General features: G+C 26.2%; 4 protein-coding genes across 8 annotated transcripts in view; 1 reads left to right on the top strand and 3 right to left on the bottom strand.

Moving 5' to 3' along the window:
* The window catches only part of LOC112603946 (scm-like with four MBT domains protein 1), a 9,020-nt gene extending 5,418 nt beyond the window's left edge, over positions 1–3,602 (bottom strand). For 3 of the 5 annotated variants that reach the window (XR_003115193.1, XR_003115192.1, XR_003115194.1), the window contains exons 1-11: positions 3,286–3,602; positions 2,481–2,554; positions 2,289–2,404; positions 2,023–2,233; positions 1,840–1,929; positions 1,594–1,720; positions 1,449–1,528; positions 887–1,091; positions 562–823; positions 256–495; positions 1–186 (exon numbers count right to left, since the gene is read on the bottom strand). The exon at positions 1–186 is cut by the window's left edge and continues 591 nt beyond it. Coding sequence is in view for 1 of the 5 variants with exons in the window: in XM_025352774.1 (XP_025208559.1) it covers positions 1–186; positions 256–495; positions 562–823; positions 887–1,091; positions 1,449–1,528; positions 1,594–1,720; positions 1,840–1,929; positions 2,023–2,233; positions 2,289–2,404; positions 2,481–2,554; positions 3,286–3,322 (1,628 nt within the window). In the remaining 4 variants the exon portion in view is untranslated. The remainder of the gene's footprint in view (positions 187–255; positions 496–561; positions 824–886; positions 1,092–1,448; positions 1,529–1,593; positions 1,721–1,839; positions 1,930–2,022; positions 2,234–2,288; positions 2,405–2,480; positions 2,555–3,285) is intronic. The other 2 variants (XR_003115195.1, XM_025352774.1) reach the window with 1 other exon arrangement.
* An 8,390-nt stretch (positions 3,603–11,992) lies between these two features.
* On the bottom strand, positions 11,993–20,070 carry LOC112603959 (achaete-scute homolog 5-like). The gene is made up of 4 exons (XM_025352797.1): positions 19,766–20,070; positions 17,036–17,396; positions 14,630–14,762; positions 11,993–12,463 (listed from the first exon to the last, which is right to left on the bottom strand). The coding sequence occupies exons 1-4, from the start codon at positions 19,817–19,819 to the stop codon at positions 12,271–12,273; spliced, it is 741 nt and encodes a 246-aa protein (XP_025208582.1). The 5' UTR covers positions 19,820–20,070; the 3' UTR covers positions 11,993–12,270.
* Positions 20,071–22,743: 2,673 nt separating this feature from the next.
* Positions 22,744–24,622, top strand: LOC112603968 (putative ATP synthase subunit f, mitochondrial). The gene is made up of 2 exons (XM_025352806.1): positions 22,744–22,759; positions 24,246–24,622. The coding sequence occupies exons 1-2, from the start codon at positions 22,744–22,746 to the stop codon at positions 24,620–24,622; spliced, it is 393 nt and encodes a 130-aa protein (XP_025208591.1).
* A 9,620-nt stretch (positions 24,623–34,242) lies between these two features.
* LOC112603941 (voltage-dependent L-type calcium channel subunit beta-1-like) lies at positions 34,243–86,830 on the bottom strand. Its single transcript, XM_025352767.1, has 9 exons — positions 86,771–86,830; positions 55,333–55,449; positions 54,650–54,769; positions 50,154–50,313; positions 44,587–44,824; positions 44,283–44,457; positions 44,115–44,213; positions 41,355–41,658; positions 34,243–37,295 (listed from the first exon to the last, which is right to left on the bottom strand). Exons 1-9 carry the CDS (start codon positions 86,828–86,830, stop codon positions 36,694–36,696), a joined length of 1,875 nt encoding a protein of 624 aa, XP_025208552.1. The 3' UTR covers positions 34,243–36,693.
* Positions 86,831–132,608: the final 45,778 nt, after the last annotated feature.

Here is a 132,608-nt window from a genome sequence, read left to right as displayed (position 1 = left end):
TTATTATCATCTTCATTTTTATTATCATCTTCATTTTTATTATCATCATCTTTATTTACATTATCATTATCTTCATATTCATCATCACTTTTAATCTCTTTTATAATATCTATCTCACAATCTTCATCATTCATGATATTACTTTCTACAAACTCTTCAAAACCATCATCAAAATTTATTTTATTTCTAAAACAAAAAGTTTAAATTATTACAAATCAATAATAAAAAAATATAGACGATTACTAAAAATTTTACTTATTGCTAAAATGATAATTGATTTCTCCTTTTAAGTAATTAGGATATTTTGTAAAATGTTCTTGGTTTGATTGACTTAAATCAATATCAACATCTGATGAATAATAACAATGTTCAAATTCATTAGAATCATTAAATGGAAGCTTTGGGACACTTAGGGAATATTTGTGTTTATTACACCAACCAACTGGAAAAATTTCATCTGAATAGACTGAGCGTATATGTATTAATTCTTGAGAACTAAATTCATAGAATAAATAATTAATTAGCCAATAACTGCTAAATTTATATTTTTAAATGTATTACCAACTCGTACGATCAAAAGATAAAAACATCCAATGATCAGCAAATCCTTTAACTGTAGCCACACGAATACAATCAGTATTTAAAGGATCAACAGCTTCTAATTTCATACCAATACGAATATTGTCAATATGTTTTCTGCATAAATTATCTACACAAGCGAATTTTAAATTCTTTGCTACGACGTATTTTGACCAAGAAAATTTATATGGTTGATCCCAATCAGATGGAGGTTTTAGTAAACATTTATGTTTGCTTGCCCAACCTAAAATCATATCATAATTAATACAAATAAACTATTTTTATGAACTTATCTATTTTTTCATACCGGCATTAAATAAGTAAGGATTTTCTTTTGTAGCCACAAAACTAATACGTTTGTCTACATCACTTTCATTATTCACTTCAACTTTAAAATAACGATTATCATAGACCTTAACAATTGAAGCAACATAAAATATCATAAATGAATAAGGATTTATTACTTCCAACATTTCTCCAACTTTATAACTGTGATGTTCAGGAGTTTTCGGCTAATAACAAAAATATAAATAAAAAATTAGAAAAATAAGTCAACAAATATATATTATGACGGATGAAAGATACAAAAAGAATGATCGTCTTTATTGAATCAAATGACAATGTATTTAAACTTATTAAGTATTGGTTTAAGAAAAAAATTAAAAAAACCAAGAGATGAAATAAAATAAATTGTCACAAAAATAAATCATTTAGAGGAATTTAAAATTTTAGGCAAATATTACACTTTTGAAGTACAAATAATTTAATTATTTCAAATTTATTTAATATTAAAAATATTTAAAGCTATTATAATTTATATTAATATAACAATAATTAATTTAAATATATTAATAAATATAATTTAATACCTTCAACACATTCAGTAATACATTAGAATCAATGCAATTTTCTAAATGAGCATCTAAATTCATTACTCTCCATGGAAGTCCTAAATACAAAACAAAGGTTATTATATAAACTATAACACAAGAATATTATTTTTTAGTTAAATACCTTTTTGTTCTGCCCATCCTAATGGAAAAACACGTTCATTCAAATAAAATAACCAAAACGGTTCTTTTTCAGGGCTTTTTATTCCTTGCATTTGTAAAAATAACCTTCCTCCCACATTTTTGAGCACCTGTAAATAAATAAATATTCAACTAAAAATAATAAAAATTTTTGTTGATAATATTTTGTGTTGCAATAAAAATATTTAAGAGGCAGAAAAATATATCAATATCATAAAATTTATTGTACTTTTGAAATCCAAACATGATAAGGGTATTCTTTATCTTGAACTTCTACTAACATGCCACACTTGAATATATTATAAATTGGAGCACCTTCCTAAAATACATATAAATACAATATATTATTTTAGTATTGACATATTTAAAGTTAGTTTGAATATTATATAATTTATAAAAAATAAAAACATACCATCTGTAATACAGTATTTGATAGAACATGCTCACAATCTTCCACTTTTTCTTTAACCACTTTTGGGTTTGAAAAACGTGTAAATCTCTCAGGATGAGGAGGTATAAGTTTTTTATCATTTTCACTTCCCCAATTTAAAGAATGAATAAGTGGAGACATTATTTCTAACTTAAAGTTGTGTTGATCATTTTCGTCACCAAAATAATGCAAACTAAAAAAAAATAATGATATTTATATGTTTATCGAAATATGTTTGTTTTACATACTTCAGTAAAGCGCCCTTAGATGAACATACAGTAGCAAACCAATAGCCACTTTGATCATCATTTTCAATCTCAACAATTGAGCCTTCCTCAATTCCATTAAGTTCACTCTTACAAACCTATAAATATAATTGAACTTGTTTGGTAAGTATTTTATAACTTCCTAATTTTTTCGAATCAAAGATTATTACTTACATGATGGAAAAAATCTTCAGGCACCTTTTCTGCATTTCTCGCAGTAAGATATTTATTCCAATCAAATTTTTTTTTTAAAACCAATTAATATTTAAATAATTATAAACAAAATAAAATAATAAGAATTTAAGCTTAACATAAAAATTAAGAAAAATATGTTATTATTTCGATGATATTAGCTATACTAGTTGGAAAACAGAAAGTAATGATGAAATAACTATTATTCTATATTTTTGGTTGATTCAATTTAATATTCCTCTAGTAAAGTATTTAAATAATTCACATGTTAACATGTTGACTGTCATATGAACATCAGTAATCATTTTATGAAAATTTATAGTCATTTTTATGACCATCAGCAATTGTATTAGTTGATTACCTACATTCTGTATAAATGACGTGTATTTTTAAATTTAAATTGTGCATTTGAAGCTTGGTTTATTTATTAACTTAATATGACATTTTTTTACATGTAAATCAAACTGTTAGCCTTTTATAGATAAAGTTACACAAAAAATATCATCGATAATATTTTTGAAATGATAATAAAGATGATAGGTGGCCCATACTTCAACACGGTCGACTGCGGTATGACTACTGGTGATCATATGACAGTCAACGTATTAATCTGGACTGTCATCACTCATCAGTAATGGGTTTGAATTAAATAAATATAAAAACATTAAATCTGTTATATGATAGAAAACATTTAAAAATTGAGTGCTTACTTATAAAACACAATAATAATACAGAAAACAACAGTTCGATCATTGAAAGCCAATTATATTAGGTGAACTTGACTTACCCTCAATAAAATCATCACATTTGGATAGTTCCATCATGGAATTGTAATGAGTGGATATCCTAACTATCAAATAATTGACAATTCTATCAACGTTTTGTACTAAAAATATTGACTATAAACGCACAGAACTTATTACCCACAGTGCATTGTAATGAGCACAAAACGCCGATTAAGTTAAAAAGTTTATTTTACGTTTCACACATGCGCACAGAAGAAAAAACGACTTTTTATATTTTACGTATTTCGATTTTGTTAAAAAACAAAAAAGAGTGTGGACTCGAATTTTCAATTTATAAGTATCATATTAGATTTGGATGTTAGATGACAGTCGACAGATGTCGCGGTTAACCGTTTGGTGTCTCTACTTGGAAACAAATGAAACGTTATCACTATAAAACATTTTTCGTAACGTTTCGCATCAAAATGAATTTCGTTACCGTCAATGTGATAGTTGATAATAAAATAATGTAAAATATCTGAAATACGAAAGTAGATAGCAACATAATTGTATTTTAAAAATTTAAAATAGTCAATAAAAGTTTTGCGTGTTTTTGCCTCTTAGTTCTTGATAATTTTAATTCATAAATGATAAATATTTACTAAGTACCTAGGTACTTGTATACATAATTAATAACACCTGCTGTTGACTCTATTGAGTGTTTTGGAGTTTGCTCTACTGCTCACTAGACTCCGTGAAAACGAATTTTTTAAAGTTTAGCTAAGTTCATAATGTTGATATAAGTTTACAAGTCCTATAATCGGTGATATTACTGATATTATGATTATAGTGAAATCTTCACTAACAGACTTTTTTTTGTAACGGGGACATTTTTACTACTTTTCAATGGAAAAATATCCTAATAGCCGACATTCATGAAAATTTAATTTAAAAATAATACGTATTCACATTTGTATGTACTCTCGTATTAATGTAATTATAATAATAAACTCGTTATGGGATAAGATCCGAATTATTGATGAAACGGTTATGCTTATGGGTATCGAGTGTAATGACAAAAGTAACTGTCAGTTAGTGACAGTTTTCGACGTTTAATCTGCTGTAAAGAACGTAGGTAAGTTATTTTATTTCATGAAAAGAGGTAAAGAACAGTTCTATTTGCACTTCTGCTGTAACATTAGCGAATGATATTACTAATGAGATTGCACAGAGATGGTGTAATTATAAATAGACAAAGCTCACCAATATTTTTTCACAAAAATAATGATTAATAATAATTTATAAACATGTAAAAATGTAATAGTTTACAATAAATAATAACATACCTTTTTTTTCCTGTTTGAATCGATGACGCCGTGGGAACTGTTTGCGTATTACTTCCACGAAATAATAACATACCTACTTACACACATACATAGTACATTATTTAATTTAACTTGCAAACATGTGTTTTTTCAACAAATGTACGCTTTATGAATTTCAAAAATGTATCCCTTCTGAATAACAAACAATATTTCAGCTATTCAAAAGTGTCACTGTACATATTATTATCTAGTGATGTTTTGTTATTTCCATTTGACCGTTCACTTTTGTCAAGAGGAATGCTACAGTCATATGTGTTATCTCCGCCATACACAAATATACAACAAAGCCAACTTGTGTTTAGTTGAACCAATTTTGTGTTGTTAGTTTTAACATTAGAGTTAATGTCTATTAATAAACTTACTGGTAAAAACATTAACTTTTTTATCTTGTCGGTCATTTATAATATTTGAATAGATATTTTGACATTAAATAATGTATTTTAACTTGTAACTTGCTTAAAAATAAAAATATCATAAAACACCGACAATAAATCTATCAAATAATGTTTTTATCTTTAAATTTGATCATCAAACTGTATACAATAGTAACAATTAAATAAATGGCAGGTAATAAAATTTCTATGTTTCGTGTTGCTGTATAATGTATAACTGTATAAGTAACAAATAAAAATTATAAAATTTAAAAAAATAAAACTCAAAAATTTCTATACCTATAAATATGATGTATAAATGTTAAAATATTTTGAAAATTGTAGCATACACAATAAATACGATTATAAATATTTATTGAAAATTTCAAATATCTACGATTATTTGTTTTTAAATTGCCTACAAAAAAATATCAAAAATCATTCAAGGAGAAATAGTTGTTATAGGTAAAAAAGGTATGTACGTAATAAATTAACTAGATGTCAAATTATAACTTCAATTTCGGTAATTATACTTAATTACTTTAATTGTTTGATGAAAATAGAGTAAAGTTACTAGAATATATGCAGTTTTTGGATTTTAAGTCCTTTGGTTAGTTTTTATAAAAGCTCAAAAGTCACTGAAAAGTTAGGTAATTTTGTAAGTATACAATAATTTAAATTTTTCATTAAAATTATTTTTTATTATTTAAGTATAACAAAAAATATTAACACTTTTTTAAATTCATAACTATTCAGATTTTAAGTTTATAAAATATAAATATAGTCAGGCTTATAAGTTGAAAAAAATAATATAAAACTTTCATTACTTTATATTTATAAATAAAAAAAAAAAACATAATTTTAACAAAGGTAGCTTAGAAAATAAAATAACAGACATTCATCCCTTATATGAATAAATACATTTAAAAAAAAAATAACATAAAATATTAACACTTTTTTAAATTCATAACTATTCAAACTTTAAATTCAAAAAATATAAATATAGTCAGGCTTTTAAGTTGAGAACAATAAAATAAAACATACCTTTATAAGTGTGTGTTTCTCCTCAATCAGCATAAGTTCTTATATAAACATAACGTTTACCTATAGCAGTTATTATTTTACTAGACTTCACTATATAAGATAGTCCAGTTTCGTCACAATTCCAAAGACGGTCGGGCATATTTTTAATACCTAACTGAATCATTAATGAATCTAATTTTGAATAAAAATCATTGATCATATGACTGTTAGCCATCGATGCCCTATAAGCAGCAAGATTTTCAGGAACTTTAAGTGTAAGATTATATCTCATTTTGAAATTTTCCCACCACCACTTGCTAGCAGATTCACTATCTTCATTGAATTAGATCCACGTCCAGCTGCAGTGGCTATTTTGTGAGCAATTTTTTACCCGATAAACAGTCAACCAAAAACCAAGTTCTTACATCTTTATGATATAGTTTAATATTTGTATTTTAAGGTCTGATGTAAGTACAGATGGTCTTCCCATTTTTGGAACTAATTCAACATTATCACGCTTCAAAAAATCTTTAAGTAAACTCCATGGAACTTTATTGAGTTTTGCTACTTTATAAATAAATGGGATTTTTTTGTTCATTGACCATTTTAGCAGCAGCTACCAATTCAAAATTGGTATATTTTTTGTATGAATCTTCTTTTGACATTATACTTGATGATCTAAATACCACAAAATATTTTTAAATAATTAAATAAAGTATATGTTTGTAATTGAATAGGATTAAGGAAAAGTAAAAAATATATTTATATTGTATTGTAATTTTATGACAGGTAATTTCGTGATAGGCTATATTTCAAAAATATTTGCAGATTCGTAAAGAGAAACATATTATCTTTACTTAACTATACAAGTATATCGTGCTTAAAATGATTTTTGATGTAATTATATATAATAAAGGAAACATGATTAAAAATGTAAATTCATTAGAGGTGAAAACGTTAAGAAAATGAGTATCTGCGATAAGGAATAATTTTTTAAATCAAGTCAATAGAAAAACACAAATATTACCATAAAATCAAGCATGTTTTCTAGTTTGATATTTAATAAAAATAGGTAATACGCTTACCTTGAACACAAGATGAGAAATAAAAATTTTGAATGAGTAGTGATTAGTGAGTACGTTAAAACCACAGATATATGGTTAAAACGAACGTGCTGAACGCACGTCAAATAATGATAAAAAATGTACAAACTGATAATAAACAATTGACGTACCACACGCATCAAACGACTTTACGTCAATCGACAGTAGTTCCTGGGGTACCATTTGACGGTATTTAGATAGTTTCGGCTAATAGGTATGTTCGTTATAAATGTTGAAAGAAATATCACGAACATACCTTCCTTTTTCTAATAATAGACTACTATTTATTGATTATTATACTTAATTAATTATTAGTATTACGGTAGGTTGATTAAATTTTTGCTGAAAACATTGCATTTATTAAAATAGTATCAATATCCATACTTATACAATACCTACTATATTATTGTTATTAATTTTGAAGTCATTACCAACGCATCGTAGAATAGTATGAATAAGTTCTTAATAGAAATAAATAATAACTTAAAATTCAATGAAATATTTAAAATGTTATTGGATATATTAAAATATATAAGTAAAAGTTTTGCCACTGCGGGGCCGTAAATAATGTTTTTGAATTACATTGAAATAACTATAATTTAAATAATAGTTAATTTCGTTCACATTTGAACTTCAAAAACTTATTTAAAAAGTTGTGCGTATGTTTATTTAATATTTTAAAATAGTTAAAATAACAACTTTTGAGGAACCTTATATTAGATTTTATTTATAGACATTTTTAATATTTTTAGTTAATTTTTATTTCTTTAAAGTGGTAATAATTTTTTTTAGCTCTGTCAAAAGATTGAAAATATAATACCAAATACAAAATTAGTTCTATTTATAGCTATTTACAAATATTTAAAATCATAGGCACAATTTATTTTTATAAGCATTCGAAGTTAATATTTAAAAATAATTTATCAAAATCACAAATAGCTAACAAATTGTTTCCAGTTAAAAATGTAACATAAAGTTCCTTATAAATAGTTTGTAGCTTATACTGAAATCAAAAAAATTTACGAAAATGTAAAAGTATAATTTTTTTTTAAAGTATGAATGTATTTGATACTACGAATGATTACATTATAATTAAACAAAATTTCCAAAGTATATTTTTATTTGTTTATACATAAGGCAGAAATTCATATTTCCAAAAACATCTCGATCAAAACCTAAAAAAGATGTTGAGATGTTAACAGAATTGTAGTTGGACCAGTCAAAATATCACAATCTTGTCACGGTTATATTTCTGTTCAAAAGTATTTGGTATATGATTATATTTTTATTAATTTGGCATGTGCTTACGTGTACGAGGTATACGAATACGAGACGAGGTTGTAACGTGCACATATTAATGCCAATTTACTTTGCATACACTAACAAACCTTATTGTAGTAGACATATTAAAATTAATTATTATTGAATTATATTGAAACATTTTAAACATATTAAGTTAGGGAAGCATCATCTATGACGCACAAGAAAAAAATGTAAAAGTACCTAATCAATTCATCTAACTTTAATTTATCATAATAGGTATGATTAATATAATAAAATAGACATAAATTCTGGCTATTTGAGCCTATAAACATTCAGTGGAAATTAGTGTTAATTTAATTAAATATTAAAACAGTAATAATTGCAGTTAAATTATAGCTGTGCTATTTATATATCTCTATGTTACGATAAAAGTGAATAATTTCTGCATTCTAGTTATTAGAGTATGGATTTCAATGAAAAGTGCATTATTTTTTAGATGTACGCCATATGGGGTGTACCAGTCACTAAGACTAAGGTAATGTTTTCCAAGTACGAGTATATAATCCGTTTCATGCTACAGATACCTTAAAAGTAAAACTTTTATTTTGCATATTTTTAAAAATTTTTTTTATGGTATTCCGTTTTAGAGTATTTTTTAGAATTTTCAGGTCAATTAATTATTATTTTTTTAACGTATACACAATACATTGCATGAGCATTTAGTGTAAATATTTAGAAATACTGTTTTTATTATATTTGCTTTAATAGTTTTTAGGTTTTCATTCATAAAACAAATAAATATTAATTGACGATGGGTAAAATAATTACGATCGTATTCATTACCTGTAGAGTGTAGATATATTGTTTTTTTTTATCGTGAATGCCAAATTTTGTTATTTTGTTACTATATTGTTGTTAGTTTAGTTAAGATCGAGCGTAAAAAATTTCACAAGTTTAACAATAATTTTTCTAAAATCAAAATTTATTAAAATATTGAAATATTTCTTAATTTTATGAAATTTTTACACAAAACACCTATATTGGTCTGATATTTTACTACAAAGTCTGATTATTCACTTTAACTGTAATGTATAGGTACAACAATAATATCTAGCTATTTTGAGCCTTTGACAATTATTGTAATAATAAGAGTTCATTATCGCTTATAAATAGGTACTTAAAACATTGAAAACGACTAGATTATAACACACATATGTAATTTGGCGACTTGTATACTCTAAAATATAATAGTAAAAAAACTAATTTTTATCAAATACTGTATTTAAAATTTTTTATATTGTGACTTTTTTTCCATAAACCATTAAGAAGTGTGGTCATTTGCGCTACAGTACAATAAAAAACTACAACGAAAACAATAATTCACAATTTAACACGTAAGATAGACTAGAAAAATATATGTATACTTGCGGATAGTTGGCTATCAAAAAGATACTTACAGGTGACACACAATAAAAGGTATAAACACATGACTGAAAAACAATGATTATACACGTTACATAATTGTCTTAATGGATTAATAGTGTCGATACCCATCAATTATATGATATATGTGCGTTGGTCGGCTATGAATAATGAATATAAAATAGATCGTTGCATGGTCGTGAAATCGCAATTAGTTTAGTGGGGAGGTGCTTTAGCCGTTCGTTATTGACATTATCGGCGGTAACATTCTTCTTCCGGTTTTAAATGTTTATTTTTCTCCTTTTTCTTCATTTTAAACCTTAATAATTAATCATAATCAGACTACAGTTTTCTTGAGTTCTAAAACTTTAGTTGCTGCACTAACTGTACCATATATTTTTTTATTGTTACCACTATTACCGTTCGTCTGTTTCATAATTTTCTTGTGTGGCATATCATTCATCTTTATACGATGAAATATCTATGTTTATTTTTCGTTCATGGATTATCAACTTTCCTCATACTTGTTATTACGGTAAATATTTATTCGTTCTTCATTAATTTTCAAAATGTTTGTATTAAATACTGCGCATGTTTCTATTATGTCAATGTGAACAATGCAATAAGACCACTCATGTTGGTAAATGTATTGATCCTTCAGCACTGATTAGAAAGTGACCCGGTATCAAAGTTTTAGCTTCTGATGGATCGCTGCTTTCAGGTGTTGAAAAGCAGGAGTTGAAACAAGCTTCAAATTGTTAAAATATAATATGCTTATCCCATAATAGTGACTGCATTTTACTAAACACGACACCGAAATGTGCAGCAGTGAATTAATATTTGGTTGAAATTCCATTTCTAGCTATCTAATATTTTAACATAGTATTATCTCATAGACGTGTGTGTCTTGTTTCATATTTTGTTCTGTATTATTAATACGTTACCAAGAGTCTATTTATAGAAACTTTCTTTTAAGATTAAACTATAGTATTAAATGTAATAATAAAAATGAAACGGTTGTTTGAACGACGACAAAAATTAAATTTTAACTTTTATTATGGTTCAGTTGTTGCTTCGTATTTACTATTGCAGCCACAGTTTTTTTCGACGTTTATATAACGATTTTTGTTAATTTTAATTCTCTTCCGGAAAAAGTACTCAGGACATGTATTGCAAAACAGGAACAAAAACAAAGACATTAAGAATAATGGGAAAAAACATATGAATTCTCCACCACCATTGCCTGTGCGAGATGAAGAAATAATTTCGATATTGATAGCATCTTTCTGGTCCACTGTATCATTCAATTTGTTTGTTTTTTCTCCGCCTGATACGCATTCAACCAACGATTTCGTTAGTGAAATATATTTATTTTCGACTGAATTATTTTGAATAAGATAATAGTATACACAACAAAAAGTTACAATTATTATTACACAAAATAATTTAAATAATGATCCAAAAGAGCAATTATATAAACACATTTTTATAAAAAAGTAGAGGACTAGAAAAAAAGTGCAGTGATTTTTAAAGCTATTGTATACCTAATAACTTATTGTATAAGAATATATCTATAGCAACGAAAATAAAAGTATAAAAACCATAATTTTTCTAAGAGGATCAAAATAATATGTTGTTACTATATTTATTTTTCAGTATTGTGTAGCTCACGGTTTGCAATATACTAATAGTATGTAAGTCTTAAACCGTGGTGTAGTTGTTCACATGAGTTGAGACATTCGGACGATACACCGATTATAAAATTGATAATCAATGGGCTCAATAGACTGAATTGACATTATACAAATTTTTGCCCGCAATCGTTTGATTTTTTAGGTACAAAACAACAAAACAATAGCTTTTGACAAACAGTGTCATTTCGCAATTGTGTTGTAAAAAAGGTAAAGCGTTCGCAGTCATGTTTCATCACTTTCATCTGAATAACCTTTACGTAGATTTTTCATTATTCTGGCTTTAATGCACATTTAACAGTTTTTTTATTGAGCTAATAATTAATACCACCCCATTTATAATTATAAATACCTTTATATTAGAATTGGACGAAAAACATATTTAAATAAAAATAAAACATTTTTTTCTTCTTTAAAATACGTCATAATTAATGAAACAAATAAAATATTTATTTAAAAGTTCAAACAAATAACTAAGTTAATACAATTTTAATTTCAATTAATAGGTACTTTAGTATGTTTTAGTTGTTATATTATTAGATAATCTAAAATTATTGAAAAGTAAAAAAACACAATTAAGAAATAGGAAGAAAATCTATGACTTACATAAATTTGAAGAGAATATAATGTTATGATACATCGTACGACACATTTTGGTATTCATGTACATATTTATTAATGTATAGTAGTAACTATCTATAACATTATTGTATAGGTGATGTTCAAATTATTACGTTAGGTGGTAAGAATAACTTGGTAATGTGATTGTTAATAAGTAATAACTAATAACTAATATTGGTTGTTTACGTTTGGAGGATAGTCTGTTGCAGCATTCCAACATTGACCATATTGTGGCTGGTAACCGTAGTACGTCGGTGGAGGTAGGTATTGGGTACACGACGGCATAGTATACAGTTTGGTTTCGTACTCTGGTCCATACTCCAAGATCGCTTGTAAATGTCTTATGTACCGTATGGCCATTCTGTAGTACACAAATAAATAAGTCATTGTGTATTTTTCATTTTTACTATATAATAGGTGATTATAGATACTTAATATCATTGAGTATATATTGTAATATATAATATACATTATACACTCTATACTATTTAGTCCCAGTAAAAAGGGGTTTTTTTGGAAGACGACCCTACAAAGAAAGCCATGTATAGAACTAATATGATCATGCGTGCGGAGAAATAATGACATAATTACCACTATGTGTGAGTTATGAATATAATGTTTTAATATGAAAAAAATTGAAATTTTTATGTATCTATTATATAATATTTGTATTGTTATATTAAATTCATAGTACTGTTAAAATTATTGTATTAAAAAGGTATAAGGCGTAAAATTAATAAAATAAATTTTATAAATAATAATAATAATAATATTATTATACTATTAATACACTTTTGTTAAGACACAGATTTAAATGCAAATTGTATATTTTGAAATTTTCATTGTATTTTATATTTGATAAAAATATACAATAAACAAAATCACCAGAAACAAAAAAAAAAAAAAAACATAAAATAGGTGTTATTTATTTTGTTTTGTTATATTACTTTTATAACATATGTTTTATTTATATAAGGATCAAATACAATTGGCGGTAGCTTAGTCCTATTACCTATAATATAATATGATAAACATAGGCCGTTTAATTTATGACGACCACTACAACGCCAATTTTCGTTAATTTAAATAATGTGATTAGAGTTAGTTTGATCATTTTTATTTAATATTATGTAATAAAAACCCTTTTTAAAAGTATCTTTTAATTTTTGTAATATTATTATTAAATTGTAAATAAAAAATAGCATAGAATTAGTCTAAATGTTTTGAAAATGTCATACTTTATATAAAATATAAAAATGTATGTAAGTTTTAAATTCCCACGATTATATTTTTCAATAACAATAAAATAATTACAATTTTAATTCATTGTTTATACACGGAGAATTTTTTTTAAAGTTGAATTTAAAATATCTGTGTAAAAAAAAATCGAGTGTTTAAGTTTTTTTGATTTTATTATAAACTACTTATGAACAATCTTATATTAAATTTTATAATTATAAAATTAACAGTACTATACATTTTTTTACTAGAAAATAATTTGTTAATTTTCGTGATTTGTTAAAATTTGTACTTCAAATAAATAAATTTATTTTAAAAAAAATGTGTCTTTGCAATTAAGAGAAGAACTTATTTGGTGAATTGTATTAAAGTTTCAAGCTATTTAATAATCATCATTGAAAATAAAAAACTTAAATGAATTAAAAATTTCTTATGCTTAAAAATAGCTCAAAGAGTCAACATTTTTTTGTAAATTTTATATAGTAAATAGAAATATATGTTTAGATAATATAAAAATTTGATGAAAATTTTAAGTATTTACGGTTATTTGATTTTGATTTATACCAAAATAACAAAATAATTTTTCAAGTATTTTTCACTGGGAATTTTTTTTTTTTTTTTAATAGACACTATAATTGAAAAAATGTTAATGAATTTTTAATTTCTTATAATTTCTTCCTACGAATAGCTTAAGAAAAGTCAAATAGTTTTGACTTTATCATGTATATAAAACAATGAACCATAATTTGGTTACAATTTTAAGTATTTACAACTATTTATTTTTTAGTTACAGTTCCAAAAATATTAAAATCGATTTTGACAATACCTAGGTCTGCTTGTTAATCTCAATGATTTTGAAAAATACTTGGAATTTATTGATTTAAACTTCTTAAATGTACAAATTAGATCCAATTTGTTATCATAAACTACTTACAAAGTTTTAAGGTTTAACTCATATTATATTTACTCTATCATTGATGTACTCACGGTTTTATTATCAATCACATTAAATAACATGCATTTATGACCTAAGTTGGTAATATATTAATATTTTTATATTTTAAAAAATACAATTTGAGAATTTGGTATCAAAAAACTTTTTTAAGTAATTAGAAATCGAATTTTAAACGAGTATTTAGCGTATTAGTATATAAGTATTTAGATTGAAAATCCGTCGAAAAATATTTAAAAAGATTATTACTATTTCTTATGTTAAGTACAAAAACTATTAAGACTTATAAAATATTTATATATAATGATAATAATATGTTAGTACCTATATACTAACCTCAATGACTCGATTTTAGATAGTTTCTTTCCGGGAGGTTTACTCTTGGGCAAACGGTTTCTTAGAAGATCAAAAGCCTTGTTCATGTCTCGCATTCTGGTTCGTTCTCTGTCACAAGCGGATTTTTTATAGTCTGTGGACAATATTTTAAGATGGATTGTATGGTTATTAATTACAAATGCTCGGAAATTGTAGAAAATGCTAATATTTTTTGGTAATTCATAGAACATCAAAAGTAAGATACAAATTTGTTTCACACTTTCCTGATGTTTAAGAAATTTTGTTTAGCTATAATTTATAATTACGGTTTTTAGTGTACAGGTATATTTTTGTATAATAAAAGAAATAAACTACACAACTTCAATAAAGTATACTAACACGTGAACAAAAACATGTTAAATATGCATTTTGATTTTTAAATAGTCGGTATGTTGTTATCGTTGAATACATAGGACAATTAATTTATTAATTATTCTCAATAATACGGTTATTTTTAAAATAATATTAGATGACAGATACACTGTACTGCAATTATCAGATTCGAGTATTTAAGCTACCGAGTTGAATCAAATACCTATAGTTTTTAAATATAGTATTTACTATCATATTCTATAAAAAAATAAAAAATTTGTAAAATTCAAATTTTTTAAACAATTTGGTTGACAATTTTATTTTGCATATTTACAATTTTTTAGTGTTGATTTTAGCGTTTTAAAGTACATGTTAAAGATCTAAAAATGTACCTTTTTAGTGCCATAACTTCTAAGCACTATTAATTACTTATAGGCTATAGTTATTAAATTATTCTTGTAAAAATTATTATGTGCACAATATGCAAAATAATTGTTGATGCTTTAACTTGACTACCACTTTTAAAAATTAAAATAGTATGATGAATTTATCTGTATAAAAAAAAAAAAAAAAATTCATAATGTAAAACATTTTATCTTGAAAGTATTTAAATATAACAATAAATGGGTATACATTATAATATAAATTTGAAGAAGCACAGTATGATTTACATACAGCGTATTACCATCTCATAATTTAGCGGGTAATAAAAGTAGTAAAAATTGTTATATTTATGTTAATTCATTAAAATTTTAATTAAAAAAATAAAAAGGAAGTAGGTATTTGCTTTGCTATGTAATACAGCATTGTAAAATCAATACATTCATAACTCCTCTCAGAATCCTAAAACTATAATAAGTTATATTGAATTAAAAAATTGACAAAGATAGAAGCATTGGTCGACTATTGAGTAGAACCACCTAATGGTAATTATTAAATTCAACTTCACTGATAGTAAATATTGTCAGTACTTGTCCGTATGTATTATAGGTACTTATAGCCCACAAATTAGTCAATATAGTATAATGTAGAAATCTGTGAGAATGACCAGAATGTTCTTTAATAAGTTCATAATAAACTATTGGAATTTTAAAAATTTGAAAATTATCAAATATTTTTACAATATTGAATCTAAATAGTTTGTTTACTGTTTATATAATCTGTTATGACTACATTCCGAATAACTTAATGCGATGCTAATATCTTCTAAAAAACTTGTACCTATACGTATTCTATTTTTATTATCTTAAAATTGAGAAAATATGCATAAATAATCAATGAACGCTATGATATTATAGTTAAACATTTAATTAAATTATTTTTATTAAAAAAATACATTAGATAAATGCCATGACTATTTTTTAGTATTATTATAGCAACGTATTTTAAAAGTTAGCAAGACCAAGAAACTCAAACTTTTTTCAAAATCTACATTACAAAAACGGGCAAAAAATAGCTTGTTTCGAATTTTATCAATGTATCATGTTTATTTTCCACTCCCATTAAACAACTACATACCTATTAATTTAATTAAGATGATGAAACAATAATACTGACCGAAGCACTAATACAACAATAGTTATATTATTATCATTTGATATTTACAAAAATACTTAAATAGAATAAATAATGATAATAAAAGACGTAGGTAATAGAACTTGGTAGTTAATGTTACCTATGATAAAAAAAAAAAAAAAAATATGAGTTGAATGCAGGCTATAAAAATCTTTTTCTCTCGGATAAAAAATAAACATTTATCAAAAATTTAACGATTATACGTGGCCTGAGAGTTTTTTATTTGAAATAATTTTTTAGCAATACACCATACCAAATAGGTGTCGGGTAGTAAATTAGTGGAAATGTAGGTATCATATAATAATTAAGATGGCAACCAAGACAGGAGATCACAGGGAACGGATTTCCGTAGTCTAGAATAAGCTATTTAACTACGAAACAGAGAATCTTTAATGAACGGATCAATTTGAACTTGCAGGATGTAGGAAGGTACGTCGTTGGGTATGTCAATATTATTTTTTATAATTTTATTATTTATACCTCTTTCGGACTCGTATGAGCGTACTCTCGAGCTGGCTTTGACCTCGGTCTGCATGTAACAGTTGGTGCCGCTGCCGACGCCTGCCACCGTGGGCGAGTACTGATGTTCGTCGGGGGACGTGCCGTACACGGGTGCTGGCGGCGGAACCACGGGCCCGCCGATCTGGAGGCTGGCCAACGGTGGATGATGGTGTTGGTAGTCGTAACTCATTGGCGGCAGCACGTTGTTGAGCGTGCAAATAGTGGTCGAGTCCGACGAGCTTTGGTCGTAGTGCGAGGAGGACGTGGTGATCGCCGAGACCGCCGCTGTCGTTGTTTCCACGTGTGGTTTGTTCACGTACACGATTCGAGTGACGTTTTCCTGAATCAAAATAATAAAAATCACACCGGTGCCGTATTTAGGATTTTTTACAAGAGCTCGCTTTAGTCCAAAGCTCACCCATCATTGATTTGTCACTACAATAACCTATATCGATTCCGCTTGCAACCGATATTTCCATCTCGTCATCATCTGGTAACCTCTTATTAGTTCTATTAAAATGTACGTTTATATTTGATTTGATTACTTAACAATGAATAAACTAATAAACATTGTACATAATATAATATCTAATCGTGTTCACAATAATACAATATTACACAATTACGTCAAAACCATATTTTTAATAATACAAAAATATTAAATAACAACTACTTTATTTGTGATTGTTTAAGTACTTACTGTTGTTGAATAACTCAGATTCTTTTGAGTTGATTTTGAAAAATATATATTAATATTAAATAATATTGTAATAATGAATATGTATGTTTATAAATTATTGATAATATACCTAATACGATTTATAATTTTTGTTCAGTAAATTTTTGCATTTCTCCATTCTTTCTAATCTGCCTATAGTTAGAATTTTTTTTGGTATCAAAAATAGTAGCCCAATCTCGAGGTATTTAAACTTACAACTTAAATTGACACAATTGATTGATTTCAATTAACTGTTTACCATCGTAGTGGAATTGATAAAATCCTTGCTTATTTGCTTAAGGCCCCATTACCACTACAAATTTACTTAAAACTGTATATCTATAACTTATGAACATTATAAAAATAATACACTTTGCAAAGTTATATGTAATTTAATCTGAAAGGTTAGGACCTTAGTACAATATTCATCATTATATTTTTTAGACTTTATATATTCAATGATTTTTGGCATAATTTTGATATTTCGGTGATATACCAGTAATCAAACCTAACTTAACCTTAATCAAAGAAGATATCAATCCTTGTCGATAATACACCATTAAACACGCTGAAGAACGCCTAAATTACATACCTATAAAATATAATGATAAATGATATTCTTGATTGCTAACACAGCAAACAACGGACGATCTCGACTTTCCTGTATTCTAATAATTAAATATTATTTAATTATACAATAGAAATAAACTCAAGTCAATCTGATTTTATTGGAAAAAATTTTGAAAAGTTATGACTATTTTAAAAATATTATTTTTACTTACTTTTACGACATTGCAAAATAACATTTTTAGTTTTTTTTTTTGTTCAAGTATGAAATCCATTATTTTATAATATAAAGTAGGTAATATTTTAGTTAAAATGTTTAAATAAATAACAAGTATAGTATATAATCCCCAATTGAAAATTTTTTTGTTAAAGTATTTTATTTTTATTTTTTTTAAAGTTTTTTATTTGTACGATTTGTTAAGCATAGATTTTTAGGAGGTTGTCTTTATTTTATAGTGCATAATAGTATTGTTCACAATACAAATGAACGATTTTGAAGAATTAATAAAACGACTAGTTAAATTATATGGTTTATTGCCTTAATTTAGTTAGTGTATGTATTGTATAAAGTATCTAGATATTTCATGAAATAACACCAACTTTAACGTTAACATATTATAATATATTATACATATTATCATCGATTTATGAATGAAATTTGAACACGTATTTGTAATATATTGCGGCTAATAGCTATATAAAGTAATATAATAGGTTTTATACACCTTGAACATTTTTTTAACATTTCAAACCAGTTATAATTATAATGTACAGTACTGCAACATTTGCATTCTGTAGCGATTGATGATGTCCACTGATAATACGTACACGTATTAACTTTACTACATATAGTCGCTAGGTACTATGGTTTTAAAACTTTTTGATTTCTGCAGGGTTTTATACGAAAGTTTATAAAATAACGATAAGTTTATTAGCGTAGGAAGTGCATCAATTTAAAAATTAGTATTTTATTTTTTATTTTTTTTTTTTTTGAACGGTTGTGTATGAATATATTTTTCTCTAACGAATGAATTACAGTGTATTACGTTTTACGTTTACTCATTATATCGCGTCAATTACTATATGATATATGTATATGCGACTATCCAACTCAATGAAATAACACGATTTAATATAATAATATTACAGTTTTGTTGTTTTAGTCTAAAGTTTAGTATTATTGTAGGTGGGTATACAATAAAGAACTATGCGCTATCGTGATATATCAATTCGCAGTATAAAACATTGTAAGAGTGTTAAGTATTTGATATTAAAGCAACTATAACCAACGACAATTGTGTCGTTTTTTTGACGGTCTATAATATAATCACACGTGCAATAATATGTATGATTGATTATTGAGAAAACGGATGACCGTCAAATCGTTTACCTAATACGAATTAGTTAAAATATGATATACTCACTTGTATAACGGATCTCGAATCCCCTTCGTTTCCTCTGGGCGATGTTTCGCTCATGATGTTTGTCTTATGTACTGGTTTTCTTTTAATCGGGAAGCGGAAAGACTTCTTCGCCCGACTGAGGCCACTTGACGGCTACACCAATATTAGAATGTTAGTATAGGCAGTGGTGTCTATATTATAGCTATTATGGGTCGAAGACGATTGATAGCTTTTTAATGGTAGCATTCGAATAGTCCGGGTACCAAAACCGTACTAATAGTTTAATGGATACCTAACACGTAGAGACCGCGGAAACACTCGTCATACACGACTTGTATAATATAGATGCAAATACATAGAGTGGCGTTAAAAAAAAAAAACAAAAAAAAAAAAACGTTTTAATTACACGGATCTACACTTGTTTAAATAATTGAAAAAAAAAACAGACGAAAAAACCATAATACACACATTATCATCATTATTATTATTATTATTATTATATTAAACGTTACGACACATTCATACAACGCACCTCTCCTTCGCCTTCGTCCAACCGACGGGCCACCCCCTTTACCCCGTTAGTGCAGCACGAGCGAGCGCGGTGCGAGTCGAAATGAAGAACGGGACAGACGACAACAACTGTGCCAACACGTGTCACCTTATTGTCACTAAACACCCGAGTACGATATTCGTTATTGTTTCTTTATTAGTATATTATACTAAATATCATTGTAAGTCTATTTCGTGGTGTCGTGGATGCGAACAACGAGAATCGTGCATAATGGAATTAAACGACCATAGTGTATATCCAACGGTGGAACGTGTTTTTACCGGTTTTTAGGTGTTAGTCGATTATTGTTGCGTATCGTCCGCACGCACGCGTACCCACCTAGGAACCGCGCAAGCTTATAATATCACGCAGGTATATATAGTAATAATGTAGACTAAGAGCCCGGATTTGAATGCTTTGAAAACTATCAAAAAACAGTCCAGAAAAATAATCAAAAATAATTTAAAAACTGCATTTTCAACGCTATGATGCCCTTAAAAAATGACCCACATTTTTTTAATAGACATTAAAATGAGAGGATTTGATGATTTAAGTTACAGTATTTTTAATACTTTTTTTTTTTATTATTGACTAGACCAGATATGCCTAACCCGCGGCCCGCGAAGGTGTTCCAACCGGCCCGTGATCATTTTATAAAAATTAGAAATTTGTATAGGTGTAAAAAAAAAAATTATTATTTACAAAAAAATGTATTTTATTAAGTTTTTAAGAATATAAAATAATTTTTAATGACGAAAACAAACTAACAACTATAGCGTGGAAATATTGAGAACTTTAAACACATACGATTTGAGTCATAAATTCGATAAGTGAACAAAGATAATATTATATTCAATAAAATGTACAATAGATATACCTATGATTAGTCTATATTTTATTAAAATGAACAAAAAAAAACCCATGAAGCATAATATACGGCCCGCAGTACAAATATACATTTTGAATGTGGCCCGCCAGTTGAAAAAGTTTGGGCATGCCTGGACTAGGCTAACAAAAATACAAAAACAAAATACCAAATTTGTGGCACAAAACTAAATAAACATTGTACTTGAATTAAACGGGATCGCTATATAGCTCTAACTCATTATTTGTATCTAATAAATCCTATGCTGTACATAAATAATAATAAAATTATTACGATTATAAAAAAAAATTGTACTCGTAATTTTAAGTTTTTGATATTTTTAAATGCTATTAAAAAAAATCTTGTAAAGAAATTTCAAGTAGGTATGTAATATGAAAGATAGTTTATTTTTGAATTGCAATAACAAAACTAAATTGATAATTTCAATAACTGATTTTGCGTAAATATATACATATTTTCTTATTTTTTCCATAAATATATGTTGAAGTGTAGTAAGAAATATTTACTGAAGTATCAACTAGAATAAATTTGCTACCAGAAACCTCTCCCGAAGTTAGGAAATTATTTTCAAATGTGTTTTTAGATAGGTACGAAAGAAAAACACACAGTATATCTACTGTGAAAAAATCTGCTCAGAATCTAAAATTCATATTAAAATATTTTATATTTTAATATAAAATATTCATACATTTAGATCACTAGTTTTCGATAAAATCTATGTTTATTTTAATTTAAAATAATTGACTGAAGAAACTCTAAGTTTATTTCCGATTATTTTGATAAGCATATTTCTTTAAAAATTCGAAGTTTTTATTTTTATTTTTTGATTTATATACACATTTGCTATAAAATTGTTTGTAAAAAAAGCTTATTTATTTAATATGTTTCCGATTAGAGGCATTAAAAAAAAACCTAAAATATATAATCGCAATTTATTTTTATAAGCGTTCAACAAAAAATTTATTTAATTCATAATTTTTTGAACTTAAACATCTAAGATTGTTTTTAATAATCGATAAAACATTTTAGCAGAAAGCCATTAAAATTTTTTTTAAGAGCATTTTATATTCTGATATCGGATATTTGGATATTATTCAAACGTATATAATAATAATTTATTCGTTATAAAAAAGAACTTTAAACTCTCCGCTATTACTCAAATTATAATTTTTTAATTTTTATAATGGATATGAGATTTTTTTCTATAAATGTTACTTAATATTTTCATGCTTAGTCAAAAAGTTTGAAAGTTTAATACGAGGTTAGATACTCTTAAGTAGTTGTAATTATGGAAATAAAAAAAAATTGAAAATGTATAATGTACGTGATGTGATTGTGTAAAAAGTTTCTTGTTGTGTTATAAACAGTATAAAATTAATCTGAAGATTTTAAAATATTGTTAAGCATATAGAAAATAATAATTTTAGTAATGGTGAAACATTATTTGAATATAATATTACTATAATTATTCGTATGGAATAATCATCACAAATTGTATTTTAATAATCTTTAATTCCTGATATCGATATAGTTTTTTATAATGTATATTAATTTGTTTACATTATGGCATTAAGATCTGGTTAATTCGAATAACCGTTTTCATTGATACCGATCGTTTTTAAAGAGTTCAATAAAGGTAATTTTTTATGCATGTGCATGCGGATCGTACAAATTAGTGCGTAGTAACTAAATGATCAATAAGTGATCATTAGTCTGAGTGACTATATAAAAGAAATAGCGAAGTACTCTTGTACGTGCACGCATGTAAAAATCACATTACACAAAAATATTAATTATTTTGTTTTTTTTTTGTTTTTGGTAAAAAGTATTGAGCGAAGTACACAAATATTATGTAATAATATAGTTTTGCGAGAAAAATTTCTAACGACAAATAATTTTGTATTCTCTGTTGTTTTATAATATATATTTTGCACGTATACGAGTGTATATTTTATATTATTATGTTTATTGTATCATTAATTAATAAAATTAACATACAAGAATAAAACACAATCTGACTTCACTACTTTTCACGGTACATTCTTGAAAAAGTCACGAAATTAAAAATTTAAGTTTTTTTGTATAATTAATTGGTTTGAAACATGTAAATAGTTAAAACATAAATTAAAATAGTGTGAATAAATAATTTCAAAATAAGAATTTACAATAGTTAAAAATATATATTTAATAAGTAACCATAAGTTTAGGCTTAAGGCTATCTTCAAGTAATATTATAAGGTGATAATTAAAAAATAAACAAACAAAAATAATTAATAAAACATTTTGTAAGCCAAATTATTTTTCGTATTGACATAAATAGTACTATAAATAAAAACCTAATAAAATAAATGTTTATGTTTTTAAAGTTTTTAATTAGTTTTTAATAATTACCTATTTTTTGGTGTTAATTGATTTAATTATGTTTATTTCAAATATACCTGAAGATAGGTTTAGACAGTCTGTAGGATACAACTAGAAAATATAATATACTTTTAGCTATTGTGAATTCTTATTTTTAAATTTTTTATGTTATTTTCCTAGTATATAACTAGTATTTATATAATTTTATAAATAATCTCTAATTCAAAAATCAATCTATTTAAATTTGTATAATTTATTAATTATACATTAATTTACATTGATACTATACTTATAGGTTGCACGAAAAAATGATAAAGAAAAATTTATTGATTTGAATAAGTAGTATTTATTATTTTTGGTAATTGGTCGTTATTGTTTTTTACCTCAACTGTTACTCACTTACGCGTATCGATAACAACGGAATGCTGTTGTAACTTGTGTTTCATTAATCGTTTATTAATTCACTTAATTTATTCAAAAATTTAGTTTGACACAATTAAATAATAAATAGATAAAGGTGCCCTATATTTCTTAATCCGCAATCGCATATCTATTTTTTTTTCCATGAATTCCATTAAAAAAATCTACTGCTATAGTAAGTTCAATGCACGATATTAAATTATTAAATCGACAATACACGCATAGTTAAATACCGTGAGTAATAATCGGCATCACTGTTTTTTCTCGTCTATAATATTATCTAGTCAAGACCGTGGCAAAGAACTTTCAAGATCGTCGTGCAGCATCGTTCAAGATCAGTGGCATCGGTGACTATCCTGATGAATACAATCCTAAAGTGCACGGACCGTACGATCCGGCCCGTTTTTACGGTACACCCGACAAGCCGTTTTCGCAACTTAAACTCTGCGAGGTTACTAATTGGGTGAAGTGTCGCAATAAATCGCCAAAATCAATCGCTGGATTATTTTCACGCGCTTATTGGAGGTGGTCACACCAATATGTACAACCGAAACGTTCAACAGTTGCTCCGTTAATTCATAGTATTGTCGGTATGATGTTAATATTTTACATCATCAACTATGGCAAAATTATCCGTGGACGTAATTACAAATACCACTAAAAATCTATAGTTATACAGTTTATTGTATGAATGTTTTAAACCATCATGTTTACTAAACTAATAATATAAATTATGCTGTTTAAACGTCCCAGTCCGCATGCATTGAGTGCATGTATCCAACGGCAAAATTTTTATTATTAGTTTAGTAAACATGATAGTTTAAAACGCTCTTAAAATAAATAAAATAAAAGTATTTGTGTAAGATTTTGTGTTTTTACTTGGAATAAAGTATCATAATTATTAATCATGATAAATTACTATAATAATATTTTCTTAATATATTGCATAGTGTCATGTAACATTTTTTGAATAGGGTATTCAAAAGTGTAAAAATAAAATGTGTGTAAACTTTAAGATTTAAACGTTTTATTAATTATTGAAATATAATTAGAAGGGTACTTTAAAAAAAAAGGAAAAAAGAAAAGGAACACTGTTACCCTTCATCGAATCAAGCACTAGAATAATTATATTTATTTTAAGCATGTTGGCACTTATTAATTAATGGAGTCAAAAGTAGAAAATTTCCTAAATAAATAAACTTTTTCTTGATATTTAATTTCCAAAATATTTTAGCTTTTTTGAACTATGTATTATAATATGATATAAGTATATGACTATAAATAATTCAATAATAATAATAATAATAAATACAATATTTTAAGAAAAAATATACCAACCTACAACAATACTAAAAATAAAATAAATAAAAAAAACACATCATGAAATATACTTAGTGATATAAGCTGACAGACTGTTTCTGTTAAGAATCATTAGGTATTCTTATACAATGTTTTAATAATTTAATTTAAATTTAACACGCTCATAGTAGTGGATCACTCGACACCTATTGTGTCAGTAGAGCGGCAGAGTAGGGCGTTATTCGAATGCAATTTTATCTAGACGATTATTTAGATAAAATTTTATTCGAATAATTTACGGTTAATTTATTTGAATAAGCATGGTTGATAATTAAAAAAAAAAAAAAAACATATATTAAAAACAATAACTAGCCCTGTATTTTAAGTTACCTACATGATTATAAATCCTATTTTATTCTGAATAAATCTAAAAATATCATAAATAAAACAAATATATATTATATCAATAGAAGAAAGGATTAGAAATGTTTTTTTTTAATCATATTTAAATAATATTATAATATTATAATACGAGTAATATATAATAATTAATAATTAATTATAATATTTCGTAATAATTACAGCAATAATAAATAGTATTAAACTATTAAATAATAACAACAAAAATGTAAATAAATAAATATAATAATATTTTATTCAAATAACCATAGTTGAAAATCATTCGAATAATTAATCTAGATAAAATTTTGCACAACTCTAATAGAGCGGTACTCATTTGACTACCTTTATTTTAGTATTATTTCTTTAAGCGTCGATAACAATTTTTTTGTTTAGTCAAATAACTTGAAAATGTAATACAAGATCTCCCATAATTTATTTTTTTAGCTGTATAAAGTATTTAAAATATGTTTAGGCAAAATTATTATCTTAAGCATTTTAAATTCGTAATTCGTCAAAATCACAAAAATGTACAAGTATATGGCATTGCAGTTAAAAAATTATAAAATGTACAATTTTTTTTTTTTTTAGCTAAAGCTTGAAATATTAGTTCAAGGTTGTTCATAACAAGTCGCACTGAATTAGTTTATGTATACTTTTTTTTTAGACGTTTGAATTACAAATTTGAACGAAATAATATATTATTTAAACATTTTAAACAATGGACAATGATGTAAATTATTTTGTTATATTTCAAAAACATTATTCGCGAGAACTTAAAACTTTTACGTTTATTCTTATGAATTTTACTATAGTTACGCGATGCAATTTTTGGTTTATTTTAATAGATACGAGCGTGAAAAACGTACAACAAGCGCAAAAACCATGTAATGTCTCGATTCGTATGAGAATTTTGAAAAAATACAACACCTAAGATAATATTCTAAAAATAATTTGAAAATACTTAAATTAAAAAAAAAGTCAAAAAAATTTTCACTAGGCCATCACAGTGAGTACGCATTTACTAGTGTCCTCGTCCATTTCAAAAACATCTATTGTATATAATAGTAGCACATCTTAAGCATATCTTAAAAATATTGTATAGAAACCATTTTTGTAATATTTAGAGTTAGACGCGTTGGAAATATTAAAAACACGATGTAGGTATACGTAAAACTAAACATAAAATTTCAGTTATTATATTAATAATAATAAATTAAAGGATATTACGCAAAACGATTAATTTTATATATATATATATCTAAAAGTTTATAACACGGTCTATAGATATTCATCGCATATCGATATCTTCTATTCGTTGTGTTATTAAATAATTAAATAATAATCATCATTATTCAAACGTCATTCGTCAAACACGACTCGAGCAATGTGGGCACGAATGATGCGTAAATTTATATTTTAAACACGGAAAAAAAATCGTATATCATTGTGTAATCGAACGGTTCACGTTGAAATAACGCGCAATCACATCGTTTACAATAAATCACTCCACTGGCGATTGGGAGCAGTCGAGGGGGCGGAAAAAAAAAATGCACCGAAATTTGGCACAAAAAAATTTTTTTGTGCAAGGACGGAGTTGTGTGCAGTAGTCGTTAAACGTTTAGACTTTGTTCCGGTGTCGTCCGGCGGTTAGACCGAACACACAATGGACCAACGACATGCGCATTTTTGGTAGTAATCAAAGCTTTGATTACTGCCTTACTTTGCTATGAATAACTGGAAACTAAGTAATGGGTTTTTGTTTACACTCTACCGTCCCCCCCCCGGGATGGGTACAGTAGAGCTTCTGCCATACGGCTGAGTTGACGCCGAGTACCGCGGGCGTCCTTGCATTTGGTACTCACCAATTCGGTTGTATATATACATAGCACACTGGCCCCGGTGATCACTGGGTAGAGCGTACGGCCTTTTCGCCGAAAACCGCGCTCTGGCGGTGGCGTACGGTCGCCGTTGGCCGATTCGCGATCGACCGCGCTCCGGGCAGAGCGCACTACCCGTACCGCCGACTGCTTAATATTAAAAAGAAATTAATATCCAACGTCGTTCGTTGTTTACTATTTTTATGGTTTATTTTTCAGAAAACCGTGAAATTAATACGATTATTTCCAAAACACTTATTGAGCACATAAACAGATTATCAATTTGATTTAGCAATCTGGTGATATTGAACCATACAGCTAGTTATTATGTATTTATTTTCTCTGATTTGTGCAAATAACGAGCAAATAGGCACACATTTAACGACTTTTAATGCTTGTTTGGTAATTTTTTTAGTGCTTGAATACGTCCGAGTCTTCAGATGATTGTTTACTACACACACATACACACTACAAAGAAATCTTATTATTGTCTGCACGTAATTCCTTACAAACGTAGCGTTTCGAATCCCATTAAATGAGGAAAAAAGAAAAAATACTATAAGTACAATACAATTGTTAAATATTACAGTTTTATTGTTTTTTTTATTTGTACATCCTAGGTATGTTAATAATGATACAGAAATAATTATTTTATAAATTGTATAACCAGATAAGTCATTCAGCATTCTGCTGTATAGTAGAAGTATGAGTACTCAATGTATAAAGTCCTTGTAATAAATATATTTTATTAGAATTCGATTAAAAGTGATTACAGACGATACATGGTTTTGACTGTAGATGACATATTTCTAAGAATATTCAATGATTAATAATTATTTATATTAAGAATTATTAGTAACTTTTTTTTCAATAAGTTGAACAATTAATCTTATCCAAAACCATCGCACATACTGGAAATTGTATTTTAATGAATATTATAGTTAAAATTCCTGTATAAAAACAATTTACGAACAGTGCCATATTTATGCATGGACAAATTGGACAATTGTACTGGGTCCACCGATTTCAAACAAATACAATTAATTGTATTCCTTTTTATCATACCTTAGGAAAACAAAATAGATATGAATTTTACTTAGGTATTTTGGTAGGATATTAAGTATAATGACTTTTTCCCGAAAACGATGGCCTTAAAATTAAAATTAAATTTGACTTAAACATTAAACATTTAGTTTGATATATAAGTGTAAAAACAATAATCAAAATACTAATTTTTATTAAAAAAAAAAAAAGTTGACTTTTTAATTTGTTTAGTTTGTTTTTAACTTGAATAAATATCAAATATTAATTAGACACATTTAAAGTGCAGTGTTCTTGCATATTAAATTATCATATTTTTGACAATTAAATGTTATTCTATGATCCAACTACTCATTTATAAACAGATAATTACATACAACATTAATTTATAAATATATTTTGCGTACATTTTATTTTGGCATTGAAAAATATAGAAATGAACAATTTGGGACCCAAAATTGTAAATTATACTTAGCCCATGAATTGGTAAATCAGGCACTGCTTACGAGTATTCTTGTAATAATCTTTCAAACTTTAAGTATTTAAATTAAGAATCGTATGAATTTTTGTTATTCACAAGAGTTATGAGATACATTAAACTTAAATTATTTATTTAAAAAGAATACGTATGTTTATGTATTAGGTATTGATATTTTTAATAATATTATTGTTGTTAGAACAACTTGTAAGGAATCTTCTTACTCAGACTTAGAATCAAATAATTAAAAATCTCTAAAAATAGTTCAATGGTCTAAAAATATTTTGAAATTTATATTATGTTTATATAATTTTGGTGAAAATTCTAAGTACCTACTGATGTATGTAGGTAAGTATAATTATTGGCTTTTGATTAATAAAAACTAACGGTACCAGAATCACCAAAGTTTAAGATTTGCTTTTATTCTATTCCGAAACATTATGACAGAGGCAAGAAAAAAATTCGAAAATCATTGTCCATTGAAATATAAATGTAACTATTGCTCTGTTCAAAATTTTAAAAAATGTATAATTGGTAATTTATTGTCCTTGACAAATAAAAAATTTAAACAAAAATTTAATATTTTAAACTATTTAATATTATTATAAACACATCATACATTTAAGGTATAACATTAATTACACCAAAAAGTTTTCGGTGTGGGGAATCTGATGCCATTTCATAGATATGTCATTGCATAGTTACAGTACTAAGATTAATAAGCCCGATAAATCACTAAAATAACCAACAAGTAAACGTTTTTGGACTTTATTTTTATTCACGTTTATGATATCTATTATATATAGTATATATTATGAATAAGTTTCTTAAATTATTTATTTTTTTCAGTTAAATTTTGCATAAACATTAAACATCTATCACAATATTCCTATAATAATATATACGACTTTGACGCGAAGGTTATTATTAAATATTAACATTACATTATATTTGTATATGTATTATTATATAATTTTGTGTATCGTTTGTTGTAATGTTATACGTTAATACGTCATACAATTTAATTGTATTTGGATTATTGTTAAAGGAGATTTTTTTAAGCTGTGATATAGTTTGGTATACATTTTTACATAAAATTTGTTCGTAAATTGTCCACAAGCAAAAAGTATATAATGTTTAAGACAAGTACATAAAAAATAACCTTAAGACATTTGTACAAATTACGTATTTATATGTATATATTATAACTTTACATGATAAAATCACGGGAAATCATTATATAGTGTATTTTTACTGGAATAAATAAAATAAAATACATAATTTCATACATTCTTTTACAATAGTATTAATAATAATAAAAATAATAATAAAGTCAACTTTAATAGTGGAGACACACAATAGTAAGAATAATATAATAATAATATATTAAGCACCTTTTTATAATAATATAATATAATATGTATACATTATCCTTTAATCACATATTTTGTGGAATGTCATAAGTCCTATAAAAAGTAAAAATTATAGTTCACGTATTTCGGACAGTATTTTTTATTTTTATTTTATTTACTATTGACCACATTGAACATTGTTTTGAGCATGATCTTATATATTATAGAGAACACACAAATAAAAAAGCACACGTTTTCAGGTACAAATATATAATAATTTTATTGTGAAACTCTTTATTCGCACACATCGTATATAATATATAAAAAAAAATTCTCAAACAAAATACAATCAATTGCAGAGCATATGGATATTGTGACACGGTAATGATAAATTATGCTATTAACAATAAAAAACAAACGCGATCGCAGTCCACCCTTGGGTAATTTCCAGGATATAAAAGTAAATACGACCATTAAACGATGAGACAAGATAAGTCGAGAAAAAGAAGAAAACAGGAAACAATTCATGATTAGCATATAATATCGAAAACGGAATGATAATAATAACAATAAAGTCATGACCGTACAAAGATCTTTTAAGATAGTCAGCGAAATCTCCATTCAGCAGTAGCAATCCCAATGAGACTGTATAACAGATAATAAATTTAAAAAATTAAAAAATATTAAAAAAACCAGTCCAAAAAATGGTGACCTCCACTAACACAGCCCAATTAGTAGATATTGCTACCACCATCGGAGCTAAAATTGGCTGTAACCTATTCTTATATTTTAATTCAAGAAAAATAGTCAATCTGTTATCAATGCAATGCACTAGTGTACCACTGACGTTTGAAATTTTCACACTCTATTACAACATAGTTACGACGAAGAACGACACATCTTAAGCCAGCCAACCAACATAGAGAAAGCGTTTGGGGAAACCAACACAGATGATGTTTAAAATTTTACGACTCCATTAGACTTATAAACCTATTGTAAATTAATACCTCAAATGCGAATACGTATGTATACTTTTAAAATCTTAAAATTTTATTTATTATTAGCTAAATGAAAAACAATGTGTATTACATAAAACTTATGTAAGACTTTGTAGGCTAATGGTCCTAGTTTTTGATGTTTTTATTCTTGATAAAATAAAAAATAAATGAATAATAACAATAATAGAAACAGCATAACATCGGAATTGTTTTAATACCAGTTTTAAAGAGAACTTTATCTAACGTTAGGTTATTTATATTTTTCAAAAATAGGAACCTGACCAAAATCTATAGTTAAAATTATCGAGTAACAGGGAACCAAAGTCTAAGAGGTAATAGTCTCTACATTTTTTATTTAAAATTAAAAACATTTTGTTAAACAGAATCTTGGCAGACGATCTTTAATTATTTTGCATTTGTTTTAATCAAAGTTCCTTATCGAATTAATTTATTATTAAATCTGCGGTGGTTATATTTCATCATATAAATATAACATAATTGTCATCGAAAAAATTTCTGGTTTTCGGTAATGATTCTTACAGTGGACAAAAATAATTAAATAAAGAAAATAGAAAACAAAGAAGACAAAAGCATAAAAAATAAAGGAAAAAAAATAACGAATTTTTGTAGTATATATATTTATGTATTCTTCGTATTATATGATATATAAATGTTATGCCAACTATTTCGAACAATCGAAGTTCAATATCCACACACTAAAACACTATAATATAATATAATATAATATAATATAATATAATATAATAATAATAATAATAATAATAATAATAATAATAATAATATGTTATATAAATATAATTATGATGATATTATATTATTACGTCAGCCACTACAAAACGTACATATAATAATAATTACGGCGATCATATTTTGTCACACTCAATCGGACTCGCGATCCAAAAAATAACAATAATAATAATGATAAGGAAAAATATCAAACACATGGAACTACATAATAATATAGAAAACATCTCATTCGATACGTATTTTGAAAAAAAAAAACGTCACTGAGTAAAATAAATGAAGGAATCGAGTACTTATACACGAGTATATTTTTGTAATTATTTATTTTTGTTTATCGTATATAATATTAAACGATCTTTAATGTTAATCGATAAATAAAATATTTATATGATAATGTTTTTACTCATGTCAAAAGGTGTTAAAAATTAATGATAATATACTCGTATTGTAAACTCGAAAGGAACTCTTATCGCGCAACAAAGTATCAACAAAACCATTATACATAGGAAATCATGTGTCAATTTAGTCACTATAATAATAATAATAATAATAATAATAATAATAATGATAATAATAATAATAATAATAATAATAATAATATGCAATTATAATAAAACTACAAATGGTGCAATATTTATACATATGTATATAAATATACATATATAATTAATTTTAAACGTATCGGATTTGTTCACGAGTCGATGCGACTAATAATAATACTTTTGACGCGTATAAGAACAGTCAAATCAGCAATAATATATTAATATATCATAAAAAAAACTTCCGTTCCACTCAGTTACCGGATACGAAATAGATCAAATGTTTACCATATCGTCGTAATATAATTGCGTGTATATAAATAGCTACAGGATGGCCAAGCGTCCTTTCTTTTGATCCCATATCGTATAATTTAATAAAATGACAAAATATGAAATTGTTAGTAGGCGTATTAATATCGTTTTAAAAGTTGCGTTTCGAAATGCATTGTATGGTCATAAAATTCTGAATTTATATAATATAGACGTTATTAAAAAGCAAAGCGTTTAGAAAAATTTAAAACAGTAATATAGTTATGATATTTTGTATAAAATGTACCTATACAAAATATTACATTTGTATTGACTACGTTGTCACGTATACGCGTCATATGTTGTGGGAAATGAGTACAATTATTTTTATTTAAAAATGCAATAGTAAATCGAATTATAAAAATTCAATATCATTATACACAGCACTAGGTAGTAGGCACACGTTGCAGTCGAATTACTAATATCCAGATCACGAAGGTACTTGAGAAAATGTCTTGAAAAAAAAAAAAATGTTTCTTTTGTCCTCAGAAATACGAAGAAAATCCTTGAAATGTTTAAAAGTGTCGATGATCGGTTGGATAAGATAATCAGAAAAATATACGGATGAAACGATGTAGTAGGTGATATAGTCGGTAAAATAATTAATCACTAATAAGTTACAAGTAACTTTGAATATTATAGCATGTAATGAGTAATGATGTTTAGATATTATTATGGAAGTCAAATGAAGACGAAAATAATATTATAAAAGCAATTATACACACAGCGACCACGATAACAGTATTCGTATACGGTAAACAAAATAAATGAATAATAATAAGCATTAAAAGTATTATTCGTATGGACCGCCAATAAAAGAAAAAAAATTGATCTATTTAAAGCGAGAAGTCTTTTCAAGAGTAACAATAATAGTAGATATCCACTATACCTATTTTTATTATTATAATTATTTTTTATTAAATTTTATTTTAAAATTGACTTAATAGAAATTATTATTACTTTCAATTTTCTTCAATTTTAATATTTAATTATTAAATATTAAAAAAAAAATGAAAATTTAAATTAATGGTAAAATAAGATTAATTATTATTACAATGTAATAGTTCATAATAATATGAGTAAACAAAATCGGATAATAATATTATATAATATATAATTAATGTTTAATTTTCATCTCTCTAATAGGATATTAAAAATTTGAGATAGGAAACCATAGGACCGTTAATTATTATATATTATGGGAAACAAAAAGCAATCTAATTGAGTACTTAAATTATACTTATATTTTATACACAGTGATTTCCAAATTTCAGGTTACAAAATTGAGGGGATTGCATAATGCTCTATTAAATAAGCATTACCCGTTGTTTTTCTATAACGTGAAATTCGGAAAGACCCTGTTTACAGTGTGTGTTATAATAATTTTGGAAACATTCTAAAAAAAAAAAACAAAATATGCAATAATATAACAAACTGAATTTAGGTTGAAAACCGATGCTATTGAATACGGTGTACGGATTTAAAAAAGAAAATAACACAAATAAATAAATCTAACCACGTAACGATAAAAATGAAAATAAATTTAAAAAAAAATTGTATATTAAAAAAGCAGTACATTAACCAAATAAACACAAACACAAAGAGAAACACACAAAGGCGATTAGTTTAAAATTGATAATTTTATCACGTTTACTAAGAATAAACGAGGGTAAGCATTATGAAAAACAATTATCCTTCAGTTAGTTATTTACCCGTTATGTATATTAGCCGTATACCTATTCTAATAAACCTATACTAAACTAACCTATACATACTATTGAAAACATTAAACGTCATGTTTTACAAGAGTAATAACGCTACCTAACAAAAAATGTCGAGAATTTTATAATTAGGGTTATATTTTTCTACACGAATATAGCCTAGTGGCAGGCGTTAATTTATCGGATAAAAATAGCTATTAAATTAAATTTAATAATAATGTTGGTATTAATTATACGCAATAAACTTTATAACTAGATATGAAATTGTTCGGATAAACTTAACCAGATTTATTCGTTATAAAGTTAATATACGAAATACAATTATAAAATAATTATAATAAGCACTCAGTATAATGTTGGTCCAATTAAGGCAATTGAAGTTCAATGTAATATTAATGACGTATTTACTAAATTATAATAATAATATATTTACACATATTATATCATATTATCATTAACTATCGTGCAAAGTATACGCCTTCATAGACTTGCATATAGTTTTTACACGATTAAATGTCCCGAATAAGTCTATGTATGGGTATACCAGTGCAGCGTGTTGTCTCCTAGATAATAAAGTAGTATAAAGGGCGTCGATGCTTATCACTAAAGATAATGTAAAAATGAATTTATTACTCATGGACCATGGTTATTAAACGAGTATTGAACGATAAGCTTTTGGGGTTTTATTCACAGCAATAATAAATGCACGTGAATAGGACATTTCCGGTTGAGGATATCCGCACTGTGTGCAGAATTATTGTAGAATAAACACGTGTATCGAGGGGGCAGGGAGGAGGAGGAGATCTTATAAGAGTTGAAAAATATCGAATAGTATATGCCTTGACTAGTTATCACGCTTCATGATTTCGGTCTAGCCTACATGACCATGCGCGTTTACGGTATTATATCACAGAAGAAGTACGGAGCCCATTGTTTTCGTTGTTTTTGAAAAGGACCAGTTTGCCTCCGACAGAAGACAAAAACTGTCCATTTGCTTTGGTCCGAAAAAAATGGTTACCCCGTGATTATAATATAGGCTTGTCTTATTCACAGGGATAACGAATTAATGGATAAGACGTGGAACCAAATTTTCGTTTCGAACGACGAGGCGATTTTTTTCCCTACCCGAGGAGGGGGACACGTAATATACTGTTCACGGGACAGCGTCGTTTTTGCGATTATATATTGCAATGAGGACGCGTCCTGTCCAATTATTTACATTATCCGACGGCCCTATTTGCTGCTTTATTATCTACGAGATGTGTTGAGACTAATACTAAGATAGGTATGTATATATAATATCGCAATGACACCCTCCTAACGGGGTTTTACATGACACTTGTTTGATTTACGGTAATATTAATGACAATCACGCCGACGGTTTAGTTATAATATTATTTACAAACGACGATCGGAACACGACAATAACAATACAACAACTGCAGGAGCACCACGTTCAAACGCGGAACTGCACCGACCGCCCGGCCAATATATAGAGGCGTAGGTACTCATCAGACAGGCCGCGCGATTGATATCGTTGTAATCCCAAGTATATTATTGTATCGTTACCAGTGGCGCAACCAGGACTTTTAAGGAGGGAGGGGTGTCCAAGAATATAACTATTTTAAAGTAGCAAGCAAATTCAATTGTTATTTTATTTTTTGATTAATGTAAACATTTGTGATTATAATGTAAAATTGAATGATAATTAAATGTATAAGAAATAAAGGTATACACGTATACGATGTGTAAACTGCTGTGACAACAGCGAAATCGCGGTATTTTAGAACGATACGAATAACGGGGTTCAAGGGGGGGGGGTCCGGACCCGGGGAACTTCTGCCCTCCCGGTTGCGCCACTGATCGTTACTGTACGTGTCGGACGATCGCCATCGGTCGCCCATGTGTAATAATGTCGAGCGCGCTGTTATTAAAATTCCGTCTGTTTGTACTAAATGTTGCCGCGCCACGTGGACGACGACGGTCTGAATGTGGGCGACATGTACGACATGAGATGATCGGACGAGTTCTCCGGCGGGCTGTGCGTCAGCATGTCGGTCTGCGAGCCGTGTTGGTACGACAGCTGGTGGTGCGGCGCGTTGTGCGAGCTGCTGCCCGGACGCGGCTGTCCGCGTTGCGACTGGCCCCGTTCGAACGACACGCTGTGCTGCCGTCGCATGGGCGAATGCTGTTGCTGTTGATAGTGTTGCGGCAGCTGGTGTTGCTGTTTCTGCGATTGATAGTGCTGTTGCTGCTGCTGCAGCTGCTGTTGCTGCTGATGCTGATGGTGATGCTGTTGTTGCTGCTGTTGCTGATGGTGATGCTGTTGCTGCTGCTGATGGTGATGCAGCTGATGCTGCTGCTGCTGCTGTTGATGATGATGATGCTGTTGCTGTTGCTTGTGATGCTGTTGCTGCTGAGGTTGTTTCGACTGGTACCCGATGGCCGGCGGTACGTACACCATGCTGTCGTGATCGCTGAGCTCGTAGTCGTCGTACTCGGTGGTGCGCATGCGCTCCAGACGCGGTGGCATGCGATCCATCGATTGGTATTCTGCAAACACATTTTCACGGCGAAAACCGTTTGTTAAAAAACGAATATTAAAGGGCACACAACATTATTGTCGTAATATAATCACGAAGTCCGGATTTACAAGTGATCGAGGACAGGGAGAGGCAACCTATAGATACTGAACAACGTAATATTATATTAATAATTATTGTGCAGTCACAACATTCACAAAAACCGGTTCTTTTTTATAATATCCAATAAAAAATAAGTTGAAATAGTATAAACAGCAAGCCAGCGGGTTAACTGCGCTGTACTAAGCATGCTGCGACGATGTCGATGAAACACATTTTTCCGTCACTCGGAAAATATAAGACCAGTTCTGACTCAGACTGAATATTATGAAAAAAAACCAAAGTGTTAATTTATTCATAACAATAATTAAGGGACACAATAATAGTAAATAAAAACATGCGAAAAAAACTCTAACCATAGGTATTTTCTTTATGATTGAATGATCTCGAAACGTGTTGCAGGTGTATTGTTGTAGGATACGATTGATACGAGTTCGGATTTTTGTGTTCTTAGTTGAACTCGTTGCGATTGAATTTTGAAAACAAAATATTTACTTTCGACTTGGGCTCGGGTGCAATAGCTCGAAATGGAAAAGTTAAGTTTTTTTTAAATAGTAAATATTAGCGAAAGCTATATAGCAATAGATAATTTTTAGTACAGAGAATGTTTCGATTGTAATATTATAAACACTATAATGTTCGGCTATGAGTTATTATTAACAAATTATATTATTGAAAATTTAAAATTTTGTTCAATATACTTTGAATATATATCAGATAAACTTCGCGCTAGCTAAGTGTCTTGTCATTTTAGCCATCATTTTTAAATCAATAAAAAAATATTGAAAGTCTAAGTCGAAGAGAAAATAAAATGTTTTTCAAAGTCATAAAATTTTAAATAATCGCAAGTTTAAGGAAATTATAATAGACATTAACACAGTATCAAGGTATCAAAAAAAAATTGCTTTAACGTTGTAATGGTTTAAATATTATTATCGTACAAACTCTTTTGTTAAAAAAAAAAAAAAACAAAATCAACATAAAACGATAAAACACGAAATCGTTAGTAGTATAATATTATAGAATAAGTGTGGAAAAGAGAGACGCATTATACTCCTATACACGGCGACAACGATCTCAAAAAGCGAAGATTTCTGAGAAAAATATTGAAAGAATCAAATATTATTTTTGATATTATTATCGTTGTTGACGTGATAGTCTATAAAAAGTCCGAATTTTGTACGAACGTCTTGCAGCATTCAACATTTGAGTTCATTTCAATCGGACACGTACCTGTCGGTTTCACCCCTTCGGAAATGATTATATAACTCATAGCGTTATACCAAATAGTCATATAATATCGCATTTTGCTTCTTCACAACACGTTGTTTACACGTGCAATAAAATTTTGTTATATCATAATATAATAATAATATATTATACGATCTTCGTCCGCCGAAGATTCGTTTGTTGTTTGTTTCTACAATATACTGCAGTGTGCATGACATTTTTACACTTATAATTAACACATTAATTATTACACGTAATAATTATCATTAAAATAATATGTAATATAAAATATGGAAAATTAAATTTTAATTATAAATTTAGATAACAATGAAGATCAACTGCAGAAGTTGGTTTATTGTGTTGAGAGCTGTGTTGTATAAATGATTTTTAAAAAGTATTTAAGTAGGTATTTGAGCATAAATATAATAGAAAGAGTATGTTTAAATTAAATTTTAAATAATATTTATTTTTAATCCATAATTAAATTATACTAACTTAGATACGGTTACAATTTACTAATTATCAAACACTTTACGCAATCATAATACTGGTTATGAGGACTTGTTTATTTCAATATAATGAGCAATAGAGAAAAACTATAGGTACTATGCAAAACAAAAATCATGGCGTTAAATATACAATTTTAGAGTTTAAACATCTATTACCAAATCATGAGATGAAAATATTTTTAAAATAACTTTATAGTTTGAATTTTTTTGTATGATACATCTAACGAATTAGTTACAAATATTTTACGAAGTTGATATATTTTTAGTATTTTGAAAACATTGTCCTCGTCAGATTGTGTAAAAAGCTTATTAAATGTAATAAACTAATAATAACCCGAATATCATGATTTTGATTTTGCTTCGTGGGATTTATTAAATGAACTTCCTGTACTAAGATATACGAATTAGGGAATTTAAATATTTTGTACTACGAAACAAAGATTTATAAACGATATTGTAACAATATTTAATATTTTATTTTTTGGAACGATTATTTGATGAGTGAAATATTTTACAAGACGTAGAAAAGGAGTCAATAATATTAGATATTTAAATATTATACTTGAAGGCTGGGACCTTATTCGTTAAAAGCCCTACTTACAGTAAAAAGAAAATAATATATTGTTAGGTATAAATTATGGCAATTACAAATAATAATCAATATTTATAAAATGCATTTTTTTTTTTTAAGATCAAGACACTTAATATTGTACTTTAGAAAATTGTATTTCATGGAACACATTTTTATAAATGTATAATATTAAATAGGTACCAACTTGTGACTAGACCTTTCGGTAAGTCAAATATTCTTTATGATATAGTTAGTTTAAGTTTTGCATTATATTTTTCAAAAATGCAACATATTTACGTTAAATGTCTTATTGTTTTTTATTTATAAGCAATAGATATGAGATTACGAGAAGAGCAGTACAGTGCAGTTATCATTATGTAGTAGCCAAAATTGCGAATGTCTCAAATTAAACAAATTATCCTCTATGTATCCTATACCGTACGACTGCATTATAAAACGTACGTACACCGGGTACACGCAAATATATATTACAAGACTGGGCATTAACAAATCGATAAGTTAAATTTAACACAATAAATAACAAGTTAATATTGAATTTAATCACATTTGAGTTTGATAGTTATAAGTTATAACTTTTATAGTAACTCAGAAGCGATACGAATGCTGTCCACTTATTATTAGTAGGTATATTATTCAACTCAATTTTGTAAAGTTGATTGCTTCTATTGAGTTTTTTTACTCAATTAACCTAATTTATTCATTGTACTGCTCAGACTTGCGTAATAATACACACAGTGGTTTTTTTTATCTACTGGGGGTGAACGACATTGCAGTAGTTGAATAATATCGTTATTGAATCGTATTGGGTAGTATTTTTTCTCTCTAAAATAGAATAAAACCAAACTATATAAACTATAATACGATAATATAATTTTAATACAATAAAGCGAAATAATATGAGTATACTTTAAACATGGGTAACATATACAATTTGTTCAAAAGCGTCCGTACACTGTTTACGTAATGATGTAGTGTTCGAGATGGTTATTACCAGGGTTAAGATTTTATAGCAATATCATATAGTCTCTTATACGTAAAATATTTGAAAAATAGCAATAAAAGTCTAAAATTTGTTTTGTGGCAGAGACAATACTCATGTTTAAAAATTACATTGTTAACCACAATATAACTCATAGGAGAAAATTAAATTATATTTTGTTTTAAAAATTTGCGTCAAAGCGTTGTCTTACACATCATAATTTCCGCTCATCTAACACTGTTTTATTATTTCAATATATAGATATTTACTTGTTCAGAATGTGTCTTAATTTTATGTTTTTTATACATAAATATTATGCTTATGCTATTTTTACTTAATAAATAACAATTGAGAAGTAATAATATTTAAATAATTAATAAAAATATTAGTCACTATAGGTAATAAATAGCTTCTGCTATTTTTGTTACAAATTTTGTCGTTTTTAATGTATATTTATAAGATTTTAAGTGCTATAAAATCAACCCTGGTCATTACCTACGTAATATACCCACGTGTAGATGACAATAATTATTTGATAATATAATAATTAAACAATGTAATAATATATTAACAATGACATAATACATCATTGTAGCCGGATGATGGGGCTAGCGAACACGTTGATGCTCGACACCAACGAGTACGACAATTGCGACTCACCTGATGACTGGTAGTTGTTCATCATCGACGACATGATCGGCATATCAATGCTCGGTGAGCTTCTGATCGGCCTAGTCAACAACTGCTGTTCGTTAGGGTCGGGCGTGACGGGAGGGTGAGTCGCGCGCCAATACGCCTCCAAGTATTCGGATATGTGTTCGCACGCTTCATCTAGCTGGTTCTCGTCTAGTATCACATCAAACATCTCTGGCGGACACTGAGCCAATTTTTCGGACGCCACCATTTGCACGTTCAGGTGTCGGGTTTGAGACTTGCCCCGGGACTTAATCAACCGTTGGAGTACCTGTATCAGTGTATACAATGACAAATGTAAACAAAGTTCGTTCTTATACCCTAAGGGTACGTGGAACCCGAGTCCAGGACTCTTGTGACGTATTTAATATTAATTAAACGTGAGCTAATTATTTTTTAGATTAACTGAATAAATAATCTAGTTCAATAGATAGTAGATCTAATTGAGTTATTAAGTTTTGTAAGTTCAATAGAGAATAAGCTAGCTAGTTAAGTTCAAAATCTTATTAAATAACTTTTAAACGATAGTTAATGCAGACTTTGCGTATAATATACGTTTTTCTGTAACTCGCCATTGTATGTAGGTATGGGTATGTTAGTAAGTATGACGTCGATGATGGCATTTAAATAGGGCTTTACATTTTATCTAAAGACACTCGCTCCAAAAGCATATCGTGTATTTAGTCCCTGATGCAGCCCAATTGTACCCGATGATATTGAATTGAGTCCATGCTACTTTTATGTGTTTGAATCGAGTCGAGATTATTATTTTAATATCTTTGAATTGAGTCCGTATAGATAAAATGTCATAACTACCTATATAGCCGATCGTAATACACAATTAGTTAATACTTAGGTACTTAATTATTAAATTATTACGAGTGAAAAATGGAGTGCATCATGTTTAGATATTCACCCGTAAAATAATTATTTTCCCTCAATTTTTTATATTTTGTTTTATTTTCAAAAATCATAAGATAATTATGTACTTAAAATTTCCAAATTATTATTTTCAACACCTATATTATGATAAAATTTTCAATTTTTTTTTAGTATTTTTCTATAACTATCGATAAAAAATTATTCTCTAGGCAAAAAGTACTTTTATTTATTATTATTTTTTAATTAATTGACTGTTTATACTTATTATTACTGTTTGCACTACCTCTTGTTTTTTCTTATTATTTTATTGATGTTTTCGCTGTGTGCGATAAATAATAGATTTATATTTTTTTAAATTAATATTATTTAAATAATATAATGTTGTTATTGTCTGCGCTGTGCGCGATAAGCTCTTAAATATTTATATTATATTCATATTTTTTCCTATAATTATTATTATTATATTATTATACGTATTATCTTAATTATTATTTAATTGTACGTTCATCGGCAACTAACTATTGGGGTTTTGTGCCTTCTGTCACAGAACACGAGACCGACTTGGTGTAATCACTGATTCACCAGGTATCTTCTCGTGCTTCTGTCACAGAACACGGGATCGATTCAGTGTAATTGCCGATGAACCAGGTATAAAAGGCCCCCACTACACGACCATCGCCACCATTCTTCGTCTTTCCGAACTTGTAGTAAGACCCACCCGGGCAGACTTACGCAAAGTAGGAAAGGCGGCCTCCCGGAGCACACTTATCAGACGGTTTGTGACTCGGTCAATGGTGTAATAGTCGGAGTTATTCTGGCATTGCATCGATCGGTCACCTGTCCTGTGGTGCAATAGTCAGAGTAATTCCGGCATTGCATCGGTCGACACACCGTCCGATAAGCCTCCTCTCCCGTCATACTCCATCGTGCCGTTTCGTTGTGCTCTATCGTGCTGTTTCGTCGTGTCGGCGCTTTACGCACCTGTGCTTTTGTTTATAATATACTTAAAATTTAAAAATCCAAATTTCTTTCTTTCTTTCTTTTTCTCTTTTTTTCATCATTCTAATAATTACAATTAATGAAAGGGACTCAACTCGAATGACCTAATAATATTGGTCAGACTCAACTACGATAACTCAAAAGTATTTGCGAGACTCAATTCAATGTTATCCATTGTATCAATGTTACATTTATATTATATTTTTATTATATTAGTATTACAGTATTATAATAACTATAAAGTTGTGTCATCAATCTATACTCATATTTCAATTTCAACGTTAATAATTTAATAATTTGTTAAAAATTGTGTTAGTTTAGGATTCGGTCTGAAAAGTGAAATGTCCGTACATAACGAAAATTATTAATTATTAAAATTATAAATTTCAACAACTATTTGTATACGAGGAAAATTGATGTATAAGTGTTCACTAAAAATTGATTTATTTATATAAATCTTTGTGAAAATTATTTTATTAATTTTGTATGTTATAAGTACTTTCGTCAATCACGAATACAAAAAAAAAAAAAAAACACATTGAGTAATATATATTTTATAAGTAGTCCCTTTAAAATTTATTATCCAGTTTTTATCCATGATTAAATACATGTATTTAAATTATGTGGAAATATTTTATTGATGTCATAGTTATAGGGTATTTATATTTTTACTCAATAATCAAAAATAATTATGAATAAAATAAGATCGTATGGAATTGTGAGAATTATATGAGCTCACAATTTATTAAAATTTATCGAGCTATTCAATTAAAACTATTTTTGATAACCCATGACTTGTTAATCGTTTTATATGATTTAGTATTTAAATAAGTTTAAGACACTTACTTTAGGAGATGAGATTTTTAGGTAAACTATGGTTGGCGCCAAGGAAGTTTTTGCTAATTGCGACGGATGATTGATAGTATCACAATCCAAAACGACAAGCTAAATAAATTAAAATTGTATTTCATACAATTTTTTAAATATTTTTAATTATAATAAATAATATTTTACCTGTAATGTCCGTGCGAGTTCAAAAATCCGTTCTATTTCCTGTTGTACGTCAGCCATTATATTCGTTCTTGAATTTGAACCAGGTTTACTTTCGATGACTGTTCTTTTTGAAGGGTTATTGAGAAGAGATCGTTTAGCCAAAGATATATCAGCCATTACACGTGTAATAATTATTCTGAAAAAAAATTAACCAATAATGAAATTAGTTGAATTTTCCATCTCATGATCGAGGAAAGAGAACTAATAAAACACCCACTTTTTTAAATATTTTCTCTAACTACAATAGTAAACCATAAAAACGTACCGTCCTTCAAAACGATGTTTCAAAAAGTCGAATAGGGCTTTTTGCATCATATCGGTCACCTCATATCCTTTTAGTGATGGACCAACAAGTACAACAGGTCTCATTGATGGCACAACATCGTAAGGTGGTGTGGTCTCTTGTTTTTTAAAGAAAATTTTACGTTTGTCTTTAGCTGTTGGAGCAGTTAATGTGGTTCTAGCAGATATACGACCACTTCCAATAGGATCATCATCTTCAGCTATTAAAAATAGAAATATTGATTTAAACAATAGTTAATTTAAGTTGTAATATAAAGATTAGAAATTAGAATAATAATATGAAAAATGTAATGGTTTAATGTTAAATAACACTATAGTAAACATAATTTAATAGATCTACGAGTAAATCTCATGTCTAAAATATTTAATCATTTATTATAATAATTATATTCCACATACTCTAATAATATGTTGTTGGTGTTAGGTATGACTATTCAATTATTTTTCATTAAGAGGGTGTTATAACTACTCACATGTGTAGTTTTCGTCTTAAAAACTCACGATATATCTAGTAAATATTACGTTCAGAGTAAATTTATTATTTTAAATATTAGGGTAAATCGACTTATTATACATTTTAATAGTTATAGTATATTATCTAGGGTCATAAGCGGATATTTAATTGAATTTTAGGGGGGGGGGGGGCTTGAATCTTTCTTTTCATTGTTGTAAAATAGGTACCTATTTGAAAAATAATTTTGAAGAGCTTTGGATTTTTTTTTTAGTGGGGGCCTGAGCGTCCTTCCAAATAGAAAGCATTTTTAATGTTTAAGAATAACATAAATACCATAGTTTTGAATTAATTCATTTGACAGGAAAACAATTAATAGTTGTTTGAAGTTTAACATTTTTTTTAGTATAGTTTCATATTTTAGATTTGAGTGAAGCGAATGTATGGATTGATATCATAATGATTTGAATAAAAAAAATAAAAAATGTGTGAGTGTGTATGTGTTATTACGGAATTAATATGCTTTAAAATTCCACATTGATGATGATTTAAGTTATGAGCTATAGTAGTAAACTTGATCGAATTCATTAATTGGTAATTTGTGGGATCAAAAATTTAAAAATAGGAAATTATACTACTTCATGGTTCGTAAAAACTAACGAAAATTTCTGTAAAAATTAGGAATATTAATGCAACACCTACAGTTTTTGATAAAATTGATTTAATAATTTAAAAACAACAAATATTTTATACTTATATTTCCTTACATGATTGAAATTTTAAAAATATTTTTTTGGTTTACCTGATTAAAAACATTTTAAATTGTTTACTATTCAATTATTTTAAATTTATGGTAATATAATATTTATTTCTGATATAAAAAGCTTGATAATTTAATCTAAGATTTTTTATAATTTATTAGTCATTCTTATATATGTTAGAAATATCAAAACTATATAGTTATCATTTATTTGTTTATAATTTAAAAATAATAGAAACATGAAACATTTAACTACATAAAAGTTAGGTGTATAGTGTATACTTAAATATTATTATTTTATTTATACAGTGCTATTTTAAAAATTTTATTATACTTATTTTTTATTGAAACTAATTTTAAATTATTAATTATATAAAAACCTATTCACACTATCTCATATGGAATTATAAGTTATTTATGATGTTTTTAGAAAAAATTAATTCAATGTATATCAAATTAAGAAAATAATAATGCAAAAATAAAAAATGATCTTTATATTCATGATCAACTTTGGTTAGAATCGTTTTTTTTTTTTTTAAACGATTTATTATGGAATTAAAATTCTATACATCTACTATAGTTACTGACTCAATAGTCAGGTACACTCGAAAGTTATAGTTTATGTGATAACAAGGATACTCAAAGTTATTATAGATGGTTAAATTTTTGTATAAAAGTACAACAAATAAAAAAAAAACGTTTTATGGATATTTTTAAGCACTATAGACACGTAAATAATAACGCTATGACAGCACGACATGTTGATTCTACGGATATGATAAGGCTGGCATAGTAAAATAAGTGCCTACCTACCATTTATTAGCTATAGGTTCTGCATAATCAGATATTTTGTAATCTAGACGTAGATCATTATCAGATAAGAATTAATATGTACATTCTATAAACAACGTAATTTATCAAAAAGATAGATCTTTTTCTAAAATTTGATGAGAACATTTAAACTTTTAAGATTTTGAGTACTAAAATTATATATGTAATAAGTACCAGATAAAAATGATACATAGGCAATTTTTTACAAAAGCTAGTCCGCAGTTTTCTTATTAAAAATATTTTATGAAAATTTAAAAATAATTAAAGATATTGTAGGTAATACAATACCTACTCGTATATTATGTGAATTATTAATATTCTATTTAATAGTAAAATAAATTGTCTAAAAATAAAAAGTAAAATTATTAAAATATTTGCCTATAGAAAGATTAAAAAAGAAAGTAAGATTAGTAATATAGGTAATAATACTGTGTAAGTATTTCATAAAAAGTAAAACCTAATAAAATAAAATACTGACTACCTTTTATTTGTAGGTTTGTAGGAGTATGATGTACACTGTACAGATATTAAGGAATTTCCTTAGAAATAGAGGCATATGATCTCCACACAAAAATATTTTTTATAATATACAAACGATTTATTACTGAACTTATATCCAATATATCCATTATTACAGTGGCCTGTGTAAGTTAATTATGAGTTACACTTGAAACACAGCAGAACCATGTACGGTAGAAAGAGTTCTATAAGTATGTCTCCTTTAAATTAAACTTTTTTAATGGAATGCATTGTAATGAATACGGTTTAATTTTTTTATAAACACAAAGTAGGTACTTCAATTAAACGATTAATATTCAGATCTGGTGTATAGTGGGATGAATATTGACTGAACAATTTGAAGATTAATATTTTAATTAAACTCTGAGTAATTAATTGGGAATTTAATTTGACTACTAATCTGCAACACAAGAATAATTTGTATTTCATTCGCTTATTTTTAAGTATCTACTTAAAGGTATGTATGTAGTTTTTCCAGGGAAATTTGCTTTCGGCGATTTTAGTTTTTTCTGCATCTTAACTCTGAAGTGGAATTATCATTAAAAATGTGTTTGATACTTATTTTACTTCTGACGGTAGGCACTACTTATTTACACTTATTTTAAAGTTGATACATTTATTTCAGTGTAGTATTTTAACTTTGTTAAATTCGTAGAACAAAATAGAAATTTAATTTAAGACATTACTACTATAACATAATATCTATCTAGTACCTACAATTTAACTTAATAAAACAATATTAATGTGATCTTTATCTTTAACATTTATCTATAATATATGAATATATTATAATACCGTGGACTGGTGCAGTGTTTCAAATATTATATTATTTTAAAACTATTTACAATTAATAAAAAAAATACTGTAGAAAGGCTCTCCATAGGCCAACATTTATTTGTTTTTTGTTTGTTTATTTAAATAGTACAATAAGTACAATATTTTTGTATGTATTGTGTGTTAATACGATATATAGCTTAGTGAATTCTAATCGTCTCTTAAATATTATATGCAAATTGTCCTATAAACATGCCATTCAATGATTTTATTTTCTATAATACACTGACACAGTACATTATTCAATTTTTTTTATAACAAAGACCGAGGCCGAAAAATAGTGTAACAGATTCGTTTGATATTTACAATAATATCTTAGGTTGAATAAATAATAATAATAATAACAAGGATTTTAAACACTTTACAATGGATTTTCTTTTAACCTTTCTTGATATCTAATCGCTGTAGTCAGGTTTATTAAAATTATTTTGGTTTTACTTTTTATAATAATTTTTTATCAACAAATAGAATATTAATACATAACATAATAGGTATATAGACGCATATGTACGACTGATTATTTTTTCAAATATTTATAAAAAATGATAAATAAAAAACAGGGGACTAGTTTCTACTGTATAGTATCAAAAGTAAGTTTCAAGTGTACCCGATTATTGAATAGTCACTGTAGTAATGGATGAGTTGAATTAAAATTGAATGATAAACTGTTTAAGGAACATTTAAAAACGATTCTGAGTAAAAGAAAAGTGTAGATCAGTATATATTTCTAGGATAATTTATTATATATTATCATTAGTATATTTTCTTTACTTGGTAAGTTAAATTTGTAATGAATTTTAGGTAACTGACTTGTCATTTATGTAGCACTCAGTAAATTTACTTAAGTAAACAAAACTCAGGAACAATGAGTACGAGTGTATATATTATTTACATAGCCAATTATTAAATTTTGAATCACTAAGTGGAGACTATAGATGCAGTTATCTTTACATTTTCTACATAATATTTTAATTTATTTTACTATAGATAAATCATAATAATTTGATTGTTAAAATTTACTCCGCTATTCATCTGGTCTTTAATATACTACCTTCAAAAAATTGAGTTCTTAAGCTATGAAGTACTACATAATATCACAGATTATTATTTTAAACATTGAATACATTTTTGTATGCGTTTCCATATCATGTTAGTTTATTATAAAATCGTATCAAAAATGTTTAGGACCTGTAAAATATAACTAAGAAAACTTTATTTATATAGATCCAACAACCCGGTTCTCAAGACTAGTTTATTTAGTGGGAATAGTTACCCAACTAAATTTTTAAACAAAAAAAATTTCAAATGTGTCTAAATATTTTAAAATTTGTATTGTGTATACAACACACACACACATATAATATATATACATACCTAACGGTGGAATGTTTTTATGATTAATATTTTTTAAATAACGAACAAAATAACTAAAATCGATTCATGAAGAATTGTTATTTTTTGTTTAAATATAGTGAGAAGATGTGAATTACCTATGTATTTTAGGTATTTTTTTTATTTCTAAAAGGAAAATTTATGAGCAACCTTGAATTGCATTTTAAAATCTGGAATATTAAAGTTTAAGATTTTATGAATTTTTATCGGTAAAAATAATTTGAAAAATTTTAGGGTATTATTGAATTTACATAAAATTGAAAATGTTTAATAGAAAATAATTTTTTGATAATCAAATATTTAATTTTAAGATTTGGTTATAAAAACAATCACATTATTATTATTGGACTATGTTATTATGAAATGGAATTTTGTTATCATTAGTCGTGATTTTCGATTGAGAAACAATATACTTATCAGTTATCAATAAAAATGAAAAATAAAAATAAAGTGTTAATAATAATAAAATATTAAAAATTAATTTTTTATTTAACAGCATTACAATATTTTCATAGAAATTTTTTGAAAGGCATGATTGAAAAATATTAAGATTGTTCGTGTTACATATAAAACATACACAGACGTTAAAAAATTTAATTTAAATCACAAGTATTATGATTATTTTTCATTTTTACAATTCAGGATATCAATAGTTTATCCTACGAAGAGAACTCCCGTAGTCAACCATTTTCGACCTTCTCCTTAATAGTAAACATCAAATAATTTAAATTTATTACACCACCTAAGTTTGACGATGACGAGTTTTTGGAAGAATGATTTTTTGAGCTTCGTGATGGGTTCATCTGACGTAGGAGTTCGAGTTTGGCGGGGGATGGTATAAAACCCACATCAGAGCCCTCTTTAACCAGTCGGCCTATCCACCAGTTATTGTCATACTTCTCCTGTAACGATTAAAAAAAAAAAAAAAAACAAAAAAAAAAACAAATAATAATAGTCATAATACAATAATATAATCATTAATTTTCCAATACATTTTTAAATGGTTTTTACAAATCTGTAAAAAAGAATTGGCTGGTTAAAACATCTAGATTAAAAACGTTATGTATTTTAAGATTGGGGACTTTTTCCGTAACCTTTTGTTTGTGATACTATAATATGCAAATTTAAATATATATTTGTATTTTACTAACAAGTGTAAGCTATTTGTTGCTCTGTATTTATGTCCACCACATAGTTACAACGATTTCAGAAGTATTAAATATTGTAACACATGGTGCAGTAACATGTGATTTACTGCATTGCATACTGATATGAAAACTTATTTTACAACGTTGAATATTTTTTATTGATTTTTAGTGCACCAATTTTTTACTATTAAGAGGAGTAAGTAGAAGATTTTAATTTAATAATTTAATAATCTATTACATTTTCAAAAGCTTAGTTACGAAAAAAATTATACATAAAATTATAGTTATATAATATTTATCTTTAGAATTAATCACGATTTATAATAGACCTTAGAATTCTACAATGAGTAAATTACAATTAAGTATAGATTATAATATGCATCTTTCATTTTTGAAAATATTTTATCATTTATGCACTTTAAATGGACGTTTTTTTTTATCTTCTATTAAATGGACATTTTATAAATTAAAATTTGTAAGTATTTTCAGTGTTAATTTAAATTATATCAAACTAACGTTAAACTATTTTGAAATCCATCAGTTCATTTTTTTCATGTTATGATTTATTAATAAATATAAAAATCAAAGTTTTTATACTTATATATAGTTCAGTTTTTCATAAAAATTATGTAAATAATTTACAAATAACAACTTTATTCAGAATAATTTCAAATGGAACAATAATTTTCTTGTTCAGTAAAAGATTAAATAGTTTTAATTTTTTTTTTTTTTAAATTAATATTTCTGTTTTGTTTAATATATTGTTTTTTTAATAGTAAATTCTTTACTATTAAATTAAATAGTTAGCCATGCGCGTATATAAAAGGTTTTGATGGTTTATACCCCCCCCCCTTAAAGGTTTTCTTAAATTATTATTTATTTTTGGTAATTTTAGGCATAATTTGTTCACTACCTATGTGTTTATTAATAATAAATTCGCAATTTATTTTCTATTATTAATTTTGGATTAACGATAAAAATATCGAATAAAATATTTATTTTTTTAAAGTTACTCTCTTACCAAATTTTTTTTTTGTATGTTAGGTAATATATAATATTATGATGATAAAATTGTATATAATATAAGGCTGCTTATTACTTGTGTCTCGTAAGATTGTTGATAAGAATTTCTAATATTACAATAAGTTAGTTGCATCCCAAATATCCAACGAAACTTACTTCTCGTATTTATTGACAGGATATTTAAGTTCCAAATAAAATAATATATATATAATACATATTTGCGATATTAATAACAATGTAATTTTAAATCTAGAATACAATAAATTAAGACAAATACCTTGTTAAATATAGTAGAGGTGATATTTTAATACAATAATTAATAAATAATATTATGTTTCATGAATAGTTTTATTAAACCATAAACAAATTATTGGAATGATCAAAAAGATAATATATTAATTATCTTGAAATTCAAATTATTAAATTTAACAACGAAGAATTGTATTATAATTTTATAATAGTACTAAGTAGTAAGTCATTCATAACTAATTTTTATCATAAATGCATACCCAAAATTTACTTACTACTATGTTTCTATGTTTTATTTATTATAATTATTCATTTTTTTAAAATTATTATTAAGTATAATAATTTACTTACATATATATATTTTTATTTTTGTGTACAAGATGTCAATAATATTGGTATGGCGGTAATGTCGATACGAATTTATAAAATTACCCGTTAAGACGTACAAGAAAAATAATAAATAATATTTACCTATGTAAATAACCCAGCAATAAATACGGCAGGAATTGTACCTGTCTTCATAAATTCGGGACACATATTATGTAATATGCACCGATATATCATTAATATATTTTATTTGTATTGTTAGCAAGTCTCTATCCTTTTTAAGTCTTTATATAGGATCAATAAAAAATTTAAAAAAAACATGTATTCGGTTTTATCATTAAATAGGCCGTTTTAGAAATCAAAATATTTTGCAAGTGGGCATTTTAAGAGTGCTCTAAGGTGAATGTACAAGTAGTAAAAATCATATTGAGGACACTCGAAAACGTCATACAATTCTGTTCTCAAGACATAAATACAGTGTAGACTAAATAATATCGTAAAATTACAAAGACGAATTTCGTTTTTTTGTTTAAGGACAATGGCTAAGAAACCTTTTGTATAAAAGTAGTTTTACAAAGACTGAGAGTCTACAATCCCTTTTTAGTCTTTTACATATATTTTTCAAAATTATACTTTTCTGAAGAATAAAACATTTTACATTATTTTTTAAGGTACGATATAGATATAAATTAGGTTTTGAGAGGCTTTAAATTATTTGAATTGCATGCCAAAAAAAAAAAAAATGTCCAAATTGCATGCGGTGTACCCAACACAAGTTTATTTTTATTTATCAGTATGCACAATTTAAAACTTTATTTTTGACTTTTTTAATTAAAAAAAAAAAAAATTATACTATATTGTATATTGTTAAAATCTCCATCAAATTTTATAATATTTATATTTATTTTAAATGCCATGTAGAAATGTAAAATACATTCACTTGATTACCTTAAACTACAATCTTTTTTATTTAATATTCACTGAGTAATATTCTAAAACTTGGTAAAATGTTTACTTGGATAAAAAAAAATTTCAATCTAGAAACTAATTAGTTTCTATTCATGTAATTTTTAAAAAAAATAGAAAAATCGAAAATAATGATTAAGTTGTGCACATAAGTGCATATGTTAAATAAAAATAAACTTGCAGTGGGTACGTGGCATGTAATTTGAACATTCTAATTTATGTTTATTTTTTTGGCATGCAATTCGGATGCACCAAAATTATTGTATCGGAAGTTTAGATTATTTTTTCTTTTTTCAAACAATTCATTAATTCATTGAAAATTTTCAAAAATCCCTGAATAATATAGTATATTTTTAAATCAAAAAAAACAAACTTTGAATAATTCTACTATTAATTTATATATAATAAGAAAATAAAAATATATTGATTAAAATTTTAAAAAGGTATGTAGTAAAATGTGTATCCTTAAATTTTAATATTATGATTTCAATATACAATAAATAATAATAAAAAAAAAAAATTATTCAATAAAAAAAAAAAAAAAGGTAGGTTATTTACAATAACTTTTTTTGTTAGATAATTTAAAATTTTTAAATAACTTGTTTAAATCTAAAACTAACTTTTTATAATTAATCTTACAAAATATATTACTTTTAACTCTATTTAGTGTAGGTTTTAATATATAAAGTTTTTAATTAAATTCAACGTTGCGTATTTAACTTTATTTCAAAGGTAAAAACTTGGTTAAGGGGATTCTATATTATCGTTTTTGGAAAATAATACAAAATATGTCTTAACGTACTGATTTAAGTTTAGCTCTAATAATAATTTTGAAAACATATTTGAATTTATATTGAAATTTATTTTAAATTCTCTGAGTCAAAATTATAAAAATTAAAACTGCATATTTCTTCTATTCAAGATAATATATTAGAAGTATTGTTCGAAGGATCAAAAGTTAATTTAACAACAATATAACATTTATTTTCATGATTATTATTGGATTAAAACCAGATTCAGTATGTTGAAATACGAGTAGATTTATTTTTCTTCAAAAATGGTAGAGGCGGTAATTTGGGATTCTTTAATAAACTAGAACTATACTCATTACAACAAGTATTAAAAATAAAAGATTATTGTACTTTGATTACTAATGTTTACTTATTTAATATGATGTTAAATAAAAAAAATAATAAATATAAATCGTGCCAAGTAATTTATGGACTAATCTAAGTATATAAATGTATAAAAACAAAACAGACAACTTTAAACACGCTAACTAGCTGGTCCATAAGATTTTCTTAAATTTCCTGCCAGTCTTACATGTTGTAATTATAAAAATACAATACGAATCATCTTATTGTAAAGATTTTTCTACAGTAAACTACATGCATCGTGAACAAATTAATTATATTATATATCTAGAAAAATAATAATTATTCCAGTATATAAACGTATATTAAAAATAAAAACTAATAAAACCAAAATACTACTACGATATTTATTTTATTAAAAAACACCGTACCTTGATATGCAAAAAATCTTTAATATCAAAGGTAATCGCACAGCCTTGTATTGGTGAGTCATCGTCCTTTTTACCGTCAAATGCAACATTTGTGCGAACGGCAAACGCCACCGGTTTTGTCTGAAAATTATCAATTTATACTTTTAACATCGTCGCGTAAAAATAATTATAGGAATTATTATTATCTGTATTTTGTTCACAATCGCTTCAATACTGAAAATATAAAATTACAATAAAATGTTTGTGGAACATTTTATATTACTATATTAATAAAATAATGTTTACATAAAATTACAATTTATAAGTATCAAATAAAAAAAAGAAAAGTTGTGTCTATTGTGAATAATTAACAAATCATTAATCAATTTCTACTACAGTCACAATTAAGAATTAAGAATTTTAAAAGATCTTTAGAGTACTTGTGTAAAAGTTGACAATAAAAATATGACTTATTATTTTTAATAGTTTTAGATAGTAATATTTTAAAACTAAATCATAGTAAATGACATTTTACAAGAAGTTTATTAATGTTAGATTTCTAAACAGCTTAAATATATTAATTCATCGCATTAATCAATATCGATGTTACTTTTTCTAAAAATATATTTATAAAAATACATACATTAATTTATTTACTTTTGTTAAAACAATAAAATTACAGTATTTGTTTTACATATACTTACACGACTGTTAAGTAGTTGTGAACGAGCTCTGTGCTCATTTTCGCGCCGCAGCGCTTCTTTTTCAATGCCCAGAGACAGGTCCGCTGTGTTTGTTATAACGTCTGAATCTTCAGATCCCTATAATAAATCACAAATAACAAAATCGTTAGTTATATATTATCGCTATAATGTTTTGTAAATATCATATAAACTCTTAATGTATATAAATGCAGAATATATAATTTATATAACGACATATTATGTAATGTCCTAATATCACAAGAAACTTATTATTTTACGAAAAAATACATTTTTAGATTTCAGTTGTTTTTATTTTATTATATAATAAGCAATTTAATTTAAAGTTTTTAACCGCATGTGACATGTTAAATTGTATTGTAAACAACTAACAATCACGCTTATACTCATTATTTAATTAAATTTATTATATTTTTCAAATCAGATATAAAATATAAGTTTTTCTGTACCTAGTTTTAACTACCCATTAAATTTAATTAGATAACTGCACTGTGTACATTTATAACAACATTTAATGATTATGAATTATAAGTACCAATATCATCTTATAATATAAAACCAAAACGAGCTTCCTAATATAAGTATAAAATATTTAATTAGGTAACAATGTGTTTCTACTCATACTATTTTATTAAATATAGAAATAAAGTTGGTTTTACGTCATATAAATTCAATACATTATTGATTTTATACTAAATATTTAAGATACACATAATATATAGGTATTCAAATACATATTTAAAACCATTACTTTTAATAAGTACTAAACTTGGAAAAGGTCAAATATCTTATTTTAAGTTTTTTTGAGTACAAAAAAATAAATAAAACAATTTGTAAGAAATGTCATCGAAAAAAAAAAACTAAAATGTAGAAATATTTGTACAGTTATATATTAATCATATTCACCTAAACAAGTAACAATACTATTGTATTATCCATACATAATATATTGTGAGTTTTAGGCTAAGTTAAAAAAATATATGAACTATACAAAAATGTTTAATATTAAAATAAAAGACTTAGCTAAGTACAATAAATTCGGATCTATTTTTGTTTGTTTTTATCTTGTCACACCGACACATCATTTTTTTATGTGTTAACATAGTTACATCATATATTAACGTTTATAAGTTTACAAAATTGTGATTTATATTTGTTCATCTAAAGCATTTAGGTAATTCATATTAAAATATATGTCAAACGTTAAAACACATTAAACATATTTTGAATTCGTTTTATTTATATTATTAATTATTATTGTTAGGTAATCTTACAATAAATTTTAATATCAGGGTAGCAAAAGTATTATTTTTAGAGTTCAAGATCACGATCATATTTGATTTTATTAAAAGTAAACACATCACTCTTAGCAAATAATTTGATATAATTCATAAAATAATATCAAAAAGAGTTTCAAACAATAATATTAAATTATTTATTTTTATTAATAGCTATAGGTAAATAACCTACAATTAAAAATTCAACTGTACAGGTCAATTACAATGGTTTTATTATTCATTAAAATAATAAAAACTACAATTTATTGTTTAACCAGGCTAATGATTTTTATTGTAGATGCTAACAGCAAATACATTTTATGTAAAAAGTCGTAATAATATCAATCAATTTAATTTCCTTCTATTTCAACTTAATAAACCATCATAGTATTATTCAGTATATAATATGATGGTTATTTCAAATTCAAATAAAAATCCACGTATTCCTGATTGGCAAATAAAATATAGGTAATATGATAATATCGAATATCATTATTATGGAAATTGATCCATTACTCATTTAGAAAGCTGTTAATAGAAACAAATATTATGGTTTCATCGTAATTTTAAATACTTATTGAATTTTTAATGTATTTACTTAAGCTATATGAAATCATGTTTGATATTGTGTTTCTTTTTCATCAATTAATATTTTCATAATTTATTATATATTTACTTTATTATTCGTTTTAATTTAAAATATTTTTGCGGTTGACCTAAACTCAAAATAAAAGTTTTGGGTTCGTGGTGTTTAGATTAAATATTACAAGATCTGATATATACATACATATATATATATATATATATATATATATAAAGAACTAACGGATTTCAACTATTTTAAAAGTTATGTTGTTAATTTTCATTAAATTGAATTAGTGATCAAATAGTTATATATTTTAAATGTAAAATTAGCTAGTTATAAAGTGATGCAACGATAGTAGAAAGGTTGAAAATATGAATCTTTTGGGGATACAATTTTTGAACTAAATAATTTGATAATAAATGGAATATTCTAATTTCTATTTTATGCGTCTAAAATAAATTTAAGTGTAAAATTCCCGAGTGTACATAAATTACATTGTTAAAATCAGCGACATATATAAAATAAAAATGTTTTTTTTATACTCATTTTTAGTTCTAAAATTTTGTATGTAATTTTATAATATACTTAGAATACCTAGTTGGTTTTATAATATCACCCTCAATATATTGTGTGTGTATGTCCTAATAATTTCATTGTACGACATAATACAATTATAAAGAGTGGCGGGAGCCACGCGCTGTAGCAGACCTTGTCATAAAACACATGAAACAAAATTAAAAAATAATAAATAATAATATTATAAAACGACAACGTGGCTATAATATGCCACTGAATTAGCTTTTATAATTGCAGGCGCCACGCCCGCGACGATTCCTCGACAACGATTTACTTTGTGATATTATATTATACAAACGATGACTATATAGTTGATTTATCCCATTCGAAATACGATCCGGACTCACTCACAATATCTCTTCTCTCGTATTAGTAATAATATATTGTTAGTGGCCGAGAAACCAATTGAAAATGTTCCACATGAGTATTCAATCATATTAGATTTCGTATATTGTGTGCTTTTGACGGCGCCGTCGTGTCGAATAAAAAACCTATATACTCGTACAGATGATGTATTTGAGAATTTAAGTAGAGCGATGAATATATTGATTTTAGAATGATGTATGTAGTAGTTTTTTTTTGTGTGTATCTGTAGTCTGTATTACATGATAAGTATAGTTGAAAAATGCTTTGATCTTCAACTTTGAGGGTAGTCTCAAATTAGGTAGGTACATATAGTTTATATTATTCAGAGGTCAAAACTCCAAGTATTTTTCACAAAAATCTGGAAAACAAATAAAAAATAAAGGAAAACGAAAATTTTAATAAAAATTAGTTTTTGTTGATAAAAACGAATAGGTGCTATTAAAAAATGAATAACTGAAGATACTCGAAATGCTCACTAAATATATTATACATACGTATATAGTGTAATATTCGTAATATTTTTAGTTTTTTTTTATGAATGTCGAAAAATAAATCTTTGCCGAGTCAAAATGCTTAATAATAAAATATATGATAGGGATCTCATAAATTGTTAATTTTCCAATTAAAAAGTATAGTAAAAAATACATAATCACAATATTATTTTATAAGGGTTTAAACTTAGAATTTCGACGAAATTCGTACAATATCGAACAATTTAAAATTGTTTTGGACTTAGAAATTCATATTCAATTTTTATATACTTATGTAAAATTTAAAAAAATTAATACTGGAAATATTTTTATTCCTACTATTATAATTTATAATGTTATAATTGAAATATTTGTGACGATCCAAGGCTCAGTGCTGGACGGCACACACGTGTTTAAACTATAACCGGAAAACATATTTATTGTAGCACGCATCCTTCACGAATTAAATTGTTATTATATTTCATAATATCGTATATTGTATTAAATATATATTATTATAAATAGGTACAAGGTGATTCTTTAAAAGGTGCATTTTTCTCAATAAGTATTAACGTTAAAAAAAATTATTTTTTGCATAAATTTAAATGTTATTACAAAGCAATATTCTAGAAGACTTTTTTGTCATTATAATTTCTAAAGTTCTTAACTTTTCTTATGACAGTAAGACTGACATTATATCATATTCTGAAGCCAAATATTTAATAGATAAAAATCGAAGTTTAAGCAAGTAGTTAATTATATCTTCTAAGTTATAAATGTATAACTTATAATTTATAAGTATTAACTGCTCCTTAAAGTTTAAAATTATATTTTTTATATATAAAAATTTTGAACAAAATTAAATTAAAAATGTATGCGATCATTTTTATCTTAACTACTGCTGATATTTTTTATAACCATTAAACACATTACTTTTACCTTACAATTTATAAAAAATATTTTAAGTTAAAAAAATAAAACAATTTTTCTACGATCGACGTGGGTTAGATTTTTTCAAAAACTAAAAAAATAATGTTAAAAATGAACTATTATTCCTACATGAACATTTCATGTTAAATTTAAAATATATAATAATATATAGGCCTGTAGTGGTATTGTATTATGTTCTTTTGAGTATTGACTCGAAAAAGAAAACAAATATCAATAAAAGGACACATCCTATATAACATTGTGGTTCGTAGATGGTGCACATTGTAAACAGAGTGATAGGTGCTTTTTTATCTGGAATTAGCAAACTAATACTTTGGGAAATATAATTATATAGAATATAATAACATTCGAGAACGAACTATTTTATAGATTTTTCCATTGTTTCATTCTGTACTTAAATTTCAAAAATTTCAAAAAATATTTATATTTATATGTTATACCATATGTTGTGTCTATGGTTGAATGTTGTCACAAGACAAATAATCTAATCAACACCATTTATCATCATTAATCAAAATAACTACGTCGCATTAATTCGATTTTGTCTTTAATATAGTTTTTATAGTTTTCAACCATATAATGCTATCAAGTATCAATATATTAATTGAATATTAATGCACAGTACACCGGTACCGTTATATTATAATGTAGAAATTTTCATTGCTTGGTAGAGGCATTCTTTAACTGGTAGTAATAACAGCCATAGTATAAATACCTCCATATTTTGTTTAACTAATAATAATCACACGATATAGCCTGACATATGTGAAAAAATTGTATGCTGATCTATATCATTTTATTTGACGAGAGTCCAATTTGACGCAAATTGAAAAAAATACATTGTCGTGGTGAAGTGTGCGTGCGTTGGCCAGCAAATAGCAGATCGTTCGGCTATACAAAAAAAATCTAGAAAATTTGATCTGCTGTATAGTATTTATAGGTAATGTAGTATAGATAGTAAGTACCTAAAGCATATGTCGCTATTGAATAGGTCACTGAATTACTTAAAATGAGTGTTTAATTTGAACTCAATGATAAACCAATAGATACGAATAATTGTTTATTATATAAAATAAGTCACAAACATGTAAACATTTAATTTTAGTTATTTAATTTTTTTAAAAATTGAAATAGTAACCTACATATTTTATTTTATACATTAAAATAATACATTTCGTGATTAATGTACGTATTAAAGTTTAAAAATTAGAGTTGAATGCATATAAATAATTCAAACACGAGTACCTATGTATTTTTTTATTCCGCGTCCTTCCTCAGTTTGGGAATCGCTGTTAATAATACTTGATTAATTTTGCTATAATACAATACAAATTATATTATTTAACGCTTGACGACATGTATACAGATTTATTGTTATCGGTGAATTTGTATTCAAATAATTTAAAATTTTAGTCGATAATATTAGTGCAGTTTTTATTATTTATCAGTATTATCATAATTAATCACTGACAATTGGTACAGTCTATGGATGACCAGTCTTGTGCACACGCTGAGCAAAATATACCTATATTCGTTTGCTTTAATAGATGGGTTATTGAAAAATGAAAAACTACACTCGTATTTTACGTCTTATTTCTAATAACATTACTGCAGTATAGGTGACTATGTCATAAGTTCATATAAAATCAAGAACTACTAACACCAAACTATCATTAAAGATATTTCGTCATCACCTTTCCAACACTCCATAAATAAAGCGAAATGTAAACTTTTACAAGAATAACCTTTTTACTTGATCAAAAAATAATGATATTATCTTCTACATTTATATTTTTATGACTTTCACAAGTTTGGAATGACTCTAAATGCTCCACCTTTGATGGATACAAATATTTCAAATATAACTCTTATTATATAATATTTACTTTTGAAGAGATTTTAAAAACGTAAAATATTTGATGAATTTTAAATAACATGTAGTAAATATAATTATTTATTTGAGTTGTCGATTTCATATGTAATTCAAAAACAACCACAGTGAATTGAAATTTTCACCAGATATAAATAATAAATATTAATATTTTTAACTTTTTCCATGGTATAATTGTATTTTAAAAGTTATTCATGCAGAAATAATTGAAAAATATCGTCAATATTATGGTATAAAATATATATTACATAAATATTTTTTATCATTATTATTATTAGATTTTAAGTAGAGAGATGAATATATTGATTTAAACAACTTGTAATATATATATATATATATATCAACGATGTATCGTATCATAATTATTATAAAACAAATATTAAAAAAAAAGAATATGTTTGTCTTTAAAAATTATATTGTTTTTTAAACTTTTTTTTATTTAATAAAAGTTTGTATACATAAGAACTTACAATATATTGTTAATATTGTATCAATGTTGGAGATTATCCTACTTATATAGGAGTTTACCATTCTTCATAAAATATAAAGCTTTTTGGAGCCAATAAAAACAATATTACTATGCATTAGGTCACGAGGCACCGATAGATTATAAAATAATGCGGTGTTGATTCAAGTCACGTGTTTAAGCACATTTTGCTTTGTCTGGAAAGCTTCTACATAATAATACCATGTATAAATAGTATATGTAATATAATAGTATAAATGTACGTACAGCAAGTAGGTAATCAAAAATCAATTTTCTTGTCATAAAACGTTGTATAATATTATCAATATATATATTAAATTTATGATTTTATAGCGTTTTGTCAAATTTATAGTAAAATATATTTGACGATAATCTGTATACAATTTTAATTATTGTTATGAAAATACGAAAATAGTGTTAATTATTAATTTTTTGTCGAAAAAGTATCAACATACTAGCTATGCGCCAACACTGCAGATAAGTGTCTTGATTATTATACAGTAAAAATAATAAATATACAGTTACTTATCTATAAAATATGAGCAAAGTTTGTAACTTACTATCGGGATAAGGTGGGAGGGGTAAGATTAAAAGATTTAGCTAATCGTACTTCATATAATAAAAAAGCTACAATCTTTATTTATAATTTATGTTTTTCGGATAATATCAATATTTTCACGAATTTATAGAAAGTAGTGGTTTATAATTTTATACACGTTTTAGCAAATTACAACGTTAATTAAATTAAATTATAATGTTAAAACAATTATTTGGTACTTATATTAATTAAAAATTATCTAATATTTAAGATTTTAAGCTTTTTTAAATTCCTAGTATTTTATCTCCTTTACAGTGTATATCATAATAAAATTTGTCTCCACGCAGCATCGTGAAAAAAAATAAAATAAATTTAATAGTAACATTTGAGAAGCGGGCGATCCCAGTGGCTTAAAGTAAGAACACAGCACTTGGGTCACCGCGCCGGCGGGCTTATAAACTCTCAACTTGTATAATATTTTGTTCAAAATGTATCCTTATACTATTTTATATTATTCCTTTGTATTACCATAGATTTAATATATTAATATACTACTTAAGTATATTTAATCTATGGTATTACAGACTATCTTTAGTGGTTTAACTAATAATTAGACATGGTTGTTATTTAAATTATTAAACCAAAAAATATTTATTTGTAGTTAAAAAAACTAGGTACATTGCTTGAGCGTAGTAAAATAATTAATAAGTTTGAACTATGGTTATAGATGTATGCATAAACACGATTTTAAGTTGATTTGATGAATTATTTAAAAACACAACGTATTTATGGCATACGCGAAGATTATTACTATCTTTATTAATTTCAAGTAATGCTTGTATATATTAAGTGTGATCTACAACCGAGATTAACGCACATATGATTCTGAAATTTAATATATATTAGTAATCTTATACCTGAAGATGTTCACATAAAAATTAAGCTTTTAAATATTGAATTTTAAAGAGTGACTCACGAAAAACAAATATTTTATGTGTTTGTAAAGAGTTGCCAATGGTTTCAGAAAATAAAATAGTTTTTATAATTGGATATAATTTTAAACCTGTATTATATATTTGATCGAAACTTCCAAATGACTATATTAAAAATGTGTAGCATACATTTAACGGAGGTTAAAATATAATGTGTAAGTTATCCGCAGAAATTATTTAACTTGTCAATTTGTCATGAACAACGCCCTACGTCCTACGAGATCAGTTAGTATATTATATTATAAATACCAGATGTGACCCCGCATCCACAGAAATGTATCTACCGATCATATGATTCGTTAGGTAGCCATTACAAAAAATACATAAAAGTAATAATTGTTTTTGATTTGCTAAATATTACTTTTGTTTGTCTACCTATTTTATAATTTATAAATAAACGTATACATAACAAGCATTCTCCGATTTATAAATTATACAATCACATACTAGAATGTATAGATTACATCGATCGTTCAGTATAGATACAATGGCAGAAAAACATAGTAATTGTTGAATCAAAAAAAAAAAAAAAATTAAGAAAGTTTTGCTCAACTACGTATGCTCGAAAAATTTCAAACCATCTTATTACTTTGTAAAAATAAAAGGCACATTTTACGTTTTTTTTTTTTTTTTAATTCTATTATTTATTGATCTGTATAAATAAATATAGAAAAATAGTTTCATTAAGGAATGATTTGTATAATACAATATTATTTATTAAGATACATTATCTTAACCAAAGAAAAATAGACGGAACAAAATAATATTTGAAATCGAGTTTAGTGATCTAAAAATATGTAAGTAACAGCAGTATCTCGCTCACCTAAAATAATGCGATACCAATGACACCTATCATCATTACACATACGTAATACGCATTACGCAAATAGCATATTACACATACGACACATACAATGGCGTGCTTGCCGAACATTACCTAAGTTAAACCATGTTTTATTATTTTTATATAGTATACATGCCAACAGCAGACCACCTTCGTGGGCTTAATAAATTAAAAGTATATACGAAAAGGGGCAGAAATGCGCAAGTGCAATACTACGAATTCTAGACGTACTTATGTGATGTTTTGGAGTGCTTGTAAGAATATTATAGTATTGGACTTTTATAATCAGAGTCCGGATTTTTAAGCTAAAAAAATTTTGAAATACGATACGAACATGTTTTGAAAAAGAACTACAAATACTTGTATACTTGTATACTCTTAACAATCGTAGTACCTACATGATCATTGACCTATTATCTTTAAAGTACACAAAGTAAAATAATTCAAAAAATACTAGTTAACATTTTAATTTAGTTACACCATAAAAAAAATTATCAAATTAATAATTTATAGAAAAAAAAAAAAAACGGATTTGTACTTGAAAAAAAAAGTTGTTATTGTCACAGCCTCAAACGATGTTTATTAAATGGTGTAATAAACTAAATATAATTGTAAACAGGGCTCTAATTAAGAATATAAACTTAAACATTTTCAAAAGTGAAAGTGAGCATGTTCGATGAATCATCCAGTACATTACTGTTTTTAGGAAAAGCGATGGGAGTAAAACTCAGAATAAGAGTTGGAACGAAAACAATGTTTGACGAGTGAGAGACAATATGTAGAGGGCGGTAGCTGAAAGATCGTCACATCGATCGTGAGTTAATAATAATATTTAGGAAAGCTCTAAAGTTCGACGGAATGACTGCAGATAAATCCCTGCACAATGTCGAGGAGTAAGTATATTTATTTATGTGTAGCATATAATCAGAGCTAGCGAGCGTGTAAAGACGACCGCAATCGCTGGCCGTCGCGGTATATAATTACATATATACCGAGTGTATATCACAGTACGATCTAACACAAATCCAAACGTAAAATATTGTAATGCTTATTTTTGGTGGGTAGGTAGTAGGTATATTAATACCATTATTGTAGCAGGGCGTGCCACGATGAGTAATAATATATTTTTCGCAAAACAGAGTAAAGGCGTTCTCAATCATTGTGTGGAACACGATACTCCCTTGATGGTCAATTCAAGTTATCGACCAACTGATACCGCGGATTACCGCGACGTTAAAATATTCCAACTCGATTGACGTGCGGTAAAAACGTTTACTAATACCTATAGTGTAAAACAATAATCGTGATCAATATCAAACATAATTTAGGCAAACCCATCAAAAATGTCGTACGCGACACGGCGTCAGTGAAATTTTAACACCTTAAAATATATATCAGACAACTCTCCGTGCCGCGTTCAATATGCGTTTACCTACAACTCGGGTTTGACAAAATGTTGATAACTGTTGATCAATAAATGTATTCTTATGGTACCTGGGTACCTACCAATATACGTAAAAGTTCAACTATTTACTGATACACGGGACACTTACCTCGCTGCGGCGATCGGGAAATTTCCTTGACGTACCCGTTTCTATAGTGCGAGCATACGCCAATGCGGCTGAGCGTTGTTAAGCAGCCGGTCGGCAAAGAGATTTTTCGAAGCCGGAAACGGACGCGGACGGGGCGGTGGCGTTGACAACAGATTGGCGCAGACGAAAAACTCACGTTTATATCACAGTTAAATGATTTTTTTCAATAATAATAATAACGATGATATTATTTTTATAAGAAGCACTGGTCGGCTTGACTTCGTGTACTACTGTAGTGGTCCGTTGTTGCCGTTCAGCAGTTTTGATAGCGTACCGTAATAATGCACCCGGAACTCTGTGTGTCGATCAGACGTAGTATGAGCGATTTATTGCAGACGCGTCGTGATCTTATAGCAATAATATAATATAATATTGATATTGATTGATGTTGGACGATTACGATTCGATTTGATATTACTATTATTATCTGTTTAAAACCGATGACGATAACGTACTACCTACGTGATACCGGTTGTCTCAATAACAATAACAATACATCCAGCGGTGATATTCTTGTGAGCGCTTTGAATGTACACGGATGTTATGTATATATATATATATATATATATTTATATTTGTTATTAACGGAAGAATAATTTATATTATATTATAAAAATAACAATAATTACATACGCGCATATACATGTATATATACACACATACACCTATGCATACATATGTATATACGATACGACGACGTACGCAATATTATTATCGTATACACACGGTATCACGTCGGTCCAGTCATATGCGAATGAATTGCGCGCGGCGGCGGTGGCGGCGGCGTCGTCGTCGTCGTCGTCGTTGTCGGGCGACGGTGGCGTCGTCGGTGGCGGCGGTCGGCGGACGGCCCGGCACGCTCGTGACGGGTCCCGCGGGGTGCCGAAAAAGCGTGTGGAATCGGCGAACGCAAACGAACGGAGCAGGAGTGTGAGGAGAGGTGAGAGGTGTAAGGCGTGAGTGTGCGCGTGCGAGCGGGCCCGTTGAAAAATACATTAATGAAACTCTATTAAATCAATAAAACAGAAATAGTCGGGTGCGGTGCGCGGGTCTTCGTCGCGCCGCCGTTGCCGTCGGTGCGCGCCGTTGGAGCGGACCGTCCGCCGTCGCCGTCCCGGGCGAGCGGTGCGACGCCATCTGCCGGGCAAAGCTTTCGTCGGCCGCCGCCGCCGCCACCGGGGAGCTTTTCGTTTCGGCCGTCGTTGACTCGCGAGCGGACCCGACGGGCCGAGCGAGACCGTGTTCGCTCGCCCGACCCCGCCATCCTCGCCCACCAATCGGTGTAAAACGTTTTCCCGCCCGCCTTTTCCGCTCATTAGTCACCGCCGCCGCCGCCGCGCTGTATGCTCATATAGTATCGTGCACCGTCGACGTGTTTTTTTATAATTATAATTATTATTATTATTATTGTGTGTACAAACATCGCGTGTACCTAACATTATTATTATTATTATATAACCGAAAACGCGGTCGAACGTTTACCCTCCCCATGATATAACATATATATATATATAATATATTATATAACAATCAACGTTCGGATGGATACTAGTGGAAGTGGAATTAAAGAGTAGACAAAACAGACGAAAGCCTATATTATACAACAATTAAAGAAAAATTCAGACCTAATCAAAAAAAATCAAATATAAGATGAACTACAAAATAAATGAATTAAATTACAAAACTACAGGATTTTTATTATATTGCAAATATTCAAATTTTATTTTATTTGCTTAACTTTATTATTTGTGCAAGAAAAATATAAATATATATTGGGTATATTTTAAGTGGGACCATTGGATCCATATTGTTTTAAACTTTAATAAAGCTCATTTATTGAATATCACAACAGTTTTTTATTTTTTGAGTATTATTTTGCTGTGTGGGTTTTATGCAATTACTATTTTGTCGTTAAAATATTTATATAGTTTTGGGTATATTTAAACTTTTGCTTGTGGCTTGGTGTGGCGCGTTGTCTGCTACCAGTCGCGGAATGCGACTGAGAGTAAGTAACGGCCATAGCTACTAGTTCCCGGATGGGTGACCACTCGGGATCATAGTGGTTAAAAACCTTGCCACACATACACGTGTTTGCTATCAACCGTAACAATCGTAAAAATACAACCTACCGTACCAACCTTACCCCTTACTATAATCATAACCCCTACAAACAGCTAATGGCCCTAGTTGCCGGGTTTAAGTTCAATAAAAAAAAAAAAAAAAACTTTTGCTTATTTGATCTAGATAGTACTAACTAAGATGTATCTATAAGTGACTACTAAATTTACAATTCTTCATAACATCAAGCACTAATGTTTACTTTTAAAGATTTTTTATTATTAATAAATTATTCAAGCCGTAGGAGGTATCCCTCCGATCCTCCAAACTTTACTTTTAGATGCAATAGGTAGAAATATTTATTGTATTTTATCCCTCTCCACCAATGTAAAAGGAGACCTTGTTAGTTTAGACATTTAGTTTGAATATTTACGAGTTCATAATCTATAATTTATAGTCTTAATATAGTGACTTAAATCACGCAACACGCATTTATGACTATTAAGTTTGATAACCACAGATTTTACGTATAATATGAATCATTTAATATCCTATGGATATATTAAGTATCCATAAACCCATTGATGAATCTCACATCATCTTACTTCATTAACCATCAAATCTGTACCTTTGCAATTTTCTGTATCTGAACGTCACTGGAATATAACATTCTGTGAGCGCATTTATATATAAATAACGCTATGCGGCCTTCTCCGCAATAGATAACTATAGATCGTCTCGGACGTAATATACAATAGATGAGTGCCACATGTAGGTATTTCTATTTTCTATTCGATTTATACTTATCACGCGCTGCAGTACAATTTATTATAATATTATTATGTATTTGTGCAGCTGCTTTACCATACTGGCTAGAAATGACTATAATAGATAAAAGACTTAATTATTCTTATTCTAACAAACTACAGATCAATCATACAAATTGATAATATAGATTTTGAAAAAAAGGCTTGGATTCTCGTCGTGTTTTCTTTAGATTCTACTTACGATTTTTTGATAAACTGGGACATAAACTAATCAAAATTTTACTATAAGAATGTAAAAATTATGACGTATATGTTTAACCGTTAGTAAATTACTTAATTTATTAGGCTAATTTATATTTTCAATATCAAAATAGTATCATTGGATTAATCGGTACAATGAAATGAAAATCGATTCATTTAGTATTTTAGTACAAAAGAATGTAACATATTTTCATTAAGTTTACGCGTGAGTGCGAGAATGAGATCTGTCCCCACTACCACGATCAGCACGTATAAAATCTTTTTTTTGCCTATACAACACGCCTTACAAGCATATCTTGTATCTTGTATTCAGAGGCTGTATTTACTATTTAGTATATGATATCTATTAAATAGTTCGTAAGATAAATTATTAATCTATTTAATAGAAAAAAAATTTTACATTTTAGATTTTGCAAGTATATTACCCAAGGTTTGTTAAATATTATAAAATATTGAGTATAATAATAATGTGTGTATTAGGTAAAGGATATTATGGATATTAGATATTCTAGGTATTTAGATACAAGATACATTTGATAATTTTTGAAAGTCACTGTCCACTAGATATTATTTATTTTTCTTAAATATAAAACAATATGTGATATACTTGATGATATATATTTTTAAAATAATGATTTTATTTATATTATAATTAGAAATAAAATATACTTAAAAACATGAAATTTAAATTTGTATTATTAAACTTATAGTATAATTTAATATCATTGCAGATGTTAGCTTTATTTTAATGAAATTAAAATTAAAATTTTTTAAAAAATATACCTATTACATATTTGTGAATAAAATATATATTATTATCGTTTGCAAAATATCAAAAAATTGTATTATGTTTATATTGTCATTAAAGTGATTTATTTTACTAAGTAGTACGGAAGTTTGAGTTAATTTTTAACAAAAACATTGCATTTTAAAATGTCATTGTGTGAATAAATTGAATTATGTCCATAAAAAGTTAAAAGTATTCTGCACAAATAATATTTTCAAATCATAACATAATTAACTAAAATTATTATTCTTCATTTAAATATATAATTTCTTCTAAATTTTAACTTAAAATGTCTATAAAAAACTGAGTTTAAATATTTTTTTTTATAACCACAAATAAACTATTTGGTAACAGAAAAATGTCATTGATAGTTGAAACGGTAAAGTTGTAAAAATAACTCATATGTTAAATAACTAAAAAATGTAGTCGGAGATAGTATAATAATATATCGATACCTATATAAATGCATAAATTATTATTAATTATTACAGTCATGTCGAATTGTTGAATAATGGATTATAGTAGAAACGATTATATTATAGTACTATAATATAAAGGTGTAATATAAATATGACGAGACTCAAACAATGTACACAGTATATAATATATATGTATAGTATATATATTTAATGTACGGTATTATATAGTAATGATCCGTCGGTGTTAAAGTATATTATTTATTCTCTGTGTTTATAAAGTTTAGAAGCCCCTCCGTAATAGGATTAGGTATTAATATACTATATTTATATACATATAGGTATGTGCTTAATAAAATATTTATTCGAGAAGCCGGCTACAGTGTATAAGATTATACATTCTTAAATTCTTCATCAATTATATAGAGTTTTAATGCGGCTGTGATGTCACATATTATATACGTTTACACCAATGTGTTGTATACTATGTATATTATAAGCGCTGTAGTTGGCTACTACAGTATTTTTACTGTAAGGCTTGGTGTTAGTTATAGGAGGTGCATATATTTTAAAATGTTCTCGTTTTATATTAATATAGAAATCATCAAACCATATAATGACAGTTATGCACAATGACGAGATTAAAAACAGAAATTTAAAATAAATTTTAGGAAAAAAAGTGCATAGGTTTTTTTTTAATTTGTACATATTTATACTGTTGTTATAATACATCATATTAAATATTTTCTAAACATTTTTCTTCTATTAGGTAAGTACCTAAAGTATCTTATGTGTTTTATTTTAAATTATTTAACATGAAATAATATTTTCTTTTAGCAAGAAGAAAGTTGTTCATAATAGTAAAGCCTTTAACAGTTTTAACTTTTAAACTTTCAAATTCTAGATTAATTTTAGTTTAATTTAGTTAAATTATGATCTTGGTTTAGTGGTACGGTAAACTATCTCTTGTCGGAACCAACAATAGTTTAATTTATTCAAAACCCACTACCCAAATGTTATTCTACTAACACAGCCTATTAGAACCAAAATATGAGAAAATGTATAATTTAATCTTGTTACACTACTATAGTTTTATTCATGATTTTTTTCACACGTTGATGTTTGGGATCGATGACCACCACAAAAACTTTGGGCCATAGCCCCTTATAAAATCCATTACCACGCCAATGCTGTTTAATATATTGTATTTTCTGTGTGGGTTCTAATACTATATTATTGTCAAGTTATTTTTTTTATTTTATTATTATTGTTTATAAACTACGAAGATAAAATATTAAAGGCTCCTCTCAAAAAGTAGTATAGGTTTGTTTTGATTTATATACCCATTTACAGTCACAAAATTCGAAATTGAATAACAATAACCCGTCACAAACAAATTCAAGGATTAAAACTATGAATGTTTTTAAATGTTTTACAATACTGTTGTTCATCAACCAAAGGTATAAAATAATAAATCATATTATTTGTATGTATACCAAACACTGTGTTTAAAACAAATTTGTATATAACACTAGGTATAATACTTATAATACATAATTCAATAATTTTAAAAAACATACATATTTAATGTAAATTTAAAATTTAGTATTCTTAGATATAATTACATTTTTTGGTGTTGAATATTCATTAATAATTATATTTTCAGAAATAGTGCAGCATTAGTTATGTGATATTTATTATTAGGAATTTGATTACAGACAGTCTAGATTGCTATATTATATAGTTTACATAGTTAAAATACATAGAAATAGAATTAAACATAATAAAAGTTCTTTGATTTAAATATACTAAAAAATAATAAAATAGCTATTGGAACTATATGTATAATAATACATATAAAGTCGCATATTCTGACAATGGATGTAATGTTTAAAAACTAAAACAAAGTATTACATAATTAATTTTAATAAGCATGATTAAGATGATAAAAAATTTTGTTTTTGTTGATAATTAATTTTAAGCATTTTATCTTGTGTTTAATTTTTGTGAAGCAACTGAATTTTCTTTAAAATTATGTTACGAATTCATAACATTATATTTATATAAAAATGATCAATAATACTGTTATAACAAAGACCCTTATTTAGACATTCCTTGTCTCTGGCCGTACATAAGAAACGCACACGTCTTGTGGTTCATTGTCACAAATACGGGATATTACAATGCGAATCGTCTTTTTTATCCAGTGATAAAGATTTATATTGAGAGTAACCATTATTTATGCGCGGAAACTTGCAGGCCGTTATTTATTTATTATTTTTAAACTATTATACATTAATACGTGAACACTGAACATATAATTATAATACAGCTTAGACATAAAATTTAGGTACAGTATTCATATAAGACGAGTGATAATTATTACATGTAGCTACCTCTTTCTTCAAGCCTTTATTAGTTTGTTTTTTTTTTTATTTAATGTTTTAATAAGATAATGGGTCTCACTAAACAAATAATTGTAGAAGCCAATGATATATTTAACTAACATAATTGTAGTATCTATTTATTAAATACAGTGTAATTATAAGTTGAAAAAGCTAGAATAAAAAAAATTCGTACCGCTTCTGACAAAGCACAATCAATAAAAAATAAAATATTAGGCTTACATAGCTCTTAATTCATTAACTGAATAAAAGTTAAATTTCTGATAAACATGATTTTTATACTAATGACTTAGAAAAATTCGTAAAAAAAAAACTATCCACCCTACATCCTTGAAATTAGTATCAATAGAAAGCAAAAGTAGACTGCTATCCTGTGGATATATTTTTAAGGATAAAATTTGGATTGGTTTGCAATGAGAAGATGATACTTCTTGGTGTAATTCAAAAACAAAATCCCGTATATATTTTTAATTTTTACAAGACATTTGAATTACAAACACTCATTTTGTATTTTTATAAATAATTTTTAAAACATAATAACTCTTTTTAAGTTATTTATCCATACATTTGAAATAATTGATTTTTTTTATAAATGCTGATAAAAAATGGATGCACGGTAAAAAAGCTTGAAAATTTAATACAAGACTATTCATAGGTCGTTAATATTAAAATAATAAAAAAGAAGAGGGTAATTCCACTAATATTTTTTATGAGTGTCTGAAGTTTAAATTTTAACGAAATTAATTGTTAACGCGCAAAATAACGATTTTAGTTTTGTTATTTTATTATAAAATACTATTCGTAGAATTCTAAACATTCCACTATTACAATTTATATATTTAATGAAATTTGAAAAATCATTTACACTAAATTTAAGCTATATATGGCGATTTTCAATATTCCAATATAAATTTATATATTGTTATAATAAATGCGATGATTATAGCAAAAACTTATTTAACTTATTGTTTTAATCATAAATATGAACGTTTAGTAAAAATATTTAATATTAATTTTATAGACTAACGAATCATCTCAGCTTACAATCGTTTTTCGTATACAATAATTTAACACATACTTAATAGTGACTTACTCAATGATGAAGTACACTTACTAGTCAATATCTGCTTATTTCGAGCATACAACAGAATGACTTCCTTTGGTTTTAGTTATTGTAATTGTTTTTATCCTTAACTGTGAGATTTTGTTTAGATAATTTTAAATAGTTTAAAGTGTTTAAACATTTTACTCATACTAAAGATCTAAGCATATTGAATACGCATTAATCGATAGATAGTGCTGAAGTTTTTGAAAATTCTATTAATAATTATCAATATAATCAAATAAACATAGGTTGTTCGTAATTATTAGTTTACTTATTGATATAAACTACTGTAGGTCTGTAGTTTAATTACAGAATTTAAGTAGGTACTCACTATTTTCGATTATCATAATAATATTATATAGATCTAAGATCATAGATAAACGGTAGTCTGTCATCTCAGTAAAAAAAATTGATTTACAATTTCGAACAATAAATATTTTTAAAATTTTCTACAGGGCTACAGATTTGTCTATAAATACCACTTTTACAAATGGTCTGTCATAATCGTCATTGTTGTCATCGATTAAACATTTTTGAATGAAACAATGATAACTATAATTAACTTTATTGTTTATCATACATACATTTTATTGACACCTATGTCATTGTAATGTTTACCTAGCTTATTATACATTATTTATTACTTATGAGTAATTATTTTATAACCTATTAGTGAATTATTGTTTTCGATGTATAATCAGAGGTTAAAGGGGGGGGCGAGGGTACTCAGTCCACCTCCCTCTAATAAAGGTTGAAAAGTGTACCCTTTAACAAATTATTCGTGAAGTATGGTGGAACATTCCAATTATAACCAAACATTAGTCAATATATATCTAACTAAGAATTTTGTCGAGAATAAATTTTAGTTTTGTTTTTGTTTTTTATTAATTGTTATACTTTACTTTTATCAAGTGTATTTAATATAAATTATGGGCTATTTAATATATGTGTAAAAATAATTGATTTAATTAGTTAATGACTATTGTAAATGGCTATACTGTGATTAATAGGTAGGTATTCGAGTATCCGATAACATAATATTTTGTAAAATTGAGCTTTATGTATTCATATATATATATATATATTATACATTATACATATATAAAAAAGGTAAAGTGTGAATGTGTGAATTTTTAAGCATGCTTACCCCACCATACGTAGAATTTGAATTTTTTTTGATAATTTAAAGCACTAAACTAAAATAATGCATTATTATAGTATTATTATTATGCATAGTTTATCAAAATTTTATCTGATAAAAATATTTTTGTCTGGCTGATTTCTTTAATTTCCTTAAAAGGCAACCACTACTTACAATTTAATATTATCAAACAAAATATTTTATTTCAATATATTAAATTTGTGTGAAGTATTAATTATTCTTAAAAAAGTAATATTTGTGATTTACATTTTTCATGAAATAAATTAAGAAATTTAATATTATTTAGAGTCGAAAGTGGGGTAATTATGTTACACAATCATTGTTTATACATTAGGTACATATGATATATGTAATAGACACTTAAAACTATATGGAGTCATAGAGACATTAGTAGCCCTAGAATTTTTTCCCACTTTAAGCTCTGTGTATAATACTGAAAATATTTTGATTTCAAAAAGAGTATTTTGAAAAATGAACTTAACTTATGGAAAATTATACCAATTATTGATACCCAATATTAGACCGACTGCTAATTCCAATATATATATATATATATATATATATATATATATATTATATGTCTGTATCGTTCTGTACCGATTTACATAACATAATAAATTATTTAAAAACATTAATTTACAACAATTACTACAGTAACGATGGTGAAGAATTATTCGCTAGGTACCTACTGATAAATATTTTTTAGCATGTCTATTTATTAAATTATAGTACATAGAGATGAGAAGTGCAATGCATAATTAAAAAATCGTTTTAATTTTTCATAGTTGTCAAAATACTATTAAATGAAATAATAATAATAATAACATAAAACATTGTACAATTATTCGAGCTAGAGGTTTTTAAATATATATAACATTATTAGATTATATTATTACTATATACGTTGTCAGAAACATAATTTTGTTTAACGAAAAACATAATGCACGTCGTGTACGGGTACAATACCAACAGCATTGTAATAATCATTGTAAGGATAGGTACTTGGAATCAGAATATATATAAGAGTAAGATGTAATGAAGTAACTTACAAATCACCTAACTTAGTCGAAATAGACAATAAGTGAGAGTAATAAAGTTCATTTTCAAAAGTAAAAAATAATGCTGTGGTACATATGTATATGTCGTAGGCATATAGTCAAATCAGGCATTTTATTAAATGCCTAGGCATATAGTCAAAGAATTTAATGTTTATGCAATTTCACTATCCGCCTAGACATTTAGTCAAATGCCTAGTCATTTAATTAAATGACTAGACATTTAACTAAATGCCTATTTCATGCCAGGCAAATAATAAAAAATCATTTTGTATTATTTTAAAAATTTAAATATATTTTCTATCAGTTATTTATTGCTATTTTATATATAAAAAAAGCTGTGTATTATTTATTAATATGAAAAACACGTATAGATAACTCGTATATGAAATAACATGTTTAATTTTGTGTCATTGTGTCAACTATAACTATTGTTTTAAAAATGAAATAATAAAAAATAAATAAAAAAGTTATATTATAATTACAAGTTTTTGTTACCTATTACTTGTTGTCACATGTTGTAATTTGGTGGCATTTGCTGGAACATTTAAGATTTTTCTTAAAACACAAGCACCTATTGGTTTGACATTGCCGCTTTCCTGATTGGCATTGACATTTAACAAAACCTTGACCGTTGAAAATTGATAAGTTTGCTACTGCTTCACGTATGGACACGAATTTGTCTTTTTGTATTTTGCTGTCTTCTAAACCATTATTTGACACTAGTTGAAGTTCTTCTCTCGAACACCAATTTTTTATTATACCAACTTCTGTGCCAATTTGGTAAACGCCGTTCCGAATGTCTATCACTAACCCATTTATATTTTGACTATCGAGAGGTCCTCGGTCTACTTTTGGAACACTTAATACTATTTTATCACCAACCTCTAGTTCTTTAAATAGTTTTTCACTATTTTCTGCCATTTTTTTAGCTGCTATAGTTTGTCGTTTGTAAGATTCAATGCGGTTAACTTTTATCTGTTTTTCATTATTACATAGCAGACAAATATTTTCAATATCGTTACTATTATTTATAGAATAGCTGCAATTATCAGAATGAATATTTCTTTTACATATAGTACATTGGAGTTCACTACCTGATTTTTCACAAACACTGCAGATATTATTTTTGTCACAATATTTTTTTTTCTTTGAAGGTATATTGTCAAAATTATGTTCCGAATTGTCTTGTAAAATATTTTCAAAATCTTCTTCATTTGATAATTTTTGAATAATTTCGGCAGGTAAGTTTGTAGAACTAAGACCTACCTTCGGTTCAGTGCCAAACAAGGCTCGATATGGCGAACGACCTAAAATTCGATGATGTGAAATGTTTTTTTGCCATTGTACAAAATAAACTCCGATTGACCACTTGGTACTTTTATTGTCTACGACCCAAGCTCGTAACATGTTTTCAACATCTTGATTTGATCTTTCTACAGATCCCTGACTCTGAGGATGCCGCGGCCGCCCATGTACTATTTTACATTCAGGCCACAATTCTGCTAATTCTTCAATTATTTTCGCTGTAAATTCTCGCCCATTATCAGACTGAAGTATTTGAGGTGCTCCTTGTTCCAAAAAAATTTTTAAAAGTTCGTGTGCAACTTCGGTGGCTCGTTTTGAAGTAAGTGGTCGAAGATATAAATATTTGGTTGCGTGATCCTGATAGTTCATAACCCATTTAAAATTTCCATCGGGTGTTGATTGGAAATCAATAAGATCAATTTGCCCTCTTGAATTAAAATCTGCCAATAATATTGGTTTTATAACGACGCCTTTACAAGGTTTTGATTTTTTTTTGTTACAAGTTGTACACAAATTTATAAATATTTGGATTGCTATTCGAGGAATATTGTATTTATTTTTTAAACTCTGCTCAACTTTATCCCTTCCACCATGACCAGTCGCTTTATGACTTTCTTCGATTTTTTCAAAATAGTTTTCATATGGTACAACATAAATAATATTTTCGGTTTTTGGTTTTAAAATAATATGTTTAACATTTCCTATTTCAATCAGATCATATTTACGACATAAATAATATTGGTTTTGAGTTTTAGTTTTATCTGGATTCAATTTCGCATCATTGATTTCATTTAGTGCTTTGTCGTAGTCTTCCTGACTCCATGGCTTTTTTTTATCTTGGTTGTCGTAAATTGATTTTAATTTTTCATAAAACAATACACTGTGTGACATTATATTATATTTTAAAATACAAATAAAAACAATCAAAATTTTAAATATACAAAAAATGTCAATAGGTATACCTATGTTACAATATTACATGCAATCACGATCACACTACATACGATTTACGTAAACGTAATAGACGTACTAAACTAAATTATTGTACAATTCAATCGCATGTTCTGTATCTTTTTCCGTAATGTCATATTTTTATCGTTATAATCGATAAGATTATAATTTGTCCCACAGTACTCAATACCTATAGATAAGGTTCTCATACAGCCTAGTACCTACGTTAATTTTCCAAGGTAAAAACCAATGGAACTTTTATTTTTATTTAATAAGAATATTTAGTACTCACTACTCGTACTATAGACTATACTGACTATATATGCTATACAATATACTCGTACCATCATTTAAGTTTATCACATCTAATTAGTTATTACCTGAATATATTTATGATAATACACAGCTTTTTTTATATATAAAATAGCAATAAATAACTGATAGAAAATATATTTAAATTTTTAAAATAATACAAAATGATTTTTTATTATTTGCCTGGCATGAAATAGGCATTTAGTTAAATGTCTAGTCATTTAATTAAATGACTAGGCATTTGACTAAATGTCTAGGCGGATAGTGAAATTACATAAACATTAAATTCTTTGACTATATGCCTAGGCATTTAATAAAATGCCTGATTTGACTATATGCCTACGACATATATACTTATTAAATTATAATATATAAATGTTTAGTATCAGATGTACATTAGTTTAAATAATAAGACAATTATTATTTATTACCCTTTAAATCTCTAACAATCTATGTTTTGTTAACTGTTAATTATTAAACAATATATAAAAAAATAAAAATTATACTACCTATCATATAATATAATTACTTTTTATCAATAATCCAAAGTGATATCGCATATACATTAGTATAATACCGTTTTATATGATATATATATTTAAGTATTCAACAAACTAAGATAAACTAAGATAACTCATACAGACTATACCAGAATTAGTATGATAAACAAAACAAATTGCTGTTAATTTTTAGTAAAATTATTGCTCTATGAGTTGCTTACTTTTTTTGTAATTTTTCGATAATGCAATATTTACTACGTGAAATAATACCTAGGCGCATATCGTCTACACTTAACAATATATTTATTCATGAATATTATCTTGGTTATTTTTAACGATAATATAAAAAAACAATATTATATTAATTGGTGAAAGAGAAAGAAAAGTATGGTTTTAATTGAAAAAAATGTCAATATTAAAAAAAAATCAAATTATTACCACAGGTTTATGTAGATGATTTATACATGAATCACGTCTTATGTGTAATCTCTTTTTGAACGAATGGTACGACAGAATAATATGATACTAATATAATGGTATAAAATTATAACGTTTTTAGAAAAAAGAAAATGATAAGTATTATTTATCTACTTGGCAAATATCAGTTTTTAGCAATAGATTTTATTTTTATTATATTATTTATTGTATTGTATTAAAAAAAAAAAAAGAATAATAGTAATAAAAAATGATTTTTTTAACAGAAAACAACTTTTTCTTTTTAAATGTTTTCTAACAAAAAAAAAATTGTCTATATCTAGAGACAAATTACTTTAATAAGTCAGTTGTAGATGCCACACCAATCCAAATATTAATTTTTGAGATAATTTCATTGGTAAAATACTAGAAGATAACACTAAATTTAAACTGTCAAGAGATTTATTTCTATAATTATAGAGATTTTTTAGAGTAGAAATATTTCATATAATTTTTATCTGGTAACTCTATATAGATTAGGATGTGATCTAAGAATTCTAGCAAAGATTTCGCTCTCTCCCTCTTAAAAGATAGGTTGAGTTCATCCCTGTTTGGGTGTCGACATACAGTGGCATTCGGTGACATTTGCTATTAGAAAATTAAAAAGTAAAAACAACTAATAATAAAAAAGTTAATAGAACGAGAGCAAGTATCAAGTTACGCACGATGACTATGTACAACTTGAAGTTCCAATTTGTTGATATTTCAATTAGTTATTAGATATTAAAAAAATAGGTAATGGATATATACATCAATAACAACAAATCGGGACATATACTTCAAAATATTATATTTATTGTTCATGTTTTTACGATAGATAAAATAACATATTACATGGGCGTGGCACCTATTCGATTAATACACGTCGAAATTCTAAATGTACATGAAAAATATAAAATATAAATATTATGACATGAACAAATTTAACAAAAAGATTCTAAACAATTTTTAGTTAATTAATTATTAATGATTTGTTAATTCCGAAAATACATAGGATTAGTGCCATTGTAAAAGTATAAGTAATTAGGTAATAATGACACAATACGTATAAATAATAAAATATTCCAATTTACAATTCAAACGGCGGTCTACTACTCCCCATCTTTATACACTTTCAGTATTTATGTATTGTATTATGCACGCTAGTGAATCGTGTTTATATAAAACTCTGTGTAAATCTCAACCAAATACTTTTTACAATGCACCCTTTATTAGTATTAGTATTAATTATTATTTCTAACAATTCACATTGAGTCGTTAACTCGTAAGTTTTGACACATACAACTATTTAGAATTTCACTATTTATACCATAAACATGCCATCAACGTGTAAGCAATACTACATACCATTTTTTAGTTTATTGATTTTCAAACTTCTTCGATGCAACGTTGATGATTTCATTGAAATTCATATAGTTTTTTCTCTTAAAAAATACATTATCGACGTTTGACTTGCAAATGGAAAGTTATATTTTTATTTATTTTGAATTACTACGTGTGTACGATATTATAAAATTTAATCACTTCTATATATTTTGTCAAAAAAGTTATCAAATCAATTAATGTATCTATCAGAAACGTTATAAAAATTATGTATTCATAAAATGATATGTGTAGCAAATATAAATACTTCCTAAAGAAATCAAATATTTTCTTTAGATATATCAAATTTTTTTATGGAGTACACAAGGGAATGAACTGAGCAGGTATACTTTTGTAAATAAAAAAACTATGCTAATTAAAATATTATAAGTTATTTATTCTTATAATAATTCACGGTATGTTACTATCCAATAAGCAATTAGAAAATAAAGCAATTCAGTATTTCAATTATGTTTTTTTAGACTATTCATCAAGGAAAAATATTTTTATTATTATTGAATAATAATATATACATTGTACGTATTTGTCTTCTAAAATTTAGAGATCAAAAGAATAAATTCCAATTTTGAAATAGATTTTTTCATTAAAACGTGATATTATCGATGATGTAAGAAAGTCAATAAGTTCAAACTCGGACAAAGAAAATTAAGGTCTTTTATATATATTTTTACTATTAAATACAACTGAAGACCTTTGAAAAATTAAATTAAAAAAAGAGTTAAAACAATAAAAATTAAAAATGACTCAGAAAGGAAACGCTTACAACATTGACGTACTTTGATTTTAAAACATGCAGACAATTTACTAAGAAATACGAAGTATACGAAAGAAATACCTCATATTATCATAATATAATACATTTATGAGTTACGTTTAAAGTTTAAATATAACTAATAAGACGCAGACAACTTGTTATACCTATTAAAAATTAAACTAAGAAGGAACGTGAGATTTAAGCTTTATATCTATAGTTAATTTAACGAACATTATTTAGTTTGAAAATAAATATAATATTATACACTGTGTATTTTCTGTGTACTCAATTTATAAAGCGTATATTGATTAATGATTATGTATTCATGTAGGTACCTGTTGTCGATAATAAATTAAAAGTATAATACTTAAACATCACTAAAATTATTACATTTTATACTTACGAACATATAATATATTTATATTATGTAATACCCGCTGCTAGAATGTATTATTATTTAATATTCAGGAAATTGTACTTACACATGTTATTATTGATGTTGCATTAACATTTTAACAAATTTTCATTCGTGAAGTGATGTAAAATAAAACACGGGACCAAATATTATATTACCAAAAAGAAATCACTCAAAAAATTATAGTATTAGAATTTAGAGTACAGTAGTTAAGTAAGAAGTAACTATATTAACGTATTTATTGTCTAGAATACTAAGTATGTTATATTTAATAAATTTAATAAACCTATCTGTTAGAATAGTAATATAACCCTCGATATTACAAAATATTATACCTCATACTATGAACACATCGTATGATGTATGATGTACGTAGAATAGAATGATACACTATAGCATGATTAAATTGTATGTTAAAGTGTTGTTATTATTGAAAATGAAAAAAAATAATTTTAAAGCACTGTAAAATGGTTGAAGTAGACTTACAAATTAAAGATAAATAATATAGAAAATATTATATGGTTCAAAGGGGAAATAAATAAGCAAATCACAGAGTACAAATGTTTAAAATAAAAATAAGTAGGTAGTATTACAGACGATGAATGAAATTAACACAGTGTATGCCTGAAAATGATAAAATGTAACATGATAATATTGTTATTTACTATTTGTATGGACGATCAAGAGAAAAATATAATATATGGACATTTTTCGGGTAAATGACTCTACACAATTAAAAGCATAATGTACGAATTACGAATACGAATATATGACATGAATATTTTATAGTAGATTATTAAGTATGAGTATCGATATAATTTATAAACCAGAAATTTGCATGCAATTATATTTAAATTGTAAGTATTTTTAGATTCTGAGTGAACACTGAATTTTTATTATTATTATCTTCAATAAAGATTTCTTTTAGAAAATTGAACATAGTTGGTATTTTTAAGAAGTAAAAATTAAAAACTTTTAAATCCTTTTTATAATAATTTAAAAAATAAATACATTTTCTGTTAAGATTGTAATACTATTATAAATATAATCGTTTGGTAATCTTGATTAAAAAAATTAGACTGTTTTCGCTCAGAATCATTTTTCGTCATTTATAATGATTTATCATTGAATATTTAAATATAACACACATATTACAGTATTTATTTAACGAAGAGAAATATTCAACTTCTGTTCAGAGCGGTCGTATATTTTTTTTAAAAACATTGAATAGCTGATTCTAAAACTGACTCTGCTTATATAGGAAAAAACTAGATATTATGCGCATGTATTGCATTCATGAAAAATATTTGAAACTAATATTGTTTTAAAATAATATTTCGTTATTTTTGATATGAAACCTATTTTTTAAATTTTATATTGAGCTATTCTACATTATTGATGATACATTTTAATGTATATATTTACGTAATACAGTTTCTAAAATTTTAATTTTGATCAAAATTAAATATCAGATATTATATAGGTAGCACATAAAGTCGAGTTAATTTTTGAACTCTATATCTTAAATAAACTGTAAATTTTTTATTGGCATTTAAAAAGCAAAAAATTGTGTTGCTTTTTAATTTTTAATTAATTGAAAACCCAGCATTTTAACTATTTTATAGCTAGCTATAATACGTTTTATAAACAACCCAAAGAAAAATATATTCCAAAGAATGTCCCAGAAATATAGTACCTATTCGATAAATATAAGTTTTTTTTATAAATAAAAGTCATCACCAACGTATTATGTTTCCATGTGCACAATGTACACAGCGGAAAATATTATATTTAATGCTTTTATAATATATATATATATATATATATATATATAATATATGCTTTTATTATGTCATTATATTATTAACATATACAATTTTCACATATTTTTCAATGTCTTAAAGAATAATTAATTCGAAGAGATAACATAAACATTTTTTTTTTTTTTAATTTATTAAAATTACTAATGTTTATAATATATATTATTATTATTAAATGTTAACATGGACTTGAAGATAATGAATCAAAAAATATGATCATAAATGTTAAAGAGTTTTAAAATTTTTTAATAACTTGAAAATAATTTGTTTTAAATAATTATACTCTTTTTCATTGATCTTTTATTATTTTATCATTATTCGCATTTATTACTTTATTTAAAATGATAAAAGTTATTAAAGCCTAAAGGTAAATACCATTTTGTAAAAATTGGTTTTTTTTTGTTATATATATATCAATTTGCCAATGGCGCTAAAATCGTTTTTAAATTATATCGAAGAATAAACGTTTATTCTCCTTAGAAATACTTTCCGTAAAATACATACAAAAATATTCTCAATAAAAATAAATTCTTATTTTTGAACTCAAATAAATAGTTCGGCTTTACTATTATTTACTATGAAAATGTTGAAAGTGTATTTTTTCATACTCTATACTTTGTAGTTTGTCTAAAGGTAAATTCATACAAGTATCAACAATTACAGTCTACAATATAATATAATTAGTTATCATATAAGTATAAGGCACAAAATACTTCCAAAATACATGCAAAATTCTACAGCGTTTATTAGAATTTGTTGAAATTGGCATTTGGTAATGAACAATATTTTATAAAATTAAAATTTCTTTACACTAAAAAATATTTTTGGAATTATAGATATTATATTTAAATTTTATCATCGATCTAGATTTTAGATGATTGTTTATTATTACTTATAAATTTGTAATAATTTATGGCCCAAGTTTTCAAGGTATTAAATTTTAAAATATTTCAAGGATAGTATGCATACAATTAGGATGTCTAGTTGGTTGACAAGTAAACATAATTACTTTAACATTTTAATGGTTTATGATATAAAATAATGTATTAAGATAGATTATGAAATAAAGTATTTAAGTTTATTGATGGAAATACACTTTTCTGGTAGTTTGGTAGGTAGTTTTTTTTTCATACTCTTAGATATGTTTTGTATTTATAAATTATTATTAGTCTAAGTCTACCATTAAATTTTATCGAAAGCTATGGAACATAAGAGAAAAATACTATAACAAAAACATTCAATTAAAGTGAATGCAAGAGGTATTAACATTTATTATAAAATTGTCTTTAAACATTTGTTATTTGAATGTAAAATAATAAAGTAAAATATGTAATCATTTAGATTCATGAAATTCATTTATACGTCATTTCGTAACATACTTAAGTGTGTAGGTATATATCGTTAGTTTATACAATGTAACATTATTTAAATACATTTTAGGATTGTGCAGAATAGTTTTTGTATTGATGTGAAAGGACTAAGAAAAATACCTACAGTGGTATTTTTGTCAAAAAAAATTGTTTTTATTAATATCTTAGATACATCAGCGACTAGGTCATCATAGTATATCATAATTTATAGATATTGCATTAAATTTATATTTGATTATACAGCTCAGATTTAAAAAAAAAATAAAAATAAGTTTATTATATTTTGAGGTTTAATTTTTGATGAACCCTAATGTTTGATTGATTTTTTTCGAAGATGTGGAATGATTACACCAAATTTTGTATTTTTAACATTTTGTAAAAACGTGGTTTATTTGTCAGGGAAACGCCACAAATATTACTTATTTACATGACACAATATCGGTATTTGTTATATAACAAGTATAAATTTATAAAAATAATTATGTATCTTTATATTTTCCTAAAGTTTTGGAAAAAACATATTTCCATAAAGGTATAAAAACATGTTGTACAAAAATATGTTTTTTATATACATTTTTTTTTTTATGGTTAATATTCTGTACATATAAAGCAGATTGTGTATTCTTAAAATTCAACCTATAAGGGACATCAAAAAATAAAAAATCCATATAATATAACTTTAAATAATATACACATAAATCAATCATAATAATTTATACGTTTATAACCTAAATGATAATGAAATGATTAATAATTCATACCGAAAAAACAATGTGAAAATTATAAATATGTGGTTCAGAATAAAATATTAGTGTAATAAATTAAATTTAGGCACCTACCCAGTTTTGACGTACATTTAAAATATATATATTAATTTTAAGCGTATTTTAATTTATTTTATAAAATTACATTTCTAGACGCATTTTTTGTATTTTTTCATGAATTTTCTATTATTTTTCACTAATATTTATTAATTTATTATACCAAAGATATTTACACAAATACATACTATGCTAGACATTCATAATTTTTAGCTATAAGTTTTAGTAAATTGTATTATATAAATATCAAAATAATTGATAGCAATATATTTGTTTTGAATAGAAATTTAGATAATATTATTAGTATCAAAATAAAATATAATTTTCTCAATATATTATGTTTTTAGATTATTATATATTAAATATTGATATCTATTATTAATATTACATAATATTGTTTGTCTGTTAAAAAAAAATAAAAATGATAAAATCTATTAAGTATAATATGTTTACGCATGAAAAATGCACACAACTTTTGTAAACTTGGTATTCACAGCTTGGTTGATACTAGTTTAAAAATGGAAATCAAAACTATGATTTTATTATCTGACGATAGAAGAAATTACAATTTATAAACGATACAAATTATAATACACGTTAATTAATAATAATATTTAATAAATATTGTAGTATATACACAGTCACCTAAAAAAGTAATAGAAATAGGAAAAAATAATTGCACCCGTAAAAATCGTATTACACACGAGTAAATTAAAATGCACTTACCTTTCTTAGAACGATGAACGCTTTGTTGTGATCTTTTTTGGTTTTTCGGAAATGAGCCATTTCTTGCCAGAAATGGTTGAATATTTATTATTCAACGAATGAAAAAAATAAAAAATAATAATAATAAAATCCCGAAAAACGAGATTCTCGTCAATGCGTTAATAAAAATATAATATTATTGAAAATTTCGGTGGAAAAAAAAATAATAACAATAATAACCAACTATGACCGCCGTACCTACTCTTCTGTGCGGTCGGTACGGTACAGCTGTAACAGTCGAAGAAAAGCGAATGCGCGAGACTGAGCGGACACGGACGACTCGTCGTCAGCGGGGACGGACGGAGTTTAGGCGAGTGTAAAAATAGATCATCGCATCTGCGATAGCGTCGTGCTTATTATTTAGTGGGGTGGTAGGGGCGGGTGGGGGCTGCTAACACTGTGTACACTGTACATACAGACAGACGTTGTAGTGTTGTGATATTTTTTTTCTCCTCTTTCAAGCTAACCTGTCGTCCGCGCGGTTCATACGAAATTATTTGAAAATAATGTGATATACGCGCGCCCATAATCATACATAACAATAATAATATACGTAGAATATAGATCGGTGACGGTCAAATGAATTTGTCATCAGGAGGAACGACGTTGATTTATAAACACGCACTGTGATTATTAAAAACATGGTTGTTCGAGGATTATAGATCAGTATATCAATTATTAAGAACATAAAATTAAAATTAATTAATACGTAACAATTCTACCTAAAATAGTAAATCGTCTAAGCCTCGCGATAAACAGCTGTTGTAGTCAAGTCATTCAGACGACTCTAAAATACCTATTAATAAAGAGATAAATTAACATTCTAAGTATATTTTTAACTTAGCTATAAAATAAATGAAAAAAAACGTAACGTAAAAGTTATATTGTATATTTTATTATATAAATATTTTGTGTTTGAAACACTTAGTTGATACTTATTTTATTTAAGTAAATATTTTTCTTAGCTCAAAGTACGTTTAGTAAATTCAGTATTTATTTACATGACTCTGCCATAGTTAGAAATATTAATATGTCATCAGATTATAGAAAAAATATATTATTATTCACATTACTTTCTTTATAAAAATATCAATAACGTAAAATAATTTAAAAAATGATAAAATAATGTTTATTGAAAAACAATTTTCAGGAGAAATCCCGGCATCTTACTACCATTTGATCACTCTCGATATACTTTACATTAAACGATTAAACTTATACAATATATGCTTACACATGATATTATTATGTAGTATGTACCAAATGTATTGTATCTATTTATTTTCACTACATACTATAGTATAGATATCATTGTAATAGTAATAGTATGTGCGTGTTCTATTGATATCTAAAACAACATTTAAGTATATCATTATTATTATTATTTACTGAATAGCCTATAAATTATAGGATTTTTTAAATTTTATTCGTAAAACACAATATTTTATAATAAGATATAATACTTCCTTTTGTTCTCAAAAACATTATCAAATATTTGTGATTTTCATTAATTATTTGATGAAAAATAATGATAGTAAAATAGTTTGATTGTTATCATCAAATATCAGTACTCGAGGGTTGACGACTTTTTCATTAATTTTTTTAGAATGTCTTAAAAAAAATATTCCTGTTAGAAATAACATGTGTTTCGATAACATATAACTAATTTTTATTTTATATTTTTTGACATTGAATTTTTGTTTAATCTAAGGTAAATTTTAACCAATTTTTACCGAATAAAATAAAAATTCCTACTTTTTCTTGTATATTTTATTTTAAATCTCAAAATTACAATTAATTGTAATAATTTCAAATTAAATGATTATAAATAAAATTTAATATTATTAATTTAAAACAGCTTATAAGTAGATAATCTTTTCATATAAATAGAATTGTACTATTAATTTTATTATTTTATTTAAGCACTTAATTTTTACGATTAAATGCGTGCGATATTATTAATTATAATTAACATTTTTTTCATCACTTTTATACTTTTATACGGGTATTTTTAAAAATTTTTTGATCACATTAACATTTGTTTAGGTCATTGTTTAATGTTTTATAATTAAAACCCCTGATTATTACAGATGTTAAGTGACTGAATATTCCAAACGATCGACAAAATAGTAGACATTTTTTTATTTGTTTGGTTTAAAATAGACACAATTATTTTTTATAATATTGTACTGATGGAGTTTAGTTAAATTAAATTGAAAAATTACTTATACGTAAAATTGTCTGCATTTAGAACAATAAATAGCTATTTTTACTTTAATTAACGTTTCAGGTTGGCGTGTTATTATAATCTATAGTATTAAATTGCTTAATGTGAATATGGAGCTGAAAGTAAATTCATATTAAATCTTTTGTTGAGAAAAAAGTTACTCATTTTTTTTTAAATGCAGTAGAAAAGAAATTCAAATACAATTAATTTCTATAATTTCAACTTTTACCTTTTTAAATTAATATAATAATATAATTAATAATATTATTTTTAACATGAATATTTATTTAAATTGTGTCTGTATTTTTAATTATCAATAATACATATATTGAAGAATTCATATCTCGTATATATATATATACATAGATTATAGATGTATAAGAAAATGTAAGGGTATAAAACTTTATTATTTATTTTTGAGACGTATAATTTTTATCAATATCTATTTAACATAATTTCATAATTATATTTTGTTTTTCTTAATATAAAATTGTATTTGAATTAGCATATGGTACTGGTTTAAATGTTGTTGTTTAAATCAATAGATTTAAGATATAAATGTATGAAATTTGAATTTATTTGTTGAAGTTTAAATCTAAACTTAATTATTAAAATTTAGATGTTAGTTCGATTAACATTTAAAAACATGACAGACAAAAATTGTTTTTAAAACAGGCATTATTGACAAATACCTAAGTATTGTAACGAAACTACAAAAATATTCTTCGAGCCTAATTGGATAGTTACACATTTTATTTATACGTGTTCTCATTTTAAATATTTTTCACAGTATATATTTTTAATGTTGGTACTTAATCATTATTATTTTTAAATAGTTATACTTAATTTAACTTAATTTAAAAATAATACTATCAAATGTATGCTATAATATTAATATTACAATACTAGGTATTATTAATCCGATCTGCAGCAATTGCTACAAAGTATAGCAAAACTTTCCAGACATAAAAATAGTTGTTACTTAAAAAATAATAATAATTATTTGATATGATTAGTAAAAGAAAAAAATATTATTATTGGCGTGTTCACCTATTTTTTTTTTATTTTTTTTTTTTGTAGATCTCTATGTATAATAGTATATAATCTAGATAGTGGATGAAATCGTCAACCTGTTTATATCTGAACGCTATATTAAATGAATCGTTTAAAATCAATTGTGTGTATATTTGAGTTAAAAAGCCATTTAAACTGTGTTATTTAATTAAAACTCTCATCTAAGTAAAAATACATAAATATTTCCTCTTTAAAATTAAATCTCCATAATATTGTTTGTTTAAAAGAAGAACTTATTTAATTGAAAATAAAATTGCAGATTCGTACATATTTGCAATGTCCAACGTTAACCTTAAGATAAAATTATGTTTATTTTGAGAATATTATGTAACAATTATTTTCAGACATTAAATCAAATAACGACAACTTACTGTCTCGACTGTCAATGAGGTGAATTTAACTCTCTACGAAGATTCTAAGAATTTTGTTTGCTGTCAAAATGAAAACGTGAACAAAGGTTGCAGAACTATAAAGAGAAACGAACTATGTTTTACAATCTGCTTAAAAACTTGTAAATAATTGTTACGAAACATTTTCTTGGGAATTTTTACGTTTATTTTTAATTTCTATAAGATCTTACATGCTTTTGTCATTGCATCAGTCGAACGTATAATAATAATATATATAGCACCCCCTGAAAAAGTGTATTTTTGATTGTGCAAATATAAAGTATTATTTATGTGTATATAGTATAAACCGCCGATACATACAACCAATCGATCAACATGTATTATAATTTAAAGGTATCGATATTTTCGGTCTAAGGACTCGAACACGATTGAATGCGCTACTGCAGGGTATAGAATATATTCTCATTCAGACAGTTAAAAATCACCGGCGGCGGTAAAACTTTATCCCATTGTTTCTATAGTGACTTTACAAGTCAAATTAACTCTCCCTCTTTCTACTGTCACAAACCGTTGACAATAAGACACTGAACACAAATAAACGAGAATTTCGAGTCTTCTACACTCAATATATAATATAGAAGATAATTCACTAAAAAACATGCATATTACCCATTTTATTATTTAATAATAAATGTATTAAAATATTATGATTTTTGAATTTTTAAGTTTACACATTGACTATATTTTAATATATTTAGATTTTTTTTATGCACTTTAAGGAGCATTCTGATACAATTTATTTATTTTTTTTTTTAAATGAGAACCACCCTTATTTATCATTGAAAATTATTAAAAATATAATTATGACTTTTAAAATATTTATGTATTTTTAATCGAAGTTTTAACGAGTATTTTCTAAATAATTTAACTTTATAATATCTACTTAGAATACTAGTGTCTAGTCCATAATAATTAATAGGCTTAAAAATAGTAGTAATTATCCTTCTATAATAATGGTTATGATGATAATTTGAAAATTAGTATTAATTATATTATTATACCTATTCTCATTTAATAAATTGAAAATATTATTTAAATAAAATAAACAGTAGTCCAAAGTCTAAAAATTATATAAATTTTAAATTTTGTATAAAACTCATTATTTCTAGTACATAATGTATACATTTAATTGTTAAATAATTTGGAAACTTTAGAAAATAATCGTTGTATTTTTAGATTCAGATGCCATTTGTCTGTTTTCAAAAGAATAATATTATCTGACCATTAATTTATAGATAAATAAGCGTATACGATAATTAACGATTCTAAGTGGAGAGGATCTGTGATCTGTCTACATATTACATAAACATAAAGTCTAAAGATATTTTATTATATATTTATAACCACGAAATTAATTTTTTAATCTTGATTAATTTCATTTAAAAATGTATATGTTTATATTTAATAAATGCCTTACAGCTTTTAAACTACAATATTCAAATAATAGATACAATTAATAATACATTTTTTATATACATTATTTATTAAATAATGTTTACAATTAAGTAAAATTATCAGTTTTTAAATAATTGACAAATGAACAGGTTGTACAATAAAATTCACAATTTATAAAAAAGAGAAAAAGAGAAGAAGTTTGCTATTTGCATGCAGCGACGAAGTAGTTGGTTAACGACTTCATCAATATTAGTTTTATTTATTTTTTGGTTGAAATAATTTATTAATTTTATAATTTTATAATTTTTATATTGTTAGCTAATGTGGGAATGAATTTAATTGTTTTTTGATTTATAATTAGATTTTAATTATATTTTTTTGACTTTAAACATCAATTATATTTTTACGATTTTAATTTTGATTCGTAAGTATACAGATCCATAAGCGTCGTTATGCATGTCTAGAAACGGTATTAATAAACTTAAATATTAGTTATTACTTATTACTCGTACTATAGTACGAGTAATTATAGAGTAATTAGTTTTATTATTATTTATACAATTATATTATTAAACTTACCGGTAAACAACATTACGAATCTATTGGCTAATGTTAAAATTTTAAATTTTAAGACAATTTATATATTTTGATAAACATTTTTGATTTCAATAAAAATTGTGAATATTATTATAATAAAACTGGTCTTTATCTATTCATTATATTTTTAAAACATTATATTATTCAAAAAAAAAAATATTTTGGTCTTTTTTGGCATTTAATAATTATTATTCCTAAATATTTTAAATGTTCAACTATTTTAAATTTTTATTTATGTGCAATAAAATTTAAAAAATTTATCAAAAGCTTTGTTATTTAAATATTTAACATTAAGCTACATATATTTTTATATAAGTGATTAAATAAGTTCTAATTTAGACAACTTTAGATATTATAACGTATACATTAAATTTTTTATTAAAATTATATAAAGTGTATAAAAACTGTATATATTCCACCGTTACTTACATTATTTGCAATAAACAAGATATTTTCATATTATTTAAACTAATTTTAATCATTATACATTTATAAGCATTTGAAATTTTCCAATTTTTTAATTGAAGTGATTACAACATAGTTTGAAAATTCAAAACTAGATTATTTATAAGTCATAGGCATCATAATTTATATATGTATACCAATACAATCCACTATTTTTTTCAAGAGCTCAAAAATTTATTTTTAATTCTATGTCAGATATTATTGAGGGCTAGTTGAATTTGATTTTGTCTTCTTCTACAATATGTATAACTTCAGCAAGGTATTTTTTTACTGTTCCAAATGTGTTATTGAATTTAGTAGAGATGGAACTAAAATTTCATTTAATGTAAATTTAATTTAATTTTGAATTTTTGATTGAATCTCTTTTTCAATGGTTATTGTATCATTAGTAGTAACACTGTAATAATAATAAATTATTATTATTGTACCCTAGATGGATGGGAATTTAAATTTATTTGTGGAAATCGACAAAATAAGAGCTTAAAATGAAAAACTAATACTAAAATCTACTGGTTTTATGTATTTATCAATACTGTATATTACTATGTAAATAGTAATACATATCCTGATATTCTTTAGATAGTTCTTCTTGTATTACAGACTGCATATATGATGTAAATTTTGTTTACATATTATATTATATTATATTAAATAATCCCACAACCTACAAAGATATTAGTATTTATTTTCCTCGTATTGTAATTATTGTGTTAATAATAATCCAGGCACTTACCCAATATTGTAGACAGTAGATATTGTCGAACAATTAAATTATACGTTTAATATTTATTGATACATATTTGTCTAATCTATTGCAGAGATCATATTATTATTATGCAAATATTTGAACGAAAAGAAAGAAAATACAATTTGAAAATGACTACCGAGGTGTCCATATAATACTAAATCGTTTTATTGAATCATTGTAGTCGGAACATAGTTTACCGCTGTACAACTATTTCAACAAGTTTACTACCATGAATTGAACATCAAGGCTCGCGGGGTGTGCTCACTGATGATAATTTATATTATAAATTTATATTAAGATTATTTAAAAAACAAATTTGTAGGTAATTAAACCGTTTCATACTAGAATTTGATGGAAACATTAATTTCAATAACATGAAAAAACTTTTATATTTTCGTGAGGTGCTCAAAAGTTTATATTCACGTCAAACACATATTAAAATTAGTAATTATATTTATGTTTGTTTTAAACATACATTAATACTAATGCTAAAAGCTCCAGTAAAGTAGGTTAATATTTAATTGTTTATCCCCTTTACGCATCAGATTGATAAAATTTTTTAATTCTAGTTAAAAACTTAATATCTTAGCATAAAATCCAACATACGAGTATAATATTCTGATAGAAATTTACGAATATTTAAAAAACATATTATGTGCAGTTTTATTTTTTTGGTGTTTGAAGTTTAAATTTTGATAAAAATTTCTTAACATTACGGTAATTATTTGCAATTGAGGTGGGTATAATACGTATACACTAGGCATAAATTTATTTTAATCTTATGATTGTATGAACAATTATTATATATACATTTTTCCACAATAAAAAAATTGAAAATATTTTTTTTCCATATTAGTTGGTAGGTAGGTAGGTATTCAATATTTATTGCGTACTGGTTTTCCTATTGTATATTTTTATCTTATCGATTTTGTCTAACATTATCGACATATCGTCAATACTACAGAACACGAACTTATAGACTGACGAATGTAGTTCGAAGCGTAGGTACATTCGGCAAAAGTCAACGACCAACATATTATAAAAATGCGTACATTTTGTATAACATTGTTTGAGATTGTTATTTTACAATGCCAAAGTGTCAAGTTCAAAATTACCATCACTTAGAAAATGGACTGAACAGTATAACGAATCAGGTGATGTTTTCAAAACCTTAAATAATAATTTAGTTTTTTGTCAATATTGTCAATATTGTAGTAAAGTAATTGTAGTACAAAAAAAATTTCAAATTGATCAGCAAGTTAAGTCATTTTCACACGAAAAATATTTGAAAACTCCCACTTCTAAACAAACATTTGTTAATCATCAATCAACATTAGGTGAAAATTAATCAGTATTTTTCCATGACCTTTGTTCAGCTTTGATTGCTTTTAACATACCAATTTCACATCTTTTTTGGAAAAATATACTCATCTACATATAATCTGATTAAAGTACTCTAAGGAAAAATTATGTAATCAAATGTTACACAGACGTTTTAAAAAAAATACGAGAAAATATAGGAAATTCATTCATATATTTTTGTATAGATGAAACAAACTACTGACCCACGAGGCAAATATATTGCGAACTCAATTATTGGAAAATGAAATATTAATTCACATTAATTCATTATTGGTTACAATCGGCAATATTTTATGCAGACAATTTCGAACCTTTTAAAAATGATATTCAAAACCTATAAGAAGATATTGTCAAAAGCATTCAAAACTGTAAACAAATTCTAACTAAAACAAATATAATTAACGATTTAACTTATATTAAAACAAATTTTTCGATTATTGTTGAAAACTTTAAAAAGCTTGAAACTTCAAATTTGTTACTCGTAGATGCTTTATACATATTTGAACAAGTTACGAATTCTATTATTAATCTATCTAAAAATGAAAATAGCGTATAAAAAAAAAAAAAATGTTTTGAAATTACCAATAAAAATAAAGGCTTGCTAAATTTAAAAGAAATTGCTAAAATACACCAAGATGAGACCATTGACTTGAAGAGTTTCTCTATCAAACACTTTTCCCCGGAAATGTTGTTGAGTTTTAAATATGCGCCCATAACAAGCGTTGATGTGTAACGAAGTTTTTCTGCATTCAAACATATTCTCACATATCGCCGTCATAATTTAACCGAGGTCAATATGGAATATATAATTGTATAAGTTATTTATATAAGCGAGCTTTAGTTCTTGGTCGGCTGAAGTTATTGAAATAACATTAAGACGCTATTCTAGATATATCCAAGTATACCCATTTCTACTGAAATTGAGATTCCATATTTCTTAAAAAAATAAAAAAATAAATCTAGACCATTTGACCATTATTTACTATTATCAAAATAAGAAATATTCAACCTATTATTGTCAGGCTAATGATGCATATTATATTATTATTATATTAAATTATAATTGGCGCAACCAATCACAAAAAATAAAGAATTTTCTGAAAACAGCGTATATAAATTTATTTATTGTGCCAAATATAATACAGTATTATTCATAAAACAATATGTAAATACAGGTAAAAATATAATTTTTTTTTAGTTTTTAATGTTTCATAATTAAAATAAACTTAATATATTATTGTAGCCAATTTATATTAAATTAATCAGAAAAATACTTAAAAGTTAGGCAAACGTGAGAGCTAAAACGTCTTTCAAGTACTCGGCACGCTCATTTATAATATGACCTGAACAGAATTTCTGAACCGTATTTTCTGCAAAAAAAATAAGGATTACGATAGTTTTAATATGTTGTTTGTTTTCATTTTGAACAAAATATTGACACCATTAAAGTACTATAATAACATCCTATTTTTAATTTCTTCTATTACATACTTCTATCTGAACAGTAAAATGCCACGTAATCGTTAACTATTTCTGAAAACATTAATAATAATTATTTCATCATTGTTAATATACTATCATGTTGATATACCAATATGACTATACTTAATAAGTTTTTGGAGTAAATTTATAATAAATTAATAAATAAAATATATTGTACTTCAATTAAATAATTTTTAAATGTTGACAAGTATTTCATAAACCTAACTAAGATCTGAACATTTTCTGCTACTATTAATGTCTATAATATAAATGTGTAAACAGTCATACTAAACGCGTAATTAACAATAAGTATGTAAATATTCGAACTAACCTAACCGATTAATCTAACGACCAAAAAATTCACAAGGGAAAAAGTTAATTTTTTCGTTCTTCTCAAAACCATTACCTATATGAAAAACTTAAAAAAAAAAAATGCATAGATATTGTTTAATGAATAAAAACTGATTTTGGCATATTATCGTTGACCGCCCTGACACAAAGAGAAATAGAAAACCAAGAATTTATTAATTTTACAATGAATCATATATATATTTATAAAACTTTCAAAAATTAATTATTCTTTAAATATTAGAGGTGTTTTTAATAGAAAAATGTGTCTATGTGGTACTCCAAACAGATATTAAAGAAAATATACTTAGAATTTTTTAAATATTTGAAAAACTTAAAAAAAAATACAATTAAAAGGCAGTGTTGAAGCAACATTAGTTTTGTTCAACATAGTTAGGTACCTGCAAGTGTCATCCAAATGTTTTATTTATATTTATTATTTATAGACATTTTTAATTGACGACTATTATAATGTTTAAGGAATGATATGTATTATGTAATAACAGTTAGGTGCACAATAGAAAATCAATTAATAAGATGTTATGGTAAATGTAGTTGAAGAATAATCGAACACAATTATTAAGTACCTATACAAATTTAATTATATAACAAACGATGGTATTTAATATAAAAAACAATTAGGCAAGTACTGCTTTGTTGTATATGAATCGTTATGTGAATAACTTGTATACGATTCTGAACGATAACAGACAACAGAATGTTAGTCTAAATCACAAATATATTTTGTTGTAAAATGTTTTTTTTATAAACTGAAAGAGTAATTCGGTTTTTTTTTAATATTGCGATAAATGTAATTCATTTTTCTGATCAATATTCCATCAATTACATTCCTAGCAAAAACCATAAAATATTAAAAAATAAGTTCAAGTATAAAATAGATTATCCTCTCAAAATAGAATATACATGTCATTATGTATAATAAAATTTATGATAATAAAAATTTACGTAAAATGTTATGTATCCACGAAATACGTTTTTGATTTATAATAAAAAACTAACATCGTTCTTTAAGGTTAAAATAAATTTCATCCAAATTAAAACTTATTAAGTCTTTAAAAAACTATTGTTTGAATAGTTGTATATGAATTTATGGTTTGAATATAACCGATTTCATCAAAACATTTTGTGTCAATCGATTTTTTTTTTGTTTTTTTGATTCCCCGAATGTACCAACTATATCTGATGTTCAGTACAAAGTTACAGCGGAACTAAAAAACTTGAATTTCTCAGATTTATTTATAACAAAACTAGAGTTCATAAATGGGTAACAACTACCTATCAATAAATTCAAATGAAATTCAAGATAAGGGCAAAAATGAATACTCAAATATCTGTTCTAAGTTACAATATTAAAACTTGAACCATTCGTTATAAAATGTAGATAATTATAGACTTATTTCTGATGGAAAACAAAGATTGAGAATTTCATGGAAAAATATTAAAGTTTTAAACACCCTAAAAGTAACAAAAAAAAAAAAACATTTATGTATAATGTATATATATTTATATATTCATTAATGTGAATGTTGTTTTTATATTATAACTTCAAAATAAATTTCTTTTACATTATAATTTTTATAGTATTATATTATTATGATTTATATATAGTGAACAAAAATTTGTTAAAATTTAATTTTAATTTTTTTTTTTTTGTTTTCATATGTATCAAATAAATATAAAATTGTTAAATACATAGTAATCATAAACATTTTTAAAACATACTTTCCGGAAATTTAAAAGAGAGAAATGTAATTCAATGTTTTTGAATAAATTATATACAAAATAATACTAAATATTATCTACTTACTCCAAACAGCTCTTACTAAAAAAAAAAAAAAAATTATAATATTTTATTTGATTTAATATAACGTTAGATATAATTGTATCGTCAACTCTTTGGTTAAGAATAAAAAAATACATACATGTTTATACATTTTTATTCAATTTTCAATTAATAATCCACCAAAATATATTATGATTGACATAAAATTTTCAAATGTTGTTAAATTTTCATATGATATAAATAATCCATATCCTATTTGTAAGGATAATTCTATAGGTTTATGATAATAATAGCCAAAAAAATAATGGATTATTAGGCCTAATTCAATACTCTTATGCATTTTTGTTAAAATATATCGTAATAAAGCAGACAAGTGGTTACCGCTCTGCTGTACATTAGGGAGTGGGGAGAACCTCGAACTAGGGTAGGTTAAATTTGAATGCAATGATAGGTATCATTGTATATGAAAAAAGATTCTGAACGGAGATGATTTGTCAGTCAAGTTCAATTTATTAAAAAAATCAGTAATAATACAAATAAAACTTACTCATCTTTTCTAAAAAAATAAATAAATTTTTGTGTTTATTAATAATATTAAATGTATTATAATTAAATTTGAAAATCTAAGAATAATTATAGCTTGTAAGTATTCACTTGTATTTATAGCTAATCTATTCTTTTTTTTTTTCAAATTTTATAAGATAATCGTTAACATTTTTTGTAATACACTTATGAACGCACATCACTTTTATAAAATTAAAAATACTACATATTAAGAAAGCAAACAAAATGTATTAAAAATGAGTTATTTTATTAAACTTGAAAATCTCGTATGTTTTAATAAAATAAAATTAATCACAATCAAAACATCCAGTTTTTCCAAATATTTATGTTAACATCTTGTAATAGTCTTATAATTTCCCGAATATTTTATTATATTTTTAGAAATCAATTTGATTAAAAGAAATTTTATTTATAACGATTGTACTGAGCGTTAAAATAACTTTTTTAAACTGAGTTTTATAAGTTTACAACATATAAATAGAAATAATATCGTTTGCAAGATAATTTCATTCATTAATTTAAATAATGCAAAATATCTTGAAAAAAATAACAAAATAAAATTATTTATTCACCATTTGTAGCTGTAATTAAAGTAATGAATTAGTTATTTGCAGTCATAAAGTATTTAAAATTATAATATTATTATATTATTAAAGATTGAAATAATTATTATATTCAACATATCATTTAATACATTAGATAAAATACCAAAACCATTCGAAAAGTAGCTTTAAAGTAACTTGTTTAAAGTAAGATAAACGGACAGAATCATCAATAAAAAGTACTTGAAATAATACCAGAATGAGAGCTATGAGGAACATACAGGATATAAAATAGAGTAAGGAGACAATTAAATGTATAGATTATAATATAATTCGATATGAAGGATTAATTTGATTTTTGTTGTAAGCAATTTTGGAAAGTAGCATATAAAGAAAAAAACATAGAAATTGACTCTTACTGGAATACATATATAAATTAATAAAGGACAAAGGATGTGATTTATATATTAAATAAAAAAAGAAAACGGGTAATACAGAGAGTAATAAATTGCTGATCATCTATATATAAATGCATACCAATAAGTTCTGAAAACTGATTGTAGCCATCTAATTATTTCTATTATTATTCAAGTAAAGATATAGATAACTTTAACTGAATACACAACAGTTAAAAATCTAACACGATCAAATGGCTTTCGCAGATTCACCGTTAAAAAATTACAGTTAGGATACATATATAGATCATATACGGCTATGATAAAAATTGTTGTTTGTATGAAGTTTATCATAACTATTATAATCGCGTTTAACAGGTCGAGACACTGACCCTGGCATAATCAAATAAAACATTTTTCCAGGAATTTCTCAAAATATATCATTAAAATGATCTTATTATATTATTAAATAGTGACGAAAAAAAATAAATATTTTTGGAAAATATAACTTTAAATTGAATTATTATTAAATATTTCCGAATTTATGTTATTTATGAGTGAATTTTTTAACCTAATGAGTATTTTTTAATAAAGAAACCGCGACAGTGATATATCCCAGATCGGTTAAAACTCTCTCCTTTATTTATGTACGAAATATACTTATTAGTAAATAAAAAATAACTTACACAAGTCAGCTAGAAAAAAATATTAGATACAAAAAAAAAAAAAAATTAATAAATACTTATGTGTTCAAATTAACTTATACACTATAGGGAACTGCGGGATAAATGATAAATAAATTTGTAATTAATATGAAAATAAATACAAAAGAAATGATAATAATTAATCAGTTGTTGATAAAGAATTTTATAAAACTTCTCAGTATCGCCTATTGAAATCAAAGTCAATAAATAATTCTGGTCCCCAGTTTTAGAAAATCCCACGTATAATTGTTTATAGTGAAATGCACTGAACAAAGATCTACGTTAACGAACCTAAATATTTAATTTTGAGCTTTGTTAAACGTAATCGTTAAAGAAATTTTAATAGGGAATTGAAGCTATTTGAATTGATCACTCCTAAAAGTATTTGGTATAATCATGTAAAAAAAAAAAAAAAATTGGGTAAATGTTGAATAGTGTTGTTGTTGTCACAAAATGAGAACATAAAAAAGCCAGATCCTGCGAACCTCGCAGAGAGGTCCCGAAAGTTAGCTTTGTTTTTTAATTTTTAAAGATATTAATACTTATTTTTTATTAACGAAAGTAATACTACAACGTTCAGTAGACTGTCTAGTATAACAGTAAAAAAATTCAGCCAAATCAGTTCAGTAATTTTCTCGGTTATCGCGGTCGTAGAAAATGTTAAATAGTGTCGTCAATAAATCTTGCTTTAAACGCACGCCTCCGAATGTTCAAATCACTAATTTTCAACCACCAATACAAAATAAACAATACTTCAAATTTACAAATCTTTAATTAAACCTATATGTAAACATATGCTTTCAACTCTGGGATTACGCAAAAAAATAGAATCTTAATAGAATGTGAATTGTACATATTAGCAATTATTCTTATTATACCCTTGGTCACAGATTGTATATAGCGTGTAACAATTTAAAAAAAAAAAACTCCAGATTGAATATTTTCATGAAATGTGTTTTTTATGTATTATAGGCATCATAAGTTTACTGAAATCCAAGTTAATACAATTTAGAATTGTTTCACGCATATGCTTAACAGATGTTTAACACGTATAATATTATACAGAGTATGTATAATTGATATTTTTAGTTTATTAGTGACCTGGTGACCTGGTAATATCAATTGATATTTCGTCCGTGCATTAAAGGCTTAAAAAAAATGGAACGATAAAAATACTATGTATGAAGTTATAGCAAAAATGTTTGAACAGAACAATATAAATATAAATTAAAATAGACAAAGGGATATAAGCTGATAAAACGTCTCCTTTCAGAATCGTTTTTTAATAGTACACTTCTATATCGAATCCAACCCAACCTACAGGAATATCATTAATACATCAATTGATTACTGAATACTTATTGATTACTAATTTTTTAACTAAATTATTATAATTTATTGTCATTTACACTCCATATTATATAAAATTTACAATATTAATTTATATGATTAATAAAAATGTACATTATTCTGCATAAGATTAACTTGTATTATAGACTACTAATAATAACTTTAGAAATAACTGTAGAAATAACTACTAGTAATTATATATTATTTAAGAAATTTAGGTGTTTTTTAGTAAATCAGTTAATAAGGTTTAGGATTCAATGCATTCCCATTTTTTTTTCAAATTTATTAAACTATGCTTTCTAAGCTACAAATGTATTTCAAGTACTCCGTGTTCGAACCACAACATTTATTGGGGAATTTTTAGATGTTTTTAATGCATTTTTTAATATATTAGAATATTTTTTTTATCTTTTTCCCGTCTTATGACTAAAAAGAATGGACCTAATTGAAACAAGAGTATTATACGTAGTACTACGTAACTTCAAGTAATCTAGTTTTAAATTAGACATGGAATATTATTCAGTATACAAAAAGTTGTCGGCAGACAACCGTTGATCATTTAAGTTTTAAAATATTAAAGCAGCTCTTATTGTACAATATAATTTAAATTTTTACTCATTTTTAAATTTTTAATATCATACTTTTTTACATAATAATTTGAATTTTATTTAATATATAATGTATTTTTTGAGAGGGCATATTTCGGTATTTTTAAGGGCATTTATGTCTGAGCCCTAATCATAACTCATAAGCGTTTCCGTGACCAACTGTCACATACACTTACATATGCTCAAAATAATATATATCTTATTTCTAATTTGTATTGATTTATGTTTGTATTTAATGATGTCATCAGCGAATTGTAATAATAATATTATCATGTGAATTAAGTATGAACGCATTATCGACAGTCGCCGGCTACCAGGAGTACTGATTATTGCATCTACTCTAATTCAAAATTGTTTACGTTGTTGAATATAAAACTATGTACTTTTCTTTTTCAACGTTTAGTGGTTTTTTTAATTTATCGTGTATGCTTATTGTTACATTATTGTTAAATTATTTCTATGAAAGAGTTATCATTATTACATAATACCATATTTCAGTTTATAATATACGCTAAACATTCATAAACTTTTACAAAATTATTTATCCGATTTCACTGAACTATCTTTTTTACAATAATATTTATGTACTTTTTGATTTCAAATACATATACTTAATTAAGACTAAAAGCAAATTCAACACACTTTAAACTATTAAAGTTATTATTAGTGTTAAACGTCAATAATTACGTACCTTCGATGTTTGCTGAAAAAAAGTAACTTTTATTGTTATTGATAAGTTTTAATAATAAAATGAACATTTTTATTTTTTAGTATATATTTATTTTAATAATGTTTGGCAAAACATTACGATTTTTATTTATTGAACTTGCCATGATAAAAATAATCGATTATGCTTCTAATGTTTAGAGGGAAAATCTTTTGTTTTCGTTTTAAATTGTGCTAAAAAAGTTTCTTTACAAATTATAATTGATGTAAAACATTTACAATAACTAACAAACGTAAAAGTACCAGTGGTTGATTAATAAAAAACATCTATGAACATGAATCATCTCTATGAGATTCAATATATGCTGAAACTCTCTTTAAAATCCATATATTTGGATTGATATTAATATGTACAGTAGATACATTAGTTAACAATATTAACTAAATTCCTACCTACTCCATTACAATAAAATTATCATCAGACCAATATATAATACCCAATGTTCAGAAAATTTTTTTTATTCAAAATTAACATTAAATAAATATTTCGCATTCATATTTGAACAAGTAATAAAAAAAAAAAAAATCCATTTCTAAAAGTTGGTTCCTTATTTATATTTTTACATTCTAAGTCTTTTGTTAAATGATTACAATTATTTTGAATTGTATATGTGTATTTTAATTCAATTGTATACTAAAAATCACTTTGATTTTACTAACGAAATGAATCTAATTGTTCTAATATGTGAAAAGTAAACAATATATTATTATATACATTTAATTATAATATATGTTTAAAGCTCGGTTTTGGTTCTATAATTTTAAGTTTAGAAAATACAACAAACCCAACAGGCATGGCTAAAATCATTTAAGAAAAACTTAACGAACTAAAACTTAAGGGAATAAATATCACTTTCATTTGGGTTCCGAGCCACACATATTTAACAGGGAACGAAATGGCGGACAAAGCAGTAAAGAAAGCGGCACAAACAAGCAATAATATACAATTTCTGAATATCGTAACATATGATGACATCAAAACTCATATTAAAAATACATTTCAAATAAAATTGCAAACAAACTTACAGAAACAACGGACCAAACTTAGTGAAATAAAAAACACAATTCTAAACTGGCATAATCCGAATCTCAGCAGAAGACAAAAAATCTGTTCTACCGTCTCCGAATAGGCCACACAAGGATGACTTATACAACAATATTTAAACCTACTATTTATGATTACTTTCATATTTCTGTTTGTAATAATTATATTTAAAAATAACCTCATATAAATATTATAAATTTAGTTCTAGTACCTAACCACAAATTATGTAACAAGCACAAAAACATATAAACTTTGCTGTTGATGTTTTTTTAAATTCAATAAAATAAAAAAATTTTAAAAGTCATTTTTTACACAAAATAACAATATTTAGGTTTTGTTAAAAATAATAATTTATACATACGAAAAGAGTTTGAAACTGGAAATTATAAGGATTTATTAGTTTATAACTATGTGTATGTAGGTACTCGAAATTTTCTGATCACAAATTATGGTAAATCGTATCTTTAAATTACGATTAGTAATATTGTAAATTGAAAGTAATAAAAGACTTTCAAATTGTATTAAAATATTCACTTATTCTTATGTTTAATAGAAATATTTAAATATCCCATTAAATATTCTATAGTAAAATTCAATAAATCGTTAGTAAGTTTCTACTAACTTTTGAAAATAACAAAGTCGTATTTGGAAATGTATAACAGTAATGATATACAAACGATTAAATGTAATAGAATTTTTAATATAAGGACAGTATAGAATGTTAATTTTTATTAAATTAATTTAATATTGAATGTTCGATATCCCCCAGTTAAATTTTACAAAGAATATTTATTTTTCCAAACGAGACTTTTAATTAAAATATATATATATATATATAAATATATTTTTTTATTTTATTACGAATCGTTCTTTATGGAGGGATTAACGAAAATTATTAGATCAGAAAATATAAATGACTCTTACCAATTATCCCTGAAAAAATTATCATACCATGTAATAAATATTCATTATATATAATTATAATTGGACTTTTTAAACAATTTCACACAAATTCTGATACCTAAAAAAATTAATAGTTGAATTTATTGCTAAAGATAGATCTTTAACGACAAAGTTGGCGAAAAAATAATGAATATGATTTTGAGTTATCTTAGTTGAAAATCAAAGATATGTATAGATAAATGTAATTATTTGCTATTGTTATTTAAAATATTTCATGTGTTTCACGATTTTACGGGTATCGTTATAATTTTCATTTATAATCACTTTTTAAAAGAAACTATACAATTTAATAATTCTGAACTGTTGATTTTATTTAGCTACAATTAGAAATCGAAGGTAATGTACAAAATTATTTGTGATATGAGATAAATTTAAAGCATCAAAATAGACAAATTATATATTTTTGTAAAAAAAAAATAAAAAATTTATAAAAATATACATACCGAGTGAATCTTGAAAAAACAAAATACTTGGTATTATTTTTATAAAATATACAATCAATGTTTTTATGAGAGGAAATTATACATAGAAATTTAATAACTTATAACTTTAAAAAACATATTATTATAAAAAAAGCCGTTCATAGCCTCATTATAAGTTTGACGTGCATCAAAATTTTGTTAGACACTATAGGTTCATAAATGTATACTTTTGAAAAATAAAGAGTATTGGAAATAATTACTAAATATATGGCATTGATATTGTTTTTTTTTTTTTTAAATATTGGACTGCAAATGTGCAACACATATTTGAATATTTCATTTTTATAGTGTCTTTCTTTGGAAAGTAATGTCTAGGAAAATGTTGAAAACTATATAAAATATATTTTGGTAAACTTAACATATAAAATTGTACATTAATTGCTAATCGATTACAAACTCAAAAAATACGTACTTTTTAATTTGGCTATATTAAAAAAAAACAAAAAGATATAATATATAATTTATTCTTATGGTTTAACAGTAGACTGGAATACAACTTATAAGATGTAGGATAATAGTAAAAAGCATTGAACTTGCTCATTTCTCCTATAAAAAATGAAAAAAAAAAATGTATTTATCAATATTTATCTCACAATTTACAAATAAAATTGTATTCTATTGAGGTTTTATTGAGATTGAAATTAATAAATCTAAGCGCATAATTAATTTCCAAATTTAAATTATAATAGCGTAAAGCCTATTAAATTGTAAAATAATTGAAAAAAAAATTACATGTATTTCTTCACTCAATATAAAAAATATATTGTTGAAGTTGAATATAAACACAAACTCCTCGATTAAAATATGTTGACTTAGTGCTGAATATAAAATTATATTCAGCATTTTACATTTAAAATTTTTTTACAGAAGTTCTCAAGAATAAGTAACCGCATTTGAACTTTATTGAAATAATTTTAATTATAATTTATAAGAAAATTTTGAACAACTATTTTTAATCATTGCGGTAATGCCAGTAATAGTTGCTTTAAACAGCACCCAAATTTTACAATACTTCTTTATTTAATTATCAAATCAGTTAATTAAATTTATAATTTTTTATCTTCATCTGAAAGAAAAAAAATAAATAGTTTATTTAATCATATTTTTTTTATTATACCTATAACTCTTTTTAAATTATTGTATATTATGTATCTTTATACTACTTTAAACAATTGTTATATAAAATGACCAAGTAAACCAAGAATACTGCTAAACCGATTTGGTTAAATATTTTTAATTTTATACCTGACAGACTGTTGAAGGTTTTAGTATTACTTTTATTCAATAAAAAACAACTATATTGTTAAAAAAATATTAAAAGTTTGAAATATTAAAATTAAGTGTGGATAATATAACACTTTAAAATAAGTACAATGTATATCGGTTTCTATGTCAACGGTATGTTATTTTTTGCGCCTTATAAAATGAGAGTGTTCTCAAAGACTTGTGCAGCAGGAACGTAATATTTTGAGTTTAAAATCAGCATTAAACTACCAATCATAGTTTTATTATTTAAATACTCAAAAGCTTCTAATAAGACCAATGGCTATATTATACCCAAAGCGTCATGCAATAATATAAAAAAACCCATGGAATTATTTATTCTGACGGTAGAGTTGTTTTACACCAATTTTAAGATCCTCTGGACCTAGTTAAAAGTATAATCGATAATAATTACCTTCAATCATAAACATTTCTTTGATAATTCTAGATAGTATATAGGTACTCTATTCTAAATGGCATCGCTTGGAGCAAATGTAATAAATGAAGGGGACTTCATGCCCACATTTAAAATTCAGAATCAAGTACATCATTTGATAGGTAGTTTATTACACGAAATTGAAAATAATGCTACATTTTCACAAATATATTTTATGTCAGACGGATCTAATATTTATTCGAATAAGTAAGGTTCCAAATTTAAATAGAGGTTTCATTGAATCTTTGCAAATAGTTTTGCCTAAAAATAATCACCTCATACAAAGCTTCAGATCTTATCTAGAGACAAGGTCCTTTGATTGATCGTTTTGTATAGGTTTTCAACATGTCATCGTTTGAAGGCAAAATACTCAATCAATCGAGGGCGAAGCCATGACTGGTCGGTTTGTTAAATTATAATGTTAGATTATTCATTTTTTTTTTTTAAATTGTATTGTGAAGATATAATAAAAAAAACGATCAGTAATCAGTATTCTATAATATTGTGTTTTATATCTATCTATTTCATATAAAGACACAATTTATTATTCAAGTAGAATACTATAGTCGTATGATAAATTACAAAAAATATTTGAATATAAAAAATATTTTAGATCCTTACGTTTTTCACTATCTTCTATAAAATTAAATAGTCATTTATTAGTGTACTGTTATTAACTTTGTCAAATATGTTTTATAAATATAAAAAATCAATACCTGTATTCAAAATGTTAAGATTTAGTTCATTATTGTTTACAATAGTTTATTATTTATGAGTCTAGGGCTCGGATTTTGTAACAAAATAAATCCTTAAAAAAGTATTTTATGTAGCCAAAAAAAAACAAAAAAAAAACATTTATTAAATTTAATTCTAAAAAAAAACAAATTTGAATTATATATTAAATTAAATATTAACTAAAGTGTTTCTATAAAAATACACAGATATAATTCGGATAATTTTAAAACTATACAATTTCATGACAATAACGATAGTTATTTTATCAGTCATTCATTTATTACTAGTTTTTTACCGGCTATATAATTTCTCAGAAATTAATGACGTTAAAGACGTCATTTGGGGGAATCAGGGTGTGCGGTTGCATCCTTTATTTTTAAAATTGTATATTAATTGGCCTGCGTCCTGCTTGAGATAATGCTCAAAATTAAATCTTTTTAAATTTAATTTTAATTTTTATATTGACATTTATCAATATAAGTATATTTAGTCAATTATTATGATTGTAAATCATTTATTATATTTTAGTTTTTAATGATTTTTACTGCCTATTAATATTGATGCAATTATTCGGTCCATGAGATGTTTGAAAATAATTGTAAGCAGAATAATCCGTACATATATTTATTTTTATATTGCCTGGTAAATTTTCAAAATGGCTCGTTTAAAAACCTCGCACACCTAAAAAATAACCTGAAATGACGACCTTAAATATCTGGCAATAATAATATAGTATTTTTAGTCAATAACTTAAAAATAAGTAAAATTTTCAAGAAAAATAAGTAAAAATTAAAAAAAAAGAAGAAAATATGGGAAAAAACAGGTTTTGTGGAATAAAGCAAAAAAAGTTTATCTTATCGAAATTAGAATAATTAAAAACTACAGTGATTCGACTAATAATTTATGTCACACTGATTGACTAAGCTTATATTAAGAGAACACAGGATTGTTAATTAAAAACAATTATAGTGTAATATACATTCAGGACTTTGAATAGTAGATAATGAAATATAGCGAACTCTAAATTATTAAAATATCACTTTTCCAATTAAAGTCTAAATTACAGTTCGTGTCTGGATGTCGTTGAGACCACACGTCATTTAAGCGCACCGTTTTTAGCTCCCGATAGCATTAACGTCAAATTACGTCGCAAATCGGTAATGTATAATAATATAATAATCTTATCGTATATAGTCCACTAACGCCGCCGCCTCGCCGGCTGAGGCCTCAAGGCCATCCACTATCGCTGTCGCTACATACTGCTACAGAAATACTCGCATTCGATATGGCTTCGAGTCCAAATCAATTATCTTACAAAACAATTCCTCCTTTAAAATTATAAAAATAAAAAATAAAATGATACTTCTAACAATGCTTCACCAACCAATTCTAATACTTATATCTGGGAAACAGCTGTACCAAAAAATAAACATTTAAGATCTCCTAATGCAACCTCACCTCCCCCAAAGAAAATCGATAAAAATATTTTTATTTCTACGAACCGTTTTACTTCGATCGCGCCAAATGACGTAGAGGAGCAGATGGACGAGACAAATGAAAACATTCCGGATAAAAATCAAACACCTAAACCACCTCCAATCTTTATACAAGCACAGTTAAATTTTAACAATTTCTGTATTAAAATTAAAGAATTAACTGATTCCACGGGATTTGATTGTAAAAGCACTACTAATAAACTTAGACTTCAAACATACAGTGCTGATTCGTATAGAACAGTGATCAATTATTTCAAAGAAAACAACGTGTCATTTCATTCATATCAGTCAAAAGAACTAAAAGCATTTCGTGCAGTAATCCGGAATCTACATCCCACTACTGACTTGTCCTTTATCAAAAAGGAACTCTTAGACAGTGGATTTACCACCAGAAACATAATGCCTGTCTTTCATAAATTAATGAAGACTCCCCTTCCAATATTCTTTATTGATTTGGAACCTGGTCCAACCAATGCCGATATCTTCAAAATCACATCGCTGTGCTACACGATAGTAAAAATCGAACCTGCCTATCCAAAAAGAGATATATCTCAATGCCAACGCTGTCAGGCGTATGGCCACACTCGCAGCTACTGTAATCACACTCCTCGTTGCGTTAGATGTGGCTCAGACCATGAATCTTTGCATTGTACTAAGGATCGCAGTTCCCCTGCTAAATGTGCTTTATGCAACGGCAGCCACCCGGCCAACTATAAAGGGTGTAAAACACACACTGACCTAAAGAAAAAATCAGCTCAATCTAAAAACAATACGTGGAATAATAAAAACCAACACCGTCTAACCTCAAATGTCATTAACCATAATCTCCCTCCTCCAACGGACTCACAGAATTTCCCTCCTCTCAATACTGAATCAAATCCGCACTCACAAACCAATAAGCTAAATCAGAATCTAGACCTCACAACCCAACTGTCTTCATTCATAAATGATCTAAAAACATTAATAAACCCACTCGTATCACTGCTCACTACCGTCATTGATAAACTCATAAAAATGGCAACTAATTCAACAAAACCACTTAGCATATTGTTATGGAACGCCAATGGCATTTCTCAACATCTAAATGAACTCCAAATCGTGCTCAATGAGAAAAAAATTGAAATAGCGCTTATTTCCGAAACACACCTTGTGAAATCTTCTTAGAGCAGATCATCCTGACGAAACAGCACATGGCAGAGCTGCTCTGATAATCTCCAATAAAATTGAACACTCCCCTCTTCCACCTCTCAGAAGCTGCAATATCCAATCAGCTAGCACAACGTTAAAGATAAACTCTGTTCCTATCTCCATAGCATCCTGTTATTTCCCTCCTGGAATTTCATTTCCTACGCCAGAACTTATAATTTTTCTCCAATCTCTAAGCAATAGCTATATTTTGGGCGTGGACTTCAATGCCAAATACCAAACTTGGAGCCGATCCACCAACACAAGGGGCCGAGCGTTTCATAACCTCATAACACAAAAACACCTCAAAGTCTTATCAAGCCCCTCTCCGACTTATTGGCCATCGCATGCCAACCGTCATCCAGATACGATCGACTTTTTCATTACCGACTTACCCAATCGTTTCACCGCAAACGCCACAAATCTTGATGACCCAGCTTCAGACCATATTCCAATCTTACTACATATAGGAGCACAACCTCTAATGAAACCAAATCGACCAACCATCACTCCTGGGTTTACGAATTGGAATAAATTCAGAGACATACTTTCTAAAAAAACAATACTTAATATTAAGTTAAAATCACCTTCTAACATTGATAGTGCAATAAATAAGCTTACCAACGATATACAAGTTGCAGCCAAAGATTCATCAACCTTGAGACTAAGCAACAGTCCATCATCCAATCTAACCCCAGAGCTTAGAAAACTCTTAGCTGACAAACGCAGAGCAAGATCTATTTGGCAACGAACTCGCTACCCAGACGACAAGTCAAGGTACAACATGCTTTCAAATAAACTTAAATCTCTTCTAAAGATACATAAAAACGACTCCTACAAAAATTGTCTTCAAAATCTCTTACTTAAAAATGGCTCACTCTGGCGCAAAACAAAATCAATTCTTCGATTAAAGGAAATTACACCACCTCTTCAACGACCAAATAACACCTTAGCAATCACCGACAGTGAAAAAGCAGATGCACTAGCGAATGAACTATCAATAGTATTCATATCACACCCAATCACACCACCACCTCTACATCTTCAAATGGTCACAGAATCACTCCTCTCTCCGTTACCTATGGCCCTACCTGCAAAACCCACCTCACCAGCTGAAATAAGGGGAATAATAAAAAAGTTGGCCAACGAGAAATCCTCTGGCCACGATCTTATAACCAACAAAATAATCAAAAACCTACCAGCTAAAACAATAATTTATCTAACTCATATATACAACGCTACCCTCCGACTTTCTTATTTTCCAACAACTTGGAAATCCTCAGTTATCGTAACAATACTTAAACCTGGAAAACCACCAGAAAATCCATCCTCATACAGACCCATAAGTCTTCTACCAGTTCTTGGAAAAGTTCTGGAAAAAATATTACTAAAGCGTGTCTCTATCGTTGCCAATGAAAACAAAAATTTGCCTAACTTCCAATTTGGTTTTCGTGCAAATCATTCTACAACCCACCAGCTACACTGAGTCGCCGACACAATCTCTACTGCTTTGGAAACAAAAAAATACTGCGCTGGTTCTTGGACGTTGCCAAGGCTTTCAACACCGTCTGGCACGAGGGATTACTCTTCAAATTAAAAACTTTATTTCCCGCACCTTACTATCTCCTCTTAAAATCGTACTTGGACAACCGCACATTCGAGGTTCGCCACAACCTTCAACATTCAAAACAATTTAGCATTGCTGCTGGGGTCCCGCAAGGCAGTGACATAGCACCTTTTCTATACATAATTTACACATCAGATCTACCCACCTCAGAAAAAACAACCATCGGAACTTATGCAGACGATACTGCGCTTTTATCTACGGCTGATTATCATATCACTGCAAGCCTTCAACTACAATTACACATTGATACTCTTTCTCAATGGTTCACTAAATGGAAAATTAAAGTCAACGAATCGAAGTCTTCCTTCGTCACATTTGCTCTCAGGCCCCATAACTGCCCTCCTATTTCAAATAATAACACCATCATTCCTCGCTCAAACGAAGTGAAATACCTCGGCTTAATATTCGACAGACGTCTCACATGGTCTTCTCATTTAAAAGACAAACGTAAAAAGCTAAACTCAAGACTTCATCTGCTAAGGCCACTCCTACGCTCAAATCTAGCATTACCACTTAAACTCATACTAAATAAAACTCTTCTGCAACCTCTCTGGGTGTATGGGGTAGTAATCTGGGGTTCTGATAAACAATCTAACAAGAGAACTATCCAAGCCTTCCAGAATATCTACTGTCATATAATAACTGGAGCACCCTGGTATATCTCCTACAATGCAATTAACTCCGACCTAAGAATCTGCTTTGTTAACGAAACTGCTACCATAAACTACAAACGCTTCCACGCAAAACTTCAATCCAATTCCAACCAGCTCATCAGGGACCTTGCTACACCAGCACTACCCGGAAATCCAACTAGACGACTCAAGCGGAACTGGTGCCGCGACTTAAAAATTTTATAAATTATTTAAATTAAATATTATTGTATAAATTGTAAATGTTATTGTAAAGCCACTAGGTGTCCCTAATGAGGGATTTCCTACCTTGTTATCATTAGTTCATAGTTTTTCTTTCTCTCACCATAATTATTACTTATTGTACACCCTTGTATAGATTGTAATATTCAAAATAAAGTCATTTTACTCAGTATATCCATAAATCATATATTTATTGACAATGTACTGAAAAAATATTTAATACGAAAACGTAACGAAATAAAACCTGTTAATCCTGTGACTTTATTTATCCCGTGTCTGGATTAATCTAGAACTTGACTTGATTGTTTTTAGTCATAAGGTAGGTTTGTCATGTCAAAAATGTCCATATATCATAAAAAAACTATGTTAAAGTACTTTGTGATACTGACAGATGGAATGTCTGTATTATTTATAAGTATTATTTTTTGTATACGATGATAAATCGTTAAGGTTTAAATTTAACACATTTACCACAGATATCTAATTCATCTATAATAAATTGATACCCTTTTGTCTTATATATAGATAAAACTAGATGAAAAATAATTTTTTAGTCGTAATGATTTTTAAATCATACCTATACAAAAAACAAAAAAATAAACAACAGATAGTGTCATCACTTGGTGGCTTCTTCTTTCATAATTTATTATATTCTTAATTCTGTAGCAAATATTCTTATTATACCCTTGGTCACAGATTGTATATAGCGTGTAACAATTTAAAAAAAAAAACTCCAGATTGAATATTCTCGTGAAATGTGTTTTTTTTTTAATGTATTATAGGCATCATAAGTTTACTGAAATCCAAGTTAATACAATTTAGGATAGTTTCACGCATATACTTAACAGATGTTTAACACGTATAATATTATACAGAGTATGTATAATGGATATTTTTAGTTTATTAGTGACCTGGTGACCTGGTAATAACAATTGATATTTCGTCCGTGCTTTATAGGCTTAAAAAAAATGGAACGATAAAAATACTAGGTATGAAATAATAGCAAATATGTTTGAATAGAACAATATAAATATAAATTAAAATAGACTGAGGGATATAAGCTGATAAAACGTCTCCTTTCAGAATCGTTTTTCAACAGTGCACTCCTATATCGAATACAACCCAACCTACAGGAATGTCATCAATACATCATTTGATTACTGAATACTGATTGATTACTACATTTTTTACTATATGATTATAATTTATTGTCATTTACACTGCATATTAGGTGGGAGCCCGTTTCGCCAAAAATCAATCTTTCCCGTTTAGCCTAGATATCCGTTTCAACCAAAGCCAATATAGCTGTTTTAAAATTAAGTTGGCAATGGTTTTTAGGTAATATAGTTTTTTTTATAATTTTTTTTTAAATATACAATCTATAAAAAAATTTTTACAATGTAAATATGTAATAACTTAAAGGGGAAAAAAGACATGAGTTACACAAAAAATGTAGTAACTCAGCAGTTACACTTTATATTTTGTTTTTTTTTTTTTATAGTTTATATACATAAATCATTATTTTTACAAACATTTTTATAAAAAGTAATCAAACTAAAAATTATTATTTTTTGAATTTTTTACACATGCTTTTAATAAATTCATATCTAGTAATTTCCCCAGATCTATATAAAAGTAAACGTTTTTATTATATTCTTTTCTAGTTTTTTTTGTCTTATGTTCTTTTTTTGAATTTCAACACTATTCATTTTTATGTATGTTTCTGTCTGGATGTCATTACGTATAATATTTAACCAACTCATAATTAATGATGAATTATAATAACAATTTTTGTTTAAAAACCATTGCCAACTTAATTATAAAAAGGCTAAAATAGGTTTAGTCGAAACTGGTATCTGGGCGAAACGAGTCCCGCCCGCATATTGTATAAAATTCACAATATTAATTTATATGAATAATAAAAATGTACATTATTCTGCACAAGTTTAACTTGTATTACAGACTACTAATAATAACTATATATATAGCTGTAAAAATAACTACTAGTAAATATATATTATTTAAGAAATTTGGGTGCTTTTTAGTAAATCATTATTTTCTACAACATCAGTTAATTAGGTTTGAGTTAGGTTTAGGATTTCAATGCATTCGCATCTTTTTTTTCAAATGTCTTAAAATATGCTTTATAAGATACAAATGTATTTCAAGTACTCCGTGTTCGAACCACAACATTTATTGGGGCATTTTTAGACGTTTTTATTGCATTTTTTTAGTTTTTAGGATATTTTTTTTAATCTATATCTCGTTCTATGACTAAAAAAAATTGACTTAATTAAAACAACAGTATTATACGTAGTACTACGTAACATCAGGTAATCTGGTTTTAAATTAGACAAGGCATATTATTCAGTATACAAAAAGTTGTTGGCAGACAACCGTTGATCATTTAAGTTTTAAAATATTAAAGAAGCTCTTATTGTACAATGAAATTTAATTTTTTACTCATTTTTAATTTTTTATATCATACTTTTTTACATAATAATTTGAATTTTATTAATATATAATGTATTATTTGAAAGGGCATATTTCGGTATTTTTAAGGGCATTTATGTTTGAACCCTAGTCATAACTCATAAGTGTTTCCGCGACCAACTATCACAAATACTTACACAGGCTCAAAATAATATATATATCTTATTTTTGATTTGTATGGATTTATGTTTATATTGAATGGTGTCATCAGCGAATTGTAATAATAATATTATCATTGAATTAAGTATGGACGCATTATCGACAGTCGTCGGCTATCAGAAGTACTGATTATTGCAGCTACTGAAATCCAAAATGGTTTTCGTTGTTGAATATAAAACAATGTTCTCTTCTTTATCAACATTTAATTTTTTTTTTTAATTTATCGTGAACGCTTATCGTCACATTATTGTTAAATTATTTATATGAAAGAGATATCATTATTACATAATACCATATTTCAATTTACAATATACGCTAGCATTTATAAACTTTTACAAATATATTTATTCGTTTTCACTGAACTATTATTTTTACAATAATATTTATGTAATTTTTAGATTCAAATACATACACTTAATTGAGACTAAAAGCAAATTCAACACACATAAAATTATTAAAGTCAATAAATACGTATCACACATGTTTTTTGAAAAAAAATAACTTTTATTGTTAAAATAAAATGGACGTTTTTAGTTTTTAATTTATATTAAACATTTTTTTGCAAAATAAAACGTTTCTTATTTATTGAACTCGCCATGACCAACATAATCACATATAATTTAAGCATGATTATGATTCAAATGTATAGAAGGAAAATCAGTTGTTTTAGTTTTATTTTGTGCAAATATAGTTTCTTCACAATTTATAATTGATGTAAAACTATTAGAATACTAACAAGTATAAGTAAAATTATCAGTGTTTGGCGATTTAAAATATCTATAAATATTAAACATCTCTATGAGATTCAATATATGCTGAAACTCTCTTTAAAATCCATATATTTGGATTGATATTTATATGTACAGTAGATACTACAGTTACCAATATTAGCTAAATGCTTACTCCATTACTATAAAATTCTCATCAGACTAATTTAAAATGACCGATGTTTAGAAAATCGTTGTTTTTTAAATTAAAATTAAATATTTATTTCGCATTCTTATTTGAAAAAGTAATAAAAAAAAAAAAATCCATTTTTAAAATTTGGTTTATTATTTATAATTTTACTTTCTAAGTCTTTTGTTAAATGTTTACTATTATTTTGAATTATAAATGTGTATTTTAATTCTATTGTATACTAAAAATCACTTTGATTTTACTAACAAAATGAATCTAATTGTTCTAATATGTGAAAAGTAAACCATATATTATATACTTTAACTATAATACATGTTTCAGGATCAGTCTTGATTCTATAATTTTAAACACTAAGAAATTTAGAAATTACAACAAATCCAACAGACATGGCTAAAATCATTTAAGAATAAACCAACAAACTAAAACTTAAGGAAATAAATATCACTTTCATTTGGGTACCGAGCCACATAAATTTAACAGGGAACGAAATGCCGTACAAAGCATAAAAGAAAGTGGCACAAACAAACAATAATATACAATTTCTGGATATCGTAACATATGATGACATTAAAACTTATATTAAAATCAAATTTCAAATAAAATGGTAAACACACTTATCGAAACAACGGATCAAACTTAGTAAAATAAAAAACACAATTCTAAACGGGCATAATTCAAATCTCAGCATAAGAGAAAAAATCTGATCAACCATCTCCGAATATGTCACACAAAGCTGACTCACATGTTTCTAATGGCTAAAGATGAACTTACTAACAGTAAAGCATTTAATAACAGAATGCTATCAATACTCCGATGAACTCAGAAAATAGAAAATTCTACCCAACGTGAGCAGATCATTAAGGCCAGAAATTGAAACTATATCAAATATATTAGTTTTCCTAAGAAAGACCGACTTATACCACAATATTTAAACCTACTGTTAATGATAACTTTAATATTGTAAAATAAAATAAATAATAAATAATAAATAAAAATATACATACCAAGTGATTCATGAAAAAGAAAATTTTGGTATTAATTATATAAAAAACAAGCTGACTCGGCAAACGTTATTTTTCCATATAAATTATATCTAATGAATATTTTGGTATTCAAATAAAAAATAATTAAATTAGCGTAAGTGAGAGGGAATGTCGTATACTGGTGTATGACTGAGATGAATGGAGCACTGTGAATGATGACGACCTACAAAAATAACAAAACACCAGATATCCTCACCGCCCATAAAGTAAATTTGTAAAAATGTATGTGGTTCGTATGGCATTGGTAGCAATGAACCCACTCCATGATAAACTAGGCCTTTGATTTTGAATGTTGAATTAAATTGTTGACCGTTTGCAGCATTATTTTTAACTAATTCTGTTGCTCCGAACGATGTCATTTGGAAACATGAATTGAATGTTCGAATTGACTTCAGGAACAGGTTAGAATCTGGATCCGTACCGATAAGTAAACCGTTCAAAGGTTCAGGTGGTGTTTCAATTTCCGGTAGTTGCACTTTTCATGACGCGCAACACATACCGGTTCATTTTTGAACTTAAGCGCATTAAAATGCGGACATTCCTTGTCCATAGCACCAATCATCTCTACTTTCGAATGAGCGTAATATTTAATATCGGGCCCATACTCGAATGCTAGACGAAGGAATGAATTGGATGTAAATGCTCTATGTACATGTGGGCGTTGTCGGTCATTTTCTCTGCGTGTGTCAACTACGAATTGACGCGCTTGTTAGGGCCGGGAGCGTATAATTATAACTACGCGCGCCTCGTTCACCAAAATGTTGCGTACTATTTATACGGTCACACACCGACCGACCTGTGTATATATGTATATGTGTATAGCACTCAACAGGAAGTGGACAGGTTCGCCGAGCAAATCCTGTGAGTGCTAGTGTGTAGGTGGTGTGTGTATGTGTGTATTTGTGTATATTATGTGTAATCTTAAATCTAGTGGACAAATAGGTAAATAATAAAGGTAACTCAAAATGTACGCAGTAAGTGCAATAATATGTGATATAATAATAATAATAATAATAATAATATAACTATGGCTTTTTTGGGCCAACAATATAAAATGTATATAATATAATAAAATTCCTAACCAAAATGCTGGTTCGGCACAACCAGATATGATAAAAATTGTACAAATAAATCATATGAATAGAAAAATATAATAATTAATAAATGCTATAAGCTGCGTAGCCCTTATGGCTAAACAGAATAAAATGTAAGTATATAAGTATAAGATAAATAATAAAAGGTAGTTAAAAGGCCCTTCTGGCTCAATAACACGATTATAATATATAAAAACAGCTATATATAAAAACAGCTATTAGAGCTGAAAGCTCGAGTATTGATATAAAAAATATATAGCCCTTTTGGCTCAACAAAATAAATGTTAACAATGCTTAATAATATATAATAATAAATAAATAAATAAATAATAATAATTAAAACTCACAATTTGTGGAGCGCAGACTGGCCAGCTGGTCCTAAATATGGCTATAATAATCTCACACACAGAAGAAAATACGAAAAATATATAATATAAATAAGTGGCGATTCGCGCACACAAAATAATAATAGTATATGTTGGTTTTCACAATAGAAAAGTAATATATTATAATAAATGCGGCCGTTTGGTCTATATTCGATATAGCGTACGACGAAAAACAGTTTTCGCGGCGGCTACAGATAACGCGCTGATAAATTTACATAATAATTAACGATATTATATAATTCATGAACACAATTAAAATATAAAAATAATTAAGAAAAATATGTTTGTGTGTGTGTGTGGATCGGTGGCGGTGACCGTGAATTTATACGTTATTTATAGGTATATAATATTTTATTGATATCGTTAACAGCGCTTCTAATCGTCTTTTTTGATTTTGTTCACTTTGTGCATCACGCAATCACACCATGTTCACACATACATTTTCATTATTCGGTTGGATTTGTACGTCTCTTCTTTGTGCTCTTTTATCTCGCATGATTGTACTTTTGGTCGTTCAACGGGTCAAATCAGACCCCTTGCGTCTTGCTGACATTGTACAAAATACACAAATCGATAACTTTGATATAGTGACCGGTGAAGATTGAAGAGGGGACATTACCTACTATACTTTTTAATCTGTATACCTATAATATGCAATTTTACAAATAAAAATAATTCTTATATATGGCTCTAAATTTATATTTTTACTAGCCAATTTTGTCTTAAATAGGTACCTTGTATCTATCATTCATATGATAATTAACATTTTTCGAGATAATTTATTTATTTATGTCTAAGAAATTTCTTATTTTTAAACATTTATAAAACCTGAGTATCATATAATATGATACTAAGTCTGAGTTTATAAAACTTCTAAATTACTGGCTGTATACCTAAATGACAGGTACTCAAGGGATCCGCCCTTATTCGTGATAAACTAATTATGTATGTATATTCTCATTTTTATATCGTTTTAAGGCATTCTAAACTACGCTAAATTGAATAAGTCGATATTTTTTCCATCCACCGATAAGTATGCACGTACAGTTAATTATTAACAGTGAAGAGTGTCGACAGCGGTATTTATACATTTTTGTGAACATATTGACATTATAGTATAGTTTAATATTTATTTTTATTTTTCATGGTACATAAAATACAAATAAAATAAAAATAATAACAAAAAAAAAGCTGAAAAGTTAATTAATGTTGTAATAAATTTCATTTGGTATAAAGTTAGCAAATTGTTAAATTTGCCCTTATAGGCATTCAAAACGTTTATGTCGCAAAATCATTAAAATTGTTCAAGAGCTAATTTGTAAGACAGCTTAGCTTGTATCAACTATTTTAGAAAGGTATGTTTTAATGTTTTTCATTTAAAAAAATATCAAAGTAGCCAAACTTACTATAGTTTAATATTTTTCTTTTTTCATAGTTTTAATAATAACATTTAATTCATAAACAAATTTAAACAATATATGTTAAATATCACGAACCTTAAAGGTTTATGAGTATCTTAGCTGGTCTTTGTAATAGTTAGATTAATTTGAATTAAATTATTATTAATAACATTTTTTTTTCAGGATGAGATAAAAATTAATAATTTTAAGATGTTTATAGCTATATATTCTAATAGGATACCAACCTAATTACACCATACTTATATTTACTCAATTTTTATTTAATTAGTTATTTTTAGTATTAAAGGAAAAAAATATTACAAGCATATTGTTATATCGTAGTAGAAGCTTCGACTAACTCTCAAACATCGTTACTAGGTCACGATAAGTTGTTTATTTAGAAAAAATCAATATACGCCCCTTTGCAATTTTATTGATCGTGTTACCATGACTACGGTGGCCGGGACTTGATGTCACAGTATTAGTGTGACAGTTGAATGCAAGAAATATTTCAATCCGCACACTTATAACATTTGTCATATTCATTCTGTTTGGTCTCCGTACCATTTTCACTAATTTACTACTATTTTGATGCCTGGTGTTTGTTTCCCAAATTAATTTTTTACAATTTTATATAATTATAAGACCCAGCAAACGTTGTTTTGCCATATAAATTATATCTAATGAATATTTTGGTATTCAAATAAAAAATAATTAAATTAGCGTAAGTGAGAGGGAATGTCGTATACTGGTGTATGACTGAGATGAATGGAGCACTGTGAATGATTACGGCCTATAAAAATAACAAAACACCAGATATCCTCACCGCCCATAAAGTAAATTTGTAAAAATGTATGTGGTTCGTATGGCATTGGTAGCAATGAGCCCACTCCATGATAAACTAGGCCTTTGATTTTGAATGTTGAATTAAATTGTTGACCGTTTGCAGCATTATTTTTAACTAATTCTGTTGCTCCGAACGATGTCATTTGGAAACATGAATTGAATGTTCGAATTGACTTCAGGAACAGGTTAGAATCTGGATCCGTACCGATAAGTAAACCGTTCAATGGTTCAGGTGGTGTTTCAATTTCCGGTAGTTGCACTTTTCATGACGCGCAACACATACCGGTTCATTTTTGAACTTAAGCGCATTACAATACGGACATTCTTTGTCCGTAGCACCAATCATCTCTACTTTCGAATGAGCGTAATATTTAATATCGGGCCCATACTCGAATGCTAGACGAAGGAATGAATTGGATGTAAATGCTCTATGTACTTGTTGGCGTTGTCGGTCATTTGCTCTGCGTGTGTCAACTACGAATTGACGCGCTTCTAATCGTCTTTTTTGATTTTTTTCAGTTTGTGCCTCACGCAATCGCACCATGTTCACACGTACATTTTCATTATTCGGTGGGATTTGTACGTCTCTTCTTTGTGCTCTTTCGTTCGACGGGTCAATCAGACCCCTTGCGTCTTGCTGACATTGTATAAAATACACAAATCGATACAATTAAAGTTCATATATGTGATTATTAACCTTTCTTATAAATGAGAGAGAAAGCTTATTGTGTTAGACCAACCCATTCTACGGTCGAGTCGTTTCTGATGAATTCGTTAAATGCGACAAATACGCGGTTGTTTAATATTATGAAAAAAGATGGATACGTACTCTGCGTAAATATACAATTTATAGTTCCCTGGCAACAACTGTTGTATATTATTTTGTTTATTATTTATATATTTTATTTTTAATTTTTTTATTTTCCATCGCCGTTATCCAACAATTGTTATAAATATTTGTTGTGAGCCACCCTTTACACCTAGGGGTATGAAAAATAGTTTACATCACTCTCTGAGACCTACTTAATACACACAAAAGATTTCATAAAAATCGGTCCAGCCGTTTCGGAGGAGTTTAGTAACAAACTTTGGAACACGAGATTTTTATATATTAGATGTAATCAATATTTTTAATAGCGGACATTATACATAGAAATTGAATAGGTAACTAGTAACTTTAAAAAAAATATTATTACACAAAAATCCGTTCATAGCCTCATTATAAGTTTGACGTGCATCAAAATTTTGTTAGTCATTATAGGCTCATAAATGTATACTTTTGAAAAATAAAGAGTTTTGGAAATAATTACTAAATATTTGTCATTGATTTTATTGTGATAGACAGAAAAAATTTGTTTTTTTTTTTAATATTTAAGTGCAAATGTGCAATACATTATTGAATATTTCATTTTTATAGTATATTTCTTTGTAAAGAAATGTTTAGAAAATTTTATTGTTATAGAACTTTTTGAATAACATAGGTTATAGTATCAGTAGTTGACTGAGCATATTTATTAATTTTATTACAGTAAAATAAAAATAAAAATATTATCTAATAAATATTAGTTTTGTATTATTACCTTATTAAAACATAAAAATCAGAAATCTGATTATTTTAAAATACCGGACTGTTAGTATACTGAGGGCCTTTAATACTATGATTAAATGTTCACAAATTAGTATCCAAACAACCAGAAGTATACAAATTGATGATATAATTCTAAAAAAATCAAAATAAAATTTAAAACCCAATATAGCAAATTATTCAAGACCTAATCAATAAAAAAATAAAAACACACAACGAAAAACGGGAGTAAATAATTAAAAATTTTGTTCTCCAACTTATAATTCAGATTTTAATATTATTGAGTTTTTACAAAGAATATCATATAATTTTAGTTTTTAATTTTAAAACTTATTGATATTTTTATTATTTTATGTTTGTTTTTGTTTATCGATAATTTTAAACATAGTTTGACCTTTCGAACATATAATCTTTTGTACAGACAATCTTTTATACACTTGGTGATACGACATTTGTTCACATGACACTCTAACTCTTTTTTTTGGTTACAACTCATTTGTGCATATTTACCTTTTTTAAGGGTGCATGTTAACTCCGCCACAAGTACCTTTTTTTACTGTAAACTCCGCCAGAAAAAAAAAATGTAAAATTGGGTTCATATAAACTCCGCCAGTGAAGAAAATCAAATAGTAGTATAAAATCAATATGATATATTATTAAAAAAAATATATAATATAGTATAATATTGTTACGTACCGTGTTATTTCAACACATATATTATACGGAGAGGTGACGCGTATACCGATGGGATAATGTATTCAAACAGTGTAGTATCGGACGGTTAGGGTGAACACCTGCATATCGTGTTATTCAATAAAACAATTAAGACTTGATCACACGTCCTGGACTTCTCAGAATAGATAAGTAAACAATAGTGTTAACAATGTACTATTTAATATAACAATTAACACTTGATCACATTTCTTGGATTTCTTGGAACAGATGAAATCGCAGGAAAGGTATTTAACTGAATAATAAATATAATTTAGAGAGCTCCTTTAGGTCATCGGAAGTCGCCACCTCCCCAGTCACCACTCTTGACGGTTAACCATATATAAGGGAGACCAGGGCAAGAGCTCAGCAGACGGTTAGGGATATTCGAGACGCTCAGAGGCAGGTCGTAACACCACTCACGGTCTCGTCTATCAGTATTTCAGAGGTAGGTCGTAACACCACTCACACCATCTTGTGCTTATAAAATTGTATTCTTGTACGAGTTAATTGTATTAAATAAAGACTTAATCTTTTAACTTGCAAACATAAGTATTTTTATTTCTACGTTGATATATGAATCGACGTTGACAAAAGAGACGCAACAATATCATATCATATCGTTCACATTAAATATTTAAATCATAGTATAAAAAATCTTAATAAATAATCCAAAATCATATTTTTCATAATCATAATTATTAATTATTCACATTAAATATACATAAATCATAGTAAAAAATAATCGTTATACGTAATAATCCAAAATCACGTGGCAATGTGAGCACTATCGCACTGACCTGGTACAAAAAAAAAAAAAAAATTGGCAGAGTTTGCATATACCTATCACAGGTAAGAAAAAAAAACTGGCGGAATTTACTCGACCGATATTCTGGCGGAGTTCACAATCGCCCTTTTTTAAAAATCATTTGCGAACAATAAAAACCTTTTTTCAAAGAAATGTATACGTATGTCGTATGACGTATAGAGTGTACCTCCAAATTTTTGTATTGGTCATTAGCATAGCTAAATACTATGTCAGCAACTCTATGATACGCGTGCCATGACATCAGCTGGTAGGAATTTTTATCACAGTTGTAACTAGTTTCAAGATTTGACCGATAAAAATCCTTGCCGGCTGACGTCATATTACCATATAATAAATTAAGATTTGCTTATTATTCCATGAATGCGCTTTTTAGAACGTATTTTAGTATTATTGCTGACATACATGAGTATTTAGCCATGGTCATTAATAGCACTGTGCAATTTAATGCACTAAAAACAAGCCAATTATACACTAAAAAAATATGCAAATGAATTAAATTCATAGCACTAATCATTAGTGATGGTAGAATATTATTAAACTCTACAACATTTTTCTTCTCTCTTTATAAAGCTTAGGACTTACTGTCTAATCATATTCTGGTATCATATACTGATGGGTTTAAATGTTTAAAAATGCTGTTTGAGTTATTTAATTTAACGTGGTTTCCTAATGGTTAATCGGCCATCATTATTTACAATTAAAAGAAATAAATAATTTCAATTATAATTAGTATATTTTTTTTACAATTAAGTCTTTAAAATAATACATTTTAAAAAATAAGTCCAAAAATAGTACATATATATTATATATTGGCACGCTTTGCATTGCATACATAAAATGTCAATTTATTAGATTTATAATTAAAATCATAATATTTTTTTTTTATAATTTTGTTTTTTTAATACTTCGTTTTTGCTTGTAACTTCTTTATTTTTTTATTGAATTAATTTTTAATTCAGTATCGATTTGAATTTCCATTAAAATTTAAAGTGTTATATAGATTATAATTAAAGCAATACATATTAAAGCTGTCTTACACGACTCATATACTTGACTAGCACAGTAATCGCGATTATTATAAATTTAAAACTAATATGTGAGTATGTGACAACTGATAAGAAATCACGATTGAAAATAATTGTTATACTTAAGAGAAGGATATCCATTTGCATCAAAAAATATTAATTTGTTTCGGGTACAGGCATTTGCGCCTAAATAAAAAAGTATGTTTTTTTCCGAGAGCTCATTTGCGCTAAATTTACTTGCGTAAAAATTTTACATTAACGAATTGGTTAGTTCGTATATTTAAAATAAGTCATGCCTGTGGGCTGTGACTTATAGAAAAGTTATTTTTATATGTCCATAGATTTTAAATAAACTGCAGTATGCATGGGCGCCCGCAGGAAATTTATCAGGGAGGGGCATAATGAAATCAAACACCAAAAAATACATTAAAAAAAAGTTTATTCCTTGTAAACTACAAAATGTGTTAGAATTATATGAAATCATTATAGTGTTGGGCAACGATATAATTTTGTGTATCGATATCGTTCAGATTTTTCCGATATTTTATCGCGATATCGTTATTTGTACGATATCGATATCGTATCGAAAATATAATTTTATGTTTACCTAAACAATTAAAAAAAAAACTTTTCGTAATAATTTGATTATTAATCAGTAATCACTATACGATGTTAGAAATGTTCGAAAAATAACGGACGTTTACATCACACCGACGACACAAATTAAGTATAATGTAATCATTATTATTATGAGTTTTAGTAATTAAACAAAATAAGTGGTATAAATTAATGATCATGTACAATTTAAATAAAACAGCACCTAAACAATTTGGAAAATTCCAACAAGTCCAAAATTTTGAAGCTATTTCCTTCCATTTTTGTTTATTTGGCGCTGCCATAACTTCATGCATAATTATTTCAATAATTGCATTACACACTTCGATAATAATGTCATATACTGTGGAAACTCTCAAACGGTAACTAAATGAAATAGTTCTCATTGAGTCTCCGGTGGCCAGATACTTATAAAAAAAAAGTTTAAGTATTGAATAATAATTGTTGTTCGATAAATAACTAGAAAGTGTAATGTAAAAATCTGAAAAAAGACAAGTATAGTTCTTAAATTTGTAAAAAATTTAATAATATCTTCTTAGCTTGAATTATTTTTGTTTGTTAGCTGTTGCATGCAAAAGTCGTTGGAACAATTTAAGGGATCAATACAGGAGATCATTAAAACGAAATAAAACAACATCAGGACAAGCTGCACGAAAAAATAAAAAATATAAATATGAAGATAACATGAAATTCTTACAAAACTTTTTGCAAGAGAGAGACACCATTACGAATTTAACAGTTGATCTCAGTGACAGTTCCGAAGAAGATGAAAACACAAAAGAAATACTAGATACACAAAATGATACTAATGTGGTTGGTGAAAATTCAAAAGATACCAATGATGAAGTTTGGGAAAAACCAACTACAGTAAAAAAGAAACAAAAAATGATGAGAAATTACCAAGAACCAGAAACAGCTTCTTCTACTATAATGAAATATTTGTTGGAAAAAAAAAGAAACGACAAAAGACAGTGTTATTGATCCTATAGATGCATTTCTTACTGGTATTGGTACTACACTAAAGACTTTAAATCCTTATTATTTAAATTTGGCCAAATCTAAAATTTTTAATGCCGTTCAAGAGATTGAAATGACTCAAATTTTAAATAAACAACCATCGTGTGCTCAATCAAATGATACTTCAACTGTACCAATAACTACATTATCAGAAACAAATGTACAAAACTTGTATAGTAATCAATCGTCGACATCAATATCACCAGACTCATTGTATACTAATTATTCACAATCACCATCTCCGCAAATGGTGACAGAACCACAAAATACAACACTATTGCCGACATTTAGATTAAGGAATTCACAGGATTTATTTTGAGTTATTATATTTTAACACAGGAATGTTTTAATTAATATTTCATACTTTACTTTTTATAGCAGAAATAAAAACTATTTCAAGTCACTTATTAGTTATTACACATTTAAATTTTTTGTAAATTAATTAATAGAAATTATATTGTTTTTCTTTAATATTAAAATTATGTAAATATTTTATTTATATTGTATTTGTTGAAGCTATTATTTTATTCACAGGATTTATTTTGAGTTACTATATTTTAACATAAGAATGTTTTAATTAATATTTTATACTATACTTTTCATAACAAATTAAAAATATTTCAAAATTCACTTATTACTAATTAAAATATTGCGTAAATTACTTACCTTAAGCATACAGCTAATCTCTCCTTTGATGGTATTGGTTTTCTCCAATGAGTCACTTTCTTCTTTATTCTATTTTCTATTTTTCCATGTAAAACATTAAAAGAGTATTGGGACATTCGGAAATATTCATAAAACTTTTGCTCGTCATCAATAAGTCCATTGTATATTGTGAATTCACCTTCAGTTTGCCTTTTTTTCTAAAGATCATGTACCCACACAGTTCTTTTTCGTTTTTTTATTGTTTTACAATTATTTTCTTGTTCTTCATCAAGCATAAGTGCTATTATAATTAATTCTTCATCGCTAAATTCAGTCATGATAAAAATTCAAAAGCACATTGACTAGATCAACATCTGTTTCATTCGAAAACAGCATATGAACTGTTTAAAATAGGTAAAATAAGTGAAATGACGGACTCGACTCGGAACACTAAAAATCGGAACGGACTCGGATCGGATATGTGTGAAAGGACCTTAATTACACTGTGAATTATGGAATATCCAGTGGTAGTGTGGTACTATACCGTATTCCTCTTAAAAGCCAGCTAAATATAATATTCAATAAAAGTTATAACATTGTTGGCAATATAAAAAAAACCTGTTTCCTTTTTAGATAACATTATAATGGATTATTAATAGTGTACAATAATTGACATTTCACTGGAACACGCGTAGTGTACACCAAACGTTATCAGCTGACACCTATTATTATTTATTATAGCTTAAAACCTACAAATAGTAAATACTAAATAGTAAATACCATGTATTTTTCTTGAAAAATATTATTTTCGATATAACGATATATCGTACAATCATTGATTAAACATACATAGATAGTCCATGCTGAATGAATAATTGGAAATAGTTACTGAATAAATTTGGATTTGAGATATTTTAGTATAGGATTTTTGACAACAGAGTGCGTTTAAATTTTAATAACTTATATTCTTTGCAACTGTGATTCTCTATTAGTATTATTTCTATAAATATCTTATCAATTAAGATTATTTATTTTTTTATTTATATTTTAACTAATGTTTTGTTATTTGTTAATATTAAATAATAAATAGTAAATTTTTGTTTAAATGTAAATGTACGTATTAGGTATTTATTATTTAAGCATATTTATTATAAATTAACTATGTCTCGCGGGAATAAATGTGTGTATTATTTATGTGGAAATACTCCAAGAAATAATCCAAATTTGAGTTTGTTTGGATTTCCTAAGGATCTTGAAAGATCAAGAATATGGATTAAAAATTCAGGTACAGTCGACTCTCATTAATTAGAAACTTTCGATAATTTAAATCAAATGCTCACTTGAAAATCTTTTGGTAATTCAAATAAAAATCATTCATTTATGTACACTCGGTAATTCGAAATTAAATTTTTAGAAAACTGGCTACTAACACGAGACAATTCGAAATTTCATCTTTTTAACGTTCGGTAATCCGAATTTCGAAGTATATTCTCCAAATGTATTTCTTATAATTTTTTTATTGATAATTTACTATACAGCTATGTAGAAATTTAGTTTATTTTTGATACCTAACTATAGAATTATTATTGTAAAAACTTTATTGTAAGCTTTGTATTTTTTAATCGTCTGTTAATAATAAAAATTTTAATTTATATTTTAAAAACAATAAATAACTCTAATACTGCATAACTTTCTGAAATATTTAATAATTATGTATGTAGGTACAATAATAAAAAAAAAAAAATTTTTCTTAAATCTTAGTAATTTTAATTTTTTCTTTTTTGCTCTTTCAATATTTTGAACTACTCAGCAATTCAAACTCTTGGTGATTCAAAATTTTACAATAGTCCCGCCAACATTGAATTATTGAGAATCGACTGTATGTTCATTCTTTTTTCCATACTATGTTCATAATTAATAGGAGCAGATATTTATATTCAAAAAAATTGAAATATATGTATGCAATTATGCATTATAAAGTATAAAAATATTCTTAAAATTTATTTTAAATGTACATTAATAAAATTATTTATTTTACCTTATTTGGTCATTAAAAATTAAAAATAGTAAATTTAATGATTCCTAAAATAAAAATGTATAAACTTTTGTTGAATTGTTTGTTAATTTGAAAAAATATAGGTAGGTATATATTGAAAACCAAATACTAACCAAGCATTAAAAAATTTGAAAGAGTTTGAGAAGTTGAACTACATTTATTAATTTCATACGTTTTTTTAATACCTATCTGTAAAGAAACTCTATTATTTTTATGCATAATATCACTTGTTTAAAGATTATTTCTTTTATTTTTAATAAGATGTGGAACATCATACACAACAAATATCTTATTACCATTCACTTGAATGGATGGATTTTCTTTTGTAAAACCTAGTTTTTTTAATGCTGATCTATTATTATGTCCTTGATCATATATAGTTGCTATGACATGTAATTTACATCTTATTAACAGATTAATTTGTTCTAAAATTAACTCTGATAATGCTGTAACTTTCATTAAGATAGATAAGAGAAAATGAGAAATTGTTAATTTCCGTGTTGAATATATTCCTCTTATAACTAAAATAACATTTCAACATACAACATGAAAAAAAAATAATAAGAATTTAATTACTATGCTCATTATACAGAGACCAAATTTTATTTTGTTATTTTAAAATTTATTTTTGTAGGAAATATTGATCTTATTCATTTAGAAATTGAGGATTTAAGAAAGAAAAAAATCTGTTCTGATCATTTTTCTCCTGATGATTATGCAATCAATTCTAAAAGACTTTTAAAGCGAACAGCAGTACCTGCACTTTATGAAGCTATTGTACCTTTTCATGTGCGTTCCCCAAGTAAATTATATTACAATACACAGCATAGTAAAGTAAATGACATTAATATACCTTCAACTTCTAATATTATAAAACATAATTCAGAATCACCATCAACACCTAAAAGAAAAATTAAAAAACAAAAGTATCTCAATTCAAATTCTTCACCAAATTATAATAGTAAATATTCTCAACGGCTTAACTTTGATTCACCAAACTCTATCTATTTATCAACACCAACAAAAACTACACAATTCACAATAGGATCAAATGACAATACACCAATTATCACTCAAAAAACTCAATTATGGTTAGATAGTACACTTAATATGCCTGAGTCTTCAAATGTATTAAATGAAAAAATAAAATTGCTAAATAAAACTATAGAAAAACAAGCAATTGATATGAAAAAAATGAAAATGAAAATGGAATATAAACAGAAATTAATTATGTATAAAAATTCAACAATAACAAAGCTTAGGAAAAATTTAAAAAATGCCCGTATTTTATTTAAAACTAAAAATGTTATAAATTCTTTAAATTTTCCATCAATTGATTCTCAAACATTAGTAAAAATGCAAATCCGTCGTAGTATATGTAAAAAACCATGGACTAATCAAGAAAAAAACTTTTCTTTAAGATTCTATTATAAATCTCCATCCGCGTATAAATATTTAAGATCATTACAAATCAATCTACCAGGATTAGCCACAATCAAACGTTGGATTGGAGCTTCCAAATTCAAGCCAGGTTTTAATTCTGGTTTATTTAAACAAATCAAAATGAAAGTTGATTCAATGACTCACGAAGAAACATTTTGCACTTTAATATTTGACGAAATGAAAATTAAACGGTTCCTGGAATACTCAAAAGTCTTAGATGTTGTAGAAGGATATGAAGACTTGGGTACTTTTGGTAGAAGTAGTGCAATGGCAAGTCAAGCAATGGTATTTATGATAAGAGGAATATATTCACCATGGAAATTGCCAATTTCTTATTTTCTCTCATCTACTTCAATGAAAGCTACAACATTGTCAGAATTAATTTTAGAACAGATTAATTTGTTAATAAGTTGTAAACTATATGTTATAGCAATTATATGTGATCAAGGACCTAATAATAGGTCAGCATTAAAAAAACTAGGTTTTACAAAAGAAAATCCATCCATTCAAGTGAATGGTAATAAAATATTTGCTGTGTATGATGTTCCACATCTTATTAAAAATATAAGAAATAACCTTTTATCAAGTGACATTATATTTAAAAATAATAGAGTTTCTTTTCAAGATAT

Source organism: Melanaphis sacchari, unplaced genomic scaffold, assembly GCF_002803265.2.
Source record: "Melanaphis sacchari strain LSU unplaced genomic scaffold, SCAv2.0 Contig116_pilon_pilon, whole genome shotgun sequence".
Lineage (NCBI taxonomy): Eukaryota > Metazoa > Arthropoda > Insecta > Hemiptera > Aphididae > Melanaphis > Melanaphis sacchari.
This window is presented reverse-complemented; position numbering and strand designations above follow the sequence as displayed.

Coding starts and splice junctions, on each gene's coding strand:
- LOC112603959 (XM_025352797.1), bottom strand. CDS start 19,819: ATGAGCGAAACATCGCCCAGAGGAAACGAAGGGGATTCGAGATCCGTT. Junction 17,397..19,765: donor ATTCGAGATCCGTTATACAA/GTGAGTATATCA, acceptor ATTTTGATTCAG/GAAAACGTCACTCGAATCGT. Junction 14,763..17,035: donor CTCATACGAGTCCGAAAGAG/GTATAAATAATA, acceptor TATTGTCCACAG/ACTATAAAAAATCCGCTTGT.
- LOC112603941 (XM_025352767.1), bottom strand. CDS start 86,830: ATGGCTCATTTCCGAAAAACCAAAAAAGATCACAACAAAGCGTTCATC. Junction 44,458..44,586: donor AAACATCGTTTTGAAGGACG/GTACGTTTTTAT, acceptor ATTTTTTTTCAG/AATAATTATTACACGTGTAA. Junction 37,296..41,354: donor GAACAACTACCAGTCATCAG/GTGAGTCGCAAT, acceptor ATGTGTTTGCAG/AATACCAATCGATGGATCGC.